At 32.4% G+C, this 116,178-nt stretch overlaps 12 protein-coding genes and 1 non-coding gene across 28 annotated transcripts; 9 read left to right on the top strand and 4 right to left on the bottom strand.

The window, feature by feature from the left end:
- Positions 1-2,833: 2,833 nt before the first annotated feature.
- On the top strand, positions 2,834-9,094 carry LOC105166318 (glutamate receptor 2.7-like). 2 transcript variants are annotated; one of them, XM_011085625.3, is made up of 5 exons: positions 2,834-3,177; positions 5,293-6,548; positions 7,024-7,342; positions 7,795-8,192; positions 8,477-9,094. In XM_011085625.3, the coding sequence occupies exons 1-5, from the start codon at positions 2,904-2,906 to the stop codon at positions 8,849-8,851; spliced, it is 2,622 nt and encodes an 873-aa protein (XP_011083927.1). In that variant the 5' UTR covers positions 2,834-2,903; the 3' UTR covers positions 8,852-9,094. The 2 variants fall into 2 exon arrangements, with proteins under 2 accessions (XP_011083927.1, XP_088738941.1); XM_088882815.1 differs by having other exon boundaries at positions 8,463-8,676.
- An 8,289-nt stretch (positions 9,095-17,383) lies between these two features.
- LOC105166244 (cold-regulated protein 27) lies at positions 17,384-20,323 on the top strand. 2 transcript variants are annotated; one of them, XM_088882795.1, is made up of 5 exons: positions 17,384-17,661; positions 18,786-18,977; positions 19,116-19,365; positions 19,530-19,631; positions 19,742-20,323. In XM_088882795.1, exons 1-5 carry the CDS (start codon positions 17,587-17,589, stop codon positions 19,774-19,776), a joined length of 654 nt encoding a protein of 217 aa, XP_088738921.1. In that variant the 5' UTR covers positions 17,384-17,586; the 3' UTR covers positions 19,777-20,323. The 2 variants fall into 2 exon arrangements, with proteins under 2 accessions (XP_088738921.1, XP_011083838.1); XM_011085536.3 differs by having other exon boundaries at positions 17,386-17,661; positions 19,530-19,642.
- A 404-nt stretch (positions 20,324-20,727) lies between these two features.
- LOC105166245 (uncharacterized) lies at positions 20,728-25,616 on the top strand. Its single transcript, XM_011085537.3, has 4 exons — positions 20,728-21,356; positions 21,759-21,954; positions 24,289-24,420; positions 25,008-25,616. The coding sequence occupies exons 1-4, from the start codon at positions 21,049-21,051 to the stop codon at positions 25,128-25,130; spliced, it is 759 nt and encodes a 252-aa protein (XP_011083839.1). The 5' UTR covers positions 20,728-21,048; the 3' UTR covers positions 25,131-25,616.
- Positions 25,617-48,131: 22,515 nt separating this feature from the next.
- On the top strand, positions 48,132-51,513 carry LOC105166246 (abscisic acid 8'-hydroxylase 4). Its single transcript, XM_011085538.3, has 9 exons — positions 48,132-48,434; positions 48,523-48,847; positions 49,016-49,165; positions 49,369-49,617; positions 50,018-50,107; positions 50,225-50,303; positions 50,442-50,548; positions 50,761-50,879; positions 51,167-51,513. Exons 1-9 carry the CDS (start codon positions 48,211-48,213, stop codon positions 51,297-51,299), a joined length of 1,476 nt encoding a protein of 491 aa, XP_011083840.1. The 5' UTR covers positions 48,132-48,210; the 3' UTR covers positions 51,300-51,513.
- Positions 51,514-53,796: 2,283 nt separating this feature from the next.
- Positions 53,797-57,181, bottom strand: LOC105166247 (Thioredoxin superfamily protein). 4 transcript variants are annotated; one of them, XM_088882708.1, is made up of 6 exons: positions 57,049-57,105; positions 55,643-55,735; positions 55,441-55,535; positions 54,858-55,362; positions 54,562-54,615; positions 53,797-54,167 (listed from the first exon to the last, which is right to left on the bottom strand). In XM_088882708.1, exons 4-6 carry the CDS (start codon positions 55,329-55,331, stop codon positions 54,033-54,035), a joined length of 663 nt encoding a protein of 220 aa, XP_088738834.1. In that variant the 5' UTR covers positions 55,332-55,362; positions 55,441-55,535; positions 55,643-55,735; positions 57,049-57,105; the 3' UTR covers positions 53,797-54,032. The 4 variants fall into 4 exon arrangements, with proteins under 4 accessions (XP_088738834.1, XP_088738835.1, XP_088738833.1 ...); XM_088882709.1 differs by lacking the exon at positions 55,643-55,735 and having other exon boundaries at positions 57,049-57,181; XM_088882707.1 differs by lacking the exon at positions 55,643-55,735 and having other exon boundaries at positions 54,858-55,535; positions 57,049-57,181.
- A 2,155-nt stretch (positions 57,182-59,336) lies between these two features.
- On the top strand, positions 59,337-61,045 carry LOC105166248 (sterol carrier protein 2). The gene is made up of 4 exons (XM_011085540.3): positions 59,337-59,728; positions 59,865-59,925; positions 60,640-60,742; positions 60,825-61,045. Exons 1-4 carry the CDS (start codon positions 59,600-59,602, stop codon positions 60,904-60,906), a joined length of 375 nt encoding a protein of 124 aa, XP_011083842.1. The 5' UTR covers positions 59,337-59,599; the 3' UTR covers positions 60,907-61,045.
- A 1,832-nt stretch (positions 61,046-62,877) lies between these two features.
- On the top strand, positions 62,878-65,561 carry AMY1 (alpha-amylase-like protein). 3 transcript variants are annotated; one of them, XM_011085542.3, is made up of 5 exons: positions 62,878-63,109; positions 63,264-63,396; positions 63,538-64,343; positions 64,420-64,709; positions 65,176-65,561. In XM_011085542.3, the coding sequence occupies exons 1-4, from the start codon at positions 62,954-62,956 to the stop codon at positions 64,672-64,674; spliced, it is 1,350 nt and encodes a 449-aa protein (XP_011083844.1). In that variant the 5' UTR covers positions 62,878-62,953; the 3' UTR covers positions 64,675-64,709; positions 65,176-65,561. The 3 variants fall into 3 exon arrangements, with proteins under 3 accessions (XP_011083844.1, XP_020551171.1, XP_011083843.1); XM_020695512.2 differs by having other exon boundaries at positions 65,179-65,561; XM_011085541.3 differs by lacking the exon at positions 65,176-65,561 and having other exon boundaries at positions 62,879-63,109; positions 64,420-64,788.
- A 2,566-nt stretch (positions 65,562-68,127) lies between these two features.
- LOC105166251 (Vacuolar import/degradation, Vid27-related protein) lies at positions 68,128-71,691 on the top strand. Its single transcript, XM_011085543.3, has 2 exons — positions 68,128-69,941; positions 71,208-71,691. Exons 1-2 carry the CDS (start codon positions 68,289-68,291, stop codon positions 71,496-71,498), a joined length of 1,944 nt encoding a protein of 647 aa, XP_011083845.1. The 5' UTR covers positions 68,128-68,288; the 3' UTR covers positions 71,499-71,691.
- Positions 71,692-72,011: 320 nt separating this feature from the next.
- Positions 72,012-73,662, top strand: LHCA5 (photosystem I light harvesting complex protein 5). Its single transcript, XM_011085544.3, has 6 exons — positions 72,012-72,309; positions 72,405-72,537; positions 72,762-72,874; positions 72,987-73,091; positions 73,238-73,326; positions 73,418-73,662. The coding sequence occupies exons 1-6, from the start codon at positions 72,095-72,097 to the stop codon at positions 73,558-73,560; spliced, it is 798 nt and encodes a 265-aa protein (XP_011083846.1). The 5' UTR covers positions 72,012-72,094; the 3' UTR covers positions 73,561-73,662.
- Positions 73,663-73,786: 124 nt separating this feature from the next.
- Positions 73,787-80,258, bottom strand: LOC105166253 (protein WEAK CHLOROPLAST MOVEMENT UNDER BLUE LIGHT 1). Of its 8 annotated transcripts, none has more exons than XM_011085547.3 (4): positions 80,040-80,258; positions 77,680-77,756; positions 76,287-77,139; positions 73,787-76,001 (listed from the first exon to the last, which is right to left on the bottom strand). In XM_011085547.3, the coding sequence occupies exons 2-4, from the start codon at positions 77,691-77,693 to the stop codon at positions 74,154-74,156; spliced, it is 2,715 nt and encodes a 904-aa protein (XP_011083849.1). In that variant the 5' UTR covers positions 77,694-77,756; positions 80,040-80,258; the 3' UTR covers positions 73,787-74,153. The 8 variants fall into 8 exon arrangements, with proteins under 8 accessions (XP_011083849.1, XP_088738575.1, XP_011083847.1 ...); XM_088882449.1 differs by having other exon boundaries at positions 76,287-77,142; XM_011085545.3 differs by having other exon boundaries at positions 79,848-80,258.
- Positions 80,259-84,131: 3,873 nt separating this feature from the next.
- LOC105166319 (UDP-glucuronate:xylan alpha-glucuronosyltransferase 2) lies at positions 84,132-88,328 on the bottom strand. 2 transcript variants are annotated; one of them, XM_011085626.3, is made up of 3 exons: positions 87,979-88,328; positions 87,245-87,869; positions 84,132-85,225 (listed from the first exon to the last, which is right to left on the bottom strand). In XM_011085626.3, exons 1-3 carry the CDS (start codon positions 88,159-88,161, stop codon positions 84,282-84,284), a joined length of 1,752 nt encoding a protein of 583 aa, XP_011083928.1. In that variant the 5' UTR covers positions 88,162-88,328; the 3' UTR covers positions 84,132-84,281. The 2 variants fall into 2 exon arrangements, with proteins under 2 accessions (XP_011083928.1, XP_020551152.1); XM_020695493.2 differs by having other exon boundaries at positions 87,974-88,113.
- On the top strand, positions 86,936-87,008 carry TRNAR-CCU (transfer RNA arginine (anticodon CCU)). Its single transcript has one exon. It is a non-coding gene; the product is annotated as a tRNA-Arg (tRNA).
- Positions 88,329-89,712: 1,384 nt separating the features above from the next.
- TIC22-IV (Tic22-like family protein) lies at positions 89,713-94,601 on the bottom strand. The gene is made up of 8 exons (XM_011085627.3): positions 94,188-94,601; positions 93,900-93,962; positions 93,147-93,221; positions 91,944-91,994; positions 91,255-91,314; positions 91,100-91,171; positions 90,532-90,567; positions 89,713-90,297 (listed from the first exon to the last, which is right to left on the bottom strand). Exons 1-8 carry the CDS (start codon positions 94,575-94,577, stop codon positions 90,205-90,207), a joined length of 840 nt encoding a protein of 279 aa, XP_011083929.2. The 5' UTR covers positions 94,578-94,601; the 3' UTR covers positions 89,713-90,204.
- Positions 94,602-116,178: the final 21,577 nt, after the last annotated feature.

The raw sequence follows: 116,178 nt of genomic DNA on the forward strand, positions 1-116,178 counted from the left end.
TTGAACCGATAGGTACACCCTCTAAGGGGGTGTTAATGTATATATTTCAGAAAATGTTTGTGTAAAATCTCATTTACTGAATGGGGGAATATATTTATAATTTGGGTTAATTACACTTAGATCCTTTCTGAAAATACACAATTACACTTTTTTTCAAAGAAATTTTAAAATTAAATTTACATTCCATCCGAAAATTCACTATTTAACCTGACCTCTTTTCATAAAAATTTGGACAAAAAATTCTAACCTTAGCGAAAAATTACATAATTTTTAATTAAATAAAGGAAAAAATATCATGATGTTAAGCTCACTCCATATATGTACATACATTTTCCCTTTATAAGTAGAAATATTTATATGAAAATATTAAATAAGGGGCAAAATTAAAATTTTATGTAATTATTTTTGTTATTCACTACAAGAAAATATAGTACTAATGACAAACTATCATGTGACTATTTTGAAGTTGTCATTAAAAATATATATTAAGTGACAATAATTTTGATCTTGTCACTGTATAATTATTAGTGACAAAAATTGTACCTAAAATTATCACTGAAAACAAGTAGTGATATAACTATATGACAACTATTATTTGTTGTCACTAGATTATCACTATACATGAGTCACTAATTGTATTTAGCGACAACTTTGAGTACGTTATTTTGTCACTAAGTCTTACTAATAATAATTTTAACAAAATAATAGTAATTATTAAAACCATGAAAATTATTATTGTGACAAAATAAACATTCTTGTTACTAAATATATATAATTAGTGACGATATCAGAATTTTTCACTGATTGTTTTTGTCACGAACTTTTTGTTTTTTTTTTTGTAGTGATTTTAGTATTTTCTATTCAAATTTTAACGGAACGAGATCAGTTGTAAATAGAGAATTTCAGAGAATGTGTAACTGTAATTTCATAACTTCCTTGGGAAGAAAGTATAATTTCGCATTTTTATCTATCCTTAGGGATAGTCAACGTAATTTACCTTTAAAATTATGAAGAATTTCTCCAAAAATTAGTTGCAAATATATATAGTATATTTATACTAAATATCTATAGTAAATATTAAGGGGAGATGTCTAAGTAATAATTATCTTGGTTGTCGAATGTGTACAGACTAAAATGTCCGTATATGTATATAATAATTTCTCCATAAAAAAATAATTCATTTAATTAATGGAATTTTACTGTAAGTTATACAGATTTAAAGTTAATTTATTTTATTGGTGTCGATTAGTTATTCATATTTTTTTATTTAATTAAATAAATATAATAAAAATTCAGTAAAAAAATACACAAAAACGATCTTGATATAGGGGGCCACATCGGACCGTCTTGAACTCGAGTATGTACGGTCTCGTGAGAATTAACCATGATCATCTCTTCCTAGCTATTTTGCAAGTACCAATCTCCTTGTCTTCTTCCTTGGACAAGTAAACAGGTCTTAATTTCTAGAAATTCAACTACACAATTAAATTCCAACCCTAACTAGTGCAAGTGGATTGGTTCCAACCTTCCTGGCTTCTAACTTCTCTCACATCTAGAATTAAAAATAAATATAAAAACAAATATATGTTTTAATTAGGACAAAATTTATATGGTTCAATCACCTAACCAACTCTGTCTGCATTTGACATTAATTAGTCAAAAATAAGGATTCATTGACTTTCAACTGTCTGGTTTATTAGCAAATATATGCAAATTAGTTGAACATCTGTAATACTCTTAATAAGGGCAATTAGTATTTCTCGTCTTGTAATTTAGAGTTTTTTTTATTTTTGATCTCATTGATTATAAAATTATCATTTTTGGTCTTGTAATTTCTAAAAAGTAGTATTTTTTATCTCGTGATATATTTTGGTTTGATAATTTAACAAAAAATATCACGTGCTCAACATATGGCCGTTAGAATTTTTACTTTTTTTAGTTCCACTGTTTACGGGATTCTCACTTATAACTTTCAATAATAGCAGTTTTGGTCCCATGCACTTAACTGTCACGAGATAAAAGATACTACTTTTTAAAAGTTACGGGATAAAAAATGAGAATTCCGTAATCAATGGAATCAAAAGTGAAGAGACCACAGTTACCGGACGGAAAATAATATTTCTCTTATTGGAAAAAATACGGGCAACCCTTTTCTGTGATACTGCAAATGAGTAAATTACCTTCTGTGAAAAAAAAAACAGCAATTTTACTCCCCTGAATTTTTTAAAAATACAGTAACTTACCTTCCGTATTTTTTAAGATGAAGCAATCTGACCTTCCTATTTTGGGAGATAAATTGCTTCATTTTAAAAAACACAAGAAAGTCTATTGTTATTTTTTTTATAGGAATAATTTGTCAATTTACAATATTACAGGGACAAATTGCATTAAACCCCTTCTCCTACTAATCGATACAATTTGTTGTGTCATTCGATATATTAAAATACCGAAAGTGATAGTTTTAAATAAAAAATAGATATTATACACCAAACTAGCCATGTTCATAAATGTTGAATCGTGCTGCCTTTTTATTGTAAGACGTCAACCTGACTATATACATATTTTTAGTCTTGCATCTTCACTCAAAACTTTCCAGGAAAACATATATATATGAGTGGCTGCGTGGATACGAAAACGACGTAATTCGTTGATTTTCAGTCCAATTCTTTTAAGCTAGCTCAAGAGTCACTCCAAGCAATATCAAGGAATGCGCGATGGATCCAAGTCAGTATATAGTTTAAAAATAAAGACAAAAATATTGAGTTTGAATAAGTCGTTCCAACATTGGAATATATCCATGTAATTACGTAGTAATAAGTGATGAAACTGATGGGGTGGTGGGTCCTAAATTTCTTTCATTAATGTCCCTGGAGGCAGGAGGAGGACATGACTGATCAGTCCTCATGAATATCCAGCTCCACTTGTTCTTGTTCTTCCTTTGCTTCGTGCTGGTGGAATCAGAAACGACAGCGTCGATAAGGAAAGAATGTCGGCAGAAGCAGCAGCATCATCATCGGCCCACGATGAGCATCGGGGTTGTGATTGATGAGAGTTGTCGAGTGGGCAAAGAGCAGAAGATAGCCATGGAATTGGCTGTTGCTGATTTTCGTCCTTGTCTGAACCTGGTTTTGCACCCAAGACCTTCGCATGGGAGCTCAGCTCCTGCTGCTTCTGCGGGTACGTAATTCCTATTTTTCGACTTTTCAAAAGGTTGGAATGCGACTCTCTTTCCTCCTCAATTGCACGGAATGCAACTAAGAAGTGATTTCCAACTTGCTGTCGGTTATAGCATGTTATTTTTGTGTGCATATAATAAATAATAAAAAAAATACAAATAAATTCCTGATATTACAAATGAGCAAATTACTTCCTATGATTTTTTTAGCAATATATCTTTTTGTGTTTTTTAAAATGCAACAATTTATCCTCTGTATATTTTTAAAATTGGATGTCCCATGTTTTTGCTGCCTAATTTCAGACAACAAGATGAACCAAGAAAATGATGAGTGTCGAGACAAAAAAAAAAATAATTCTTACGGACACCTTTGTAGAAGTGGGAGTAGGGTTGATTCCTTAGGGATTAGCTTCAAGTCGATTCCTTCAAAAATAAAAATAGTAGGGGGAGGGTTTGACTGTAAGAAGAACAAAAATTAAATTAAACTAGAGAGATAATGAAATTAAAAGAGATAAATTAAGAGAAGACTTTTTCGGTTAAGATCGGGTTCATGCTTGATTCCATTGGTTGATCATCGATGCAAATATGACACTCGTTTAAATAAATAAACCAGTTATAGTCATTGGTACGACCAAACGACCTCATCTTTCTTTACCTTTTCGTTAGTTAAGGTAAGATTGTTGGCTAAATCCCTAATCAATGAACAATCCTGGGAACGTCCACAAGATTTAATCCATCAACAACATTAAGAATTAGAAACGCCTGATTCTAACTAACAAATTCCTACGAGGATAATTCATTTAAGTTAGATCATGCATGCTCCATAATATTATTAACTATTTTGACATAATCAATCATGTTATGTTGCTACTAATTATTGAACTAAATAAATAATTATACGGATTTGTAAAGTTCAATTAGCAAAGTAAATCTTTTTATTTTTGTGGTTAATTATTACACTAACTCAAACCTAAATTTTGACATTTTCAACAAGTTGACTTTGTAAATGCTAATATTGTCGAACACATATATATGTAGTCTACGCAGCTCATAACTTGACAAATGATACTTTTCTGTAACAAATTAAATATTGTTATTATTTATTTAGAATTATAAAAAATTATGTCAAAAACTAATTGTAGGTATCAAATGAGAGTCATACAAACAAACGTAAAAAGTATAATAATTATAAAAATATTAATTATCATCAAACAGGATGTCGAAATTTATTGTAAATTATGAAAGTGTTTGCGAGCGCTTTAGAAAAGTGCTTTCCAACTTCTGATTCCCGAAAAGTACTTTTGAAGTGTTTGGGATGCCAACTTCTGTTTCTAAAACGGCTAAGAAAAGTGCTTTTAGGCCAAAAGTTAGAAGCACCTCAATTTTATTTTAGTTGCTTTACTTATCATAATAATTTTAATTCAACTTTATTATTTTTATTTTACTTTTAAAATTATATATTTAATGTAGCACCCCCAATATTATAACAAACTTCAATTTAATTCATTCAAGTTTTATTATATTCCAATTATGACCTATACTTTATTTACTAATCACTAAGTTTCATAAGGATTTATCAATTAATCCTATAATTACTATTATAATCTTTGGGGCGTCACATTTAAAGTTGAAATTGGAATCTTCATAATTTGAATAATTTAGCAATATTTTATTTGCTATAATATCTATTATTTCGTTCACATATTATTATTTGATTAAACACATTTTTTGTAGTATTTGTAAGAAATAAAATAAAATATGCTAATCGAAATAGAATTTATTATTTTTTGTGAAAAAATAATTATTATTGATAAAAAATAAGTAAAATAATATGCCAAAAATAGTATCTTTTTAACACATAGGGATAAAATAATTTTTAATTAATTAAATTTATTTTAGAAGTGATTTTTCTCCAAATATTATCCAATTTAACTTATATCTGCTTTTTAGTTTTTCAATGAACAATACCCACTTTTGATTCCGCTAAAACTCTCAATTTTTTCAACGAAAATCACTTTTATAAAAGCAGAAATTTTTACAAACACTCCTTATATAAATCAAATAATATAGTAATTATATCTCAAAAATTCCCTTATACATTTTCCCTGTATTTTCAGCAATTGATCTTATCAGCCACAATCAAGTCGATACCATTCTTGGAACAGTAACACAGCAAGAAGCCACCATACTCTCAGAACTCAAGACATCCATGGCCAGAAGCACTCCCATCATTTCCCTTTCTCCGGTAGCCTTTCCTCCTCAAGAAATGGTACAAAAACCGCCATCTGTTATCCAAATAACTAGCCCAATCACCTACCAAATGCAATGCATAGCTGCAATCGTCGGCCGTTTCAGGTGGAGAAATGTGGTGTTGATACATGAGCAAGAAAGCAGCTTCTCTGAAGATTCAAGTCTCTTCACTCTCCTCTTGGGCTCACTACGGGCCGTTGATTCGTCCATTGAGCATCACTTGTCTTTCCCTCGTATCTCTTCTCTGCTAGATCCCAAAGCAGTTGTTGAAGAAGAGCTGAAGAAGCTCAGAAGTAGGAGTGGTAGAATTTTCGTGGTTGCTCCGTCGTCTATGGACTTTGCAGTGATCTTGTTTGAGAAGGCTAAGGGGTTAGGAATGATGACAAAAGGCTACGTGTGGATTGTATCAGATGAGATTGCTAATCTTCTTGATTCTGTTGATTTGTCGGTCATACTTAATATGCAAGGAGTTCTTGGTTTGAAGACGGACTATGCAGACACCACCGATTACTACAAAGAGTTCAAATCCAAATTCAGAAGAAAATACAGGGAAAAGCATCCAACAGAAGAAGAGAATTCGTCCCCGAGTGTGTATTCTTTACGTGCTTATGATGCAGTTTCAGCCCTTGTCAAGGCTTTCCAGAACTCAGAAGGCATAAAGATTAATTCCACAGAACTAATGCATCATGTTTCATCGAGCAACTTTCAAGGCCTCAGTGGTGAAATAAGATTAAAAAATGGTTTACTTTCACATAAGCCCATTTTTCGGATTGTTAACGTGATTGGTAAGAGCTACAGAGAAGTAACCATGTGGTCACCGGAGTTTGGTTTCTTGGGGGAACTTATAAGTTCTATCTACTGGCCAGGCGGTGAGCGAACCATCCCAAAGGGATGGACTATGGGAAGCAATGAGAAGCCTCTGAAGGTAGGGGTTCCTGCCAAAGGTGCATTTAATCAGTTTGTGAAAGTTGCATATGATCAAGGCCATAACCAGACTCAAATCAGTGGATTTTCAATCGAGGTTTTCGAAGCTGCCATTAAACAACTGCCTTACAATCTCGATTACGTGTTTGTCCCGTATTATGGTTCGTATGACGAAATGGTGGCTGAAGTTCACAACAAGGTATGGCGTAAGAGGTTGTTTGTAATAGCTTCTACTTTTGTGCATGGTATGAATTGTAAAAAGATTTCTACGTTCAGATGTAGTAAGCTAGGGAATATTTGAAACGTGGGGAGAACTGAAGTTAGAGTATTTGAGAAAACATCTTAATACGGACAATTTTACAAATAAACTACAAGTTAGTAGGAAACATATAACTTTTATTTTAAATCAACTTAATTTAAGCAGTTTAAAAGCATAAATTTGTAGACCAAAAACCTTTTTTTAGCTTATTTTTCAATTATAGAAAGATGATAAACGCTTAAAATAAGCTCATGGAAACACCCCTACAGTCTTCTAAGACTTAGTACAACAAGAAAACAGCTATGTTGCAGACGTCTTTAGACTTTTTCACTTTCAAGACCTCTAGAACATAGGCCAGTTGACTTGTGAAAAAATGGTAATACAGCCCTTACTTTTGTTTTGAACATGTCGACAGAGTCTGGATGCAGCAGTAGGTGATACAGAAATAATGGCGGATCGATACGTGTACGCTGAGTTTTCACAACCCTACATCGAATCAGGGCTGGTGATGTTAGTGACAGCAAAACCACGGCTAAAAGAATCGAGGTTCATAGCGTTAAGTGCCTTCACCAAGAAGATGTGGATCCAACTTGCAGGGTTGAGCATGTCAACAGGAGCTATCATCTGGCTAAGTGAATATGCAACAGGCAATGAGCAGTTCGCCAACAACTCATTCCTTCAACTCATTGGCTCCGTCCTATGGCTTTCAATCACAATTATCTCCTTCTCACAGAGTATGTCTCAGCTTCAATCTTACTACTATTTAAGATTAAACAAAATATTATATACATGATTTCAAATTAAACAAACGGTCTTGTAACTATTACGGTGGAAGTGACCTGAGTTGAGTCGGACACATTATTATTCAAATATGAGAATTTTTAACCATCTTGAAATAGTGTGCAAGAGAGTTTTTCCATTAATTATTGAATCTTAAACGAGCTTTGATCGAGTTCGTGTAGGTTGATATTTTCAAATTTATTTTTATGATTCTTTGACTAATCAAAATCGAATTTGAGCTGAGATTCAACTTATTGAAAGAAAGTGTGTTTAAACTTGATTTATTGAGTTTAAGAAATTAAGTCCAAACGAAGCTTTTGCATTGAACATTTGGTAGTTCGATCAAATTTTCAGCCGTAAGCTCGGTGTCTTGATCTAGGCCTACGACGCTGCCCTTTGTATGCAGGAGAAAATATCAGGAATGGTACATCTAAGCTTGTGTTGGCAGCGTGGATATCTATAGTTTTTGTTGTGGGAGCAAGTTTTACCGCAGTCTTGAGTTCAATGATGACAGTGCCAAGGCTCCAACCATCAATCCTGGACATAGATCATCTTCGGAACACAAATGCTGTCGTTGGATGCAACGGGAACTCCTTCATCGTACGGTATCTAATAGATGTTTTACATTTCAAGCAAGAAAATGTCCAAAGAATCTACTCCATCAACGACTACCCGAGAGCTTTTGAAACTGGGGAGATCAAAGCTGCTTTCTTCGTCGCCCCACACGCGAAAGTGTTTCTTGCGACGTATTGCAAAGGCTACACCATCTCAGGGCCTAGTATCAAACTAGGTGGTTTTGGCTTTGTAAGATTTAATTCTTGTTTCCAGGCAATTTTTGTGCTTTTTATAGTCGTAATGTTAAATACAACAACGCCCATGTGAAAATACCAATAGACAAAAACAACCCTGAAAAGAAAAGAAAAAAAAAAAGAAGGCAAAAATACGACCCCCTAACGTCGAAGACATGAGCTTCTAGGGCCATGTTGCCTTTTTTAGGTTAATTACATCAACAGCTCTTAAGATTAGATCAAATTACTTAAATATTTTATATTTTTTATATTTCACCATTTCCAGTGCTTCGTTCTCAGGTTTTCCCGAAGGGCTCACCGTTGGCAGTTGATATTTCAGAAGCAATACTCAAATTAACACAGAGCGGACACGTAAATACGTTAGAGAAAAACATGCTTTATCCTTCAAATTGCACATCATCAACCAACAGTGATGAAGCAGATGACATGAAACTAGGCCCTGAGCCCTTCTCCGGTCTGTTCCAGGTTTTAGGTGGAATCATAGGAGTTGCATTCTTCATCTCGGTCATTCGTTTGGTGAGAACGAAGAGGATTAGCATTCATGATCTACTGCAAAGAGCACTGATAGTGAAGAGGATTTGTATGCGGGCTTCGTCCGTGCTCGCTGAATGCTACATAAGGTTTCGTTGGCATTCGGAAGGCAGCCAATCGTAGGTAGATATGAAAACTATAATCCTCACGAGTATATTATACTTGTAATGTGATTGTTGTACAATATAAGGACACTCACCGATCATATAACAAATGTATTAATATTCTCAATGTGATTAGTTTTGTGCTATTTAATCTGATTTGGATAAGAATTTTTTTCAATAGATATAGAATTGTATGTACAATAGTTACTTGTACAGAATGATCATATCAAGTTGTAATTAAATTAAGAACAATTTTCCTGCCTGTTGAATTGGGCAGTTGTAGTATCTACGGAATGCTTTTGCAAAAGCACAGAAACTATAGTTAGAATACGAGGAAAACTCTTATTTTTATAGTAGTTGTTTGTCTATAGCAATATGCATGATTGGTATGTATATATAGAATTAAGTACGAATATTATGAATTTGGGAAAGGAATAAAGATACGAAAAGAATTAGGATTGACTTTTCGTTGTTAATTCCATTCACATAATTGATAAAGCTTGCCAAATTTGGTATTTTTAGGTCGAGGTTTGCCTCAACCAGAATTGCACAGTCAAGGCGCATGCCTAAGCCAGAAATTCGATTCTGCATTCTAGAATTTTTGTCTGCTTGTCTTCCATTTATTTGATTTTAGTTTTTGGGGGGGTTTGTAATTTCTAGTAACTCAAGATGGAACTCCCTAAGAAATTGTTTGAGGGTCACTTTGACTCTTTAGAAATTTTAATTGAGATTGATTCTTTTTCAAAAAGATTGCTTCAAATCTACACTCGATCAAAATAATAACCTTAAGTAATTGAGTTGGAAGGCATTTTGTTTTTGTTCTCGTCTTTTTGTTTTTTATTTCCTTAAACTTTGGGTATATATTATATCACCTCAAGGAAATCATATTTCTTGCACTTTCTATACTTTAGGGTGTTGTATAAGACACCTCGAGGAAGTCATCTTCCTTTTGTTTTTCTTGGTTTTGAGGTGTTGTATTATGACACCTCAAGAAAGTTATTTTTTTTTTTGACCTCAGAGAAGTTGTTTTTCTTGGGTTTGAAGTTTTTCAGTATGATACCTCGAGAAAGTTATTTTTTATTTTGACTTTGGGGTGTTGCATATGACACCTCAAGTAAGGTGTTACATTATAACACCTCGAGAAAGCCATTTTGGTCCATCTAAAAGGACGAGGTAGTAATAAAGACTATTGATTTGATGTTGAGATAAGAAACATATTTTATTTCTTGGAAAGCAATAATAAAGAACTTAATACATCTCAAAGCCTGTAAGTGTTATACCTCCTAGTCTTTTACCCTTCTTCCCTACTTATTTGCACCATCAATATGCAACCTCCTTTAATCAAGAATTCTTGTCGCCGAATTCAGTATATGGTGCCAATAATTCCTGTTATGATGAACTATCGTTGTCGGATCGTGGTTCTTCAAAATCACTCATTCATGTGATTCAGAAATTTCTTGAAATGTCCATTTTGGATCAACATTTCTATTTCTTCCTTCAACTGAGAACAATCTTATGTGTTATCCCCCTGTCTTCATGGAATTGAAAATAGCGATTAGACTCTATTCTTTTAGAGGGTTGTCTGGCATTGGTGGCAGCCCACAAGCTTAGACCTTGTTTCTTTGCAATAGTGAGAATTTCAGCTCACGAAATGCTTAACGGGCTGAGTTCTTTGATGGCATATATTTTCTCTAGCATCTACTTCCTCTGTCGTTGGGGGCATAACTCTCTCTTCCTTATTCGACCTTCTTTTCATTGGAGTTATCTACCTTGTGCCTACACTTTCCTCTATTCTTATGTACTTTTCAGTCCTTGCAAATAACTCTTCTTGGGTAGTTGGGGGTTTCCCCGATATCGATTCCTTGAACCTGATCTTCCTTAGGTTCTATTGCATGATAATTGCTAAAAATTTTGGGTGCACATGCATGGGACTTCTCGCACAGCCTCAGGAAACCTTTTGATATACTCCAGAAGACCTTCATTTCCAACTGGACTATGGTGAACAAGTATGAGGCAATTTCGGGATACCACGTCTTGATCATGAAGTGGCATAGGAACCATTGCTAGAGCTGCTTAAAAATCTCGACAAATCCAAGAACTGGTTAAATCAATTCATAGATTTATTCGAGAGAGTTATACGATAACTTGCAGTAAGCGACGTCACTTATGACTAGTAAGTCTACTCTAGCCAGGAACTGATCTAGGTAGTCTTAAGGGTCTCCTATTCCATTGTACTCGTGAGGTTTGGGATTCTAATTCCGGGTTGTATAGCTTTGGCCAAAATGTGGGGTGCAAAAGGACTGTACCTCTGTGGTGCAACCCCAACAAGTAAGTTTGGGAGTCTCCCAATCTTGCAGAGCGGACGAATCTAGGTGGAGACGGTGCTTGGCCTCCCATCTTCTTTCGAGATTCTCTCCTGCGAGATGGCAACCCTCCAAGAGCGGGAGGTGCTTGACCTTCCGTCTTTGAAGCTCTTCTCTTTAAGGTTCTCCTCTTTGCGGCAATACTCCGAGCGGGGAAAGTAGCTATCTTCATGGATACCTTCCCTAGGGAATGGTGGAAGGAAATGATCGCATGCAGGTCTGAGAAATCCTGTTGTTCACTTCCTCCTCAGAGTTCCTCTCTTCTTGAACATCGTAGGCCTCTGAAAAACAATCCCCGAGAGCTAGGGGCATCGACCTTCGCGAGAATGGCTACGGGGTAGCCCATGTTCCGCGATGTACTGGGCTACCGCTCTAGTTGCAACTTAGGCAGAAGCGTCCTTGGTTAGTTAGTGAAGCGTTTCCTGTGTCATTTGAACTGGTGGTGGTGGAGACGAAGTGCCAAACCTCTCCCAATCTCGCTTCCCTTGAGAACCTATGTGCACATTTCGGAAGTCATTGGTGGAGTGGTTTGCATGTTCAATGCTTACACTAGATTTTTCACAGACGACACCAAGTTGACGGGAATAAAAAGAGAGGTTCTGACCTGAACACCTTCACACATCACAAATCAGAAAATCCTTCTTCTCAATTGCTCATAATCCCTCTTTTACAATGATATAAACGAGCATTTGCTCATTTTCAATATAAAGGAGAGAGTAGTGAAGACGGAAAGAGAGAAGAGAGTAGGGAGAGAGAGAGCAAATAAGGAAAGATATTTCTAAGACAAATTTATAATAATTGGTGGGATTGTGTACCCCACTTAAGAGATGGGATCCATTATTCCATAAATTCTTATAAATAAGACCGAGCCCAATACTAATATCAGGCTCTAATGATGCCAACCAAACATATTATTATACACGATAAATAATTATATCATATCTAATCACAAGAACCAAACAAGACCAAAATAATTGAACGGGGGGTTGTAAATTCATTCACCAATCATCGACATTCGCTAAATTAGAAGTAATCTAATAATTACATATTAATTTAAAAATGTGTGATCTTGATCTCCATCTTTTTGTGAAAATAATAATCATTGTCAAATTCGTCCTCCATCAGTTTGAAATATTAGCAAAATAAATATTTAGCAAAAGTTAGTTCGTGACACCTTCGTATCAAACTTTTAGTTCTGTTTTATGCAAAATACTAAATATTATATTCTTGTAAACTTTTTTTTTCCTTAATTTAAATAAAACATTATGATTTTGATTAATATATTCAAATCTCATTGTATTCCATATTTTTCTTTTTATAATATATAGAATCATCATATACAACCTAAAACTACAATGTCAATATGCAATGTACTTGTGCAATATTCCCTATGTCTAATGACGTTTGAAATTATCAATCATGTTTTAATTTAATGGCTGAAATTGAGTTTATATGAACAAATTCAATGACATGAATTTAACTTCTATTAGATACGTGGATATTTATTTTACCATATGTGAATTTATGTTTATTTCATGATTTTTAATTATATTGATGTAATAATTAAATTAATATATTGCTCGATTTATTGAAATATTAATAATAACATATATAAAAAAAAAAAGAGGGATAATCACACTCTCCTCTCCGGTGGTTTGGTGTAATTACAAATAGACCCCTATAGTTTGAAAAATTATATCTAATAGTTCTAAGGTATGCTTTTGTCTAGCAAATAGTTAGTCAAAATTTACCAAATTTGCTGATATTAAAAAGAAATAGATAAAAATTCATATTTATCGTTGATTGGCTCATTACTAATTTATTCTCCTCTCCCGTGGTTTGGTGTAATTATAGATAGACCCCTATAGTTTGAAAAATTATATCTAGTAGTTCTAAGGTTTGCTTTTGTCTAGCAAATAGTTAGTCAAAATTTACCGAATTTGCTGATATTAAAAAGAAATAGATAAAAATTCATATTTATCGTTGATTGACTCATTACTAATTTATTGTAGGTCAAATAAATTTTTTTTATGACTAAATTGTCCGTATACATGCATCTTCATAGGTTAATGTGTGTGAATGTGATGACGTATATCTTCACCTTTATAAGGATAGTATAGTAAAAAAAATTTATTTGACCTGCATTAAGTCAATAATAAGTCAATTAAAGATAAGTATCAATTTTCATTCAGTTTTTTTTTTTTTTTGGTTAATATTAACAAATTCAATGAATTTTGACTAACGAATAAACCTATTTATTAAATAAATGCACACTTCAAATGCACTATATATATTATTCAAATCACATAGAATTCGTATATAATTACAATAAATTTTAGGAGAGGGAAGTGTAAATATACTATATAAAAAGAAAAAGGTCTTCCACACTCACAAAAGACATTTAATGACATCGTTGCACCACTTTTTGTAAAGTTGAAAATGCCCTTCAACCAAAAAACAACTAACCTATTAAAGTTTTCAAAATTTTTATTAATTAATAAGTTAGTCTTTTTTATTTATTTCTTCTTAATTTTTTATTTTTAAAATAATATTTTGATTTATATATTTTCTTTTCTTTTTTATTATTATTTTTAATATATATTAAAATATATAAAAAAAATTATTTATTATATACGCACCACAACGACTAATTATATTAAAAAAAAACAAAAACAAAGGAAAACAGTTTTTGCAATTATAATTACCGAGACCAGGAAGGTCCGATCTCCTGTCCTTTTCAGACAAATCAAAACCATAAAGACCAATTCATCCAACAATAACATGTGATATTGCCTGACAATGCTTGAAGGTATTTGTTGTATCCCTTGATATTTTATGACACTCCACGTACCAACTAGTATATTACTTATGAAGTTAAATGCAACTTAACGTGTGATATTTGAAATGAGCAAATATTTTTTTATCAAAAAAAATTAGCAAATTATCTTTTCATATTTCAAAAAATAAAGCAAATTACCCTCCGATCAATGGTTTAGATAAGGAATAATTTACTTTATTTTTTAAAATACAGGGAATAATTTATTATTTTATTTTCCACAGGGATTTTTATGTACATTTCTCATATCCTAGAAACGTAAATTACATTTTTTCCTATTACGTATGTTAGCGATTGTTATATACTCGATATATGTGTATTTAAAAATATTTTGAACAACCCATATCACTAATACATATATATATATATATATTAGTGACAAGATATATATCGAATAGCAAGTTTAAAATTATCAAAAAGAATATATATTGAGTTATAATAATTTAAATTTGTCATTGTATAATTATTAATAACAAAAAAATTAAGAATTATATGTAAAATTGTCACTGTAGATAATTAATGACACATCTATAGTGACAACGTAATGACAATAAGTGGTTATTATCACTAGGTTGTCATTATATATGTGTTACTAATTGTTTGAGAAAATTATAATTTTAATCCCAAAATATAGGATGATTGCAATATCAATCCCTGAAATAGCTAATATTTGTTCCACACTTTATAAAAATGTTGCTAAGTCAATCCCATCATAAAAAAATTGCAAAGTTTGCGGCTAACTTCACAATGTTTGGGAATTAATATTACAATGATGGGACTAACTTTACAATATTTTTTAAAAGCATGGGACAAGTATCGACTATTTCAAAAAATATGGGACTAATATTACAAAAACACCCTACATTTTGGGACCCAAGTTGCAATTTTCTCCAAATTGTTTCTAGTACTGACAAATTAATACATAATATCGTGTCACTAATTCTTGCTAATTACAATGTTTACAAATAAATTATTAGTATTAAAATTTTAAAATTCATTAGTGTGACAAAACATTAATTTTTTCACTGAATATATAATTAGTGATAATATTAAACTTATCACTAATTTTTTTGGGTCGCTAACTTTCTATTTTCTTGTAATGTATTTTATCAACCACGATATAATTATTTTAAATACCTTTTTTTAATAAATAGCTATCGCGATACGTTGTCCTTGTATAAATATAATAAATAATTTTTTACACTTTAAAATATATAATAAATTAGTTAATATCCCTTGCTAAGCATGAGAAATTTTATTTTAAAAAAAATAAAAATAATTTATAAAGTTTTTATTAAGTATAAAGATACAAAAGTTGTTGAATATAAAAATGAATTTAAATTATTTACTAACTATTTACATAGAAAAATTAATAAGTGAACTTTGGATAAGAAAATAAACAATAGAAAGACTTATTTAAATTTAAATATAAAAGAGTGGATAATTGTTCAAGAGGCAAAATAAAATACAAAGTAAGCATGCATAAATAATCAAAGTAAGCATGCAGGATTATATATTGAAAAAATAAAAAAATATAACTAATTCAAGTTTATTATAAAATGTATAAATAATTCAAATTTTAAAAATAAAAATAATAAATAAATATAAAAATATAAATTATTATTTATATCAAATAAACTTTGAAATAAGTTATTATATGTGAATCCTTTGGTTAAAGACAAATAATCTTATCCTCATCTAAATTTAAATAATAATAAAGAATATTTTCTAATTACATGGCGCAACAAAATTTAAGAAGTTGTTCAATAAGAGTATATATGGCGCTTATATATAGTCTTTATGTTTTTATTTTATTATATAAATATATATATATATATTATTGTTCGTCGTACGAGATAACAAGAAAATCAGTATAATGATGTCACAAACATAGGGAGTGTTTGCAAAAATTTCTACTTTTAAATAGTGGTTTTTGTAGAAAACATTAGAAGTTGTAGTAGAATCAAAAGTAGGTAGTGTTTGTCAAAAAAGATAAAAAGCAGATAAAAACTAAATTGGATAGTGTTTGAAGAAAAATCACTTTTAAAATAAATTTAATTGATAAAAGATTGTTTTGTCCGTAAGTATTAAAAAAATACTATCTCTTTTTACTTATTATTTCATTTGTTGTTTGACACTATTAATTATTTTTCTATAAAAAATCATAAATTTTATTGCGATTCTAAGTGTTTCATATTTATGTTTTCAAAAATATTAAAGAATATATTTAATTAGTAATGCTTCCACTAAGTAATATAATCATTGATTCATATACAATAATTAAATTTGCATGATTGCAAAAAATAATTAATTTATTAATTGATCAAATAATAATATGTTAACAAAATAATATAATTAGATGATACAACACATGAAACATAAAAAAACTTAAAATATTAAATATGTAAAAGTGTAAATTTAATTATTGTTAAAATTTAAATTATTTGAAAACTCTGATATCAACTTTAAATATGCAATTTTAGAAATAAATTAAAAACAGTAAAGTTGAATTAAGATTATTATAATTATGGTAAAGTAGTAAAACACAAAGTTGGATTTATTTACAAAAAAAAAAAAAAAAAAATCAAAGCAGCTAAAAGCACCCCTCAAGGTGCTTCTAGCATGGCCTAAAAACGCTTTTTTTTTGCTATTTCATAAGTAGAAGCTGGTTTCCCAACACGAGAAAAAGTATTTTTTGGAGTCAAAAGCTGAAAAGCGCTTTTTTGAAAAGCGCGCAAACACTCTCACAGGTTATACTTAAAAGTGTTTTTTCATTCCCGAACCTATTGTTTATTTACACAAATCACTCATATCTTTTAAAAAATTAAACATACATTTATCAGAAAACATCAGCATTATTTACACGAACCAGCCCTATTTTTAGAAAATTACTCATGCACCTAAGAAAAATCAGTTATATTACACAAACTACCTCTATTTTTTTGCTGTTAGTAATGGTTCTTATAATCATGCAAAAAATATGAATAGTTTGTGTAAATTGACTATAGATCAAATAGTATATATAAAACGATTTCTTTATATTAATATAAATATCGAAATATAGGGTTGAATAAAAATTTACTCCCATTAATATATAAATTGAGCAAATACTCATGAGAAAAAAAAAATTAGCAAATTATCTCCATATATTTCAAAAACTGAAGCAATTATCCCTATTCAAACCATTGATAAGGGGTGATTTACTTCATTTTTCAAACTACATGCTATTTTATTTTTCACAAGAATTTATTTTCGTTCGTTTCTCACATTACATGATAATAAATTGGATTTGTCCTTAGTAATATATGTATATATATATATATATATATATAAATATATGTGGATAATTCAGTCCAAAATATCTGAGGGTCCTTCACTCACAACAATGTGATCTTTGAGAAGGGGGATGACGGGGACACAGATTGTCAGTCTGACACGTGGAAAGCAGAGACCACCTGGCACCCTTTTTCACTTTCTCCACCCCAACCTCAACAACACCAAACTCTGTAATCTTAAACGCCAAGTCCAACCATAGAGTAATCCCATAAACCAACCATGGAAGACTCGACGGATTCATCTGGGGCGGCTGCAAGAAGATCTGTTGAGCAAGAAGAGACTTCTACTTTCATGGTATATTGCTCTTCTTTTCATCTCTTTTTGTAATTAAGTTTGTAGTAGGATAAGATGGAGTTTTGTGATATGTGTTAATCTTTTTCAATTTCTTGATATGTGTGAGTTAGGGTTCTTGGAACAACACTGTAGAGGAAATCACCATCCAAAAAAGAGAATATATATATATATCTGTATATTATATGTATGTATACTAATGTATTTGATCTTAAAAGGGATGACCTTTTTCCTTAATCTTTTGATGTGGGTGGGTCTGAATTTCTTTGATTATGATTGAATTTGGGATCTTTGTATATTTCTTTTTGGGTTTCCATTTAATGTTGTGTGGCTTGTGATGGTAAGGTTACATTTCGATTGATGTATTTGAATTTGAGAGAAGAATTTGGTGAAAGAATTTCAAATGACTCCGTTGTAAAAGGATTTGAAATCTGTAGTGTTCGACAAAATATAATTCAAATTCAGAGTTCTGAAATCCTCTGAAGTTAGAACTATCCAAATGAGTGTTTGTTAATAGGAATTTGAAATCCAACGAGCCAAATGCGTCCTAAGGGTTCTTAGTTCTTTGGTAGTTTGTTTAGATTTTAGAAGTCTATCTTATCTTATTTGAAACGATATCGAGCATGATGTAATGAAAATCGGTCCATGGGAAGATAGTATTTGCTTTCGATCAGGACATAATACACTACGAATGATATCAAGAATACAAGAATGTTTTCTTAGTCTCATTGTCCAAGAAATTCCCACTTATACTCATGTTGTGGGGTATTTGTACATATGAAGTAATGAATTTGTGACGGCTAATATAAAAATACAGTTTCATATTCTAATTAATTGTCTTCATGTGGTTGTCGTTTCCTGATTATGGTAATTCATTTATTCAACAAGACTATCAGAATTGTGTAGTTCTCCTCTGGTCTTTGTTACATAAAAAAGTGTGTTATATATGTACTTTGATAATTTTTCTTTCTCCATTGGACCAATATACTGTTGCAAGAATACTCTTGTCCTTCTGAATTGATGTGTTTTCATTTCTTGCTTAGTAGTATACATTTGTTCTTGCAATATCTATCTTGTACAAAGCTTGCCTGGTTCTATTTAGGACAATTTCGTTCCTTTTCTCCCAGGCAACAGAATCCGAGCCCATGGAGTGGACAGACGAGAAACACTGCTTGTTTCTCAAATCCATGGAATCTACATTCGTCAACCAATTGTACAAATCAATAGATTTGTTTGGTTGGCACTCTCATAAAAACTGCTCATCGGGATCAAAATCGTCGAAGCACAAGCTGACCAGCATTCGTGCTTCTTCTGGTCAGGTAGGATCTCTATTGTCTCCGCTAACTTTTGATTGTTTCTTTCATGGTATTTACTCTTTTCCTTACTAAATTCTAGACTATCTCTGGAAGCGTGAATTTTCCATAGTCTGATTCATGATCCTTTACGTACATGTGTAGTTCAAGGTTCTTCGTGATGGTTGTTGGTCTAAAATTGATTTCAGAAGAGACGAACATAAAGTTGACCAAGAACAGGAGTCTAAACTTCCATTGGCAAATCCCTGGATCCACCGTTACGGGACTTCACAAACACAGGGACTCAGGAAGTCTCCAGCTTCCCGTGCAAACGCTCCTTTGGCAACTACTGATATTCAACATGCTGCCAATAACTTTCGTCTATGGCGGCAAGACACCATAGGCGGCAATACAGGTATCATCACTGCCATTTCGGTATCTCTTTCCAATGTCGCATGAGAAAAACAAAGTGAAATAGACGGAATTTTGTCATCCTCTGAATTCTGCCTTAATTTTGGAAAGATGTTGGAGTATTTTGTTGGTTTCTATTGTGACCTCCATTGTTTTGTTTTCAATCAGAGGTGACAGATCAGAACTTTAATGATGAAGCTTTTGAAGAAGAGATGTCTGGTAAGATACATGACATGAAGAAAACCAGAACAACTGAGGATAAAGTTTCAGGCAATGATCAAGTAATTAGATTATTTTTACGTCTGCCTGTTTGAATCTTATAATACACATTCATCTGCCACCGACAGGCTGATCTTATAGGACTCTGAATTGTTCTTCAGGTTGTCCCTTTTGGCAATATTGTTCAAGTGAATGATGTTGGTGACGACCATGTCAATGTACCGCCTGAAGATTGACGTCCTCTGTATCTCAGACCGATGAAGATCCCTGATATAGAAATGAGATGTTTGAGGCGTACTAATGCAAAATACTCTTGACTTGTGACTTTGTATCAAATGCTGAGGCAAAGAGAGTCATGGAGACGGTACGTGGACGGAAAGATGCTGGATATCACTGCACGCCCTAGAAGGATTATTGGTGTGATTGGCTATAGACATTTCTGTGATCAGCCAAGAAGGAAAAAACATCTCGGTAAGCTAGCCAAGAACTTGCACATTGGTTTGGTTCCTATCGAGAGGGAAATTCATCGCTTTATGAAGAAAGAAGCAACGTTATTCAACAACAAAATAATCGTTGTCGTTCCAATTCCTTCAGCTGGGCATTTTGTTTCCATTCTTAACTGTTCTCCTACTCAGACAGAATGACTTTGAGAGAAGAGATTGGATGTTTTGCCCAGATTGAACTACTGAAACAGGAGGAACTATCTATATCTTGAGCTATTCATTACATCATTTAAATTCAAATCTTGATCCTACACATTTAATAAATTCAAAGAAAATTTTAAATCAACAGATACATTTAGAGTAAACACATAAATAAAAAATGATCATAAAAGTGGATACGGATTCACATTCTTAAAATTCAAATTCAGAATCTCTTATTTGTTAGGCCACAAACTTAGGACATTTTTAGCATGTACAGAATATTTCATATGTTTTTTGCGAAAGTAAATTACAACGGGCACTCTTGTGGAGGTATTTATAATCTTTTAAATAAAGATAAGATATTCGTAATTTTGATAAATTTTAAAAGGTAAATTGCATAATCTCTTATATTGGCAGCATATGCGAGTGGTTGTGTGCATGGGATAAATAATAATAATAATAATAAAATTAAAATTATTCAAAAGCTTGAATATTAATAACTCCGTCTGCCTCTCTCTCGCTTCGGAAAGACATTAGAATTAGGAAAATGGAAACCTAGTTTCATAGGTTAAGGGCAGAAGAACAAGAAAGCAGAAATAGCGCAAAAACACCCCAGACAAAATTAAGTCGTAGACGGCTACCCACAATCAAATCAAATCAAAATCCATATAAATTCGGTTCGAAATCATTGCATCTCGCCTTCATTCTCCACGTACTTGTCAACAGAATCGCATCCAAGAAATTCCATGATACCGATTCGTTAGAGTACCAATTGCTCCAAACTATCACCAAAAGGGAAAATCAGAATTCCGATTATTTTTCCGATGCATCCATTTAATCCCGCACCGAAGGCGCTGGCTCGTTCGGTGGTACGCCAGAATTGGTTCCGGCAGCGGATGAGAAATTGTTGCAGTTACAATCAGATTCGGTGTCTGAGTAGCGTTCCCGGGACTAATGTATTTGCTTCAGCGGGCAAAACTGTGGGAGGTTACAGGAATAGCAGTTTTCTGGATTGTGGGAATTCGTCCAGTATTAGTAATGTTGCTTTTCAGAAAAGGGGATTTCTGGGGTGTGGTGATGGCCAAGAGGGGAATGTGCTCTCCAAAGTATACGAAGAAAGACGTGTTTTGGGGTAACTTTTGTGTCTTTTCTATTTATTTCGCTGTTAGATTTTGTTGACGCCTTTTCTTTTGTTATGAGAAACATTTTCTTACGAATTTCGTTTGTTTTTGGTGGAAATGCATCGAACTTAGGAAATTGTGGAAGCTTGGGTCTTTGGGTTGAATTTAAGAATTTCAAAATTTGGTTTGGCAACTGGAGCCCCGTAGTTTAGCTTGAAGTATAGTAGGATGATTAATAGAACAGTTAACTCGTACCTGTGTATTAGCGAATATTTGGTGGGATTCCAAGGTAGATTTTTTCATGTCTAGTTGCACGAAATAGCTATTGATTCAGTCAGGGGTCATTTATTTTTTAAAATATTGCAGTTTGCTGAGTAATTGCTATGTTTACTGATTAATCTTTTGATTATTAGATATTCACCAGAACAATTGTTCAATGTGGTTGCTGCTGTTGACATGTATGAAGATTTTCTTCCTTGGTGTCAGCGATCAGAGATAATTCGCCGCAATCCTGATGGGAGTTTTGATGCTGAGCTAGAAATTGGCTTCAAGTTTCTTGTTGAAAGTTATATCTCCCATGTGGAGCTACACAAACCAAAATCTGTTAAGGTGAAGATTCATTTGAATCTTTGATTCTCAGCAGCTTGTGTTAGCTGCTTCTGTTTTTCATATGTCTTATTCTGTTTGCTAAGGTTTGTGACATCTTCTTTCATTCATCTGTTTTTCTTTCTCCCCACTTTTTCCCTGGTGAGATGGAGTATATATTGGTAAATAAGTAATTCTTGCTAAATCTGACCGTATACTATCACTGTTTTCATAAGTTGTGTCAATGTCGCATTTCAACATGTGCTTGAAATTATGCAGATATCTTCTCCAAGAACATTTCCTTACTTGATCTGCTAAGTTTCAGGTTGGAGATTTGGGGTAGCTAGATGGGATAGTGGTAGGATATCAACTTGATCATCTCTAGAAGTTTAAGGTTATAAAAGACGAGGCTTGGAAATAAAGAGGATATATAGTCAGGGTAGAAATTTATTTCACGGGCAAAGATGAATGTTAGTAGCTTACAATACATTGATCACTTGCTCAATGGATTCATTGATCATGTAAATATGATTATTATTATTATTATTTTTATTATTTACAATAGTAATTCCCTGTTGCTAATATGTTGTAATTATATCTATGAAAGAGGAGTATGAAAAATTTCAAGATGACTCTATCCGATCATTGGGATTCGGCAGGGTAGATTTGGGTCGATTGATTTAGGATGTCATCATATACACCATAACAATATTTTGTGGAATGATTTTTGCATCAAAAAGGATTTTGCAATATAATTATGTTGGTGGGTAGGATCTTTAGAAAATCAAGCAGTAAAACATATTATGGTATGTGACTGAAGAAGAAAGTTTCTTCTCTGGGTCTGTACCCAATACTAGTGTACCAAGTAATATGTGGGTTGCAGCTTTAAAGTTAATCCATTATGCATCTATTCGTTCACTCTCCATTCTTGTAGTGCTTAAGGGAGCTGCAAGAAGAACACTTTTAGTACTTTGTGATGTATAGGTGTTGGGATTAGGGATATTACTGGAGAAGTGACTTTGACTTGGTACTATTAGGATTGATATATGTTTTCTTATTTTTACTTTTTTTTTTTGTCTTGTGTATATTTAACTGATAGCAGTATGGTCTTTTGACTTGTGCTAATTCAATAGTTGATGGAATATTGGGTATTGCAATGGGGCTCTGCTTCATTTCATCTGTAGTGCAAGTTCTCCCTATGTTTCTTAACATTAAATGAAAGTTTCGAACGAGCAGAATGCGGAATGAAGCAAATACCTAAAGGGAGATAGCAGAGTGAATCTAGCAATTCTCTGAAAATATAGTTGGCATTCAGATTTCTAAAAAGATTTTGACAAGCAATCTGGAAATGACGACACTGATAACATTCATGCCTCCGGGTCCAGTAATTTGATTAACAGATAGCAATCTCATTTTCTGAAGATGTCCAAGTAACTGTTAAGAGTTAGGATCCAACCTCTAATATTTGTCTAAAGGTTTATTAAGTGGGAGGAACCACACAAGAGTGTACATCTAACTGCTTCAGTTTCCTCATCCGCACAAACGTTCATATGGTTAACAAGGAGATTACTATTTCATGCAGAAATATTGCTATCTCGTCCTTGTTGTCTATTTCACAAGTTTGGCTCAGAAATCACTTTATTATATCAATTTTTTGGACCTCTTCTTAGCTGGATCAATGCAAAAAATTGCCATTTGATATACAAATGTAGTGGTGGTCGATTGGTGCCAAACCTTCCCAGTTTTTTCCTGTCCACTAATGGTGGAAAGAATTATTTGGAGATCTATGCACCATTAAACTCTGATGGTCAAGGATGAATTTCCATTCAACCCCATGTCTATGATGCTTGGTGCTGTTATTCTTCTCCAATTATCCAATTGCTCTTAAGACATGCTTGGCACCTCTAATAGGTTATTTAATTTTTCTACTGTACTGATATGACTTCTACCCACAATCTTATTAGAATAGATTGCATAGAGGGCTTGTCCTGCAATGTTCATTTCCTTTAGTTTGTTCTCTTGTATCAACTTTGTAATTGATGAATATAGTCTTAACTGGCCCTTCCCTTTCGTGAAATTTAGGTTTGACATGAACCAACTGTGAGAATTAAAAATTTGCATTTAGTGATGTGGAAGTGTTAAGCCAAGTGATATGAACTAAATAAGGCTCTTTTTAGCCTTTAAAAAGGACTATTGTCTTGTTGAAATGGTCTGTCTAAATGGACACATGAAATCTTGGGCACAAGCGTGGTATTGTTCCCCATAGTTCTTTGTGAGAAGATTCTTCATGTTTGTGTATTACATCAATTTTCTAAGGTGTCATGGTTGATTTTTGTTCTCTCTTGCATTTTATTGCAGACAACTTCATCCCAGAGTAGCCTTTTTGATCATTTGATCAATGTCTGGGAATTTAATCCGGGACCTGTTCCAGGATCCTGCAACCTTTATTTCTTGGTGGACTTTAAGTTTCAGTCACCATTTTATCGACAGGTGAGTTTCTTCATTAGTCTGAATTCTTCATAATTTTAGAAAATCAATACAATGTGTGACAACTAAAAGAATAGTATAGATGTACTGATTCTCTTTAGTTATTATGTGTAATTGTGTATTACGTCTCTGGTGCTGGTTGTTTGATACATGGCATCTGTTAGCTAGATGGCAATATAAGCCGATTTGCAGTATTGTGACGTACTATAAAGCATAGGAAATTTAGGATTTCACCTTGTTGAGGTTTAACCTCCACTGGGCCATACATTTTGTGTCTTTTGCATTCAATTGCTTCATACTTGGAAAAATTTCATGACTATTATTATGATAATTTGCCAGATATGCTTGCTCAATAAGTATCCATGTAAAGGTAGGATCTGGAATCAAATTTTTAGTCTGTATGCCTCAGTAGATGGAATAGGAGGGGTACAAATAGACATCCTACAATTCATGTTCTTTTCAATCATTGACAACATTAGGAGAGAAGAAACCATGAAACATTGCCACTGACAGAGAAATACGAGTGCTTAGTTTCTCTACTGGTAACAATATAAACCGTTTACTGTTGTTCATGGAATTTTGCGTGGCAGATTGCAAATATGTTCTTCAAGGAGGTGGTTTCTCGGCTTGTTGGTTCATTCAGTGAACGATGTCGACTGATATATGGACCTGGGGTACCAATCCTTGAAAATACTTATGACGAGAGAATATGAAAGTCTGCAAATTTTTCCATCATGTCGACCGAGCCAACACCGTTGAATCTCTCTCTGAACTTCTATCAATATGAGATTAACCCCTATGGCCGATCTCATTTGCACTTTGAATCCTGAAAGAAAGGTACTAACCGCACCATGCTGGGATTCTTTCGGATCATTTGTATCAGTAATTCAGGATGGAATGTATCACCTCTTCCCTTGTTTTTGTTTTTTTTCATGCTCAAAAGAAGGGGTGAAAAAGGTACAAGGATGTATATCACATATAATATGAATTAGCAGTCTTTACAGACAGCCTTATAGACCTAGAAGTATTCCCATTCCCCATTACTGATTTCTGTCCCTGGGCTGGTAAAAGAGTAACTCCTTGTATTCAAGAATGCATGTTCATAATCTTGTTGTGGAATTCAAACTGAAGGATGGGCCATTTGCATTGTTGAAAAGCCTCAGCCCACTGAAGCTATTCTATCTTCTTATTTGCACGGAGATATATGTTCGGACTGAATTTTTTGTTTTAAATTTTATTATATTTTTTTATTTCATTTTACATATACACGTATACAAAAATGACATCATTTATTTTACTTAAAAAAATACTTCATATATGTGTCGTATATATGTTAATAAAAAATAAAAGATATAACATGAATCGAAATAGAATCCAATCCAGAAATGTATATGTCAAGGCTTGGACAGGGAGATGGAGTGGGGAAATAAGTGGTGTCTGATAACATGTGGTAAGACTTGAAAATTTCTGAAAGACTCAAATCCATCTGAAATTCCTACCATGAAACTTGGAGCACAAAAGATGATCACCAATTGCCAGTGAAACTTATGGCATAAATTTGACAAGAAGGCTGAGGTATCTTTTCCCTTTCCCACATAGGAAAAAAATATTTATGATGTATGTTTTCTTCACATTGTGTCCAATTAGATTTAAGGTGCACGGAGGACCCACAAAAATTGAAATACTCTCAACTACTACTCTCTACGGTTGACTCCACTGCAAAATCCTCCGACGGTTAAATCAATAGTTTGATTGACTTATAAAAATATCACGACTTATGGGTACTTACATAGTTGGACTTCAAGAGCTACGGCTAATTGAAGGTGGTTTCCAATTTCATATAGGTTTGCATCTGAAAGAAAATGTTTGAATTAGCTGATGAGATTGTGTTTCATTTTATTAGTGGTGTCAGATCAATATATTATTTTTATTTGATGAAAATAATATTCTTGTTTTTGTATTGTTAGCGGCGTTGAATAGAATATACTTTTTTATTTATATGAAATTGATAGTATTATATATTTTATTGATTTAAAATTGGTAGTTATGTAATATCAAAGTATTATGAAATCAAAATATATTATTAGTTTATAAAATTAATGATTGGAAAGAGTTTGTAGGTATGCATCTATATAAAGAAATAATGGTTGAGATGAGAATGATAGTAATATATTTTTTTTATTGTGTCGATAATACCCTTAAATTGATTTTTTTAATTTTTAAATATGATGTATTAATTTTTATATTTATTCTTATTTATGATATATACGTTAAAACATAAAAAAAATATTTATTATATACTCGTAAAGACATACTAATACTAAAAAAAGATTGCATAGACAACATGGATGGAAGACAATAATTGAAGGGAGGTGGTAATGTAAATCTAGTTCGACCACTACCTAAAAAACATAAGTGGGAATTGGAAGAGTTGTCCAATTCTAACACACTTTCTGCAGCCATTGCAGTCTCCATTCCCCCTCCATTATTTCCAAGCCCTTATCCATTCTCACTTTTAACACATTCCTCCAGCTGGAAAACTACTCACATTGAGTGTCGGGCATTGGACAATTAATTCTCTCTTCTCATTGGCTCCTACGGGTTTTATTTTTTTTTCTTTTTTAATTACATTCTTAAATTCATACCATATGAATACTTTCGATTCGTTTTTGTAGATGAATATCGATCGGATATACCTTCTCTTTTCTCATTCGATCATCCCGTCATCATCATCGTATGTAATTATCAAGTCTCGAGATTTATCGTTGTACATGTACAACGTTAAAGCATCTTTCTTATCAAATTTGGATGCAAACATGCAATGGAGAAAGGAAAAGATACAATAATTTATGAGGTACTCATGAGATCGATACGAGAATTCTCTTGAACCATAGATTCATAATTTAATTCAGTTGAGCGAGAAATGGATATTGAAATAGATATTCATTAGTTTAAAGTAAATTATGTCGCTGTTCCTTAATGTTAGATTTAATTACATAAATACTTTTTCTTTTTTTAAGGTTACGAGTCAGGTGGTGCCGATGTAATTTAACTCGAGGGTTGTATTTGTGAAATGTTTTCCTAAATTGAGAGGTGTACTTGTAATTATAAGTTACGATTTTAAAGAGTCCATTTATAATTTTATAAATGACAGAAGTATTTTTGAAATTAGGCCTAATTTCAAGGGATGTAAATATAATTTGCCTTTAATTTTATCATACATAAGTATTAGGGATAATTACACTCTCGAGGTTTGATGTATTTATACGTAGACCTCCTGTTGTTTGGAAATTATACCTAATACCCTTGAGGTTTGCTTTCCGTCTAACAAATAAGTCCATCCATTAGTCAAAATTCATCGAATTTACTAATATTAAAAAAAATCAGAAAAAATCTATATTTACCTCCGATTGACTTATTGTATACTTATAGCATGTCAAATAAATTTTTTTATGACCAAATTACTCTCATACATCTTCACGCATTAATGCATGTGAGGAGGTTTATCTCGTTATAAGGGTAGTCTAGTCTGCAAAAAATAATTTGATCTACAATAAATCAATTTTAAGTACACCGCTTATAGTTATAATTATAATTTACATCGATACATTATCTAAGACAAAAACTTACAAGTTATAAGTACACATTTTGAAATAAATTACATCGACACTTCTTTAAGGATGTACTTATAATTTTATAAAAAATAAATAAATTTGTATAATTAAACTTAATTTTAAAAAATATCCATATAACTTGCCCTTTTTTAATTGCCGTAAGACATAATTATGCCTACTTACTATATATATATATATATATATATCTTATGTTTTCTTGTTTTTCATGCATCCTCAATGGACTAATATGTTTTTTTATTACATCAAAAGCAATTTGTACATTATAGAAATAGCATCAAAGATTATATCAAAATGGAGAAAAAATCCACTTTTTAAACAAGTTGAATATTCACACTTTACAAGGTGGAATTCGAATCCACAATCTCTTAATTAATCCATACGTCTTTTTATAAGCTCTGTGATTAATAGAATATATTGAGTTGGAATAAATTAAATTAAACTAAAATTTGGCATTTAGGAGATATGTTTGTTGTTTGTTAAAGATTTAATCACACTTTTGTATTGTATCTTGATATTATATTTATGCGTGTTTTGTATGTTGACTTATTTTTAATTAAAAAAATTATATTTTCGATCATATAATTATAGATTGTTAGTCTTTTTAAATTTGTAACTTACTCTATTAATACACTTAGACCTTCTTTGGCAAATTCAGTCTTGAACATCTCAAATTTGATCATTTTTTGAAAAATTTAGTTCTGTGTTGATAATAATTGGTCCGAACGACCTATAGCTACATGGTCAAAAATAATATCGACCCCGGTATGAAGGGACTAAAATAGTCCACACAGGACCAAATTTGCCAAAAAAAAATGACAAAATGCACGATATTTAGGACTAAATTCTTTAAAAAATATATATATAAAAATAAAAAAAATTACAGAATCAAAAATGATAATGACATGTAGCTACAAGACTAAAAATATAATTTTATCTTTAAATTATAATGTAATTTAATTATATATTGTTTAGATGAAAAAGAGACATGCGTTAATCAGTGTGACCCCAATATGTAATAAAACATTTGCACATATTGCTCCTACTATGCATGCACAATGAATTGGATATACTCATATTCACTATGAAAAAAATATATATATTCCCTATATTACAAATAATTATAATTTAAAAATTATAAAAAAAATTGATACTACCTACAATGATCAAATAAATTAACATGAAATCTTAAATATTTATATGTTACCAAAATATTTATTTCGATTTTCAGTATGACTAATGTTTTGGCTTTGCCGTTAGAAACAATAATTAATGAATATTTAATTACAGCGGTTAATTAATATTCATTATAAAACTAATAATAATAATAATAATAATTACTTTTAGTATGGGATGCTTGCTTTCCCCACATTTTCTTCAAGTTCTTGAGAGGAATTGTCCTGGATATTGACTCATTGCTAATGATTAAACAAAGGGATTCTGGTACGTCTGATCACCAGGATATCAATCATCAATTTAGATCAAGGCATGTGGGAGTATCTTTCAAACCCATACTTTACCACTTAAACTCTGACCATAAAGATCCTGCGTGGATGCTATTTAAGTCATTCGTGAAAGTCCTGTAATATGAGGGATTTTAAATTCTTAAACTTCTTTGCGGGCCTGTGAGACACTTTTGGATTTGGACACTTTCAAATTTGAGTCAATTGAGCTTCTTTCAGCCAATTTATTTTTTGGGAGCACCTTCTATCGGACTCCCTAAGCGCTCTATTCGGATTGGGCTTCTTGGGGACACCCTGGACCCGTACCCAAGCTGGGCTTTGCATTCTTAGAAACTCTTAACATCTCTTTCTTCTTTTCGGACTATTTGGATCTTTTTGGACCAACTTAACTTTTATTGACATCACATATAATGATAATTGAAATACAATATGTGTAAAGAGATAATTGCGTTTGTTATATGATGATCTTTTACGCAAATTTTTCTCATTAATAATGATATTTGTGATCATTTATAACTTTTAATTTCACCTCAACCGTTCTTTATCTAATTACTCATTACATCTATTAAATAACTCCTAATTCTTCATTAACCTTTACTTAATTTTGAAATTTTAACTATAATTTATATTTGCATAATCAATTATGAAATTATGGATCTAAATTCTATAATCACCTTTTTAAAATTATTAATTTATTTCATAATTAATTATGCAATCACCCCCCACTAGCTGGAATATTAATATTACTTCTTTAAGCCGTAATTACATTATTATTTCGATATTTTAATAAATCTATCAATACATTATTTTAATCAATATATAAATATAATTAAAAATAATGAGATAAATTACAATCAATTTATATAAAATAAAATAAATACTTATAAATTTAATAAAATTTGAACCCATAATTTCAATCTTTTAGGAAAATTGGAATTTATAAGTGAAGGAGTGAGTATTCGGAATGTGGATGTCAATTTCCCGGCGTGGTGTTTCCACATGGGTAGACAGGGATACATAATCTTTGAGTGGGGATTGGGATTGGGACTCATCCAAACACGTGCAAATTTTGAAATTTGAATTGGGTTTGATTAAATCTGATCAATTATATATTAAGTGTAATATTTTATTATATGATTAATAGACAATATAAAAAAAATAATCACTTATATAATAAATTAATTATCTTTGTTTCGTGATCCAAAGTTGATTCAGTCCAAATAATAATAATAATCCCAAATACGTGTCATCAATGATTGATTGACTTGATCAATTAAACCTTGCTAGATTGGTAAGGTTAAGGTCTAATAACAAAAAAATTGTAAATTCGAGTCTAATGAATGCGAATGTATGTCTATTCTATAATAGTTTGATTTTTTTTTTTTTTGTCTCGTTTAAACGTATTTCAAAATTTAAATTATTAATGTATTGAATTAGTTCTTGAATTTGAATGTATTGAATGGTATAATAAAGGGTAAATTACATTGGAATCCATATGGTTAGACCAAAATATACAAACATCTTATGCCTTTTCAGATGCGAAGCTTACACAAATATCTCCTGAAAAATATTACACTAACACCCCTCGGGGATGTGGGTGTACATTTAGAAAAAATGGGTGTTGTGTATTTTGACCTAACTCCAGGAGGTGTTAATGTAATTTATCTTATAATGAAGGGATAATTATAATCCTGAGGTTTAGTGAATTATACGTAGACCCTCTGTGGTTTACAAAATTATATTTAGCACCTTTGAGATTTGCTTCCACCTAATAAATAAGCTCATCCGTTGGTCAAAATTTATCGAATTTGTTGCTATTAACAAAAAAACTCAGAAAAAATTCTATATTTACCCACAATTGACTTATTACTGGCTTATTGTAGGTCAAATAAATCTTTTAATAACCAAATTACACTCATACTTTTTCATGCGTTAATGCATGTGAGGATATATATAAGAGTAGTTCAGTCCAAATAAATTATTTGGCCTGTAATAAGTCAGTAATAATTAGTTAATCGAGGGTAAATATCAATTTTCAATCAGCCTTTTGTTATTATCAGCAAATTCAGTAAATTTGGACCAACAGATGAACTTATTTATTAGACGAAAACAAATATTAGGGGTGTTAAATGTAATTTTTCAAACTACAAAAATTTTATGTATAATTATATCAAACCTCAAGAAAAGGGAACGTAATTATCCTTATAAAAAATTGTATACTAAAAAATAAAACAACACACAAAATAAAATTAAAAAAAGAAAAAAGGATTGGTTGACTTGACTAAGTGCATCTTGATCGGGATTGGATCTGTAGCTTAGTAGCTGGGAAATTGATTCATTGCTTCTTCTACTGGAGTACCAAGAATTTCATTTATCCATATACAATTGTCATTTTATTATTGGTTGAAAGTGAAACTTATCAAAAAGAGTTTTTTTATTATTATTATTATTATTATTGATGTAGTATTATGGTAATTTATATTGGTTAGGGTGTGTGGTAGACTCATTTGTGATTTTGTGTGAACAAATATTCTTTGAATAAATAGAAAAGTAATGAATTATAAATTAGGATTAATTATATTTAGATCTTTCTAAAAATACGAAATTACACTTTCTTCTAAAAAACTTTTTAAATAATCCTTCCAAAAATTCTATATTTATACTTAACCCCCTGTCTTATGGTTTAGGCGAAAAATACATATTGACGTCAGCAAAAATAATCATATAAATTTTCAAGTTTGCCCTTCATACAACATTCTCATGTGTATTTTTATATTTATAAAGGGATAAATATAATATATTTATGATGGAGTGAGGTTAACATTATTATATTTTTTTCCCTTATAAGTACAAAATTGTTATATGAGAATGTTCAATAAGGGATAAAATTAAAAATTTATATAATATCTTATACTAACGTCGCATTTAACGCCCAAACTTGAGCGAAAAGGGGGTCAGGTTTAAAGTAAATTTTCAGAGAGGGTGTAAGTGTAATTTTAAAAAAATTTTAGGAAAAAAATTCGTAATTTTAAAGGGGGATTAAGTGTAATTAACCCTATAATTTATTTAAAATAAAGAGTAGTCATGGGGTCTAATAAAGGTATTTGAAGGAGAAAAATATTGTGGATAGGATTTCAAAGGTCAAAACAGAATAAGGATCGACGCAGTTTTGTTTGGATCCGATTACACCCGATTCGACCATACCCATGACCCGTAACCATCATCATCGATCATTATTCACTTGGAGGGCGGAGATTTCGACGCATAAATCCATTCAAGTATGAACATCTAAGTCTGTAAATGCTCGAACATCATTTAGGGCCAAATTACACATTTATTCAGAGATTCTTCACATTTATTTTTCTCTATTTCACACTCAAATTAAGTTAAGCATCGTATGATTGAAAACTTCCCAACAAACCTAACATTTGCTTGTTTTCTCAAATCCCAACACTTATTCAAAACAGAGAAAAGGTAGAATTTGATTAGGTAGTCATAGCAGATCAAGACACTAAAAGAGTGTTGATCAATTATATAGCATACATAATAATTCTAAAATAAAAACTTAGAAAAAAAAAATTGCAATTAAACTATGTACAACGATTAAATGACATCTGTCCGATATAATTTTCAAATAAAAAGAAAAATAACAATAAGTTCAGAGAAATAAAAAAAAGTTTCAAAAATTTCTATTATATCCATTTTTTTCCAAGAAAAAAATAATTATAATATGAGTATCAAATTGACATTTTTTTTATAACGTAAGATACACGTGATAATTCATATGAAATGTTTAAGGTAGGTGGAAAAGAAATTAGTTTTATTTTTTTTTAATAATTTAGGTAGAAAAGGCTGAGATCCCATAATTTTAAAAATTATGGATCGAACCTCACTATATGCATAGAATGTTGTTGATTAGTGTATGATTGCTGTAATTATTTATGTTAGGTATTAATATTTGATAAAAATAATTATAATTAAATTATTTTAATTAATAATAATTTATTTTTCAAATATAACATGGGAAAAAAATAGAAATAAAAAATTGAATACAAATATCAAAGAATGTATTGTGAAACACGTTTTCTAGTCATGAGGACATGAGTTGTCAATTCCATCTCCTGCCTACGTAGTCTAATATGAATATCTTACTCTCCTATAGCTTAGCATCTTTAAGAAAATCTTTGAGGATCTGAAGAGATCCCACGACCAACTCCTCTCCAATAACGTAAAAGTAATACCGTAGGGTTCAAAATCAAATTAATATTATTAATATTTTATTTAAATTGATTCAGAAAATTTATTTGAATATAATTTGCTAAACTTAATAAATTAAAGTTAAATAATAATTTTTGTTTGATAAGTTTTTAAATTCGACTCGAGCTCGATTTGATTAAAAAAGAAATGGTAAATTATAATGCGCTTCTATGAGGTTTGCCATAATTACAAATACTTTCTCGTTATTAAAAAATTTACAAATACCTCCCTTTGAATTAACGACCGTTTAACAAATATTCGGCTTTAGTGAGCTGTCACAATGAGGTACTTATTAGACGATTGTTAATATCAGGGGATATGTGTAATTACTAAAATAATAAGAGGGTAATTGTAATTATGGTAAATTTTAGGAGAGTTTGTTATAATTTATCCTAAAAGAATCAGATTACTTGAGTTTAACTCATGTTTGATCCAATTAAAACTCGTTTTGAGATCGAGCAATAATCAAGTTGTATGTATTCAAATGCAAATTTCCAAAACTCGATATTAATTAAACAAATTTGAACAATGATGTGTTCGACTCAACTTGAATTATTTACAGTCTTAGCAACGTGACCTAATTATCCTTGAGCAAAGCTCGAAACACTCATTCACACTTATTCGGAGGGGTTTGGCTTTGTCACTCTTGCTTGATTAGTTTTATTTCCAACGTGAGATGAGGATAGAGATGGCAGGGCCTGAACCTAAGCCGGGACTCCCCTGGTTGGGGAGGGTTTTAAAATTTTAAACAAGTCTAGGAATAGGTCCAGGTCTTAGTGGCTTGGAAATTACATTTACACCCTCTTCAAAAATTTACTGTTTACATCTGACTCCTTTTTCATTAGGGTTTGGATGAAAAATACTGATTTCAGCAAAAAAAAAAAATTACCTAAATTTTTAATTTTATTCCTCATTTGATATTCCAGTATAATAATGTCGTACTTATAAGGAAAAAATTATCATGATGTTCACCTCACTCCACATATATATATATATATTATATTTATCCCTTTATAAGTACAAAAATATTAAATGGTGGGCAAAATTAAAAAAAATTATAATTTTTTTTAGCATTAGTATTTTTCGTTCAAACCCTAACGGAATGGTATCAAGTGTAAAGGAAGAATTTTCAAATGAAATGTAACTGTAATTTCAATTTTTTTAGAGAAAATAAAATTTATATTTTCAAAAAGGATTTAAGTGTAATTAATCATATAATTTAAAAAATACTTAATTTAAATTTGGTCTAAAAGAACAGAAAATATTTATATAAAATAATGTAATTTTAATAATAATATTTTATCTAATATAATAATGTCAGCCATCGGATCAAAAGAACCCCCTCCAAGAATTTCCTACACGAGAGCAGGAGCAGTGTATGCCCCCAGGCAGAAGGATCTATCGACAGACACGTCGTTGCCCAACATTTCGCGATTGTCCCCCTTCTAATGATGATCGCACCTCACCTTATCTATATTATATATTAAGGGATAATATATTTTTAAATTCTTTTATATGCTATTTTTTATATATGTACATCGAATATATCACAAACAACTACATATATATTAAGAAAGAGTATCTCTATGACGTCTATCTTTTTTTATTTTTATTTGGATTTAATTTTTTTAACTTTTCATCTAACTCCCCAATCTCTCGTTATCTTTTTCTAGTAATTTATTTTTTTGTTATTATTTTTTTATAAATTAAATATTAACTTATTATACATATATTTTATAATATAATAAAATTTTACAAATATTTTATTTTAAATAGTATTTATAAAAATTGGACACACATAGAGTGTGCTATAAATTATTATTTTTTTAAAAAAATTAGTGGTTGTAGCATCCCATCCCTGTATGTATAATTTTTCATGTTCTAAAATATACTAAAAATAAAAATAAAATATATCAACAACCAATCACATTTAAGGAAAAAAGAAAAAGAAAGAAACAGAAAAAAAAAAAAAAGTACCCACCATGTCATATTTGTCATAAGGGTATAATTATCATATTTAAAAATTAGTGTCTTGGTGTAACCGCTATTTGTGAGTGCATATGATCTTTATTTTTTATATTAACTAGTCACGTTCTTACGTGCATATAATAAATAATTTTTATATTTTAAAATATATTATAAATAAGAATAATACCCAAATTAACAAATCATATTTCCGAAAAAAAGAAGAAACAAAAAAAAAAGCACCTCTGTAAGATTAGAGAAAAAAAAATTATAAAAAGATACAAAACACAGTGAGATGGTAAAAAAGAAAATATGTTAGGAAAAAGAAATGTGGAGTGAGAGAAAAGAAAGCAAATATATATAAAGATATATATAAAATTGTGGGCCTATTAAAAATATGGAAGGTCGTAAGAAAAAAAAATATGAAAAATATGAGAGAGAGAATTAATTGTAATAGGATTTATTAAAATTATAAAAATTTGTGAGGGCAAAAAATATGCAGAACATGAGAGAAATAAATGGAGTGGTGGGTTTATAGGAAAAAATATAATCATAAAATAATTAAAATAATATTAAAATTATTATGACGGACAATTATTTTGAAAGGGTAAAATAGGGTAATCAAAAATTGATACGATCAATAAATTTTCTCTTATAATAGTATAGATATAGATAAGGAGTATGTGTCAATTATCCGTACATCCCATATATAAAATATTGGGTGCGATATAAATTTTAAACTTAATTTGCGCTCCAGAATGCTTAAATGTATAATTATTAAAATAAAATTTGTAAATATATAAATGCGATGAATCAATAATATTAATTAAGGAGGTGTTAAAATAACTATTTTGGCATACATTTAATCTATTAACTAAATTTAAACCCACTTAAAAGGAAAAATATCAATGAAGTTTTTTTTTTTTTCATCTGTTCTTCCGAAAGTAAAATTTTCTCTTTTAAGATACATAAGTATTTTTAAATTATTATAATCACACTCCTACTGTTCAATCCTAGTGCAATTATAAGTAGACCTCTTCGTGGTTTGAAAATTACATCTATTGTCGTTGATGTTGGCTTTCGTCTAACAAATAAGTATCACATTTATTTAATTCACTGAATTTACTTATATTAACAAAAAATTGGATGAACATTGATATTTTTCCTCGATTGATTTATTACTGATTTACTCCAAGTCAAATAATTTTTTTCTGATTAAACTACTCTTATAATAGTGAAATTATACCTCCTCACATGCATTAATGTGTGAAGATGCATAGAAGTAATTTAATTATAAAAATATTTATTTAACTTGTAATAAACAGTAACAAGTCAATTTGGATAAATATGGATTTTTACAGGATATTTTTCATTAATATCAGCAAATTCGTTAAATTTGACTAGTAAAGAGATTATTTACTAGACGGAAGCAGATATTATGGGTACTAAATTTAATTTTCAAACCACAGAGGGTTAATGTATAAATACACTAAAAACTCAGGAGACGAAAATGTAATTATTCTTTTTAATTTCATTTGAAATAAATTTAAACACACACATCGAGTATGTCATTGTTGCTAGTAATATAATAAATTCTCCAAAAAAATAAATCTTAAGATTGTGTGTATTTTCTAAGATGTACGACGATATATATTTTGAATAAGACAGGGGGATATTACTGACCATTTATAAAGTTAAAATGGTAAGTTAACATAAAAAAAATATTTAAATGTCAAAGTGTAAAAACAGTCATAGTTCAGATGCCAAAATATAATTAACCCTAAAATATTTAAATGCCATTGCCTTTCCTCCAGAAAGAAAAATAAAAATATATTAATTAAATTTAGTGAATGACCAAAATGCCCAAAAGTAGTTAATATCATCTGTCTCCCATTTTATTTCTTTTTTCCATTTTATGCCCAGAGCGTCATATCTATTTACAGGCGTGATCAGTTTTAATTAATATGCGGATGTTTATTTTATTTAATGTGAAAATATTTTGATAAATTGAGCATTATAATAACTCACATAAAGTATGACAAACACACACATTTGGTGAGAGTCAAACGCTTGACCTGGAACTTGTTCATGAAAAATCAGTCTTAACTACTAGACTAATACATCATGGTATGCTCAACTTGATTTAAATTCATATTTTGTATTTAACTTTAAACTTAATTTAATTTAAGATAAAATTATATTATTGGCGCACAATCATCCCATGTCTTTTTGTAAAATTACAGGTACAGCCATGAGGGGTATTAGTGTAATATATCTCAAGAGTGTTTTTGTAAAACCTATAGTAAATCAATATAGTATTTACCAAGGTAAAATAAAATTAATGCGAAAATTTAAATTTTTACCACGAGTAATTAATATTTGCAATGGATTTTAGTTATGGCCAAAATATTGTCATGATTTTAGCTATAACTAATATTTTGGCCTTACTTGTAAAAACAAAGGTTAATGGCCGTTGCAGAGTCATAGTTAAATAAAAATGTGTGTATATATATATATTTTGGCCTTTTGTATGTATATATGTGTGTATATATATATTTAAATAAAAATAATTAATTATATGATACAATTACGAGGACTCAATCGTATCGAGTTCATCAACAATTTCATAAATAAACAAAGCAACAAAAAGAATAAACTAAAATTTACTACGTAAATTGATTAATACCTACATACATAGGACTCGAATCAAAACCCTTTGCTTAGAGAAGTGTCTTCGGCCTCGTTTGGATTAGAATGTTCTGTGATATGTAATCTTACCAAAAGATATGATATATTAAAAATATGCTCCGATCATAATATTTTGTAATAATTTTGACGTATAAAATGAAAATATATTTTAATTAGGATGTTTTACGATAGCTTTTATAAAAAAAAAAAAAAAGTGATATTTTGTAATATTTTTTTAATATAAAAAGACGTGTTAGAATGGGATTTCTGAAATTTATAATCCAATATCATAAAAATAATAAATAGCCAAACAAGATTTCATAATTTAAAATAATATACAATTAATGGTAAATTAAAACAAGTTTCACTGAGATTTGATATAATTATAAATACTCTAATTGTTATTTAAAAAATTATCAATACCCTTGAGAAATTGCAATTTTGACCTAAAATATAGGATGGTTTGCGATATAAATCTTATACTTCTTGAAATAGTTAATATTAGTCAAAAACTTCACGAAAACATTGTAAAGTTAGTTCCACGTCAACAATTTTGCAATATTTGGGACTAATTTTGTAATATTTTCCTAAAGTGTGGGACTAATACTGATTATTTTAAAAAATATAAGATTAATATTGCAAATCACCCTGCACTTTTGGGACCAATATTACAATTTTATCCAATACCCTCTAATATTTTGATGAAATTATGTAATCTTTCAAAGAATGTCATAAATTGTCAATTTTGTCCTTATTATTTTTTTAAAAACTAGAAAATTATAAAAAAAAAAAAGAAAAAATTGAACAACTTGGATGGAAAAGTATGAGAAAGTGTAAGAAAATCATCCAATTAGTCTATAAAAAATATTAAAAAAATAAATAAAATTATAATTCATCGTAAAAAAACAAACAAACAGATTGGGTCAACCGTCAGATGGCTGTTAAAATCAAGAAAATATTGATAATATTACATATGATGAGAAAATATTTATAATAATATTAAACTTGAGAAGAAGTTGACGTAATTGACTCAGGAATTAATAATAAACCATTAAAATTAGACAAAATTAGTTCTTCAACTAAACACATGCGGAGAGTTGAGAGCCCCTTTTCACCAACCAAACACGTCCTTAGCCCCTAGCATCTGGGAATATTTCGTGCCACGTGGGCACTGCTACCTGTCGGCCAACCAGAACGAAAAGTGAGATGTAGAGCATGACACGTTTTCAAGAATATCGCAACTTCCCATGATTACGATTTCTGTATTCGCAATAATTACAAGCGTTGAAAGGGACGCATTATTCCGTTTTGAGGCACACACATTGCGAAACACGACTCTTCCCCATGCTGATGCTTCTATATGGGAAGATTACAAACTCTTGTACATGTTTAATAATAACAATCCACGTGTAGCTCATCAACACAAGATATAATTATTATATATATAAAATAATTGATATTTATTAAGAAAAACTTGTTAAAATTATTTTTATATCTAAAAAGTATTTGAGATTTTAAAAGATTTTTTCCCATTTTTTTAAATGGTAATTACACAGTGATTATATCAATATCTTGATAAATTGAATAATACAGTTCAGTTAACACATCAATATGAATAAGAATAATAAATAAATTACAGCAATTCAGATTAAGTGAAACAAATACCCATACATCTAATAGAACTTAAATCCATAATATCAAACTTATTCATAAAATTTCAGTATAAATCACTAGATCAAGATATTATTGGTTCGATCAACTTATCGTTCTAGTAAACTTAATAATTAATTTAAAAATCACCTAAAAGAATAATTAATTGAAAAATAAATTATTCCTTATTTCTTAGTATAAGATATATATCCAATCGGGTTGATTTGTTTTACTAGATTTTTTTTATTTAGCTTGTCGAAATTGATTCTTGACTTTTTTTTCTTTTAATAAATTTTTTTACCGAACAATATTTTTTTTTATTTCAATAAATTAAAGATTTGGAGAAAATATTTAATTTTTTGAATATTTTGAAAAAAAATTGTACGTGCACAATCGACTTTTATGAATTTTAATTTGATGAAATAAGGAAAAAATGAAGAACTTTTTGTTATGTTAATAATCATAGTAAAAAATTTTAAATCGAGACGAATAGTAATCAACTACGATTACACCATGATTATTTGCTATTATTTTTACAAACGAGACTAAAATATTAGCTACAGCTAAAAATCATGCCAAATTATATAACCATAGTGAACACCATCCAAATTTAATTAATGGTCATCAAAAATTAAGTTATCACTTTGATTTTATTTGATTATGATAAGATAATATTAATGTATTGTGATATGTACCGAATATATATAATGATCATTGCATCCAAGTTCATTTTAGGAATCATGAGAAGTTTGACTTTTCTATTATGATTAATTATTATAATTAAAAATAAAAAAATTCTTGCAAATAAAAGTTAATTACGATGTTTAATCCATTTCAGCAGGTGTTTTTGGAAACGAGGTCCAAATATTGTTATAATCAAAATTCACGACAAATGTTAAATTAATCGTAATAAAAAAATATTAGGATTTAGGGTATGTCGGAACCGAACTGTAAAAATATATTGAATAGCAAAAATAGGTCCCTAATTTGTCTGAATATTGTAAAACGGTTGTACGATAACCTTTTTGAGATAATTCCCACATCATAACTTATTTTTTTATCATTAATATTCTCTTATTTACTCTTGTAAATGATTATATTTTAAGCAATTTTTTTTACTATTATCAATCTAAGTAAAATTAATTCAACATATATTTTTGAATTAATATTACCAAAATATATCATATCTATATTTCTTATATATGTTATAATGATATGGCACGTGTGTAGCTATTTCTAACTATCCACATAAGATACACTGCATGCTTCCCAAATTAATTCTTTCTTTTTTTTTTTTTTTTGATAATTAGACCATCCTCCCTCGTATTCATCGATCTTGATGATATAGCAAAAAAAGTTAAATTAAAATTTATATCCTCGATTGATTTAATGTAAGTTAAATAATTTTTTTAAGGTAAATTACTCATATACATTTTTATATGTGCTAATGCAAGTGAAATGGTATATCTTCACCTTTAATAGTAAGTTAATGGGGGATAAATATAGATTTTCACTCAAAATTTTTGTTAATATTGATAAATTTCATAAATTGTGACTAACGAAATAATCTATTTATTAAATAAAAGCAAATATCACGAGTATCAAATATAATTTTTTTAAAAATTTACGTGTAATATATCAAATCTTTAAGAAAATAGTGTAATAATAATAATAATAATAATAATAATAATAATAATAATAAATTGCTTTAATAAATATAGTTTTTTTAAAAATTTACGTGTAATAATAATAAATTGCTTTAATCCTTTTTTTAAAATTCTGTTTGAGTGAGCTATTCAATTCGAATATGACTACCACAAAAGAGGGACTGTGGGTCCCAGCATGTGATGGGAGAGTGAGGAGCGCAATGAGGACAGGTGTCATCCATTGGTGTCCGAATTGTGACAACACCTGACCTGCCGTTGTACGGGAATTTTGCCCCACTGTTCAACAAAACAAAGGGCGGCCCCCGTGATGGCGACTTCTGGAGACTTCCATGTGTGCACTCCTCCTCCGACCGCTCAAAGCCCGGGCCCATCAGAATCTTCCAATGTGGGACCCCCAAGATCGACCCGATGAGCTGTATGGCACTGCAGCAATTCCCGGGCCAACCCGTTTACCAGTAAACCCCCGCCTTTTCTTTTTCTTTTTGATAAAAAGAATGAGTCTTTTAGAAAAATTACGAATATCTCTTTAAATAAAAATAATTATGTAACTCTTAAACAGTAAAATGAATATTGCTACTTTAATATTATTTGTTTATTTTTAAATAAAAAATATCTTAAAAAATATAAAAATTTTGTGGGCTGACATATTAGTTTACAAAAACATCTTAGAAAATTTTAAAAAAATATATATATATTATAATTCATAATCTAAAGAGATATTTTGATTAATTTGTCATAAAAAAGCTGTAAACTTAACAGGGCTCGTTGGTATGTAAACATTAAAATCAAGAAAGTATTTATAATTTTTTAAATAATGAAAAAAATATTTATAATTATACGAAACCTTAAAACAAGCAGTTGTAATTTACCCTATAATAAATGGAATTTCATAATTGATATCCTACTCTCAAATGGAGATTTATAATTTACCCTATAATGATTATTGGTTCATTTTCTGACATATAATTTTGAAATGATAACTATTTTGTTTCTTTCACTACATCTTTCTTTTTTCCTTATCATTTTGATTATAATCTTTTACATTTTTTTTTGTCAAAATATCTTTTTTATTATTTTATAACTCATAGAGATAGTTTTCTATCTTTATGTGGTATTTTATTAAGAATGTAATTCTTTTTATGGGAGAGTTGCTCCCGTCACAAGTTTTGTAGGAGTCCAGAATTTATTAATATAGCTTTTATCATTTCCTTAAAAATATGGTTTTTGTGCTCGTTAGCACCACTTTATCATTGGGGTGATCAAGGAACAATTGAATGATGAATAATGCCAAATCTTGTCAGTGAAGCCTAGTTCAGTTGACGAAGTTGAGGCCCCATGACCTCTAAGGTCATAGGAACGAACCTTGTCTTATGCGTGGGATGTTGTGTCTGCTGAACAGTAAGTGTGTTGTTTTCACTAAATAGCAAATGTTGGATATTATTAATCATTTTATTTCAATTAATAATAGAGATGCGTTGTTTTTTTTTTTTTTTTATCAACTTATCATTTCAATTTTTCAAAATTTTGCATTTTTCCATATATCGAAAAAGTATGACATGTGCGTATGTGGAAAATATCACATCACATAACACTTAAATATCACATATACACTGCATGTGATAGTTTTTCGACAAAAAAACTAATTATAAATAGCAAAGTACAAAATTTCGAGAATTAAGTTGAGACATAAGTTGATACAAAAATAATTAAATACCAAAATATAAAGACACTCATAGTTCAGATGCTAAAGTTTAACTAACCCTAAAAATAATACTTCGGAGTTTATTTGGTTCACTTGAAAAATGGATGTATAAAACAAAAGAAAATAAAATGAGATGTATAGAGGTATTTTGGTTAGTAAGAGTACACCGAGGGAAAATAAAATTGAATATATATGACATTCCTGTGGAAGTTAATTTTATTTTTCTCCAAAATTAGGCGAAAAAATTGAAATATAAAGCTGAAGAAAAATATAAATTCCTAAATATTTTATTTTTATGGTACTATATCATCTGAAAGACATAATTTACCTATAAAAAAGACTTTGAATCTTGAGATATTGGCTTTTAAAATATTTTATTCTTATTCTTGTTTAATCTGTAATTTTATTAATAAGTTTTTATGTTTAATTTTTAAATTTTTTTAATAATTTAAAATTATGTTAGTACTAACTTACTTAATTTCTAGTACAAAACAAAAGAAAAAAATTATTAATTCTAATGGCGGTAATAATTCCAAACTTGTTAATCTCCTAAGAATCTTGAAGAAGGCGGGGGAGACAAAACTGAAAAGATGAGAAGAAGGGTCCAGATGAGATTAAGAACGTTTTTATCAAAAAAGGTCTAACTCATACCAGCAGTAATTGCTTGGAGATAGGACGCAACAAGATGACATGAAAGGATCCCACGCATCCTAATCCATAGTTCTACAAGGTTAGGTTATTCATTTATGTATTTTATTACATTCTTAAATGTTTTGCATCTTATAAGGCTCTACAGTTCATGACGAAATGCCTACTCAAGAATCTCAAGGCCCACCAGCATCTCAAAAATCCGCAGCAGGACTAATTCAAACCAAAACTTTATTTCTTTAAGTGTAATTTAAAATCTAAATTTGGACTTTTTTTGCAACAAGAAACACCAACATATCAAGAAACTGCACAACCTAGAAAGAAAGAGTAAGAAAATTCATGACAAACAAGCCTTAATATTTGAGTGAATGTAATATTTCTACAAGTTTTAAGTAATGCAACTATATCCTTTCTTAAGGAAAAAACAAGTTTCAGATGGTCAGAAATCAACAATCATAAGGATCAAAGATATGTATTGTGCAAGTTTCTTATAAGCATCTTAAATCAGTTGGGATTTTTTGCATTTTAACTTATTTGTTTACAACTGTAGGATAAAATTTCATATGAAAAACCTAGGAACACTGTTTAGTTGGGAAAACAAGGGCCACATACATCAGCACACCAATCCCAAAAATATGTTAACTAGGCATAGTCAACACAGGTCCATTACACATTACCATATGGGTCTATATATATATATATATATATCAATCTTTAAAAGTTTCAGGGGGTTTGTTGCAAATTGATTTTTCAAAAGCTTTTTGCCTAATATGCCTATCACAAGTAGCTTGCGTGTAATTTGCACAAAGTTTTATTATAAGATTGTTTGAAAATAGAAAATTGTCAAGATAGACAGGTCGATGCACGAGAATAATTATTATTTTTAAGACATAATTGTCCCATCATCATGCTTGGTTATAAGCGATACTTCCCCAATTATCTTTAGTAAGATTAGAGCGATAGTTGTGTACTATTAAAGAGTTGAGGACTCGAGATAATAGTTGAACTCTCTCTCTCTCTCTATATATATATGTATATATATATTTTTCAAGATAATCTTATCCCATATTGGTACTTATAGTTAAGTATTTGGAATTATACCAAAATACCATAAGAATTAGAGGAACGCTATTTTGAAAATTTGAAGATTCCAAAGGCAAACAAGAAAATCTCTATATATAGAGATTGCAGGGGCGTCAGTCACAAAACACATTGTCGGATTAAAGAGGTTTTGATTGCACTGAGTCCTTGTGGCTGGCAATGGTAACGTGGGAAAAATGTAATTTAGCCATATTGTAAATATACGAATTATTTCTCCATAAAAAAATCAATAATTTGTTCTCTTATATTTTTTAAAATTAACCATTTTACCTCCCTAAACACAGGGTAAATTGCTTTATTTTAAAAAATATAGAAGGATAAATTACTATTTTTTTTCATATAAAAATAATTTAATCATTTATAATACGACAAAGAGTGTAAATAGCATTAAATCCATGGCAAGGCGTGTGGGCTTTGGTCTTGAATCCAATATGAGAAGGTTACCGTACACAATCTGATTAACTTTACAAAATCAAACTTAAATTATTTTCTCTTCTGAAATTAGTGAACACTTAAATGGACCCAAAATCTGTCTCGATTTCATACCCGATGGGTCTAACCCCCAAAACTAGTTAATGTTTCTTTTTTCTTCATTTAATTGATATACCTTTTTTAAAAAAATTGTTTGTAAATATTTAGTAAGTTTTTATTATTATGTCAAAAAAAATTAATTACAAACATATATATGAAATAAAAATTAAATATTTTTAATTAATTAAAATGTATCTGTAAATACTATACGGAATGGATTCAAGGTGGATTTAGGGTGAGTAGGGGACAAGTCACAAACCCCATCATAAATTCTCACAGGGTTGGTAAAATTAATATTCGTCCCTGAACCCTATCTCCATAATTTAGATACGAGCACGCTTCATTCTGGATTTTTTGACAGAATTCCCGATATACCCACCTAATTTGCCAGTCCAAAACTAAAATATAAAGTTGAAAAAATACAAAATTAAGTCAAAGTTGAACGTGGAAATCAAACACAAGCTAACTTGCAACATCGATGACCGGCGCCGGAGAATCAGAGTGCAGTCGGCACCTGTCCCGACAGGCCATTCGCTTGACATCTCTTCCTGAAATCAGACAACAATTTCACCTTCATCCCTCGAAAAGTCCGATTATGTACATAAATTTGGTCAACCTTTTCAGCTCGATCTAATCACATTTCCTTGGATTGATTTCAATCAAGAAATTAAAGGTACGGCCCGCCCCGTTGACATTGGTGGCCAATGATATGATCAAATCCAAAGTTTATTTTATATATTGATTATTTTTCTCTAATTTGATGAATTTCATATTATATATATATATATATATATATACAACAAAAGAATTATTATAATTTTGCGATTATAATTGGGAAGAAGGGGTATACATCATTTTCACTATTTTCTCTTTAATTTTAGTCATTTTCCACAATCCACAAAAAGCTTTGAGCTTTAATATACATGTACATATATATATATATATATATATAATGAAAAATCATAATTAAACAAGAAATATTATTTTTCGCTACATTAATTACAATGCTGAAAAAAAATAATTGTACCGAATATAAATTAACCACGGTGTTGCAATGGTCATTAGCTGTTGTTTTTACAAGTGAAGTAAAAAATTTAGCAATGAATAAAACTATGCCAAATATTTTGACTATAGATAAAATCATGATAAATATTGATTAATCATGATAAAAATTTAAAATTTTTGAATTAATTTTGTTGGATGGTATTTAACAGTACTAATTTACCATAATTTTCAAGTCGTGATTATTTATAGTGCAGTGAAAAATTAATTTTTGTGTATTGTCAAGAAATTATTATTTCAATTGGATATTTCTCAGTTTTTTTCTGATGAGTTCTCACGCAATGTGTAAATTTTCAAGAAACATTTCAATTACTAGTTATATCATATGTTATTTTTTGGAGAAAAAACCAAGTTTTTTTTTAATTATTCACTTATTCGAGTTTTTTTATTTAAAATAATATAAAAAGTTTTATGTTTTAGGCAAATAAGAAATACTCCTACAATTAAATTAATTAGCATATACTAAATATTTATTTAATGAGTCATGGAATGAGGAGATGAGAAAAAATGAACTTAAATTAACTAATATAATTAAAATAAATTAAAAACATACAATATGATTTTTTTTCTTTAATAACGAGAATTATATGATTACATCATATTTTAATAAACTGTGCAATATATCAGTTCGATGGAAAAATTGCAATTTAAATCCTGTACGAATTGATTTTTGTATTTTAGTTCCGTAACTTTATAATTTTGCCAATTCTAGTCCTTTTTCGGCTAATTTGACCAAAATATTGCATGTGACTTGTACATGACCCAATTAAATTGCAAATTAACCTTATAAATCAATTTGTACAGGACAAAAAATGTCAACGCCTCCTAAGTTACAGGACTAAAATTATTATTTAATTGAATCAAATGCAAGCCACATACAATTGACCGGAAGAGGATGAGAGTTGTCAAGATTTTAGAATTGCGGGATTAAATTTGTGAAAAGTAACTCGTCCACGACCAAAACTCCCCCGCCCTACCTCCAAATTACAGGAATAAATTATATTTTTTCACAATTCGATCAATACATCAATATAACTAAAAGTTATGAAATAAATTGCTATAAATCTACATACAATGAGATAAAAACTCCACATATGATAAGACTCAAACCCATAAATTTCAAACTTATTTTAGAAAACACAACATTAATCTTGCAATAAAATTTGAAATAGAATATCGGCACGTATTCCTAAGTAGTGTAGATAGATGTAGATACATATGGCAAATAGAGCAAGGACATCGATCAGTATCATGCAATGAAACTTCCGGGACCCCTCTCTGTCCACGTCCATCCTTGTTCCCCCCTATATATACCCATCAACTCTTGCATTCTTCCATGTACAACGATTTAGGATTCCTCAAACATTCTGTAAGAACAACAACAAATCAAGAACACACACTACTGCGTGCTAGCTTGATCCAAAAATATGGACAAGGGTCCGTTTCTTGCGCCTGTTTTCATCTTTCTCCTCACTCTTCTTACATGTGCGATCACACTACTAAGCTGTCTAAATCATAGTAATAAAAGAAGAAAACAGCAAGAAAAGAAACCTAAACTTCCTCCAGGCTCAATGGGATGGCCCTCCATTGGAGAAACCCTCCAGCTCTACTCTCAACATCCCAATGTCTTTCTCTCCTCCAGACATAAAAGGTTTTGAATTTGATCCATCTTCTGCCCTTTTTTTAGGTGAATTCCGACGTTTTTCTTGCAACGTTTGGTTCATGATTTTGCTTTCCAGGTACGGGGAAATCTTCAAGACACACATACTAGGTTGTCCTTGTGTCATGTTGGCCAGCCCGGAGGCAGCCCGGTTCGTCCTGGTGACTCAGGCACACTTGTTCAAGCCCACGTATCCGAGGAGTAAGGAGAACTTGATCGGGCCATCAGCCCTTTTTTTTCACGGGGGCGAGTACCATAAGCGCCTGAGGAAACTCGTCCAGGCCTCGTTGTGCCCGGAGGTCCTCCGTAGGCTGGTGGTGGACATTGAGGCACTAACACTTTCTGCATTGACTTCTTGGGCTGATCATGGCCGAGTCATCAACACTTACCATGAGATGATAAAGGCTAGTTACTTACTTCAAACATGCATGTTTTTACTAATGACAGCCTTTTCCCTGTCTGAAATTCTAGCCCAAACCAGATTTGAATTACATACCTGGTTTGTATGAGAATTGTCCTATATAGTATTTTTTTACAATTGCCAACCTTAGTTTCCTCTCCATGAAAAACAGCTTTCTTTCGAAGTCGGTATACTGGCTATTTTTGGCCATCTAGAGCCCCATTACAAGGAAGAATTACACAAGAACTACACCATAGTAGAAAGAGGGTACAATTCATTTCCAACAAATTTACCAGGCACCCGATATCGAAAGGCGTTGAAGGTACGAGGAAAATACATTTGTCATTCTTTCTAACTATGACTAATGTTTTGGTCTCGTTGTAACAAAAAACTGTCAACTGGTGTTGTGAAACTGTTGTTAATTACTGCAGTATTTGATCACTTTATGTTATGGCAATCTGCCATGACAAAAGTCGTATTTCTTATAGCGTCTGTAAGCTGATATATGGATACTACTTATTGAAGGCAAGGAAGAGGCTAAGTGAAATTCTGAATAACATAACTAGGGAAAGGAAGGAGAAGAAGCTACTTGAGAGGGATCTCTTGAGCTGTCTGCTGAACTACAAAGATGACAAGGGGGATGTCCTAACTGAGGATCAAATTGCTGACAACATAATTGGAGTACTCTTTGCTGCGCAGGACACCACTGCCAGTGCCATGACATGGATCATCAAATACCTCCACGACAGCCCGAAGCTTCTGGAAGATGTCCAGGTATTTTAGAAAATTGTAATTTTTGTCCTATAAGTATGGGGTAATGGAATGTTTGGTAAACTTGAATTCAACTTATCCATGAAGGATAACACTTTTTCTAAAGAAAAAATGTCGATTGAGGACATTTGTCTTTGGCCGGAAAATACCATGTTAGTCTGACATTTTAAACTCTTTTCTTGGCCATTTTTCAATTAAATTGGTAGTTTATGGCTATGCAGATGTCCTTAATGTGCAATATTTTGTACAAAAATTAATGTTCTTCATTGTTGAATTGAAATCAAAGGTGGACTAAGAGTACTGTCACGCTCAAAATGAAAATTATAATTTTACTAGGGATCGTCGAGAGGGCCTATTATTACGTTAGGGGATCGGGTTTGATCTTTGAAATGTCGGCGTGCAGGCTGAACAGAAGGCAATCTACCAATCAAATGGCAGTGGGAGGAGCCATTTGACATGGTATCAGACAAGAAAAATGCCGGTTACTTACAAGGTAGTGATGTTTGGTTATATGGCTGATGGCTGTAAGAACAGACAAGAATTGTACTTGCATGCAAGTTCAACAATAATGTTGACAAGTTTAAGTCTTGGTGATTGATAATGTTATCAGGTGATTTTGGAGAGCTTAAGACTGGCTAGCATTATCTCCTTCACATTCAGAGAGGCAGTAGCAGATGTAGAATATAAAGGTGAAATCTCTCTCTCTCCCTCTCTCTCTCTATATGTGTGTATAAATATATGTGTACTTAAGAGAAATGCAGATTCCACATGCAAATAAGACCACTTAAAATACCTAGGAACTGAAAATTCCTGTGTTATTGCATCAGGATACCTTATTCCGAAAGGATGGAAAGTCATGCCCTTGTTCAGGAATATTCATCAAAATCCAGAATTATTCTCCAATCCTCAAAAGTTTGATCCGACCAGGTTTGAGGTACATGACCGTCTTTTATTTTTCCATACAAGCCCTCAACAACATGTTGTGCGTGCCCTTTTAAGTCCCAGTCCCGGTAATAACTCTTCAATGTTTGGCACAAGTTACTACCTCGTATCGGTTTATTCCTTAATTTGTATTCTCTTGATTTTCTTACATATCAAGAGAATTGACAATGTTAATGAACATATGTATATATGTATGATTTGTAGGGTACATTGCGACCCAACACGTTTATGCCATTTGGGAGTGGAGTGCATGCCTGCCCGGGCAACGAACTTGCCAAGCTAGAGATGCTCATTTTGGTGCACCACTTAGCCTCTCACTTCAGGTACATTTTCATCACTTCTAACCTGAAAATGTGGTTCCAAGTTGTCGAAAATTCAGTTTTCTAAAAGTTAGAATCAAGAAATAATGAAACAAACCACGGATGCATAGTACAGTTAGGGGAAAATCACATTTTTAATCTCATAAATTAGGCTCGTTTTTAATTTTGTCTTATTTGTTATAATTTTCTCACATTGCATTCTATAAGTTATAATTTTTTTTATTTTCAGTCCTTGCGTGACTTTCTTGTCCAATAATTAATCGACAAGTGATTGATGATTGTGGGTGTAGGTATGAATTGGTTGGATGTGAGAGTGGAATTGAGTACAGTCCATTTCCAGTCCCATTGCATGGCCTTCCAGCCAGATTTTGCAGAGATTTGGACAAACATTTCCAGCCACCATTCTCATCTCACATTTCTTGACCAAACTTTGTTTTTCATTTTCTTTGTTTTTTTTTTGTCTTCCCATTTTGCCCTCATCAAGAACTCACCTAGGGCATCTCTTTCAATTTCCTCCATCTCCTAGCTTCTTTAAATTAAGATCAAGAGAGGAGAATTCCATTTATGTCCTCCCTCAAGAATTGTATCATTTATATTTCACTACTAGAAAATAGAAATGAATTTATTTCTTACTTTACATATGACTTGGAGTTAAATATTACATCAAATTAGTATGATAGACCAGTTGGGTTCGGTCTTGTTTAGCACGATCGGACAACATTTGCAAATGATTTTAGTTATGGTTAAAGCATTTGTCATGATTCTTAGCTTTTTGTCCAAATATTTATAATGATTTTTAGTTGCGGCGATGTTTTGGCCTGACATGACGAATTAACAGCCAATAGCCATTGTGAATCTGTGGTTAATCGTTTCTGAGAGTGTGTTGCACATTCCTTGTGTGTGAGTGATTATATATGAATACATATGAAAAAAATCCTAATGCGTGAATAAGGAATGGTTTAAAATAAATAATAGAACGAGAAAATAAAAAATGATAAGAAATAGTTGGGAAGAGAAAAAAGAGAGCAATGGAGATAAAACAGGAATTCATAAAGAAAAGAAAGTTATGTGATAAGATAGTTATTGACATATCAAAACATTAAAAAAATACTGGTCAATTATATATAATATATATTTATTATAATTTTTTACTTTTAATTATGAAAAAAATAACGAAAAAAAATATTTTTTTTAAGTGTTCTGGGGGAGTGGTCTTATGAGAATTTTGAATGAGAAAATTACCAGTTGGTCCTCTATGCTTTGGCTTAATTTTGTATTTTGTATTTTTTTTTTGTAACAGAAGTCATAATCATATCATACATTAATATTTGAATAGATTGAATAACTAAGCAATACAATAATTTGATTAATACATAAAATATAACTAAATATTATGAAATAAATTACAATAAACTCAAATGTGAGACAAACATCACACGTTCGGTGGAGTTGGAATCCATGATCTCAAACTCTATGGCTTAACATGTCAACTTTATATCAAATAAATTCATTAGTTTAGGGTAATTTTTTGTTGAGATTACATTCAATTACTCAAATATTATTTGTCTTTTGTAAAATTATAATTACACCTCTTGAAGTTGTACGTAGAAGTAATTACAAATAGTGGAAAAAATTATACAAAACACCTACTAGGTACATTACAATGAAATTTCTTAGAGGGTGTACCTATAATTCCATACAAAAGAGGGGTTATTCATATAATTAGACTTAACATCAATGAATGACAATGTAATTTACACGTCGTTTTATAGATAGGAAAATGTTGTTCCATGTGTCTGAGGCCACCTTGTCTCAAGACCACTATTATGTTGCTCCGTGAAAGCATAATTTTTTTTTTCCCGCACAATTATGTTACATATTAATGTCATATTCACACGTTTATTGAATACGACTTCATTTTCAAATTATAATTTAATCTAGTTATATTTTTAGTTTATAAAATCGCTAATTAATGCGATATCAATTCACAATATAACTGTGTGACATAAAACCCAAAACAGCCGTAAAAATAATATTTGTGTTGAGAGGGTTACAGAGAAGCATGTGGTGAGTTGTGATTGATGGAGGGAATGAAGGTTCAATAGGAACTCGCGTGACATTAATTATGTGGGTTTCTGCATTTTCAGTCCTATAATTAATAATAAAAAGAAGCAAGCCAAGTCAATGATATTGTATATGAATAAATTAATTTCTATAAAAAAAATAAATTAGCAATTAACCCTTCTATATTTTCTAAAACAAAGCAATTTACCTTTTTAAACAGATGTTAAATTATTATTTTTTTTATAAAGAGATAATCTGCTCATTTATAATATCACATGAATTAAATTGCATTGAATCATAATTAATAATGAACCGGTCCGAATTGGACTCAATAATAGTCCCAATAATCAAATATCCATAGCTATAAATTGCATTTTCAAATAATGTTAATATTCACGTAGAGGAGAATCCAACATATATGGTGGTCGCTTCCTCAAAAATCGTAATGCATGCAATGTCGCCTCGTTGTACAATATTTAACACTAATATATATCCATAAACAATATAAAAGTATATTGTATTGAGATCTATAAATACATTAAGCAAGTTCTGTATATTGTTTGAAAATCATAGGTTTGTATGAATACCTTAGCATAGTTACTATATATGTTGTCCATATTGCATTTTTTACAGCTTATTATCTCAATCTTGAAGACTGATGCAACATATTTTCTGCACGAATCCTATCATAATGCCATAATTCAGACAATAATGCCATAGCAGGTTTCTGGAAAATACTATGTTCAAGGAAGTTTAAAAAGGATTACACAGCTATTCTACAATTGCTCAAGGTAGTAAGTAGTTCAGATGCTTCACAAGAAGTACCAAAGCTCAAGATAATGTTTCCCATCTACAATTCAAGAAAATGATCGGGTTTTACTCAATGTCTTTTTCCCAGAAATGCAAGTATAACTGGTTCTGATAACATCGTTGTTTTAATAGTACAACTCATGAAACTGATATGTTCATATACAATGTTTCTTTGTCTTAAGTTTCAACAGCACTATCCTACAGATGCAAGTGACAGTGAAAAAATCATCTATGTTTGAGTATCACTACGGTCCTATAACAGTAAAGCCAAAACTATAAACATTAGGAAGTCGACTCAACTTCTTGAGGAGCAGAAGCTGTGTACTTAAGAATGGCTTCAAGTATTCGCTCTTTATCCCTGGTTGGAAATGCCTCCAATAGAACTCCATTTTTGTAAAAATGGAAAAGCGGAACAGTCTGTGTCAAATCAGTTTAGATCAGAGATAACGTTTTGTACTTTTATCATTCATCAACATGCAGTTGTAGGCAAAAGTAACGAATAAAGGTTAAAAATTGAAACAAGAAACTTCAGGCATTCTGCAAGTCTTGGACTGAAATCTGAAAGTTCATAAGGAAAACCTCTTTTCTATGTTAGGTTCTATAGAAATTCGACTAGCATGAGATGATTGAAGGATGTATATTTTTACATTCTGCTTTTCAATGAAAATTGGGTAATTGAGCAAAGAATGCTTTACATTCTTGTTTGTAAATTCGTTATCTAGCAGCTATTCCTAGAGGAAAAAAGAGAGAATAAAATTCCACACGAGTTCCTGGAGTTGTATATTAGAGGAAAGCAAATAATGTAACTTACCCTAATTCGGAGCCGTTCAGCAACCTCAGATTGTTCATCATATTCATCAAGTACCTGCAGCAGTTCACTGAAAATAAGAACATTGGGCATACTTTATATAAGTGATAAAAGCAAAGAATTTCTAATGAGGAACTATTAACAGAGTTACAGCAATTAAAAGACCAACAGATTCAACATTTAAAACATGAAACCTGCGAACATATAAAAAATCAAAAGTGTAAAGAAAAAGACAATCAAATAAAGCTAATAAGTTAAGTTTGTATGAACCAAACAAAAAACCAACTGCACATACTCACATTGTGTTTCAGAAAGACAACAGGAGCTTCTTGATCTCCAGACCCCTTACATAGTTTCATAAAGCCCTGTTCTATATATTTGCAGCTTCCACAAGAAGTTCGATAAAAATCCACAACAACTAATGCGTTTGATTCTTTGGCCTTTTCCAGAATCCTTGAAAATTCCTCATCTGTGTTAAACTCTCTTACACAATCGACAGGACAGAGCTCATCATCATCATCAGATAATTCTTCAACATTTTCATCCAGCGTACTCTTGATTTTAGATAATTTTAACGCAGAAGTTACCTTCATCATGGGAATGGCACTTCCAGTTAGGCATTGAATTCTTGCCTTCAGTTGGCATGACTTTGTGATGCTTGTGTCCAAAAATAAATTGCCAAATCCCATGGTATGCTCAAAATCGATTTGACCATTGGTTTTTGTCACAAAGTTGAAGAGCGCTTTCTGATGAAGAATTCCTTGCTTTTGCATGATAAAGTAATGCAGAAAGTGACAGCAGAGCCTGCACCATACATGCAGCTTTAGAGGGTCTCATTGCAGAACTTTAGAATAGAGTAGACAGCTGTTCTTTTATGAATACTTCGTATCATCTTCTGGAAATTATATCTACAAGCTTTAACTGTCATCGAGATGGCAACCAGGATAACAGATTCTTCCGAGCTTTCAATGAGCAAGCTGTTTAAAGAAAACCAATGTACATCAAGAAAGACAATTATTTGTACATGTGAATCAATGCATATCATGTTAATAACAATCCAAAGAACTGAAAGTTCAATTCTCGCCTCAGAATGAGATTTCATGAAGCAGAATCTCAAATATTTTTTAGGATAAATTACAAATTTTAGGCCTTTTGCTCATTCATCCTGAGAACCATTCTGCACAGTTTAAGTAAGAACGAAAGTAGTCAGTACAAAAACAAAAGAAGTCAACATCCAAAGTCACTACTAACCATTACATTTCATATTACTCACTAGAGAGCAACTGGATATATTTCTTTAAACCAGCAGAATCAAGGACTATAATGCATTTCTTATACGTATATATTTATCCTGTATAATAATTAAGCAAGCATCTTACACCTCGCACTCCACTTCTTGTTGCCTTTGATTCTTTCACCCATCATAAACCTTGAATTTATGTGCTTGTAGTTTTATATAGGATAAATTACAACGAGTTCCTCTGAGGTTTGGCGTAATTTTATAAATACCCGTTATTGTTTGAAAAATTACAAATACTCCATATTCATTGATTTAATTATGTAATTTTTCAAAGGAGGTCTGGAATTGTTACTGAGCCTTGTTGTTTTTCTCCTTTTTAATAAAAAATTAGAAAAATGTAAAAAACAAATCAGACGTGATGGATGAAAAAAATTGAAAAATTGTAAAAAAAAAAACCACTAAGTCCATAAAAAAATTTCAATTTTTTTAAAAATAAGAAAATTGTTATTTATATTCCATAATGACATTTTGACCAGTTCACCATAAAAAAAATGACGGAAAACCTAAAGAAGGCTTATAGATTGAACTAGTTGTTTGACGGTCATTAAAATCATGAATATTGGTAATTTTTTAAACAATAAGGAGTATTCATAATTATGATGAAATCTAGGAATCTCATTGTAATTTACCATATATCGATATATATATATATGAATATGAATTTTCCAAACAACAAAGATAATTTCTCAACTCGAATTACATAAGGTAGAATTGAAGGGTTCATATGCAGAAAAGGGTTTCGAGCTAAGGATTTCAAATGACAAAGTAATTCAAATGGATCATGAGTACTTAAATAATAAGTCCAAAGTATTTATTGATGAATTTGAAGTCCATAAACGACTCACAAAGCATACAAACAAGCATAACGAATTAGCAATTCACATGTCAACAAAAGTTCACTAAACTTCACACGTAGAGTTTCTTGAAACGACAAGTTAACAAGTGAAACAAACAGATTTTCGTCCTCGATCGGAACGCAAGACTGAAGAAACTAAACACGTAGCAGCAGCAGCAGTTTAGCAGAAAATGGCATTACTTCAACACAATAATCACTAACCAAACACCGAAAAAACAGATTACGATCAAGAAACATAATGTAGAGCATTGAATGGGATTAAACTTAGGAAAATCAGATCAACTGAACTTAGCAATATTAAAAGATGGCAGAGTTTGATGAAACTTTTGCTTACCGGGATCCTTCAATTCCGCGCGATGACCAAAAGAGAGTTTTGGATAAGAGAGAGGACAGAGGCGACGATTATTACTCAGTGGTTGTTGTAGTGCAGGCTTTAATCATTTATTGCAATCAGCCCCATAATTATGTTAATATATCAGAAACGCCTCTAAACTTCTTCGTTGTATTGGTAAAAACTCCCTATCTAAGTTGTATTGCCTATGCTAGTTTTTTCTTTTTATTATTGTTTAATTATGCAATGGAAATTAGCCATTGTTTGAAGACAATTTACTTGATAATTATCGATATTAATCTACGGCCAGTGTCTTATTTTAATTAAATCTATGATCCATATTTGATGTCCTTTTAATTTTTAATTTAACATAATTTACTCCTTATAATATTGTAAATGAGCAAATTACCATCAATATAAGAAAATAGCATGAAGCAATTACTTTCCTGTGTAAAGAAATAAATTATTTTATCTTAAAAGTACACAGAGATATTATGTTAGTTTTACAAATTGACTTATTTTACTTCTTCGTACGAAATCAAAATACTAATATCTTGGCAGCATTTTGAGTTCTGCAGGAGAAGTAGGGCACGCAGTAACTGCCGAATCTTCTACTGGTGCACGGACAATTGTGTGGACTGATGGACTTACTTGCCTTGATCGTGTAATTACTTCTTCGCAAATTCACAAAGTTGCGATTATTATTATCCCTCGTAAAATTCCATCTCGAAATAAGGACGGGAAAATAACTAGGACAGTTTTTCCAACAACAATAGACTAAATCCAATTTTACGACGGACTCTGCGACAGGCGATCCATCGGTACGTCGGACCACTCTATTTCAAAGATGACGTGATTGTCACAAAACCATTGCAATAACCGGCGCAAATTGGGATGGACAATTTTTGTGGCAATAAAATGATATTTTTGTAGCAATGCATAGATAAGTTTACAAAACATCCTCAATATACATAAAATTCATATACACATACACATACACATTTATATACAAAAATTGACACACATTTAAAATATTTTTTTTGTTAATTTACGGAAATATATATTTTATTACTATAATAAAATATATAAGGTGTTACTATATTACTATATTTTTATCTTAATAAAAAACTCCATTGTAGATTTGATTCGAATTCTTCAATACTGGTGCTTGAGCTCGCTATATAAGTCCAAAATATCAAAATGGTTCCTAAGAAGAAACAAGCATGTTAGCCCCATTCGACGCTCAAGTCAATTTGAATTCAAGATGGAAAGTAGGCGACCTCAAGCAATAAATGAGGTAGGAAATATTAAATTTTTCTTACCATAAATATTCGGAAAGGAGAGTATTAAATTTTTTGAAATGTTATTTCATTTTCAATTTTTCTAAATTATCCAACTTAACTGAAAGGGATAATTACATTTTGCCCTTCAAATTATAATTATTTTTACACTTTAATATATAATTTTTTTTATCAACTTACCATCTCAATTTTATGAAATTTTGTATTTTGCGATTTTTAATTATTTTTTTCACCAAATTTTTTATAAAAAAAACATCACATGTAGTACACATGTGATATTTAAGGGTTGTATGATGTGATAATTTTTTATATTATATTATAAATAAAAATAAAATATATAAACAAATGTCACATTTCACAAAATTAAATAAATTATTTAAAATTAACTTAAGATTATTATTCACACACTCAAAAAAAAATAAAAAATAATATAGTTTTAGAAGGGGTGTTCATAAGTGAGAAGTACCTTTATTTTTTATATTAGTATTGATCTCGCTCGAAATATGCGACCTCGAGTTGTTATCTCGATCAATGTCGCATACTCTTTCAAGATTTAGTGATTGGGTCGTGAGGATAGAACACGAACGTGAGTCTCATCGGGTTCGTTCCCTATAACAACCCTTCGACGCTCAAGTTAGAGTTGTTCGAGGTAAAAATATGCGAACAGAAGAATGTAGGCCGAAAATATCTAATGCTAGTTACCTCAAAATATAGCGTGTTGAGGTATTTATAAGACCTATATAGATACTGTTGTTTGCACTACGTGTTGCTATCGAAGGAAACTGCTTCCTGATCGGACGACTCTTCGAGTGTCGGGGTCTTCAGTCATAAAATGGGTTAGAAGGTGGACTACCGAACACGCCTTCCGAATGCACGAATCTTAAGCCTTCTAATGACGAAAATACCTTTCATTAAGGGTATTTCCAGTATTTTGCATTAAAATTGGAGTTTCCCCCATCAAGTATAGACATAAATTAGGAGGAAATAGTCGGCAAGCATTGATTTTTGTAACATTTTTGGCTAGAGTTGCGTGCTTGTGCCGGTGGCAGTAAACACTCCGTCCACCTCCATACCCAACGCCCACGCCACCCTATCCATTACCTTCATTTATAGCCCATCTACATCATCATACTTTCACATTTCACCTACTCTTCCCTCCCTTTCTCGATTATTAGTTTGATTATACTCTCTCTTTCGTGAATTAAAGAAGCCCCCCTGGTGGATTCCACCGTGCCATCACTGGGAAATTGGGCATGGCGAGCTCTACTCTGTTGAAGTCAGATGCGATCATGGAGCAGATGAAGCTCCATATGTCGACCGATGCTGGGAAACAGCTTGTTAAGAAAATTGGACTCGTTTATCAAATCAATATTGCTCCTAAGGTTTGGTTTTGGCGTTCTTATGAGTGATTGTTTCGGCGTGTTTGATTATTTGTGTTTGGTGTTGAGTTAACGGGTTTAGTTTTAAATTTGGGGGTTTTCTTTTCTTTAAATATGATTTTCTGTTCTCAATTCGCAGAAAATTGGGTTTAATGAGAAGTCTTTTGTGGTTGATTTGAAGAAAGGAGAGGTTAAAGAAGGTTAGGTTTATTTCTTGACTCTGATCAACTTTTATTTTTGTTGCAGAAATGAAATGATTGATTTTGTTTGTTGTATGCTGGAATAATACTTCGTTAAACTTGATTCTGGTTGCAACTGTGTGAGAAAATGCAGTTCTATGTCATATGAACCATGTAGACAGGCGATTCAATAAATTATGCTTGAATGATGGAGACCCTGTTTGAAGTAGCAGACAGTTGGTGATTATGATTGTGATTATTAGAGAAAAAAAAAATGTTGAGGATTTTTTGCTGCAGACTATTAGTTGACTGAACTGTCATTGAGTGTTTGAGGTGTTCTTATAAGGCAGCACTGTAGTGGCTGACACAAGATTTGAAGCTGAGGATGGAGGATGGGCAATGGGTGGAGTTTCTAGTACTGTTATTGAATATTTAATCATAGCAAATAGGGCAAGACGTGTTGAAGTAGATATCAATGTGACTAACATATATGGTGTAATTACATGACTAACATTGTTTTTGGTCAATCTAATGAAACAGTTCATGTAATGTGCTTCGCCCCCAATCTGCCTTGGTAAGTAACTAGAATATTCGAAGACTAATCCAGAATCTGAAAATAACTAGACCTGCTCGTTAATTGTCAAGTATGATAATTGAGCATGAACAGTTAAGAATTTACTTCAAGTTTGCTACTATTTCAAAGTTTGATGAAGAGTTGAACACCTAATACCATAGGGACGTATGAAGACGGGAAGCCAGATGCAACTTTCTCATTCACTGATGACGATTTTGTTAAGGTTGCTACTGGGAAGATGAACCCTCAAATTGCTTTCATGAGGTGCCATGTTGTTCCAACTCAACAATATCTGAAATTTGTTTTATTTGAACCAAGTTCAATCAATGTGTTTGGATAAATGCAGGGGTGCAATGAAGATCAAGGGTAGTATTAGTGCAGCTCAGAAATTTACTCCGGACATTTTCCCCAAGCCGTCAAAGATGTGAGCAGCAGTAAGGGTACTGTGGACTAAAAGGTTACCGAGTTGAGGATATTGACCTTTTTCGGTGTTCAGATTGGTTATATTGTAGCTGAAATTTCCTGCATATGAAAACGTATTCTTATAAAGGCTCTATTTTCATGCAACACATTCTTATAAAATGCTCGCTTACTTCAGGTATTGGAAGCATAAATCTCATGTCGGCTTGCCCTCAAACTATTTTTGTTTCTATGTCAATTCTTTCTACTGGAAATGTGTGTTCCGTTTTTCTGTCTAAAATCAAGGTATATGGTGAATTGATCTTCCAAGAATCAAGTCTACTATTTCATACAGGCTTGGACCAAAGTCTCTCTTGATCACTGATCCTCGGCTTCCTTGTAACTTCTACTGTCTGGGGTTAAACTAAAAGGAAAAAACAGTGTAAGAACAGTGGAATCTCTTCTCAAAATCCTGTCAATCTCCCACTCTTTCCTGTGGCATCGCTTGTGGTTGGTGACCACAAGCATTCTATTGTTTCCAGGGGCTTGCATAAGATGTAGGTTGAGACAGCAAGCGCATAAGTTATGAATGAAGTGCCATATCATTCTGTATGTATGTGAGCTAAGGCTAGGATTTTGATTGTGGCTGCCAAGTTGTTCCAAGAATACTTGCATCTTACCAAGTTCTTTCTTGAATTCTTGCCCAAATCTATATCAGCTAACCGGCCACACCCAGATCCTTACAGAAGTTCCCTCAGTTCGCATCTTTAGTAGTGGAAGAAACTCTGATGGTTAGTTGTTGCACGTGAGAAGCCAATAATTTCTGTGTTACACCGCATAGTGATGAATAGGCTTTTGTTCCATACATCAGAAACATGCCGATTTCATCATCTTGATAGCTATAATGGCATTCCGGTAACAGGAATGTGTAGTTCATGGGACACTATTTATATATTTTAGATCAGTATCAATTCATTAGATGCATATTTCCGCTTCACAGCAACCCTCCTTCAACTTATGCCAACGGGTCCGACCCAACCCTTACCGTACCCAGAATTCTCGGAACCAACCCTTAATTCATTGGGTGGTTCCAATCTGGTTAACGAGCTCCGACCCGTTTTGCCATCGCTGAATTGTCCCCATTCAATTGCATATAAACTGGCTGAATTTTGAGCGCTGAATACTTGTCCCAAGTCTCTGGAATAGTTCCAACTGGCCCGCGTTCTGCTAGATACATGAAAAATAAAAAAGTCCGTTTCCTGTTCAAGATCCAAGTTTTTCCAACGTTTCATATTGACAAGTAGAAACAGAGGATTGACTGATGAAAATTCTTGCCCAGGAGTCACATCATTTGTTCGATCATCTCCAGTATGTACCACTGATCTATGCTTTATTTACATAGATTACCTCAATCATTTGCCAAATTGAACATACACCTATTAAAAATGTTAATATTATTAAACAAACCACTCTGCTTTTTGAAAAACTACATATACTTCAGGCATATTAATATTATCATACAAACTACGGTTTTTGCTGTAATGAGTTGTTTCTATAATTATGTAAAATATGAGTAATTTATGTAAATAAATCATAAATTAAGAGTGTAAATATAATTATCCCTATAGGTAAAGTATAAATCATAACTTCGTGCCCCATACGTTTAGTAAAGGCATGTCGAAAAAGCATCCCTAAGAGAGTTGTACTGAGCTAACTTTGTTTTTCTAACAAAAGAAAATCATATTTACATAGTCATCATTACACCAATTCTTGAAAATTTATAGGATAAGTGAATATATATACCTATACATTGTTGAAAATATAAACTAGATTAATTAAATAATTAGTCAAAATTTGTAAATAAATTTTGGATAAACATTGGAGAATGCATGAATGATCTTTGAACTTTTGGTCAATACATAATTTAGTAGTTGAGTTAATTTTGATTCATGAATGTGTGTAAGATACATCTTGGGTATCACCTATAAATACCCATGTATCCATCATTTTTGTAAGATGTGAAGTTAGAAGATAATACAAATTAGTTTTCTCCACTCTTAGAATTTTGAAATATTTATGCTCTCCAATTTCTATCATACATATAGTTGTCTCCAAGTCATAGCCAAAGAAGAAAAATCAACTATGACTACTTTTCTAGCTCCTCTAGCTTCTTGTCTCTATCTCGCTTTTGCTTTGTTCCCCTCTCTTGCAGCTCCTACCTTATTGTTTCAGGTATGTAGACAACTCTCATGTATGATTGTGTGTTATTATTGTCTGATTCCAGTGTGCTGGTGTTGAATAACTACCTCATCTAAAAGCTTAAGCTGTATCCGTCAGAACGTATCGTGATGATCATTTGGTGTTTGCTTGTTTTCTGTGGGATAAGGGATTCAATTGGGAGTCGAGCGGCAGGAAAGGAGGATGGTATAACTCGCTTCTTAACGTTGTACCAGACATAGCTAGTGCTCGGGTGACTCATGTTTGGCTCCCTCCACCCTCACAATCAGCTGCACCTCAAGGTGACTAGCACTTTTGTTCATCAGATTCATTTTTCTGTTTTCTTCAATTGCTGTCTGTCAATTGCTTAGAACATCAAAATTCAGTTTCGAGATGGATTGTTTCTGTTGCTAGGAGTTTCATAATTCACATTATTGTACCAGGTTATCTGCCAGGCAGGCTGTATGATCTTGATGCATCCAAATATGGAAATGGGGCGGAGCTGAAAACTTTAATCAAGGCATTACACGACAACGGCATCAAGGCTGTTGCCGATATTGTGATAAACCACAGAACAGCAGAGAAGATGGATGCAAGAGGAATATACTGCATTTTCGAAGGAGGAACACCCGACGACCGTCTTGACTGGGGACCGTCGTTCATCTGCAAGGACGACATCAAGTATTCTGATGGCACAGGGAATCCTGATTCAGGAGATGGCTATGATGCTGCTCCTGACATTGATCATCTCAATCCAAGGGTGCAAAAGGAGTTGTCAGACTGGCTGAATTGGCTCAAGAATGAAATCGGGTTTGATGGTTGGAGATTAGACTTTGTCAAGGGATACTCCCCCAGCATCACCAAGATTTACATGGAAAACAGTAATCCAGATTTTGCAGTTGGTGAGCTCTGGAATTCTCTTGCGTACGGTAGTGATGGAAAGCTGGAATACAATCAAGACAGGCATCGGAACGAGCTGGCGCAGTGGACACAGAGCGGAGGAGGGAAAGTCACAGCTTTTGATTTCACCACAAAGGGAATCCTCCAGGCTGCTGTGGGAGGGGAGTTCTGGAGACTGAAGGATTCCAATGGTAATCCTCCTGGACTGATCGGCATATTACCGAAGAATGCTGTTACATTTATCGACAATCATGACACTGGATCGACACAGAACATATGGCCATTCCCTGCAGATAAAGTCTCACAAGGATATGCTTACATTCTCACTCATCCTGGAATTCCATCAGTGGTAATTGCCTAGCTCGTCGTCTTTGCAAGCTGTAATTTTCACTTCGTCTGACTGAACTGTTCAATTTTCTCTACAGTTCTATGATCACTTCTTCGACTGGGGTAAGAAGGATGAAATATCCAAACTAAGCGCGATCAGGGCAAGGAACGGCATAACAGAGACGAGCAAAGTGGAGATTTTGGCTGCTGACGCTGATCTCTATGTGGCAAAGATTGACAATAGAATCATAACGAAAATCGGGCCGAAGATGGATCTTGGAAACCTGATTCCACCAGATTTTCAGGTTGCTGCCTCTGGAATTGATTATGCTGTTTGGGAGAAACAGGCCTGAAATATGTATATGCAAAGCAAGGGAAGTTATGCATGGTAAGAACATCACTTCAATAAGTTGCAGAATGTATTGAACATGATATGATTGAGTTCAATGAAATTGTGTTCATAGACACTTAATGCTCTTAGTTTTTCCTGCGTTATTTGGAAGATTGTTGCAGTCATTATACTACTTACTACAAATTTTCAACAAATGAAATAAAGTTGACTAGGGAGTTTAAATCGATTACTAATTAGGAGGGATACCTATTATGGACCTTGTCCTTATTCATCAAGAATGAGAAACTTGTAATCCACGTTGTTACGTAGGTTGGGATTTCTTAATTGGACTTACATCAGACACTCATATATGGATTCCGCTCTAAGAATGAAATGGCAAATTTGTAGCGCACACCCTTGTGCAGGGTGGACTCCGTCTTGTTGTGGAATGAAAAACTTATAACATTTTTTACAATGCAATGAAGATACATACTCATCTATTCTTTCGATGCCGTTATGCTAGAAGCTGCCTGACAGCGATTCGGCGAATTTTTCGGTTTGAATGGCCTAATAGAGAGTGGTCACGGGATGTTGAGTGGACTGCAAGGAAATGGAGAGGAAAATATATGATTAACTTGGCTTATCGTGCACTCCTGGCTGCTTGCATTTACCACATTTGGAGGGAACGAAATTTGAGACGCTTTGAGCATACGGAGCGACCACCGAATATAATAGCCACCATTATTGTGGAAGATATTAGACAGATGATTATCAGTGTTAATTTATCTCGTTCTGTGTTCATGTGCGTTATATAGATTATGGCGTATCCCTTGGACTGCGAGGGGGAAACCACCAGTTGAGCACTGTTGTACTGTACAATCTAGTTTTATTAATGAAACTTACATTTACCCAAAAAAAAAAACTTGTAACATTCTCCCCCACCCAATCTACATACGTTCTAGCCCTATATCGAACATAACATATAGATTCCCACTTTGTTAGTAGGAATCCAGCTCGGATACTACTTGTTAGAGGCTTAAATCTGTCACTAAAAAAAAATTGGAGTAAATTACAAATTACCCTCCTGTGATATGTGAAATAAGCAAAAAAAAACTATGTGAAAAAAAAACATCTATCCCCTATCTAAACCATTAATTAAAAAAATTTGCTTTTTTTCTTTTTCACAAAGTTTCTGTTTACTCATTTTTTTATATCACCAATATAAATTGCGTTTTTCCCCTAAAAAATCTGATATTATGGGGAAGGGACACTCCACTGTGTAAAAATTCTCAAGACGCCTCTCCTCAGTAATAATAGGCCTCTACTATTCCTAATTTCTGCATGGGATTTATGAGTTTATGTGCTATATTGTGGATTGAAGTTTTTATTTCAAGTTTTATTATATTATTTTATACAATATATGCACACTAGTCACCATATGTGATAAAATTGATGATATATTTTTTTTTTGCACATGCAGTATATAATGCAAATATATAATTAAAATAAATAGTTAGTTGGTTCCTTAAGTTAGTATTTAAAATTATTTTAGTCTTTTATGTTCATTTCTTGATTTTAATATTCATAAATTTTAATTTCATCTCAATTGGGTCCCTCTGATAATTTTTAGATGAAATGTGGTTGGATTTTGATTTTTTTAAAGGTAAATTAGTTAATTTAAAAAATTATCAAATTAGTTCTTTTTTTCGGTGAAAAAGAACTGTTTTTTTTTTGTGTAAATATGATTTAATTATCTCATATAAATAATGAAAATTTTGAACTCTTATGAACATAATAATATATTGGTTAACTTAAAATAAATATTCTCTTTTCTTTCTCCATTTTCTCAGGTACAAAAAGTAAAAAATTTGAATAATTTTATAAAAATTATCTAATTTCGAAATAAAATAAAAAAAATCTACCTCATTAATTTTTAATATACAAGTTAAAAATAAATCTAAAAAAGTTAAATATTAACAATATTTATTAAATGCTTAGGTTCACGCTTGATGGATCTTAGGACCATTTGTATAATTTCTTATTTTTTATTTATGCAAGTGTTCAAGATGTATTTTTGTCAGGTATTTAATCCTTTTCTTTAGGGATAAATTTAAATTTCCCAGAAATATTGGGAAATGACAATAAAAATTCTTTAAAAAAAAAGGGAAAGAGCGCAGTGTTGTTCACTCGCCCATTTTTATGACTGATTTAGCTATTTTGATTTATAAATAGTCACTTTTACCTCTAATTATTAAATATAAAAGTTGAAAAACTTTATCACATTCTCTTCTTTTATATTGCAGCACGTTTCTCTCTTCTTTTAGAGGTTTTCTGCAATGGATTCTGTGTAATTTGTGATTGTGTGTATGATTGGTTTCAAATTGACTATTTAATAATTTATTTATTAACTTAGGATAGTGTCAATAATCAAATTATTTTGTGTCTTTTAATGTTTTATTTTTAGATGTTGTAAATTTATATTTTAAAAAATTATCAAGTACTTTACAAAAATATTTTATAAGATATCTTAAAAAAATTATAATTTCACCCAAACACATTCTTAATGCTCCATCAAACTTTTTATATGAGCAACCAAAGTTATAAGTTTTAAAATTCAATAAAAAATATAAACTTTCATGTAGCGTTTTATACGAAATGAAAATCAATATCTATACTATTATAAAGAAAAAAAGTGCAACAGGCACAAAGTGATGGTTTTGACGCCTGGTGCACCAACTTTGTAATTCTGAAAATACTCATTAACTAATAAGATAATTAATTTATTCAACTTTTCAAATTTTACATTAACTTATTGTCCAATTAGGATAAATTACTTAATATTCTTTTGTGGATAAAAAATTAAAAAAATTTAAACATAATTCGCTAGTACCGTGTCATTGGCCAACCTATGTGACCTCCTTCGTAGGATGAAGATGTGGCCACCCACTTCTCTAGGTGATCGTCATCGCCTAAATTTTGGGCAACATTGTTGTTGCCACCTACAGAGGTGGTGGCCATCGCCGCCCATTCATATTATATGTAATATATATATATATTTTTATTATATATTATATAATGTGGGTGTAAAATATGCGTATGCATATAAGTTTAAAATAAATTAAAAATTATTTGAAATTTGAATAGTTCAATTTGTAATTATTTAAAATAAGTGATTATTATAATAAGGGCATAATGGATAATGCAGTAAAAATTTTAACATCGTTAAGTACAACTAATGCAAGGGTAAACGCGTATAATTTCAAAAAATATAAAAAATTTGCCATATACCTTTATCACATGTGAATTTTTAATTAATTTTGTATAACATAAAGGAATTATGTGCAATCTATCTGTTCAATTAATATATATTGTATATTTTATTTTTATTTATAATAAATTTTAAAATATAGAAAAATATTTATTATATACATAGAGAAATAATATCTATACTAAATTTTATTTCAATTGGAAGCTATCCGTTGAAGCTGTTTGATCTGCAAAGCTTGAATTCAAATATCCGCCACTTGCAAACCCTAAAACTCAAACGCCCAAATTTCAAAACTTGCATACTCCCGCTCCTCTCTCTCACTCTCCGACTCTTCCCCTGATCCTCAAACGCTCCCCCGACGCGTCGTAATGGGAGCCAACCACAGCCGAGAAGATTTAGAGCTCTCCGACACTGAGTCCGACTCCGAATCCCAGGAGACCACCCATCAGGAATCCGAATCTGAAGACACCTTCGGCACCCCATCATCACATCCCTCCGACCACAAACGCACCGACCCTCAAACGCCGTCGTCGCTCGATGAAGTTGAGGCAAGGCTCAAAGCACTCAAACTCAAGTATAACAATAAAAATGGCTCGAATCTGAAGAATGCGGTGAAGCTCTACCTCCACGTTGGCGGGCACACTGCGAATTCCAAATGGATGGTGGCTGAGAAGCACGTTCCTTATGCATTTGTTAAGACGGCTTCCGATGATGAAGAAGATGATGATTATGAGAATGAAGAAGGTTCTGACCCGAATTCCTGGTGGGTTTTGAAAATTGGGTCTAAAGTCAGGGCGAAGATTGATGAGAATTTGCAACTGAAGGCGTTTAAGGAACAGAGGCGAGTGGATTTCGTTGCCAACGGGGTTTGGGCGATTAAGTTCTTCAGCCCAGAAGAGTGGGATAGTTTTACTAAGACTTATCAGGAGTGTTTGTTCGAGAATACTTATGGATATGAAGCTAATGATGAGAATAAGCTGAAGGTTTACGGGAAGGATTTTCTTGGGTGGGCGAACCCTGAGGCTGCTGATGATTCCATGTGGGAGGATGCAGAGGAGAAGTTGATGAGGACTCCACCCACCAAAACTCCATTAAAAGAAGGCCATGATTTGACTGAGGAGTTTGAGGAGGCTGCAACTAATGGTAGTGCTATACAGAGCTTAGCATTGGGTGCTTTGGATAATAGTTTCTTGGTTAGTGATTCAGGGATTCAGGTTGTTAGGAATTATAATCATGGAATTCAAGGGAAGGGCATTTATGTCAAGTTCGATGATGGGAAATTGAGTGCGAGGAGAGGTGCTAATGCCAGTTATTCGACTCCCAGGAAGGCTTTGCTTATGAAAGCTGAGACTAATATGCTTCTCATGAGCCCTATGAACGAATCGAAACCACATTCCAAGGGTTTGCATCAGCTTGATATTGAAACTGGGAAAGTTGTGAGTGAGTGGAGGTTTGAGAAGGATGGGGCTGATATTACGATGAGAGATATCACAAATGATAGTAAAGGAGCTCAGATGGACCCCTCAGGATCAACTTTCTTGGGTTTGGACGACAATAGGTTATGTCGGTGGGATATGCGTGACCGCAGAGGAATTGTTCAGAATATTGTGAATGAGAGCACCCCTGTGTTGAACTGGACCCAGGGACATCAGTTCTCCAGAGGAACTAATTTTCAGTGTTTTGCAACCACTGGTGATGGGTCGATTGTGGTTGGGTCGCTTGATGGAAAAATTAGGTTGTACTCCACCAGTTCTATGAGGCAGGCAAAGACTGCATTTCCTGGACTTGGTTCACCTATTACTCATGTTGATGTCACCTTCGACGGGAAATGGATTTTGGGGACTACTGATACTTACTTGATTCTCATATGCAGTCTGTTCACAGACAAAGATGGAAAGACAAAGACTGGCTTTTCCGGGCGAATGGGGAATAGGATTGCAGCTCCGAGATTGTTAAAGCTGAATCCTCTTGATTCACATATGGCTGGAGCAAACAAGTTCCGCAATGCTCAGTTCTCATGGGTATGTAACCATTTTGCATCTTGTCATGTTTCAAGCATGTTTAACTAATTTCCACTTAAATTGTTAATCTTGTTGTCTCTTTGATACCTTTCTATTTCTTTTTTCTTTTTGTTTATTTAGCGGATTTTACTGTTTTTTGTGTCACGGAGTTAAGCCTATCTGTTGTTAGAGCTTTTAGACAGCCTATATGCAACTCATGTGTTGATTCTTTTGGAGAAATCAGTTTACACACATTTTGTTTGGATAAGTTGAATGTTTTGGACAACCTGAGAGCTGGAGCATCATTAGTAAATAATATACCTGCTAACCATCAGAAACTGATTTTGGACATACCATAAACCATTTAGCTTCTTTAGAGCTCCTTGCCTATTAGGCACCTCTGTCTCCCCAATTACATTTCATACAAATCTGCAATCCTATATATCGGTCATGGTCTGGACGCTTCATCCTGTTCCGTTTTAATCAGAATTTAGTTCACCCCAAAGGTGTGATGAAAATGCATTTGGGCTTAATTATTTTATGTTGTTCATCCGATTTTGTTTGTCGCATCTTCACTCATGTGCATTAGTGATGATGGCATGCTTTCAAGCACACAATTTATTTATCTTGCTGTATATATAGTGAAGCGTATCTTAGGTGTCTGAAGTTGCCTTGACTTAATTGTACACTTGTAGCATGAAAAACATGAGGGCTGGCTGGTTAGGTTTTCCCCTTGTCCACTTTAATTTTTTGTGACCTCCGAAGATTCCATCATGCATTCTATGCGGTTGGTCAATTCAAAGAAGCTACACAAAATTATTGATGGTAAAAACCTGGTAAAAAGTTGGTTGGGTGTGGAATGCATGGATTTATCTTGAATTTAGGATTTGTAGTTCCTTTCTACTTTATTTCATCAATGCCATAACTTTGGTGGCCTAGGTGGTGAGACTGTAGGAAGGCAATTTCTAAGATTATTATTGCAAGGTCCATATTTAATTTTTCTAAACTTGCAGAGATAATAAAATTAATGTCTGTCGATATACAGATCCTTTTCTAAATCATATGCATTTATAAATTTTCTTTCTAGGGTTTTGGAAAACAGAATAACATTTGTAAATTGCATTTTCATGTCTATTAAGGTCTGGAAATTCTTCTACTTAATATGTTGTAGAGTTGCTATCTGCTACTTATGCTCTGTTCTTGTTTACTTGTGCATTAAACTTCATGACCTTTCTTGTATTCTTCTTACAATTCACCAATTCTTGAAAATATTGCATAATTGCCCAGGTCACTGAGAACGGGAAGCAGGAGCGTCACCTGGTTGCCACTGTGGGCAAGTTCAGTGTTATATGGAATTTCCAACAGGTGAAGGATGGGTCTCATGAATGTTATCAGAATCAAGTGGGCTTGAAAAGCTGCTACTGCTACAAGATAGTGCTGAAAGATGACTCAATTGTTGACAGTCGCTTCATGCATGAGAAATTTGCAGTCAGTGACTCACCTGAAGCACCACTGGTGGTGGCGACCCCCATGAAAGTTAGCTCCTTCAGCATTTCTAGCAGGCGATTGCACATGTGAACAAAGTTACTTCTTCATGTGCCACCTTAGGCTTAAATGGTTAATATCGCGTAACTTAGTGGTACCTTATAGAATTCTTATGTCAATTCAGAGGATTGACTTGTATCTGCTGTTATTTCGAACCAAATTGACAGTGATTGGTTGCACCTAGCAATCTTATTGTGTTATTTGATGGATGGTCAAATTATGAACTTGTCCAGTGTTTTGTACTTCAGCCACTGCAAGCTTTACCCGAGCCTATTTATAACCACACCAATAAAATCAAAATTGTCCTATCCAAGAGGAATAGTTTGTAAATTTTTCAAATGGCACCTAGCTATTAGTGAAATAGAGCTGGTCTCTTTTAGGGGAGCTGGACATATCTTGTGCAGTTGAGTTACATAATCCCATGAGTTATAATTTGAATAAAATGTTTTAATCTAGTACTGCAGTAATTGACATGTAACAAGAAATGAAGGGCTCAAAGGAAAAGGATAAGTGGGCCCGTGCTATCATGTTTGTCTTACAGTTAACCCAAACTAGCATTGTGGACCTTGTTTTGCATCCTCTTCTTGCCAGGTACTTGGCAAGAATTTGATTGAGCAAACAAGAAAAAGATGGAAATTGCAGCGGCAAGAGGCCTCCAAATTCTGGTGAACTCTGGCTCCTCTCCCTTCGCCAGAAAGAGCATAAACAGAGCAGCATTTGGGAAAAAGACGAACTGGCTTCTGAAAAATGGTTCTACTCTGCGCTGCCACCGGGTGGTGGTTAAAGCTCAGGGCCGTCCCACATGGCTACCCGGCCTCGACCCTCCACCTTATCTTGATGGAACGTGAGGCCCTGTTCTCGCATTACTTTCTAATGTTTTTTCACCCAACTTTACGTTTGGATCATTGTTATATCTGCATCACTATGGTATTCTTGCAGACTTGCTGGAGATTTTGGATTCGATCCCCTTGGACTTGGTGAGGATCCTGAAAGCTTGAAGTGGTATGTCCAGGCAGAGCTGGTCCATGCTCGGTTTGCCATGGCTGGAGTTGCTGGAATCCTTGTGACTGATGCAAGTCATGAAAAACATAAGTTCCAAATTTAAATTTCGTTTATTGTGTTATACTTGTTATAACTTGTGATTTGATTATTTCAAGAATACAAATTTCAATACAAATGCAGCATGTCTCTATACTGAAACATCTGTTAACTATCTCTTGATCTCTCCTTTCAACCTAGATCATCTAGATGAACTACGTATTTTTGAGGTTCTGTTCTTACCGCTTTTTCCTGCAGCTACTGCGTGTAACAGGAATAAGCAATTTGCCAGTCTGGTTTGAAGCTGGTGCCACCAAATTTGATTTTGCAAGCACCAGAACTCTACTCGTTGTTCAGCTACTGTTGATGGGGTACTACTATAATGTTCTCATATTTGTATATGCCGTTGCACAGAAATTCTCAACCAGAAACATCATTTTATGAGAAAGCTAGTATTATGTCCTCTTTATCATTGCGGTGCAGTTTTGTTGAAACCAAAAGATACATGGATTTCAGAAATCCTGGATCTCAAGCAAAAGAGGGATCTTTCTTTGGGTTGGAAGCTGCCCTGGAAGGGCTGGAACCCGGGTAATCTCCATCTTGGTTGGTTAATATCCCTGTGCTTTCCACTGAAAATTACTGTGGATTCCCATATGTTTTCTGCAAATATAAGGAAAATTTTAATTTGACCATAGAAGAGATTTAAATTTCAAGTTTCATCTGCTACTTAACAGATATCCTGGTGGCCCATTGCTAAATCCTCTTGGCCTGGCTAAAGATATAAAGAATGCTCATGAATGGAAGCTGAAAGAGATAAAAAATGGTTGTTCTTGCTGATCTTGATGATTCTCTGTTTCCCTCTTCCTTTAACCTTTCTTTTCCTGGTAAATTTTACTTATTTTCCTTTTGTGCAGGACGACTAGCAATGGTTGCCATGCTAGGCATCTTCGTTCAAGCTAATGTTACACACGTCGGCCCAGTTGACAATCTCATACAGCACCTCTCTGATCCCTGGCACACAACAATTATTCAAACACTTGCTGGATCTGATTCTTGATCATACAGAAAAAGATTTGTTAAAGAGAATTCATCTAATTTTTTCAATTCTCTATTTGGACAAGGATGTATAGAGTTCAATGCAGCTGATTTTGTTCAACAAGAGTGCATAACTACATGATGACGGATGTTACCTTTTCTCCCAGCTAGTTCTCTGTCAAAACAGATCTTACTTAGAATAAAACGATGGAGAACTGCTGAAAATGTAAAAAAATCAACAAACAAGATTCAATTCAAGTAATATATATCGCATATATAAATGAACATATAAATGTTTCATCCCAATCCAGTAACAATGATCTGAATTCCCAGAGGATACTGTACAGAAGCACCTCATATATCCCAGAAAGCCACAGCAAACTATGTACTAAGACACATCCTTTAAGCCCACATCTTTAGTTCTTATGAGAAAAAAATTAACTTGATTTCATCAAAATATTATACAGGAAAAAATACTACTGTACATATATAGACTTTTGTCAAGAATAAACGACAGATTCAGGTGAACTCGAGGAAACCAATCAAAATCATAAGGCAGGTAATTTCAAGCCAGAAAGAGAAAGATAACCCAAATGTCGCAGTATGAACAAATGATTAAGATGACTTAGATGACTTCTTTCTGCTCAGGAACATGAAGAACCTCGGAAAGATTGATCTCTTCTTTTTCTTGGTAACTTTGACTTCTGGAGATGACTCAGTCGTGTTGCTTGTACAAGACTTTGGACTCAAGATCTGAAGCAGACCAGAAGAATGAGATGTGCCGACAAGCCTCTTGGAATCTGATCTCAGCTCAGGACTGGCTCTCAGAATTTTATTTGAGTTCACCACTGGTGGAACAGATTCAGCAGCTTTCCTTCTTTGTTCGTGCTCGGCCCTCCATTTTCGTAACTCTTGTTCAACACCCAATTTTCCTTCTTTTGCTTTCTCAGCCTTCTGCAATGCAATTTGTAGGGCATTCTTTCTTTCAGCCATCTCCCGATTGGCTTCTTCCAGCTTATTCAAGCTCCTCAACTCAGAATCCTTAGCCACCTCAATTTGAGACATAGCAGCAGCAACCCGCATATTTGCCTGCTCTTCAGCTTCATGAGCCTTCTTGCTAAGCTCATAATATTCTTCTAAAGAGAGTGTAACTCCAGCCGGTGAATCCTCATCATTGTCCCTTTGAGCAGATTCACTCTCCACCAATGCATTTATAGCTGCAATTGCCAACTTCTCAGAAGCCTTTGCTGCTTCTATTTCCTTTTGAGCTGCACGTAATTTGCTCTCCATGGTACTCGCTGCAGCCTTTGCTTGTTCCGCTTCTTCCTTTGCCTTTCTGAGCTCGTCACGAGCAATCTGAGCAAGTGCCTTGGCTTTGTCTGCCTCTTGAGCTGCCTCTTGTAGTTGCTTAGGAAGCTCCACCATCTTCTCTTTTTCTTCTTTCTCCTTCAACTGAGCAAGAGCAATTTCAGATTTTGTCCTATTCAGCTCGGCTTCGAGAGATGAAACTGCAATTGACGCCATTCCTTCACGCTGCTGAATGGCAGCAAGTTCCGCCTTTTCTTTCTCAAGTTCTGCCTTCAATGAGGTGGCAGCCACTTTCAAGATATTAACTTCATTGGTTAATTTCTCAATATTGAGCTTCACTTCTTCAAGTTCCTTCTTTGCTGCAGAAAGAGCTTCCTCAATATCCCCACGAGTTTTCTTCTCTGATTCTTTGAGTGCATCTCCCGAGCTTTGCTGGTCTAATTTTGATTCCATGTAAGCTGCCAATTCAGCTTTCAAGTCCTGCAACAATGCTGTTGCTGTCTCCAATTTCGATTTCAGATCCTTTGATGACAACAGCTGCTGGTTTAGTTTCTCAACTTCCTCCTCTGCCTGTTTCAATTCCTTTTCCAAGTTGAGAATGTCCTGTTCTTTTGCCATAACTGCTCCAATTCTGTGCTCCTCTGCTTCCAAATGTGCAGCATGTGCAGATTCCAAGGACTCTTTTGCAGCAATAAGTTCAATTGTTAAATCCTCCACAGACTTCTCAACTTCTTTTGATATAGAGACAGCTTCTTCTGCCTTTTTCACTGATGCATCTTTCTCAGCTACCAACTGAGCGTAGTCTTTTCTGAGTTGCTCCAATTCATTGTTAACAGTTTGAAGTTCTTCAACTGCAGCAGCATGCCTTGCTCGGGCAACCTCAAGCTGCGCCTTAGCCGCAAAACTAGCTTCATCAGCAATCCCCTGCTCCATCTCTTCCATTCTGAGCTTAGCAAGTTCAGAATCCTGCTTGGCTTGTTGCTCTTCTTTCTGCGCTCTTTCCAGATTAAGCTTTAATTCTTCTATGAGTCTCTTAGTGCTATCTAGGTCTTTCAGAACTTGTATTTTTGCCTCTTCAGCTTCCTCAGACTGCTTCTTGTATAACGGTATCTCCTCCTGTGCTTTCTCCAGTTCCTGTTCAATGATTTTTCGTCTCTGCATGGACAACCAGAAATCACTTTTTCTCATCAACAGAATTGTATCTTTGCCAGGATAATTTACTAGAGTTGTAAGTAAATTCGACAATTTGCAGAACTTCGTTTCTTAAGAATCTGGAGGAGTAATCATATGCAGCAACACGTACAGATATATACGTGTGTGTGTGTGTGTGTGTGTATTGTGATTACCTAAGATTCAGATTTTTCTAATCCAATCTCGTTTCTTCACCACGCGAAAAATACACATAAAGAAACGTAAAGAGACTTAAGATAAAGATCATACCTCCACTGTCTGCACTCGATGGGCTTTCCAGTCCACAATGCCCCCAAACTTAGAAACAGCAGCTTTCACAGATTCAAATGGTGCTGTCGTGTCAATGTGACCTCTACTTAAGCTGACATTATTAGGCATTTTAAGTTGCTCGGAGGATTTCGGACTCTGGGGGGTGGAACTTGTTGCAACTTTGGCAGCGAGCTGAGCAACACTGCCGTTTCTCACTCGAGGAGACAAAACCGAATGCATATGATCATCCACTGGTGGCGGCTGGGCAACTATTTTGGCTTCTACTTTTTCTTGTTTCAGAGGCTTAGGTGAGTCTAAATTCCCGGACGATGCAACTGATGGATCTAGCTTAGCCGATGCAACCGAGGAATCTTCTAAATCCAGGGACAATGCAACTGATGGATCTTGCTTAGCCAATGCAACCGAGGATTCTTGCTCAATGGCATGTCCGACAGAAGCATCATCCCTAGATGATGCTGAGGAATCATCCACCTTCGCCTCCAATGAACTTGACAAAACGGGTTCTGAAGGAACCGCTACATTGTTATCTTCATGACTTTCCGGTGGTTCTTTATTCTCCTGTACTGTGAGAGTAGTTTCCTCGGTGACCCCAGGCAAGCTAAGTTTCTCTTCTGAAGTTTCCGTCGCATCACCTGCAACTGGAGAAGTTATAACTGGATTTTCTTTTGGTACTGATTCGGGAACATCCAATTCTCCGTTAGTATCTTGGGTTGTAGAAGCAGCAGTAGCAGTAGAAGCCGGAGCCGTTTGATTCTCTTTTGGAGATGAAATTACTGGTGCAAGAGGAGATTCTGAAGGAGCATTGTTTACGGAACCTTCAGCACCCTCCATTCTGCTAAAATGGTAAAGAGTCAATTGAGAACCTGAAATCCCAGTAAGCAGATGTGTAAGTGAAAAGAGCTAAGTTTCACGTAAATAGCCGTCATATTTATGCAATACAAGGGAATGACAACAGGAGAGGAAGTTGCACAAGCATGCATGTGTAATGTATTAAAGTTACCAAACGACAAAAAATGTAAAAAACAAAACCAGAGCAAAACATGCCCACCACCCCACCCCCTAGCACCACCACCATTGAACTCATTTCCACATATTGAGGATTTTAAAGGAATTTTTCAGTATGAATGAACTGGGAATTTTTTCAAGGTTACTTAAAGATTTCAGATTCTTGTTACATTAGAGTTACAGAAGGAGATAGATCAGTGATCGACTTTGGACGTTTGAGGTTGTCCTCAAGGAATTTTCTTGGGATCATTTTCATTCTTGAGAGGCGTATTTGGGGGTTTATTTCCACCACATTTCTCAAGGAAGGTGAAAGTAAAGCTAATACAAGTCTACAACATAATAATGGAATGTATCTCCATATACTTACCTTCCAAAATACATGTACCAAAATCCAGTTAGAACTTGCTGGAGTCTGAACCACTCTCTTAAGCTTCAGTAGGTTACCTGCCAATAAACAACAGTTTGTATCAAATTCTCACCTACCAAAATACATAAGGCATTTGGGACTATCTCATCAGTCGAGCAATGGGCCAACTTTCAACATGTGGATGGATCAATTTCTGCTTTAGTTTCACTTCTCATGACTCTGGAATAAATACTGTTTTACCAAAACTACAATAAGAATGTGGTTTTTAGAACTTTGTCTTGATCGTAAAAGAACTTTTACTTAAGAGCTTACTGAAGTCTACGACTCAAGGAAACACTTCTTGACAGATAAGAATGACATGACTAACAATCTTACTTGGTGAGTCCTTTAACTTCGAAAATTTGGATCTATAATAACTGTAAATTCAAATAAATCTTGTGTGCCGTCGTAAAGTAGAAAAGGAAGAAAGTGAAAATGAAGGGGAAAGGCTTGAAAGAACTAAAATGCAAATCAATCCAACAAACATGCATGCAAAGAAACGCCTATTAAGGCAAAATCAAATGACCACCGAATTCAAATTCAGTTATCAACACAAACACAGTATTTGACTATCAGATTGAGCAACTTTTTGGTTCGCATTGACTGAGCTGTAGTTTCAAATTGTTTCTATGCAATTGAATCATCCATTTAACTATGCATGTAAAATAGCGATCTAACTATTTTAAATGTTTTCAAACTCTCCGCATCTGATCACCCAATACTACAACCCCAGCTGAGTCCAAGCGTGCAGATAAACAAAGCAAAATAAATACTCAAATGAAGATTTCCAACAATGATCCTAGGTAAGAGTGCAGTATCAGAGTCATTCAATTTTCGTAATCTGACTATAGGTACAAAGGGCCCTACGAAGTGGAGTAAAAAGATAATATTAACCTAATTCAGCCACAAACAAGGGTGATTTGTATTAAGAAGTACAAACCAAGAAAAAAAGGGGAAAGAAAAGGACACTATAATTTCAACGGTGCAGCACTGGAAACAGCAATTAGGTCGAAAGGATCTTAAGAATGTATAATGTCATAAATCATTAATCACACATGCTGTTTGGTAATATTTTGCTGTTGCATCACTCTTGTAATGGATAAGCGCATGCCAGTTAGTAATCTTTACGTAGTACAGAGACATCATTAATTCTACATGAGTCAAGTAGATCAACCAAATTTCTAGATACCTTCATGGACTTTATAGTTGCCAAAAATCTAGTTCTGTTTTGAACTATGAATAATAAGGTCTAGAGACATTTTAAAGTGTTCATAAAGCAAAATATGCATGGCGCTGGTTTAGGAAGACAAAACGACAAAAATCTTTTGTAATCACCCAACAAACTCAACCGCATACGATAACCTATATGAGCATCTGGTTTAAGAATTCCTACGTATGTCAGCCGACATCATGTGAACAAAAATTCTCACATTTCATTGGTGTTTGATTTAAGCAATGAAGCATTCAAATAATAATGAATTTTAATCTATCTCATGAATATAACATGTTATCATTGTCAAATGCCAAGAAAACCACCAAAAATGTCTCGTGAATATAACATGTTATCATCATCAAATACCAAGAAATACAGCAAAACAAGAAACATCATAACATTAAATCCCTCTATCCAGAACATGGCATTTAGGAACATAAGAAAAGGACATTGCTTTATCAAAAAATACAAACATCTTAAATCAAAACAGCAAATCCACATAAATACATCGGCTTCTTATTTCATCTCCACCATACAATTCGCCTTCGTTCGTTGGCTTCTTCCACAGAAATCACAAAAAGCTAAAACACCCATTTTTCATTAACATCAAATTTATCCAAATCATCAGGAATTCTTTTCCTATCTGCATGGAAAAAGATTCAATAACCAGCGAGTATGATGAATGAACCATCCATAATCTCCAAGCCCATTAAATAAAGCCCTTCAATCAAGAACTTAAGAGATATATGCATATAAAACAATAAAAGCATTCAACACAAACAGATTAAAGCAAAACCAGAACCCAAAAAAGGCAAAATCAATCAAATCCCAACACCCACCAATTAAAAGCAAAGCTATAACAAGAGAAAATCATACAGATGAACAATCCTGGCAGAGGAAAGGAGAAGAAGCGTACCAAGAATCACCAGAAACAATAAGAGACACAAGTCAAATTGAGAAGCTCCAAAATGACTTCCCAATATTACCCGAAAAAACTAGAAAATTATAATACCCTTTTTGGGCTTCCAATCTCCCCAAGATTCACTCTCCCCCAAAAATAGTAATCAAGAGGTAAAATTTTCTTAAACAGAAAGGTGAATTTACATACAGATATGTTTGTGCATATATATAACACACATCTGTGGTGTAATAACACGTGTATGGAGCCTACTTCTGCTAAGGCTTAGAGACGAAGGAGATCCATTCCTGCCTCTGATTTCTTCAACCATAGGCCCATTTCTTGAAATTAAATAAATTTCTCTTTTTTTTTATTTTTTCTGGGTTTTTTTTATTTTTATTTTTTTGTGGTTTGCATGAGAAGCAAGAAAGTCTTGATCAGTTGAGCATTATTTTCCTTTTCTTTTCCTTAAAAATTAATATATTATATATTACTGTAATAATTAAAGATAAAGCCGCCGCCCATCACGGAATGTGAGGGTCCGCTCTTCTCCTTGCTTTTGTTATTACACGTTTTGATTAGTGTCGTGTTTGGTTGTCATCAGGACACATTTTAACGTCCGAGTTCTCAGATACCATAATTAAAGTTGGTGTTAGAATATTAGGCAGGTTATTTAAGAATAAAAGCTTTAAGCTCACTAATTCTTATTTTAATTTAAAACAAATTACGATGAGTTTTTCTAACATTCGGCATAATTATAAATACCTCCCCATTGTTTGAAAAATTACTAATACTCCTTAATTTTACCAATTATTCAACAACTAACTCAATTCATTAATTTTCGTCATATTATCATTCAATTTCTGTATGGAATTGAGTACAATGTCTTTCTAGACTAAATACTATAATAATATTTATTTTAATATTTTTTTAGCTTTTTATGGAATATAAGTGGATAATTTTTGTGTGAATTTTAAATTTTTTCACCCATCTCATTCGGGTACTTTATTATTATTATTTTTAAAAAATATAATGAAGACAAAGTTGACAATCCTAAGCCCACTTTAAAAAATTATATAATTTAATCAAATATTAAAAAATTTAATAATTTTTTAAGTATTAGATAAATATTGGTAGTTACATGGGAGGTCAATTTTAAGATTCAGAGGACAGTAATTTAGGATTCTTTCAATGATGCATTTGGATTGGACCTCTTTGTAGTATCAAAATTGTTCTACGAAGGTTGAAAAAATTATTAGGGTGAGTAGTAATTTATCTCCCTATGATATTAAAAACTAGTACATTACTCTCTTATGAAAAAAATACAGCAATTTATCTCTTTATACTTTTTAAGATGAAGCAATTTACCTCCTTATATAGGATGGCAAACTGCTTCATTTTAAAAATTATAGAAGGGTAAATTGTTCTATTTTAAAAAATATAAGGAGGTAAATCGCTATTTATTTTTTTATAAGAGGGAAATTTGCTCATTTACGATATACAAAAGGATTGCCTGCATTTTTTCCAAAATTAGTACAGTGAATTTGAAATTCTTAATTTTAAATCTTTCGATACAAACATAATATTAATTTATATGTGATGATGTGAACACTCAAAAGGGTTGGGTGCTCGGTTGATCCTGCAATTAAGTAGGTCAAACTTGCATTTTAAATTCAAATGTCCTTATTTTTTCTTTTTTATAATTAATTATCTTATAAACAATTGCAGAAATATTGGCCAAACTGGGATGTTCTTAGGACAAAAAAAAAATAGTAAATTATATTTTGTCATTCGAACTATGTATATTTTTATATTTTAGTATTTAATTTTTTTTTGTGTCAACTTACCATCTCAACTATATGAAAGTTGCACTTTTTATATATGAAGATCTTTTTGTTGATTTTTCTACCAGAAAAATATTACATGCTATGCATATGAAAGCTTTATGAAAAAATAATTATAAATGACAAAATGTAAAGTTTTGTAAAGTTGAGATAATAAGTTGACATAAAAAAAATTGAGATAATAAGTTGACATAAAAACAGTTATAGTTCGAATTGTAAAATGTAATTAACCCAAAAAAACATCCTACGGATAGAATTCATCATTATGCTTGGATGCATTTTTGGGTGTTTTATTTTGCTTTATATAGATAAAAAGAGGAAATAAAGATAATATTTTGAAAATAGTGTGTATGTTTGAATTTATTTCGAAACTAATATTACTATCAATATTTTGAAATACTTTTAATTTCTACAGTGAATTATATTTATTGTATTACTTTAATATATTTTTATATATTAATTTTTTATTATGATATTATTGATTCAACCATGGGTCATTGTCATTTAAACTAGTGACCTTGATTCGATTAATGATCCCAATTTTATAACATTGATTGAAATGTAATTATAAGGATTTTAGGCACGAGGTGAATGAAAATTCCACATATTTTACAGAAAAATAATCAGAAAAAATTGTATTTTTAATTCCACATGATAGGGGTGTTTTTAACTTTTGGTCCTACAATTTACGGGCTTAGCACATTGATCCCATAAAATAAATATTGTAGTATTTTTTATCCCATAAAATAAAATTTGACACATCTGGTCCTATAGGATAAAAATTATGGCACATTTGGCCCCAGATAAACAACTTTATATCCTATGGACCAAATGTGACACAATTTTATATACTATAGGACAAAATATGCAATAATTTTATTTTATAAGACCAAAAATACTATAATATTTATCCTATATAATTAAATATACTAAGCCAATATATTATAAAATTAAAAATACAACACTCTATCGTACAGGACCAAAAATACAATTTTCTCCAAATAATCGAGTCATGGAAAGGCCAAATTGTTGGGTGCACGTTCAACAAAACGGTATGGGAGTGGGCTGTTCTCGTCTTTTCTGGGCTACACACAGGATCATTATGTCATTTCGTAATCACCAGTCATGGGCTTTGTTTGGATGCTGATGTGCTTGTTCGTTTTCATTTTCAAAATTTACAAAAAAATTATTATAAAATATTACATCTTTTTTACGAAAAGCTATCGCAAGACTTCATTTTATCACATCTTTTTCATGAAAATATTTATATAAAAACATTCAAACTCAAATATATTTCATTTTATTCAATTCTTTCCGTAAAAAAACATATCGCAAAGGTATGTTTCTTGTTGCTCGACATAATTGGCTAGATACAATATTTAAAGTGATAGCTAGAGCATCATCTCTGAAGTTCGTAGGACCGATCGTCGCTAGAAGAATGACGACCTTTTGTCATGTTCAATTATCATAATTAGAAGTAAAAAATTATTGTGAATACAATTTAACTACGAGTATGCAATGGTTATTAGTTACTAATATGTTGTTCCTACAGGTGAGGCAAAAAATCAGCCATATTTACAAATTAGGGATAATTACATTCCCCTCTCTTGAGGTTTGATGTAATTACATGTAAGCTCTATATAGTTTGAAAAATTACATTTAGCACATTTGATGTTTGCATTCGTTTAACAAATAAGCCTCTCTGTTTAAATAAAAAAATAACCCGCACCCCCACCATTGGGCGACGCACGTCACTCTCCTTTGCTGGAGGCGGCGGAGGAGGATCGGGAAAGGAGGTTTCAGGATAACGGATTTCTTTTTAAAAAAATTATATTAATTATATAAATAATTTTATTTTATAATTATGTATATATTTATATATAATTATGCCATGTAGGATGCCTAGTGTACTTCTTGGCCATGTTAGAAATGACAGCTCATTTCGCCTGACAAATAAGTAATTACCTGATACATCAACAATTTTCATGCAATTGGTCAGAAAATTGACACCAAAACTTAAGTTACGCCTAATTGAACCATTTTTCAAATATAGTGTATAAAATGTGATAATTATCATAGTTAGTGGACTAAAATTGAACGAGAGCCAAGTTAATGGACTAATTTTTTTTTTTACCCAAGCTAAAATTACTAACCGCTCATACTTATAGGGCTAAAATTATAATTATGCCTCCTATTTCTTATGATACAAAAAGGGATTATTATATTTTACACCTCCTAATTTATGACATATTATACAAACTAACCCTAGTTTTTGTGTAATTATAAAAATCACTCCTGACATCTAAAAGAGGCAATTTGTGTAATGTTGTTCAAACTTTTAGGGAGTGTACGTGTAATTTTTTAAATAAAAAGTGTTATTTGGAATAATTTTGATGTTTTTGATAGGTATATATATAATTTTTTAAAAAATAAAATTGATTTGCGTAAATTAGTCGTATGGAAAAGGATGTAAATGTAATTATTCCTACAGAAAAAACATAAATTACAAGAAACAATAATCCCATCATACTCAAAATTAAACCCAAAAAATTCAAAAAATTTAAAAAAAAAACTCTGTGCAAACTAAAAAAAGTTGATGAGCCTTAAATCAAATAAATTTTCTTGGATCAGTAACATTGATCCTCCAATGCTGATCCTGAAACCCCATTTCCCTCGAAATCTTCCTGCCCCACTCCAGCTCTATTTTCCTCTCCTCCGACAGCCCACAAAACCTCTGCAACCCCTCTTCCATGTCGTCGTGCACCTTCCACCACCGCTCGTGCGCCGCGTCGCTCGCGTAAACCCGCTGATCCGCCACATCCCAGTTGCAGTCGTAGTCCCTGTAGCACTGCCATGGCTTCAGCCCCAGATAATGCAACGAGTACAGCTTCGGAGGGTCCGACCCGAACAGCTGATTCTTCACGCTCGCCTCAATCGAGGAATTCGACCAGAAGTTCTTCAAGAAGTTGACCCGCCTCGGCAGCCTCTGCCACCACACGAACACCTCGTTCAAGAAACCCTGATCGCCGCCGTTGTAGGAGACGATCTCCTTCCTCCGGTTCATCAGCATGCGGAAGGTGCAGTTCGAGGGCTCGATCACCATCACGCCCGAGTTGAAAATGGAGCCGTCGTTGCCGGTGGCGGACATCTGTGGGAAGTGGAAGAGGATGTCTAGGTTGCGGAAAACGACGACGTCGGAGTCGATGAAGATGATCTTGTCGTAGTCGGTGAGCTGCCATAGCCGGAACTTGCTGTAGTTGTATTCGTTGTAGGAGCCCTTCTCAGCTCTCGGGTTGCGGATCCGTTTTATGAATCGGAGGGTCCACCCGGCCCGGGAGAGAGCTTGGCGGGCGGGTTCGGAAATGGAGGTGTCGAGGAGGAGGATGAGGTCGCGTCGGGTTCGGGTCTGGAGGAGGCTGTGGGCTAGGATTATTGCACCGCAGACGTAGGATTCGGAGGAGTGGAGGACTGTAGCGTAGGCTTCTCGCTTTCGCGGGTTTGGGTTTTCGGTGATGGATCGGATCTTGGATACATCATACACTTGGTTGATTCCTGTGATTATACCACTAATACTTGATTAGCAATAGTCCAAATCGGGTAGTAGTTTTAATTCCATGCCAATCTATTGTAGTAATTTTATCAGTGTAATTGTAAAAACTCAGCTCATTCATAATAAAAATGGTCAAAATTAGCTAATATAACTTAAAAAAATACACGCAATTAAGTTGGTCGCGTATACATTATATACACTTTTCGGCCATTTTATCAAATTATTCTAACCATTTTTTTTACGCAATATGTGAAAATTTTCAAACACTCCGACAAAAATTCCTTGGATTCATACAACATAAAATTGTCGCCCCATATCTACAGAATTAAGAAATTCAATTCTTTTGACTATACTAAGTGCTTTTAAATATCGAATAATTGGATGATTGTCAATATTTTGTAATTTCAAGAAGCTGGATATATGTCAGTCATTCAACTATTGAATATACAAAAGTATCGGGTGTAGCGTGTACAGAACCTGCCTATATTTGTCAACCTTTTTAAATGACTCTAATTTTGTGATTTTTTTTATTCTACATTATTCAAAAAGTTGGCCTACAATGGACTGTTACGAGAAGATATTGATTTATTAAACAGTATTAATTTTAAAAAAAATATTTATAATTTTTCAAATAATAATAAAGTACTTATAATTATGATAAACTTCAAAAAAGAATAATGTTGTAATTTACCCTACAATTTAAATAAAATATGCATGGAGGTAGTACAACGAAAGAAAGTATATATTAATTTGATTCAAGGAATTTTATAAATAAACTAGTTATGATGGAATTATATAATTTTTTTTTTTTACTTTTAACATCTCTATGTTGTTACTCTATTTTTTAGAAATTTAAATATAATTATTCAATTAAATAGCAAAATAATTTTTAAAAATCAAAAGCATAGATGGAGTATTCATTAGTCTATCAATTATTTCTAGAAAATCTAACTCGAATTAGGTTTAGTCAGACCTTAACTAATTATATGATAAGTATAATACATGCTTTATTTACTTTTTATTATTAGGTTTGATAAGTTGTTCAATACACCCTTGTAAGGTGTTTACTTTGCATCATGAGAGTCTAATTTTTAGGAAAAAAATGCAAACAACCCCTTGTGATATTGCAGGTGATGAGCAAATTACCCCCTTATAACAGAAAGGAAAAAAAAAAAGAAATTTACCTTTCTATATTTTTTTAAAATGTAGCAATTTATCTCCCCATATTTTTTAAAATGAAGCAATTTATCTTTTTAGATAGGGAGATAAATTGCTTTATTTGAAAAAGCTCCGGGGCAATAAATTGCTATTTTTGCATCATTGGGAGGTAATTTGCTCATTTGCAATATTACAAAGGAGTAAATTGAATTAAGCCCTAATTTTTAGTTTCAAGTCCGATACAACTCAATATTCTTCTTGAATAACTCAATCCAAATTGTCTAAATAAATATAATATAACTGATACAAAATTTTTCTTCATCGTGTCATCCAAATTACTTATAGCACAATAAATAAAATTTTATAGTTAAAAAAATAATCAATCACGTGACAATAACAGAAAGGGGAGGGTAAAGTAGAGCTTTCAGCCTTCTTTTTATGTGTTGGTGAAGGGGTGAAATGTATACTTACAAGGCAAGATTCTGATTTGGTGGTGCACCAAACATGCTTCAAATTGAATAAATATTAATAAAATGTGCTCAGAATCGAAAGATGCGCCTGTAGCTCAGTGGATAGAGCGTCTGTTTCCTAAGCAGAAAGTCGTAGGTTCGACCCCTACCTGGCGCGTTTTAGCTCACTTTTGAGTTTTCATTTTTTCTCTCTATCTTTTTTTTTTTTTTTAAGTAAATCTTGTCACAGTTTCATTGTTAGTATGATAAATTTTCAATTCAATTTCGGGTTTGGCAATGTAATGTGGCAGTCAATAACATCTTGATTCGAACAAAACTTGATCATAAATTTAACCTCATTGAAATGAAAACACAAGCAAAATTGAAGTAAATTAAGATGGTGTATAAACATACCTTTGTCATCCCACAAAGGCAGCGCCAAGTTACATGAGCCGATCGGCATCGTTACTTTCTGCTCCAACCGCCACATTTCCGGCCTATAGTACCACCACTCCCCCTCCTTCCCCACCATCTCATTGCACCGGAACAACTCCACCATCGGCATACATTGGCTCAAAAATACCACCTTCATCCTCCCACCCCATTCCCACCTCCCCCTCCTTACTGCCATATTCGCCACCAAGAGATGGACCTGAAGCCTAAACACATCCCTGTTCCACCCTTCCTCTGGAGCCTTGCATGGTAACTTAGCCACAATCATGTCCATCTTTTCGTACTTATCCAAATCCGGCATTGGGATTTCAGGGCATGTTGAGCCGGAATATTCTTCCTCTTCGTCTATCCACTCTGGGAACAAGGCCTTCCATTCAAACATATTGGATACTCTCTCAAATGGTATTGGGACGACCTGTCCATGAGCCTTCCATTCAGAAACATCTTCGTCGTCCATGTTCACCATCCCTATCCTCATTCTTGTACCTATGCCACTCAAGAAACTTGGTTTTTCCCTCTTGATCAACTCCCTTCGAGGCTTTGGCTCCTCCAACACTGCTTTCATCTTAATCCCGCCATTCTCCATCTAATAACAAAGAAAAGAAACTCATATAAGATCATGAGTTAGCAAAGTTTAAGCTGTTAGGGAGAAGAATCATTTAATATTTAAAATCTCTGACGTTAGCTCACCTTACCTTATGATGGCAGTCACGGAACGAGCATCTAACCAACAATGCCGCCTGCTGGTGGTAATCGGAGGCAGAAGGGCAAAGGAGAAGGATCACATAGAGAATCAAGAAGAATGCCAAGAAAACAAGATTGATTCTGATGATCAGAGCTTTTGCAGAAGTGGACTTGATCATCTTTGTGAACACCATGACTATAATAGGGAAAAAGATTGTTTATTTATGAGGTTATCTGCAGTTTTTTTCCTCAAATGTGTATAAATGATCAGTTAAAACATTGGTGATCACTGATGAATTGTCATTGTGTAGCTAGTAGAGGAAATGGAGGGGTTGATGAAGGGGGATTTTTGAACAAGACGGGTATATGAAAGCAGTGGATTGATGAGGTCCAAGTCTTGAAGCTGAAGGTGTCTGTTCTTTCCAGAAAGATGTTTGTGAAGTTCCCACACTGCCCCTAGGGCTTTTTGTCACGAAACTTGAACTTCTATCGGGACTGAAACTCGTAACTTATCTTTCATGAAATAAGGTATCACTATTAAATATTTTGACCGTTCCTTCAATTATGATCTTTTTTTTATCCTTTAGGTTTTTGGTTTTTGTGTCACAATATATAAATATAATCTTAAGGGCTAGACTTTGATCACAAAAATGGTCTAATTAAATCTAGTTGGGACATCATTCCTATACTTTTTGTTAGACAATTTTGATAAATGCACATTAACAAATATAAAAATAACTTATATATGCATATGTATTTTCTAAAACGATCAAACTCATGTGTGTGTGTGTATATATATATATAATATGTTCATTCGTTCAAATTATCTTAAAATATACAGAACACATAAAACATTGAACAGAATTTGAACTAATCTTTCCTCTTTTACCAAGAATTTTTTCTTCAGTTTTGGCAATTAGCAACTTTATGAGAAAGTATTAGGAATGAAATGGTAAAACTTGCAAGTCGAAAGGGCATAGGCGAAAACAGAGACATTCTTACAGGTATAGTTTTGCAAATGCCACCAACTTTTCAGTTGCACTGTCAACCTCCTAAATGCAATGATAAATGTAATAATTCCTTGAAATCATGAGGATCTACCAACTTTTGGTCGTCTATGATTTTTACTTTAAAAATTTTCATCTGGGCTACTTGTGTTTTAGGTTTCATTGATAATTACATCACACCTGACCAAAGACAAGTCATAGAGTACGTTGGCCTGTCACATTTCTGGACTCAAACTTTGACAAGTTTGATGAACTATTAACCTCAGCCTTCTGATTGTCATTCCAGTAAATGATTAGCCTTGAGCTTGAGGTTGTTGAGGTTGTAACATTCCTTGCTAATGATATTCGGCTTCCAACGAAGAAATCATAGAAGTTTGATTAGATTATTCCATCACTATTTTCGCCACAAAATGTAGAACTGATTCTTTTGAAAGAAACGATAAATAACATCATTACATTAAAATATCTGCCAACTGCTTTTTTCGTCTAAGCAGTTTGGTTATTGTGATTCACATATGTTCGATAACTTACCATATTGCTGAGCCTGCACTGATAGGTTACCTTATGCAATAGTGGCTGTAAACTCACAGTGATTGCTATAGCATAGGGTATGCTGATACAAACAACATATTATGGTTCAAACAATTTCGGTACTTGATCTGAGTTTATCGTCTGGTTATATTCGTCTCAAGAATAGAATCAACTATCAAGAAAAAGAATAAAATAAGTCACATCGTCTTTTCCAGACTTGTTCTCAATGAACAAATTCTTTTAAGAAAAGGGCAGTGTATGAATATTACAATAGTTTCGCGATCAATGATTCCAAGAGCTAATCATGCCATCGAGATACATTATAATGGACCATCAATTGATTAAAGTACAAACACAATACTGTGTATTCCGAGAGATCAGATAATATGCTCCAAGCATGGACAATGAAAAGGGAAGGGAAACATCAAAAACAAAAATACAAAAGGAGAAAGAAAAGCCTTTGTGAGTTTTGTAAAATCAACTATTAAATTGGCTTCTTGTTTTGGAAGAGAGTCTTTGAGCTAATCCACAATTTAATTGGGTGGGGCAAAAAGATTGTATGTTCATGAGTTGACGGAGGGAAAGGGACCAAGATTTGGCAGATCGATTTTCATGACTGAGCATAAGGCAGTACAATGCGACTAGGCACTCACTTGTGCATGTGCCGTGCAGTCAATGGGAGTTTGACGTCCAAAAATTTCATAATTTTGTAACGTCTTGAATGTGTTGAGAATGGCTTTTACCGGGTGGAATGAAAATTAAATCTTCCCAGCCTGAGTTCTTTCCATTTATCTGCCATAAGAATGAAAAGTTGCAATACTCTGTAAATTCCAAAAGTAAAAAATACATCTCGTTCATGTAAAAATCAAAATAAAGCATCAAAATACTGTCAATGAAGAGTGTGCCTTATGTGATGACAAGTGTGCCTGTATAGATGTGAACAGTGAAGATGTCCCCGACTATATCGCCCTTCCCTACCTATATGCATATTACCCTTCAATGAATTAGGAATTTTGAGTCAATTACCTCCATTTTCTTGAGGACATCCTCCAAACTTCCAACCTGTCAAAGTACAAACACATTAAGAATAGTTGAAAAGAGAGGTAGATAATTTACCTTTTGCAAGTTAAATATGGAAGTATTTAACTAAACACATGACAAACTGAGGTACGCTTGGAGTTCATTTTCTCAAAAGAACTTTAGACAGCAAATTTCAACATGGTTTTCATCTGAATAGAACAGAATTGTACAAGGCAAAAATTCAAATGGACCACACTACCAGAATCTGGTCCATATCTAGTGTCAAGTTTTAACCAAAAAAAATTTTGCAAGATCAATATTTTGACTAAGCATGACATGCAGGCATAGGGGTCTCACATTCTCCTGGGGTAGTTAGACTCTGAAAAGGTGAATATTGTCAGTTATATAACTCCAGTTTAAGTCTCTGTGTGTCCCTTGAAGAACATTTTGTGTTAGCAAATACAAGGTCATTAAAAGCCGTTTCTCCACAAATCTCCAGCCCCAAATTACTTATACATGCTGAAATTAAAAAAAAGAATAAGAAAAGCTGAAACTGAATAACTAGTTGTAATACCATAATATGCTGAGAAAAACCAGCTCCTCTTGAAACCCTTGACACTGTTGACAGTGCTTTCTCTATATCTTCCTGTATGATCACAAATGATACTCTAAAACAATTCATCCACACTCAAGATAATCTTTTGTAATAGCATCAGAAAAAAAGAGTACCTTCTGGAAGTAGATGGGGCAATACCGCTTATTCTTTTTCTTCACAACTAGAAGGTCTGACTGCAAACAGAAAATGTCCATGTAAGTTTAAAAGAACAAGCAGTTATTGTAGGCAAATGCATCAAAATACAGGGTCCCTAGTCTATACTACATTCAGAAAGCAAGTTAATAAAGTGCCAGAAACTGAACTTTGAAAGTCACAAAATGAAATTTGACATTTTACCACTCAACAAATGAACATACTTCTCGTGCCACCACCTTTTTATTTTCTCTCATCAAATGTTCTCTTCTGTGTGCATATGCACGCACACATGTTAAATAGAGCACACTCCAGGTTCTTTTATAATCAAGAACACGAAATATGTGGTCAAGACTATGAAGTCGCAACAGTTTATGGGCTTCCAAAAGTTCAGTTAGTTCATAGAATTAAGACCATTCACCTATTTCTCTCCAACAAAAATTGTCATTTTCAGGACCATTAAGTAATGCAAAGAAGACGAATGCAATTGGTTGTTTGTAGATGAAGCAAAACCTGCATGATATAGGAGTAAACATTCAATCATATTCTTGATACATGAACTTGATTTCTGCCATTTCAGGATAAAGTAGCACTTACATGGTAGGAGCATGGTAGGAGATGAAAAGAAGAAAGGAATAGGTCATATAATCACATATTTATTAGCACATACCTGAAAAACAGGAACTCCATCAAATCCACTCTTGATATCTGATGCTTTTAGCTAAAAATAAAGAATGTGAGCCATGTCATTTGCCAATATGATGAGAAAGAAAATGAAACATCACAATTAACATTACTCAATAAACTTATGCAAGAATGAGATTCTAGGATTGCTTTTAAAAAAGGAGCTAATGCACATTAGGTGCTTCCACTGTGGGTCTAACTGAGAATAGGAGTTAACAATTTGGATAAAAATGTACATACAAGAAAGAAGTAGTTGTCATGCTGGTGAACAATATAAATAAGCTTCATGCAGTCAAGATTACTAAAAGAGTCATGCATGGTATTATTACCAAAAACTCTTCAACATCAACTTATTAAATGGAGACTATATGACCTTGCAAGAAAATAAAATTTATGCTAGCATATATTCCAGTTTGCTGGCTAACTATAAGCAGATGCAATTCTTCCTCATCATTTTATGAAAACAAATTTCAACTAATTTTTCATTATTGTTAACAACATATTCAACAAATCCACTAGTATACCATTACTCAGAACTGACTAGGTCCACTCATTAGATACAAATGAGTGCTTGCATAAGACCGCCTCCACACCCTTCATCTCTTTTCCTATTAAATCTTCTGTTCTTCATCTGTAATTCTGTCTTCCCTGTTTTTTCCTTTTCTCATCTAGCTTTTCTTTTCTTCTACTTTCTTAGATACACTTGATTTCTCTCTTTGTCACATTCTTTCTTCTATCGCCTTCATTGTTCATCTTTTCTTGTTTTTCAGATATTGACAAAAAAAAAAAAAAAAAAAAGAATATTCAATGTTACTGCTCACTGAAATTTCTTTCTTTGTCTTCACTTTGTAGTCTTGTACTATAAAAAAACTAATTCTTTTTCACTGAGAACTACGTTTCTAAATACCCTAAATACGAAAAAGAGGAGCCACGTTTAATACACCATAAATAAGAAAAAAGAGTGAGTAATATTATTTATATATTAGAACTCAACCTCCTCCCCAAACTTAAGTTACATGATCCTGCCAGTTAAAAGCTTGACATGACCCCATCTTTAATTGTTCGGACAACTGATATAAGGACCTCTTCTAAAAATTATAGGTTCTTTTGCTCTTAACAAAAAAGTAAGATAGGTTTACAAGCCCATGTACATGCAAGCAACTTCAAATATAGTCTAATAAATACCAACCTCCAATGCATTCTTTATTTGAACAGGATCAGGTAAGAACCGAAATGCAATTCCTTCAACTTTCAACATATAAACCTGCAAGATTAGAGGGAACTAATGCTTAACAACGATCATTGAAGGGCAAAACTTTTAATTTGTAAAATAAATTTAAAAAGCCTCAGTAAACATAAAATTATTAATCTAATCCCAAATAGTTTAAACATGCAAAAAAACCACATGTAATGCATATGCTTCACCTTTACAAAGTGAAAGTTGCAGTAAATAATTTGTTAACTAGAGAAACTCAATCAAGCATGAATAGGCAAGCTTCCCACAGAAAAAGGGAACGAAGAACATAATTAGCTTGTGAAAGACAACATTTTGAACTCACACTAGGACCAAAAATCCTACAGTAGCACCCCGCCACTGCTTATAATTTGTTTAATCCTCTTAGTAAGTCAAAGACATTTAATCTCAAGCTTCCAAAGAAATTTCTCCAACACAATTTTTAGAGTTTCCCAAATAGAGTCTCTACATGATTAAAATAACAAATATTTCAAAGGTTTCAGCACACCATTTAGACCTATAATAGTCACACCAAGTGATCTGAGAGATCATTAATTTAATTCCGCACCATGATTGTATCTCTCTCAAGTTTCAAGTGAGTTCCACACAACTTTGCATACTTCCTCAGTCACCAAGCAGCATTAGAACTCCCGAATCAAGAACTTCAGAATTAGTGTCCCTGAAAGAAGAATCCCACGAAACACTCACCTGGTCAAGCGTAATTGGCACCACTTTTGCCCCACCTCTCAATTCTCCTCTTCTTGACTTCACCTAAAACGGAGTTAAAAAATAAACATATCGTAATCATTATAGCAAACAAAAGCATACACAATTCGACTCTAGCAATCCCAATTACATCTTCTAATAATCATCCTGTATCACTAAATTATGCAGCACAAATTCTAAAAACACTAATATAAGACACGACTACTCCAGGAATGCATAAAAAAAATCCTCATACACATAAATATACATTAGTCATTCTGAGTACACTACCTGAGCAAGAAAAGCTTCGGCATCTTCTTTGCGGAAGCAAAGCAACCCAATGGACTTCACCCCCTCGGGGTCAGATACCAGCACGAACTCATTATTTGTGTTGCTTACAGTATAAACCGAAGTTCCAACTAACCTTCTCGCAACATGCTCGGAATTGAGCGACGTTTCCGAGGCGGCGGTTTGCTTTCCCTGACGCTGCGACACCGAGGCAAAGGGCAACGAGTGAGGCGGCGCCGGAGGTAGGAAAGCCGGGAACGCAGCTGCGGCGAGCCGCTTGGTGTCATCGAGCCGAGTTGCAAGTTGAGAGCCGAGCCGGTGGATGAAAGTGGATAGTGATAGGAGGGGGTTGGGAGGTGGGCCCACCGAGGGTTTTGCAGAAGAGGACTCCATTGTTGCCTGCTTACGATGAGAGTTACTTTTTGAGTGTTATAATATTGTTTGGACTTGGGCCGATGCTACTACTTTTAAGTGGGCTTATCTTCCTAATGGGCCAAAAGGCCCAAAATCTTGTTTGGACTGGGCTACTTGTATTATTTTCCATCGATGAATGGGCTTCTCTTACTATTGGCCCAGGAAGCCCAAAATACAAAATGTCTCAACTATGTACTTCTTATTATTATTATTTTGTTAACAATTGAAATTTCATATGAGGATAAATTGTCACTTAACATTTTTATTAGTCTCTTTCTTTCTTTCTTCTTGTTTTTTTTCCCAGCTAGATCAATATTTCTTTAAAAGATAAACCCTTGATGTTTGATAAGCTTGTGTAATTCTTGGATCGTTGGACGGAAGTTTGAAAATGTCCGCTTTGCCATTATATAATTATAATAACTAAGATTATAAACACATAGTCCACGGGCATTTTTGTCAGTTCACAAAAAAAAAATTGGATGCAATCCTAATGAAAACTAGCATATTGGGCTACAAATCGGACAACCGTTAAAATAAGAAAACAGTAGTAATTTTTTTAACAACAAAGGGTTACTTGTTATTATATTAAATTTTAGGAGGGCTCATCGTAATTTCTTTTCACAACTTTCTTTTTTCTCTTTATTCGTATCATAATTTTTTTTATATACTCGTGAAAGATTTCGTCTCTTTATATATATATATATATATATATATATATATATATGAGAAAACCAACCCATCAGACAAAATTTTTCTGCATCCATGAACACTAACTCATAGAACCATTTTGAGTGACAAGTTTTAAGTAGTTGCATTGTGGCAGTTAGACCTTAAAATTCTTTCTCAAATCAAATTTAGTTATAAAAAAGTGTAATACATTTGTTATATGATTGGTCATTTTTTATGAATCGACTTCAATCACACAACAAGTATACTATAATACTTATTATATAATTAATTCAGATCCCATCAAACCGAGTCTGAATTATAGTTTCTCTTGTTAGACATGCCAATTTTGGTGTCCGTATGTGTAATTTAGAGGGTGTTTGGCTAAACTTATAAGCTCCTAAAAATATCTTATAAGATGTTTGAGAGCTTATACACTCTAAATATTTCTTTGACTGTTTTTTCTTTAAAGAGCTTATAAGATCCAAAATATCTTATTTTGAGATCTTATAAGCTCTTTAAAGAACAATCAACTTTTCTAACTTTTTTTTTTCTATAAAATCTTATAATCAATATAAAATTAATATGTCATAAGACAAAAATATCCTCATAATTCATTCATACATTCACGCACACACACACTCTTTCTCTCACACACTCTCTCCTCACCCTCTCTCTCTTTCTCTCTGTACGATTTAAATTTTCTAACATTCGAAAAAGAGAAAATACTTTATTATTTAATAATAAAATTATTGTAGTTAAATAAAATAAAATTGGTATTAATATTGTATTTATTGATAAATATAAATTCAAGACATTATAAATTATACTACTGAAATGGTCATTGCATTAATAAAGAAAATATCAATATATATCTATATTAATATTCAACTAGCACAAATGTGTGTATATATATATATAATTTTTTTATTAAAAAATTTAGGTAATAATTCGTCAGTTTTTTGTTATCATAAAAAAGATTATCTATTAAATTTTTATTTGGGATTAAACTAGAGTGTACTATTTATAAAACCGTTTTAGAGTTTTTTAAAAACAAAATATATTAAGACATAACAACTTATTTCATTCTAATTGTATGTATCATATCCATTTTAACTATTTTATCAATTAAAGATCTTATTATGCCAAATTTTATAAATTTTAACATCTTATTTTATCTAAATCCTTTAAGAGCTTATTTTTAAAATAGAATCGAACATCTTATAAAATATTTTAAAAAAATTTAGTCCAACACCCTCTTAATTGGGTGGTGATCGAATTACGTTTAGAACATAGTTTCCACTGAACTAAATGCAGTACGTTTCTCAATATTCTTATCACTGTCTGAACTTCTAACTAACGAATCTTTCCAAAAATAATATACACTGTATTTTTCCAACAACAGTCTTTTTTAGATAGAATCCGATCCGGGAAAGAAAATGATTGGATATGATTATCAACTTTTTACACTGAGTCATCAAGACCATGTGCACTGAATTCCTCTTTTTTGTGTACAAATGTGATATTGAAATTGAAGTTCAAAAGTATAAAACTTCAATTTAAAAATTACAGTTGTCGGGGGAGCTTGTTATTTATAGATAACCCGTCATCCGGTTGAATAAGGCGAATCCCCCGGAGTTAACTCCTGGTGGTTGGGTCCCGCAATCCTTGGGGCGGACAGAAATATTTTCTTTGGATAAGGATACATATCTTTAGGGGATAAGAATGTCTTCTCAATTTCGAAAAAATAATTGAGAAAATAGCTTCTGAATTTATAAAGTACGTATTTGAATCTGAATAAAAGTAATTATAATGATGATCGTCAATGTAATAGCTTAAAGAATTAGCAACATACGAAATTTAATGTAATGTTAAGGATAGATATAAGTTTAGTATTTATAATATAATAAAAAGTATATTTAAGACAAAGTTTATACAAACAAATTACCAAAAAGTATATAATATTGTTGTTAGTTATATGCACAAGGGGCAATAATTTATACTTTTTTTTTATAATAACGAGTTTTATAGTTTTGTACTGAATAATTTTATAAAAGTTGTTATCATTAGCAAGAATTAGAAAAAAAAAATAATAATAACAAGTTCATAAAATTGTCACTAAAAGCATCTAATGCTAACACACATTTAGTGACGACGCAGTGACAATAAGTTACTATATTACCATTATAAATGTATTGATAATTGTCTAATGACAAACTTACGGAAAAAAAATTGCACTTTTCTTTCCTTTGTTTGGGAGTGTACGTTACACTTCTAATCCCAAGTTTTATGGAAACAATAAATTAGGTCCCGCATACTTTAAAAACATTGGATTTGTGATCCCCACATTCGGAAGAACACTAAAAAAATGCCGGAAAATAGGTGCTTGGGCAACACGTTCGGAGCTATACTACAAGAAAATAGTTCAATAATTGTGAAAAAAATTTGATGCTAAAATTAACGTCGAGCTAATTAGCAAATAAAACATTCATTGCTAATTTGCATTACTTAATATGTATTTTAAATAATTTGTTGCTAGCATATTAGCCACATATTATTACAAGAATGGTCCCGAATTTATACATTGAGAATAGTTTGAATAAAGTCAAATAGGAAAAAAGTGTAATGATCTCTTATGTTTGTGCCATTATGGTTCATGTTGGCACACGACTAACACTTTTTTCTCTTTTTAGTATATCTCTTCAAATTAGTGTTTACTCATAAACAATTTTTTTAACGAAATTTTTAAAGGAAAGCATTTAGTTTATAAGAGAAAAATGTAATTTTAGTGTCGTGAGGTGGTAATTTTGGTTTTGTTGAAATAAATTTGACAATTATTTGGATTTGTAATTTGGGTGTTTTGGAGATAGAGAGAGAAAAATAGAGATAAATAAGTGTGTGTTTGAGATAGACGGTATGTTTGAATTTGTGTTTTGATATAATATAAATAGTTTAAAATAAGTAGTGTATGTTTGATGTTGGGATATAGAAGACAGGTTACTGTTGATTGTCAAATCATGTCTTTTTTTATATATATTTATTAATATAATTGTGTATGTATATAGTATTTTGTTTGTTAGTGAAATATTGTACATATATTTAAATTAAATAATTTTCTTTGTTAAATTTTAAATAATAATTACAAATTTAATGAATAGTTAACTGCACTGTAGTATTCTCCTCCAAAATGATCTTATTACACTTTATATTTGGACTGAAAAAATAGAATATATAAACATTTGAATAATAAGTATTTTTAATTAAGTATGTATTATTGGTATATTGTACTCAATTTTTAAATTTCTCAAATATTTCACAAAAGTATTAACAATTTTGAGTTCGAAATATTTAAATAGTGTAAGTTGAAAAATTATGTAATTAATATATAGTAAATTGAAGTATAGTAATGTGATGAAAATACATTCGTTAGACTTTATATTCGGATTTATTAATTATAATTGATAATTGAAGTAATGAAAAATATGAATTTCGTATATACTACTCGTGTATTATCCTCAGTATACAAAACTAAGTAATTTATTAAGGTAGAAAATTTTTACATATTTTTATTCAGTAGCATTGATAGTAAATATTTTTAATATCAATGTTTTTGAAAGTTAAAAATTATTTTTATATATAATTGTTGCTTAGATTTAACATATAGCATATATATTAAATAATATATAATATACATTATATAGAAAATTTAGAAAAATTCACTATATCTCATTTGCTTTGGTGTGGAGTTTATTTATTTATATTAAATAATAAGTAAAAATTGAATAAATAATTACATGCACTACAGTATTATGTTGAAAATGATTCCGTCTGCCTTTATATTCGCGGTGAAAATATTTAATTGATAAATCAAATAAATATATACTTTGCATTACACATGCAGTAATGATACAATGCCCAAAATTTTGCATTATTTGAAAAATATTTCGTTCAAATAGAAAATTGTATTGAGTCCAAAATATCTAAATAATCAAAGTAGAATCAACTAGCATTGATTAGTTAAATACAGAACAATTAAAATATTTTTACTCATAACATATAAGGCTGTTAATTTCCATATATCCATAAGGAAAAAAACTGCCGCACTTCACAAAGGGTTGAAATTATAAACAGACAATCATTATCTCGCTAATGAGTTAGTAGAACATAAAATCATGTATTATTATTTCTATTAAAGTACAATATTTATACTTTTTTATTATTTAATAAAGTATATATAAAATAATAAGTTAATTCTTAAAACTATAAAAAATATAGTGAGAAAAAATGAATGAAAATTAAAAATAAAAAGAAATAACTATTGAAAGATAGTAAATGAGTGAAAATTTGAAGCACATAATTGGTTGAAAATCACGAGGCGTTTCGAATAAAAGAAGGCACCGTTTATTTATTAGGTTATTAATTCTATTATTTAGTATTTATTTACGTTAGATTTAGTTTAGAATTATATATATATTTGTTATATTAAATTAATTGTGTTTTGGCCTCATCAGTCAAATAAAAAATGGATCATTCCTTTGCTTATGGAAAGAGCCAATCAAAGAATTTTATTATATCTCTTCTAAGCATTCTATTTCATCTGATAGTTCCTAAGGATAAAATAAGAGATAGAGTACAAAATAGACTTCTTTGTTTTTTTTTATTCAAATTTTCTTAAAACAAATTTGTTTAAGAAAATTTGAATAAAAATAATATAAAGAAACCTAAATTTAATAAATAAATAAATTATTCAAATAAATATTAAAATTAGCATATCAAAACAATTGAAACGCCAATTTACCGCTTTTCAATTATATATAGTATAGGTAAAAATCATGTAAAAAATGCCCCTGTACTATTATATTCAATCAATACCTATTATATATTAAAAACAACACTTAATATTAAATAGAAACGGAGTTTTTATATCACCTTCCTAGTACAAATGCACAAATTGACTAACATTGTTTTAAAATTTCACATTTAAGAGTCAAGCTACATTTTTGTTATATAAAAAATATTGATATTCACCAATTATAATAATTTATTAGTAGGAGACCTAACACCTTGATGTTGGATTATAAGCATATACATGAAGACTTATAGGAAGAGATCCACAAGGAGCAAATTGAGGGCTTCAAACTGACAAGAAAATTTTTTACCTCTTTATTGAAAAATAGCTTATATAGTATCAAACATGCACCTACATAGTGGAATAATGAATTCACATGCCTAAGACCATTTTAGGTAATTTGTTCATCAAGCATGAAACGTTCTGATGGTGTATTGCTTATTTCAATCACAAGCTGATATGTCAGGATGCCAGCAAAAATAAATAACAAATCTGATCAATTATTCACAATGAGAGACTCACATAACTACCGGCATATAATTTCAGGATATCGAATCTTTATTTATCCCAAAATGATACATTAAGAAAGTTTCTACAAGTTCAATGTAAGCAAATTGAGAGCAATCATCACTGTGCTATAAAAGTGACTAGCCAGTTAGATAACATTAACATTTAACGTGAGCTTTTCCGCATCTTCTCCCATGGGATTCATCTGGTAGTGTCATAACATTCTTGGAGTTCTATTTTTATTTAAGACTTGCTCTTTTGATCATTTTGTTTATGTTCAGGACCATCAATCATCATACTCTGCAAGTTCCTCTCATAATGATCTATCCTGTACAAGGGCACCTTAAAGGGCACACAGAGATTATTTGATACAAACTTAAGCTCATATAACTACAAAATTCTGAAATCATGGTGCCTAGTCACTTTAATTTCATTGTACTTCTCCCTAATTCAATCCTCCGATAGCACTAAAAATACCTCTTTGTATGAGTTACACAGATATTGAGAAAGGTGGGCAATTGCTTGCCACAAGAGTGTTAGAGATGATAGTTACCTAAACAATCCAGTACTCAATTTAAAGATATATCGACAGGAAAATATTGGACGCACTCCACAACCAATTTCCCGATTAATCACACAGACAAAAAGAAATGAAGAATATCTACTATCATAAACAGTAAATATGTTCAACACCTACAGTAATTGAAAAATGTCACAAGATAGAACTAACATAGAAAGTAACTTAACCAAGTGATAACTGCATTATACATAAATCATCACTACAGATCACAGACATCAGATTGTTATGAAGGCAATAACAACACATCCTTGAATACAAATATAGGCATTCAGTTTTACTCATCGGGGAAAGGTACTGAGGTTTCGCCTTTACTGGCAGCTTCAAAATCTTATAAAATGGGATCTGAATCTTATAACGCATTGATTTAGAAATATGAACTATGAAAGCTTCAATTTAGTGTTTATATCACACTATATATAGTATATATAGATAGACAACTGTTTGCAGATTATTGTAAATACAATATTGAACCACTGTGCAATGTGTGAATAAACAAGAACAACAGAAAAAAGTGAAAATCTGACAATAATTTAAAGAAGAAACATTGTGCACATGTGAAAGATCAGAGAAATCAGGAATCATCGCAAACAATAATTTAAGGCAACTACTGTTAAACCGTACATACTTTTTAGTATAATTCATCCAAACCCAACTCTCAAATCTTCAGAAAATTCAAAATTCAAAAATTGAATGGAAGAAATCATGCAATTAAAGTAAAATAACAAGAAATTTTCAGCAAACTTAACAAACTCAAATTTGCCTTTTCGTTTGATTGACGCGGTGTGTGGAACGAGGACTAGGTGGCGCATGAGATACCAATTCCAACAGCTGGCCCTACACCTTTGATGTGAACGGCTAGTGGCGGCGGACTCCAGCGGAGTTTGTGGCTTGGTCATCGTAACACCGTCGAGGTGGGAGGACGCGGGTGATAGCGACACTGGGGCTGTGCTGTCGATGGAGTTCATTTAACTACGCCGTAGTGGGTTTGACGCTGATGATGGCAGCGCTGGGGTTGTGGTTGGTTCGATCGACGGAGTTCTTAAGATGGGGAGAGAAGGTTGAAGACGACTAAGAAGAGGAGCTGCAATTTTATATTTTAAAAAACAACAGATTTCTGTTATGGGCTATGTGTCTATAAAATTAAAAAAAAAAAAAAAAGGTTAGTCGGCCAATTTCTGTTTTTACACTCAATCAAGGTGTAAAAACTAAAACCAAACATTGTTGTTATTTTGGCCCATCTCGGGAATGGGCCAAAATCCGAATCCAAACACAATCTTAGTGATTTGAGGATAATTCTGGCCCAAAATATACATTAGTTAGAAAAGTGCACATGTTGTGCACGTGATAGGCTATCCATGGGAGGGGTATTTTATCTAGGGACAAGCAGCTACCTTAGGGATAGGGATGTCTCCAGCCCGTTTGTTCCTACTGTCATATGACCTAGTTTTACTTGCTGAAACTTGTCCGCGCCTACAGGTCTCTGAGTGATGTGGAACAGGTAGTCCTATGTGGATTTGCCATTTGGATTCTCTAGGAGTGTCCTCTGCCTGACTCCTTAGGGCACCTCCCACCCGACTCCCTAAGGGCACCCTTGCTTGACTCCTTAGGGACACCCCCTGTCTGTGCTCTTACTTAGATTTGGCTTCCGATCTTGCTGAGGTCTCTCGGGCCTTGCATTCATTTGGATTCCACTATCTCTTTCTTCTTTTTGTAGTATTTTTTGTAGGCTTTATATCTATACTAATATGACACCACGACATCGATTTATATACCGATAATACCCCTAAATTTTTTTTGTTGCTTTTTTTCTTTTTCTTTCTTTTTTGGATAATTCACCGTGATTTGTTGACTTATATATATTTTTTCTTATTCATAATATATATGGTAAAATATAAAATATTATTTATTATATGCACGTAGAAAAAACGTGTCATGGCGACTAGTATAATTGAAGAGCATCTATTTGGTGTCTTCAATTATTTACTATGTCAATTTATTTTAATTAGTTTATTAACCTTTATTTTTTCCTCTCATTCCCTCTCTCTTCAACTTCCCATTTTTTCTATTCTCAACTTCCATATTCCTATTTAAAAATAAAAAAATTTCACATTTCTTTGTCTTCTCTAATTTTTCCAATAAATTTTCATAACTTTCTTATATTTTTCTAGCATTTTTCATTTAATTAATTAATATATTTTTAAAATTATAATACTTTTATAAAATCTATTATGCACACACATATTAGTGTGCCATATACACTTGTATATATAAAGTGGGAGTACGTTTTTGGTGTCTCACTTAATTTCGATATGCCATTTTATTTAAAAAAAATTATATTAACTAATTATTTCTTAACTTCTCCATTTATCATTATTTTTCATAACCATTTGGTGATTATTTTCTTTTATGCAATTTTCCTACATTATTTATTATCTTTTATTTGTCAATTTTATTTTATAAGTCAAAATATTTATATTAATTTATTATCCTAATATATATTTTTAGGTACTTTTTTAAACTACAAAAACTAAATATACAATTTATATAAATATTCTATTTTATTTTATTTTTAAAAGGTGCATACATAGAATGAGCTACACTTACTAGTATAAATTAAACTACTCAAGATTGTCTGGTGTTATATACATGCTAGCTCAATCGCAAAATTATCGAACTCTAACTCATTTAATAGAAAGAAACTTGGGTTAATAACACCTAATTCAGTTAGTGAAATTGAGACATCAGGACTATAATGTGTTTTTTTACTTTAATGTGTGGGTAATTAATTTATTTTAATAGTTGTAATTGGTCTATTGTAATAATAGATTATTTAATTATAAATTTTTTATATCAATAATTGGTATATTAACGGTTGATGATTGAAATTCATAATGTAATTGTGATCGACTCACTAAAATGTAACCTGCAAGGTAAGAAATTGTAAAAATTACATTGGCAAGAGCCTAGTTATAACTTTTTGATGCTTAAGTCAAGATTGCAATAGGATGAGTGTGACAGTAGTACGGAAATATAAGGTGTCAAAAGTTGCATGCGAGACATGAAAGATCAGTATTTTGAGTTATATGATTTCATGTGAATCATTCATGCAAAAACAATGGAATGCTCATTATGAGTTCAATATCAAAGATAAGCTCATTTTACGATTACTCTAATTTTTCATTTATTTTTTCCTCCCACATCTTTTCACCCTTTTCCTCTTCTCTCTTACCGCCTTCTATTTCTATTATGTCTTTTTGTTTTTTATCTTTGTTCTCTCTTAATCATGCTTTTAAATATTTATTGAATCTATTGATAATGATTTTGTTGAAAGGATCCAGCTCTTGTGCAACCTTAACGGACATACACGAATAATTTGAAAGGAATTTTTCATTAGGTTTGAATTTATATGAATGATTAAATGTAGTTTCTTATGATATTTTATTTTTTTAACTTTTTGCTAACATTAAATACTAATAAGTGTCATAATTGTGAATTTTTGTTTTTGCTATATACTAACAGTTAAGTTGTGTTTATGCACCTAGTACATACTAATTATCAAATATTGATCAAGGATGCAATTAAATTTGATTTGATTTCTTAATAATATATTTAATATGTATATAATAGACCCTTGACCTTTGTTGGATTAAGTGTTTCCTTATTGAATTACTATGTATGTTTTTATATTTTAATCTACTTAAAATTGTGAAGGGTGTTGGTGGCCTATGGTACATAATATTGATCTTTCTTGATTGTTACACTACATACACACAAAAAAACAAAAGCGGGATATTGGGCGGGTTTAAGAACGTTTTTTTTTTCTTCCTTTGGGAAGGTTTGAAGAATTTATTTGAACTGAATTTTGGAACGGTTCACCTTCCGTCCTTATAGACGGTGTTACAAATTCTTTTAGAAACGGTTAATGAAGGACTGCTCCAATTTGGCACGACCATTATAACACATTGTTGCTGACTATTCTTAATATTGAATTTGTGTAAAAAAAATTTCTTTTTTTTTCTTTTAATTGGAACGGATTGGATGATATTTGGAACAATTATATTATTTATTTTGGGTTATTTTTTTGGAATGGTTTATACTCATGTCTGAATTTTGAAATTATATTTATTTGTATTGATGATATATTTAGGAATGGTCATTGAAATGATTTGTTTGTCATCTTTGCAATAGTATTAGGCACGATCAAATTTTTAATTAAAACAATCTTCTGTAACTGTTTTAGGAACAGTCAATTTTATTTAGGGACACATATTTAAACTATTTTAGCAGTGATATTAAGAACGATTGTTCTTATTTAGGATCATATACTTAAAACTGTATTAGCAATGGTATTAGGAGTGATCATCCTTATTTAGGAACACGTATTTAAAATAGTTTTAGCAATGGTATTAGGAACCGTTAATATAATTTAGGAACACATATTTAGAACCGTTTTAACAATGGTATTAGAAACGATCATTTGTTTAGATTTGCAATATTTTCTTTACAGTTACTAAAATCGTTCCTAACTTTTTATTTATAATAAAATTTTTATAAATTTTAATATATAATTAATCTAATAATTTTTTAATTAATTATATTTATAAATTTAATTAATTGAATAAATATGAAATAATGGAATGTAATAAATATTATGAAATATGAATAATTAAGAAAAAAATATTATATAATATAAAATGTTGTCCAATTATAAAATTAAAAAAAATTAAAACCTAATCTAAATCCTCCTAGTCAGCAATGTCCATATCGTCCACGTTTTGGGGCCTGGGATCTATCGAAGACACTGTTAGGGCACTAGTGGAGGCGGTCGACTATGACGAGGAGCTGACCTACATCTCTCTCATGTGGTCATCATGTCGGCCATCATCATCTCGAGCTGGCCGATGTGGTCCTCCATAGCTGGGTTTGATTGTGCTGGTGGCGGTGGCGATGGTGATGTGTAGGTCCGACTGGACTAGTGAACTTTTGAACCAAGGACGAATAGCACTCATATACAAGTCAGTAGATGATGGTAGAAATAATAGTAATTGAAAATAATAAAAGACATAGTAGTGAGTAATAAATTAGTGATAGAATGCTATAAGCAATAGTGGTCTTGTGCATGTAAGTGTTGAAAAAAGTGTTACCTTTTACTCTTGGGAGAAGAAACCTTTTTATAGCCTCCTCCTCCCAACTAGATGAGCTCAGTCTCCTTATTAAAGACTCCAATGTCTCTTCCTTAGGCTAAGATTCCTGGCTGTTTAGGAGAACTTAATTATCCCCCGACAAATAAGACTCCCTCTTTGAACAAGGCCACCCGCATTGGGGTGAGGGGGGGGGGGGTTGGTTTGAAAACAACCTCCCTATATCTTCAGACATCCCGGTGACAGGGAGAAAGCTACTCCTCCAAGTTGTCTGATTGAAATTTGACCACATATCAGTTAAGTTCCCTAGGTGTTGTCGTGGCTAGCCACGCATGCCCCAGGGTCCCTGCAAGCTTCCTTAAGCCTTCTTACTTTACGAACTTCCTCCTGGGGTTGAAGGCTAGGATCTTTCCCTTGGGTTATTTGTAACCTTAGTGCTGGGAGTTTATCCCCATAGTGAGCCACAAAGAAATACAATTATTACAACTGAATACAAACCAATATAACAATGATTATAATTAATAGGAACAGTGAGAAAAAAACAACGATAAATAATTTCGGCTCAGGGAGTCGGATCTGTTGGGGAATCCCATAGCCATAAAGACCGGCAACCCAACCAGCGGTTGCTCAAACCCACCAAGGAACGACAGTCACCAAGACTAACTCACGCCACCAAGGCACACACAAGGCCACTAAGGCACCATCAAACCACTCACGTTTACCTATCTCTTTTATTTTTTCCTCACTTATTTCTCTCTTTTATTTTTCTTCCCAAAAGTAGCGAATAAATAGGAGAAGCCATTGATGATGGCGTAAAAAATCGAGAAAGAGGGAAGAATACGAGGGTGAATAAATTCGGCCAAGAAAAAAGAATAAGAAGTCGAAGAGTTTCAGTCATCTAAAAATGAGAATAGGGTTGGGTAATGGGTGGATCGGGTCAAACCTTCCAAGTGGTGGGTTGAGGTTGTGGGCTTGGGCCTACTAAATTTGGTCCTGGGCCAATTTTCCAACACTTAGATCTTTCTTGGGCTTCTTTCGTGTTGAGCTTCTCCTTGAGGCTTGTAACTTTTGGGATAACAGAGACTTTTTTGTAAGTTTTGAGATTAGTTTCGAAATTCTATAAATAATAGGACAGAAAACATACTTAGTCTAAATTATGCTATCAAAGATATAATTTACAACATAAAAACTCGATAAAACAAGAAAATTCTGAGAGACCCCACATAAGACTGATTCCACTAGAAAGTGAAGATTGACAACGAACTACGAGCCACTATAAATTGATCGCCCTCCATAGTACTCCTCCTCACAACAAAGCAAACAACAATCACACACTTAATAAGAGATGGCTATGTTCGCTTCCCGTGCACCAAGCGATAAAGTAGAAATGTCTGTCCAAGAATTCATCAAATGGTTGATGCAATTCGACTCCGATAAAGATGGGAAGATTTCAGTGGAAGAGCTCCGAGCGGCTATCCGAGCCAACGGGCAGTGGTTCACCACGTGGAAGGCCAAGCACGGCCTAAAGCTGGCCGACAAGAACCACAATGGAATCATCGACGAAAACGAAATCTGCAACCTTGTTAAGTTTGCAAAAAAGCATCTAGGCCGGAGAATAATCTCAACCTGCTGATGATACCAAAATTCTATTAGGATCAGGTCTTGTCAAATCTAATTAGTCACACAAATAAGTATGACGTATTTACATGTGATTGATCGATTTATCTGAATTGTATATCAATCACATGATAAATATATTTGTAAAGTGGATATCAGAAATAATCCTAACAACTATTACAAAGATTTTGGAGTACACAACTCCTTAATAGTTACAGGCCAAAAATTACAGATTAATGAATGAATAATCAGTAAGGTAAAATAGCAGAAAACAGTTTAAATGAATCGGCTCAGAAACCTGCCAGAACCAAGTAAAGGGAAAATCGGTCACTATGAGTACCGTTCCCGCACGTCGCCGACCCACGGCAACACCACTTAACCAGAGATCACGACCACACTCCAAAACACTCGGTTTGTTATCTCACGTCGGTCACAAAGACTGTTTCTCAGCAATTTCACAAAGAGTATAACACAAGGAGGTATTTCACTGTTTTTCGCCGGGGTGTCACACAAAGGGAGGAGATACCCCTTTAAATAGGGACTAGAGAAGAGCCCTAGAAGGTAAGCCAAGGTGACTTTCCTATCACCATTGTATTGGTGAAGGAAAGTCAGCATTTCCGTTGGTGAGAAGATGGAAAGGAATCAGGCGGATTTCCGAAGAGAAGGAGAAAGAATCAGCGGCGCAAGAAGAAATGAAAGACAGTACCAGAGAGAGAGAGATAGGTTAGGGCAACTTATAAGTGGGTATGAAGTGGGTCGGGTCATGGGTAGGGTCGTGGGCTTCCAGGTGGGTCGGTCCGTGGGCTTTGGGCCATATCTTACAACATTCTCCACCTTGGACCAAAGCTCCTTCAAGGAACATGGTCTGGAGATTAATGGTTCTGGCATTATCATCATAGCCTTAAGGGGTTTCACCCCAATGTACCTGCAAGGATAAAGTAGCACAGTTAGTCGGGGGCTAGGTTTAGAATTTTTAGACAGTCATGAAATTTCTCAACAGGAAGACACTTGGTGCCCATATTAGCTGGATTGTCTTCAGATCTTACCTTTTCTAATTTGATGACCTCCTTACTCACAATGTCACGAATAAAATGAAATCTTACGTCAATGTGCTTAGTCCTATCGTGAAAAACGGGGTTTTTGCACAGTTGAATAGAAGATTGACTGTCGGAAAAAATAGTAAGACGATTTTTAAGAAAACCAATTTCTTTTACAAGACCTTCAAGCCAGATAGCTTCTTTGAAAGCTTCGGTAGTAGCGATATATTCGGCTTCAGTTGTTGATAGTGCAACAATATGTTGTAGTTGGGATTTCCAACTAATGCATGATCCACACAAGGTGTAAATATATGATGTTGTGGATTTCCTACTATCCCTCTCATTATTTTTTCATATAAAAATATTTTTCATATAAAATTTAATATAAATAATTTTGTAGGTATGTTTTAATAGATATATTTTTTCTATATAAATTTTTTTATAAATAATTTTATATATTATAGGTATATTTTTACAGGCCTACGTTGACTAGGAGGGGCATTTTAATCATTGTTTTTGAAAAAATAGGTCCAAATTAACCAGGGGCTATGTGATTCATTGTTTATAATATAAGAGTGATTTTTTTTTAATATTTAAATTTTCATAAGAGACTTTCTAACATTTTTCTGTATCAGATGGGGTCAAAATGAATTTAACACCCGAATCATATCCGATCATCTTTTCTACAGTGTTTTCCATCTTTGAATCTGATTCAGTCTGAATACAACTTTAGTATGTATCATTCATAAGAACTGTTTGGATATTTTTATGCACTTAGAATATTGAAATTTCTAAGATTCGCATGTTGCTATTTGTTATACAACATTTTCAGATTTGGTGTTGGAGATTTTGCTAGCCAAATATTTAATTTATTTTTGTATTTTTTAGTATATATACTTGGAGAATACTTTATACGTATTTATGTAAAATAAAATATTACTTTAAAATAATGATTCAATTTCTTGTGCTTATCAAAAAGGGTAAGTCACGGGTTCAATGAATCTTGTAAATTAATCCCGACTGCATTTAGATTGAAAGACTTTTATTCGAGGGATCGAATGATTTTGAATGAGGGTTTTGATCCAAACACGGTAATGTCGAATGATGGTCAATCATCCATCTTTTCCAAGTCTTTTCTATTATCGAATTGGATTCGGTCTAAAAATTTTTCAATATTGTCATCAATTTGAGTGGTCCCAAAATTTAGACGTTGTGAATAATATGAGTAAAAATCTTCTATCATTAAAAAAAATCAATTATTCCCGACATTTATGACAATTTAAAAATTGTGGTACTGCAGTCCGATAAAACTAATAAAAAAAATTAAATTTCAACTCTGATTAATAAATATTTACCATAATTTTAACTATAGCCAAAATATTTACTATGATTTTTAGTTGTAGCTACCTCGCTTCCGAAAACAATGGCTAATAGACATTGCACAATTACAATTAATTAGTATTTATTATATTTTTTTACTTTTGGTCATTACCAAAAATAGTATTTCTTCTAGTTATGTTTGTGCCGTTATTGGTTTATGTTGTTATGCGACTAATACTTTTCTTCTTTTTCAGTTTATTAGTTGTTATCGCACGCAATTCTTACGAGCATATAAAAAAAATATTAATGTGAAATGAATTTATTGAAAATATACAAGTATGTGAGTAAACAAAATATAGAGAATGTGAGAAAGAAAAATAAATTATAATTGTGAGTTTATTGAAAATATGAAAGTTTGTGAGGAAAAAAGACATGGAGAAGGTCAGAGAGCAACACGGAGTATTGGGTCGAGAGAGAAATTTTTTTTTATCATATTATTCAAAAATATTAAAATTACTATTACGACCAAAAAAATTTTAAGGACAAAATGAATAAAAAGGTAAATTTGAGTATTCAGAAGTTGGTACGACAAAAAGAATTTTTTTCGTAACAATGTAGACATCTCTTCAAATTAGTGTTGAATTTATTGTAAAAACAAAAATTTTAATAAAAAGTAAAGGAAAATGTTTAGTTTATTGATGAAAAATTATATTTTAGTGCTGTAAGTACGTAGAATAAAAAAAATTACTATTGACTATATTATTAATGACTATGACTTAAAATTATGATAAAATAACTACTAGTAACCAAGGTTGAATAAAAAATAAGATTTTCTACCTTGAAAAAATTATTTGTCATGGTAAATAATATAAATACCCTCTCAAACTACGATCAACAATCATTGTGTGGCTATGGCTAATGACTATTTATTATGGCTATTTCTTGTAATGGTATAGGGGGTGGCAATTTTAGTTTCATTGAAATTAATTTTTATAATTTAATTCTACAAAATTCATAACCAAAAATTTCATAAATTAACTAAAAATATATTTATATTATGCACGTGACATGTCAATTTGAATATTCCCGACAATACCCAACCAAATACAAATTGTATTCCACAGCATAATATTTTCATTCATACACACTTGCCATTTTTAAATAGAAATCGAGCTTTTACTACCTTGACACTTTTACGGCCTTTACTTATATTTCTCTTATGACTTACTTAACTGAAGTATCAAAAGATTATACCCAGAGTCTTTTGCATGTGGTTCGGATGGTTGTTTGTTTTGTGGGCTACACGACTAAGAGAATTAATTCGTAATTTCATTACCAAAAAAGAAAAAAAAAAGAAAAATTATGACCGATTTTGGGGATGGATTTAGAAAATATGGAGATGAGTTGTTCGATTTTGAGACAGGTTTAGAAACGGATAATGCCTGTCAGTATCAATAGTGTCGGAAAAATTTGGGACAGATGCAATACATCCATCCCAAACACACAAAAGACGAGACAAATTTAAGACGCATTTTGCATTAGGACCTGTTGAAAATTTTGGGACGGAATTATTTGAGACGAATTTTGCACCGAGATTTTAATTTTTCAGTGAAATTCTTGTTTTTATTTTTTTTGCTACTAATTTCATTGCAAAATCCTCTAAAAAATTTAAAAATTTTTTTTTTATTTTATCGTGCTTTTTGTTAAAATAAATTGAATTATCTTAATTTATTTTATGTATAATTGTTTTTTATTTTATTTTTAGTTATTTATAATTGTTTTGATAACATAATTTATTTCTAATAATTTTATTAATTTATTTTTAATTATTTTTATTTTAATTAGAAATTCAAGTATTTTTTAATTTCTATAAATAAAATTATTAAATAAATCGAATGCACTTAAATTAAAATTAGAATTAGTAACGTCATATATATATACAAATATATTAATTAAAGAAACTATACAAAAATATAAAGAAAATAAAAAAAAAATTCCTAATCTAAAGCGGCCTCTTTGTCCTACTTCTCGTCATCACTGGGCTCGTCGGTCGTGACCGGGTCATTAGGTCAGCAAATTTTAAAAGAAATTGCAAAAGATCTCAGGAAATTTCGGAAATTGTAGAAAATCAACAATCTATTTCTATTAAATTCAGAAAAATCACATAATACAAAAAAATTGCATTTTTAAAAACAGAAAATGACGTAAAAATACAGAAAATTTTGTCCGTATTAGATTTTGTCCACTTAGATGTTGTGTCCTAAACTTTGGATTTTGTAATAGGTTTTAGACAACATTTACGACAGGTATTAAAATTCTATTTTTCACCAACATTTTTATTTTTGCGCTTAAAATTTTCATTGGGGATGGGTTTTACGATGGATTTTTCCATATTCTGTCTCAAAATTTGATATATTTGCGACGTGTATATACATTTGCAATGGAATAAAAAATTTTCACAAAAGTTGTTTAATATTGCAACAGAATTAGCATCAATTTTACAACGGATCATTGTTTTGGGGCTAAAATGCATAAACTCCCTTGTATTTTAAAAATTCAGTAAAAACCCCCCTCTATCGTAAAAATTGGAAGAAAAAACCCCTCTCTATTTTTTTAAACGTAGCACAATCACCCCTCTTCGTTAAATCTAACCAATGCCGTTAACTTTTTATAAAATGACCATCATACCCTTATTTAATATTTATCCTTTTATATTCTAATGATCGTTAAATCTTTTTTGATTAAAAAACCCAGCACCTCCCCGCGTGTCATGGACAGACTCTTTTGTCTCGCAGCGGAATGCATTTTTTGGTCCGTGCAGCATCTCAGACTCTCAGGTTACACCCAACTTTAAACCAGCCTTCGCACATCTTAGAGTTTACCGACTGTCCGTTGTGTACGATGAGGGTTGACTGGAGCTCACCACTGCATACCATCCTTATAATAGAGTTAAAAATATTTTTTCTTATTCCAAGAGTAGACATTGAAATGGCCGAAAAAAGCGTACTATTTTCTTCATCTCCCTCAACAGAAGCCCAAATCACGTGTTGTTTGACTGTTGCATAGCCTACAATTTCTACATCATAACCCAAGAGTTTCAGCCCCATTCAATCATTCATGGCCGAAGAATTGCCACGTAATACTCTAAACCACACAATAGTTATATATATATATATATATATATATATAGTGTTGGCTCATTTTAGTTGACATTCATCTAAATAATCACTCTAAAAGACCTTAATCCGAATAATCGGTAAAAACAAATGATTAGGTTCTATCATTCACTACAAAAAAGAATCAGATTAGTGACAAAAAGATTGGTGACAATTTTAATATTGTAACTAACTAATTATATATTTAGTGGCAAAAATATTTATTTTATCACAATAATAAAATTTTATAATTTTAATAATTACTATTATTTTGTAAATATTGTTGGTAGGAAGAATTAGTGACAAAAAAACATACTCAAAGTTATCAATAAATACAATCAGTGACTCATCTATTGTGATGATCTAGTGAGTAGTGACAACAAATAATAGTTGTCATTATATTATATTGTCTTTATAGAAGTAACAAGATCAAAATTATTGTCACTTAATATATACTTTTGGTAATAACCTTAAAATGTCACTTGATATTTTGTCACTAATATTACATTTCTCGATTTTGGCTATCATAAATGCGCCAGCGTAGTATAAATACCCATCAGTCATTTACACCCACTCAATACGTGAATTTGCCTACTCTTATAATAGTCTGTTGTTTTTTTGTCTCGTTTGAACATATTCATTAATTTGAATTATCGACGTATTAATTTGATTTATAAATTTATATGTATTAAATAATGTAATGAATCGCATATTATATAAAAATAACGATAGAAAAGAGTAAGGAGTGTGAATCATGTTTTACTAACTAAAATTCAATTTGAAAATTTCTGATCACATCCTATTCTCCAACAACCAAATTTTGTTAAATAAAAATATATTAAACCAATAATATTCTCATCTAGATGAAAATCCAAAGTCAAATTTAAGAAAACAAGTTCAGAAACAAAATTTGGAACAACGCATATTAATTTGAAGAATTCAGATTAGGAAAAATTGTGTTCTACATCCCATAAATTAGGTTATTTATTATTTTTATCATAAATTAATATTACTGATCTCACCACATTGCATCATTTAACTCCAAAAATTTTATAATTTTTGCCCCAAGTGAACTCTCTGTTATTTTCCTGACGGAACTAGCTCGTGTCACTCATGTCATTTCTTAAAAAGTTTCGACCGTTTGAGAGCGAACAAAACTAACCTACAGGAGAAAGTCTAATGAACAATTTTTGGAGGGAAAAAAACTGCGAAAGGATCCAAAAATTGTCTCTTTCTCACCCTTTTCGTCCTGTTAAATAGGATAAAGATTATTTTCTCTTAATTTTAAATAAAAAAAATAAAAAAAACAATTCTCAGACTATCAAACTCCAATATTAACGGAGCACCTGAGAGGCACGTGCTAAGTCCATCATAAAATTAATAGAAAGAGTTCAATCGAGCCAAAAAAAATTACAAAATCTTTATATTAAGGACACAAAGTGGTGAGGTCAGTAATATCGAGACCAAAATCACAAACGACCTAAATAATGGGACGTAAAATATGATTTTACCTTTAGAAATACGAAATCTTTATGGTCTTTCAAACATTCTTAATAAGATTATTTGTGAGCCACATCTTTTTTGACCCCTCTTTAATTGATTCTCATTCCACATAAGTAAAATTCTACAAAAATACTATAAATTGAGGGCATACTCACAACAGGGTAGAATTACATACTATAAGAATGGCAGGTGACATTATTCCTCGGATCGCTAGCAGTGATGGCAAAGTTGAATTATCCATAGAAGAATTCAAGAAATGGCTGATGAAATTCGACAGGGACCGGGACGGCAAGATAAACATGGAGGAGCTCCGGCAGGCCATCTACGACACTGGAGGGCGTCTCTGCAGGTGGAAGGCATGGCGTGCCATGAAACAGGCCGACATGAATTCCAATGGAATCATCGATGACAATGAGATCAGCAAGCTTGTACCCTTTGCGCAAAAGCAGTTCGGCTTTAAGGTCGTCGCCTTTTAGACCCTCAAATGTTTTCTGGAGTTGTTCTTCGCAAAAAAACTAGTTAGCTTGATATTCGTAGCTAAAGTCGTAGCATAATGGAAACATAGCCGTTGATAATGGTAATATAGCCGTTGTGTGTAGGTGAGAGCGCGTGCGTATGCGCGCCCGGTTTTTAATTGTAGTTCCTGCTGTGATTGTAAGAGTCTTAAGATGATTTACTGCAGTTGAGGGAGTGTGGCAGATGAATTCCTCACCTCCTATGTAAATGAAAACATATGAACACAAGTTTTTATCTCCCCGTCCTTACGTATATATAATAAATAATTACTTTTTTTATATTTTAAATTATATTATAAAGCTGGCTAGATTTAAAGCTCGGGTAAAAAAAGATGTTCGAATCCGCATTATGAGAGGGGCAGCAATTAACAATTGAATCTAATTATGACTATTATTCATTATAGTGCAAAAAAAAAAAAAAAACGACTATAAATTGTTTTAGAATAGTGACGTTGAGTCTCTCAACCCCTTGACTTAAGATTAGTCGTTCAAGTTCTCGACGGGGAGGAGAGAAGGGACGCAACTCAAATTTGAAGCCCGCCTATTATTGAGTCGTTTAAAATCATTTCCTCGTTCATATCCTTTCTTGATCAAATCCAAGTTCTTGTATCCAAATGCAACCTTAAAGCATGTAAGAAAACACTAAAGGACTATATTTATTTATAGACACAATTTCATCAAGACCAGCAA

This window comes from Sesamum indicum, linkage group LG7 (genome assembly GCF_026168435.1).
Source record: "Sesamum indicum cultivar Baizhima isolate 11 linkage group LG7, ASM2616843v1, whole genome shotgun sequence".
In the NCBI taxonomy this organism is placed as follows: Eukaryota; Viridiplantae; Streptophyta; class Magnoliopsida; order Lamiales; family Pedaliaceae; genus Sesamum; species Sesamum indicum.

Excerpts from the sequence above, each read along its gene's own strand:
- LOC105166318 (XM_011085625.3), top strand. The coding sequence starts at position 2,904 with ATGAATATCCAGCTCCACTTGTTCTTGTTCTTCCTTTGCTTCGTGCTG. Across the intron at positions 3,178-5,292 it reads AGCTCCTGCTGCTTCTGCGG|CAATTGATCTTATCAGCCAC; the intron begins GTACGTAATTCC and ends CTGTATTTTCAG. Across the intron at positions 7,343-7,794 it reads AATTATCTCCTTCTCACAGA|GAGAAAATATCAGGAATGGT; the intron begins GTATGTCTCAGC and ends CTTTGTATGCAG.
- LOC105166244 (XM_011085536.3), top strand. The coding sequence starts at position 17,587 with ATGGAAGACTCGACGGATTCATCTGGGGCGGCTGCAAGAAGATCTGTT. Across the intron at positions 17,662-18,785 it reads AAGAGACTTCTACTTTCATG|GCAACAGAATCCGAGCCCAT; the intron begins GTATATTGCTCT and ends CTTTTCTCCCAG. Across the intron at positions 18,978-19,115 it reads TTCGTGCTTCTTCTGGTCAG|TTCAAGGTTCTTCGTGATGG; the intron begins GTAGGATCTCTA and ends GTACATGTGTAG.
- LOC105166245 (XM_011085537.3), top strand. The coding sequence starts at position 21,049 with ATGCATCCATTTAATCCCGCACCGAAGGCGCTGGCTCGTTCGGTGGTA. Across the intron at positions 21,955-24,288 it reads ACAAACCAAAATCTGTTAAG|ACAACTTCATCCCAGAGTAG; the intron begins GTGAAGATTCAT and ends ATTTTATTGCAG. Across the intron at positions 24,421-25,007 it reads AGTCACCATTTTATCGACAG|ATTGCAAATATGTTCTTCAA; the intron begins GTGAGTTTCTTC and ends TTTGCGTGGCAG.
- LOC105166246 (XM_011085538.3), top strand. The coding sequence starts at position 48,211 with ATGGACAAGGGTCCGTTTCTTGCGCCTGTTTTCATCTTTCTCCTCACT. Across the intron at positions 48,435-48,522 it reads CTCTCCTCCAGACATAAAAG|GTACGGGGAAATCTTCAAGA; the intron begins GTTTTGAATTTG and ends TTTGCTTTCCAG. Across the intron at positions 49,166-49,368 it reads GATATCGAAAGGCGTTGAAG|GCAAGGAAGAGGCTAAGTGA; the intron begins GTACGAGGAAAA and ends TACTTATTGAAG.
- LOC105166247 (XM_088882709.1), bottom strand. The coding sequence starts at position 55,331 with ATGCAAAAGCAAGGAATTCTTCATCAGAAAGCGCTCTTCAACTTTGTG. Across the intron at positions 54,616-54,857 it reads TTGTCTTTCTGAAACACAAT|GTACTTGATGAATATGATGA; the intron begins GTGAGTATGTGC and ends GAACTGCTGCAG. Across the intron at positions 54,168-54,561 it reads CTGAACGGCTCCGAATTAGG|ACTGTTCCGCTTTTCCATTT; the intron begins GTAAGTTACATT and ends GATTTGACACAG.
- LOC105166248 (XM_011085540.3), top strand. The coding sequence starts at position 59,600 with ATGGCGAGCTCTACTCTGTTGAAGTCAGATGCGATCATGGAGCAGATG. Across the intron at positions 59,926-60,639 it reads GAAAGGAGAGGTTAAAGAAG|GGACGTATGAAGACGGGAAG; the intron begins GTTAGGTTTATT and ends CTAATACCATAG. Across the intron at positions 60,743-60,824 it reads CCTCAAATTGCTTTCATGAG|GGGTGCAATGAAGATCAAGG; the intron begins GTGCCATGTTGT and ends GGATAAATGCAG.
- AMY1 (XM_011085542.3), top strand. The coding sequence starts at position 62,954 with ATGCTCTCCAATTTCTATCATACATATAGTTGTCTCCAAGTCATAGCC. Across the intron at positions 63,110-63,263 it reads CTCCTACCTTATTGTTTCAG|GGATTCAATTGGGAGTCGAG; the intron begins GTATGTAGACAA and ends CTGTGGGATAAG. Across the intron at positions 64,344-64,419 it reads ATCCTGGAATTCCATCAGTG|TTCTATGATCACTTCTTCGA; the intron begins GTAATTGCCTAG and ends TTTTCTCTACAG.
- LOC105166251 (XM_011085543.3), top strand. The coding sequence starts at position 68,289 with ATGGGAGCCAACCACAGCCGAGAAGATTTAGAGCTCTCCGACACTGAG. Across the intron at positions 69,942-71,207 it reads GCAATGCTCAGTTCTCATGG|GTCACTGAGAACGGGAAGCA; the intron begins GTATGTAACCAT and ends ATAATTGCCCAG.
- LHCA5 (XM_011085544.3), top strand. The coding sequence starts at position 72,095 with ATGGAAATTGCAGCGGCAAGAGGCCTCCAAATTCTGGTGAACTCTGGC. Across the intron at positions 72,310-72,404 it reads CCACCTTATCTTGATGGAAC|ACTTGCTGGAGATTTTGGAT; the intron begins GTGAGGCCCTGT and ends GTATTCTTGCAG. Across the intron at positions 72,875-72,986 it reads GTTCAGCTACTGTTGATGGG|TTTTGTTGAAACCAAAAGAT; the intron begins GTACTACTATAA and ends ATTGCGGTGCAG.
- LOC105166253 (XM_088882449.1), bottom strand. Across the intron at positions 76,002-76,286 it reads ATCGAGTGCAGACAGTGGAG|AGACGAAAAATCATTGAACA; the intron begins GTATGATCTTTA and ends TTGTCCATGCAG.
- LOC105166319 (XM_011085626.3), bottom strand. The coding sequence starts at position 88,161 with ATGGTGTTCACAAAGATGATCAAGTCCACTTCTGCAAAAGCTCTGATC. Across the intron at positions 87,870-87,978 it reads TCCGTGACTGCCATCATAAG|ATGGAGAATGGCGGGATTAA; the intron begins GTAAGGTGAGCT and ends CTTTGTTATTAG. Across the intron at positions 85,226-87,244 it reads GCCTTTGTGGGATGACAAAG|GAATCAACCAAGTGTATGAT; the intron begins GTATGTTTATAC and ends GTATAATCACAG.
- TIC22-IV (XM_011085627.3), bottom strand. The coding sequence starts at position 94,577 with ATGGAGTCCTCTTCTGCAAAACCCTCGGTGGGCCCACCTCCCAACCCC. Across the intron at positions 93,963-94,187 it reads CCGAAGCTTTTCTTGCTCAG|GTGAAGTCAAGAAGAGGAGA; the intron begins GTAGTGTACTCA and ends ACTCCGTTTTAG. Across the intron at positions 93,222-93,899 it reads TGCCAATTACGCTTGACCAG|GTTTATATGTTGAAAGTTGA; the intron begins GTGAGTGTTTCG and ends CTAATCTTGCAG.